The sequence below is a fragment of the Pteronotus mesoamericanus genome, unplaced genomic scaffold, assembly GCF_021234165.1.
Source record: "Pteronotus mesoamericanus isolate MK-2021 breed Mesoamerican mustached bat unplaced genomic scaffold, CSHL_Meso_final scaffold_85, whole genome shotgun sequence".
Lineage (NCBI taxonomy): Eukaryota > Metazoa > Chordata > Mammalia > Chiroptera > Mormoopidae > Pteronotus > Pteronotus mesoamericanus.
Window position 1 is genome coordinate 38,174,523 of NW_026555329.1, and position 144,179 is coordinate 38,318,701.

Consider the following 144,179-nt stretch of genomic DNA (forward strand, 5'->3'; position numbering starts at 1 on the left):
AGATAATTCAGAACCATTTACATATTTTTTAAAAACTTAATGGGGAGTCCTCGTCAGGAAATAGTTGAGATGCTCGAGTAGGGGCCCCAGCCTCATGTTTTCAGGCTAGCGTCCTGTTTAGACACCTTTGGATGGCAGCTCTGAAGAAGGCGTGATTTCCGTGCATGGAAGATGCAAGTATCCTGAGATCAGTGAAACCTTGCATCTGGAGCTCAGGGAAAAGGTCACCGAGGCCCTTCTATGTGTCACCTGTATTAGGTACGAGATGCAACTCTTGTTCAAAGGGAATAATCCAACTGAGAAGAGAACTGGCTCACTAACAAGACAACCAGCTACAACACAGGCATTTTATGAGAACAAAATGAGTTTCATAGGTAGAGAGTGCTGAGGAAAGTAGATGTGGGCCAGACCAGTCTCTGAATGTATAATGGGAGACTTGGGAACTGAGAGCGGGAACTTAAAGGTAGAGATGAGTTCAAAGGGGGAGAGAAGAGAAATTTTGAGCAAAGACTAAAGCATGCAGAATTCTGGTCTTCCATCCATTTTCCACCATGCTTGTCCCGTGTAACCTGGAGTGAATAACCACAACCCAATACAGGGCCTCCTGAGTATATAGCAAGTGCTCAACAGACATTTGTAGAATGGGATTGAATGAAGCACAGTTGTCATTGTTTTCTACTCAGGTCATGTAGCAGAGTCACAGTGTTTCTAACCAGAGCCAGACAAACATTATGATAATCAACAACAGAAGTTACTGAGTGCCGACTAGACCAGGCATGGTTCTAGGTTCTGGGGATCCCACAATAAATAAAAGAATGTTCTTAGTGTATATACCCTAGTGAGGGATGAGACACTGAATATACAAATGGACAATGGCCAGACTATGTAAAAGTAGAACTCTGACCTACAACCTGTAGCAACCTGTGCAGGAGACCAATCCACTTTCCAGGAAGCTGAATATCACTTCTGTAACAACCAGCCCCAAATGGACAGGACTTAATTAATGTAATTAAGAGCATCTCTAACTTTTGACCCTGCTTCCGACTTAGGACTGACCAGAGAAAGTTAAATATGCACCCATAACCAATCACATTGGGTGACCCATCCTACTTACCCTGCCTACAGCTTCCCTGTGCCAATAGCCTCCCATCCAGGCACACCTGCAGCCTTCCTTTTTTTTCAAGATAAAGCTTTTCCACACCTCTGCCCAACTTTGAGTCTCTGCTAAAATGCAAGTGACGGCTCTGACTCCCTTGCTATAGTATGCTATGAATAAGCTGTCCTCGCCTTCCTCATACGGTTGCTCCTTGGTCCTTTTTTATTTCTAGAGGGATGATATGCAGATTTCATCTGCATATGTGTGTGTGTGTATATATATATGAGACTATGATGTACTTGTGCTAATGGTAGTAAATGATATTAAGAAAAACAAACAGGGTCAGGGTTTTGGGGGGGTGGAGATGACCATGTTAAATAGAGTGGTCAGGGAAGGCTCCCATTAAGGTGATAGGGAAGTAGTCGAAGTGAGGAAAGAGCCATGCATTTAACTGGGGAGGGTCTTCCAGCAGAGGATATAAAGGCAAGGAGGAATTGAGAATCAGTAGAAGGAGCCCTGGCCAGTGTGGCTCAGTTGGTTGGAACATTATCTCATAACCAAAAGGTCACAGGTTCGAATCCCAATCAGGGCACATACCCAGGTTGCAGATTTGATCCCCAATTGGGGAGCATGAGGGAGGCAACTGATTGATACTTCTCTCTCTCCTCTCTGTCAAATGAAAATAAAATAAGCCTTTAAAAATAAGAAAAATAATAATGAAAATCAGTAGGAACAGGAACATAGTTATGAGCCTAAGGACTGGAGAAGGTGACCCCAGATAGGGAAAGTGGGTGTGTATCTGGGGGTGGGAATGTACGGTCTGTGGGGCATCTGTGGGGCATCTGTGGGGCATGTATGGTCAGGGGTGGGGGATGGGTACTCATCAAGTAGGGCCTTGTGCGCTGTTGCAAGGAGTTTGGCTTCTACTCTGAGTGTGACAGGGAGTCACTGTAGGGTTTTGAGAAGGGAGTGGCATAATTTATGTTTTAAAAGCATTTCTCTGGGCCCTGCCCAGGTAACTCAGTTGGTTAGAGCATTGTCCTGATATGCCAAGGTTGCAGGTTTGATACCTGGTCAAGGCACATACAAATCAACCAATGAGTGCATAGGATGGGTGGAACAGCAGATCAATGTTTCTTTCTTCTTCTTCTCTCTCTCTCTCTCCTTTCCTCTCTCGCTAAAAATTCAATAAATAAATTTTTAAAAAATAAAAAATAAAAGCACCCCTCTGAATGCTGACTTGAGAGTAGGCTTTAGGGAAGCAGGGAACAGGGGTAGAAATAGAGGGACCAGTTAGGTGGCTGTTGGATTAATCTGGAAATGAGATGGCAGTGGCTTGGTCCAGGGTATCAGAGGTGGAGGATGGTGGAGGAGGGTGCATAAAAACCTTGCAGGACCTTTCTGAAGGAGTGCTCCCACTATGAGAAGAGTCCTGAGTCCTCTTGGACCCTATTCCCGAATTAGATAAAGCGGCCCCACGGGGTTAGCCCCTCACTTGGTGGAAGCTACCAGATACAGCTGTTTCAGATTGCACTGAGCACCCTTCCTGAATGCAACTGCCCTGTGCTCCCTTGGGGAAATCCACTGCTCTGGGGGATGATGGTCATGTGTGAGTTGGGGGAGTAAAGAGTAAAGTTTTTTGCCACATTGAACTTACTGCCAAGCCAAACTAGCTTCAAAGAAACAGAGGAAACAGGCCCAGGTGGTGTTTTTGAGGTCTGGGTTTGGTCGGTACCCTGCAGTGGAAAAGGTGGCAGGCCTCTCGTTCAACCTGAATGGTGCATTAGATAAACTCCCAATCTGCAAAAGTTCGGTTCTGATTAAACGGCTTGCACCAGGAGATCTGTGTTGCATGAAGAAATCGTTGCCTGTGACTTCCAAGAAAGTCTGTTCTTAGGAAACGCTTCTCTTTGGGGGTGGGGGGAGATGAATGTGTCCTGGAACACTGGAGCCATATGATCAAATTTTTTGAGTCTCTTCTTAGAGTGGTGCATCCCCATAAATATAAACTGTAATTGAGGCCTAATTTTTGGTTTGAAAAACACAATCCTTGAAAGTCTTAAGACCAAGACAAAGCATGCTTGTGAGCTTTGCATTCTTCCTGTGTGGTGCCTGCCTGGGGGTAAGCACCCCACTGCCCCTGCCCTGGGCCCCAGCATACTCAGAAGCCCTTTAATTTTTGGGGTACTCAGGAACAGGCGGTGGCTGCGGTAGCCCCTTCAGAACCAGGCAGGACTGAGGGAAAGAAAGCTGGTTAATCCGATTTGTAGGTGAGGCTCACAAGAGCTCCACTCCCTACGCTGCCTGTTTCTTTGTCCTCAGCCAGAGCATACTCCCGCTGGCATCCTAAGCGGTCTTTTTCTCTTGTAACAATTTTATTGTTTGTTCTGTGATTTAATTTACATAGCATAAAATTCAGTGGTTTTTAGTATATCACAGAGTTGTGCAACCATCACCATTGTTGAATTCTAAAACATTTTATCACTCCCAAAATAAACTCTGTACCCATTAATAGTCATTCCCCATCCTCAAGCCCTGACACCCAGTAACCTAATCTCTGTCTCTATGAATTTGCTTATTCTGGATATTTTGTATAAATAGAATCATACAGTATTTATCCTTTTATATCTGGCTTATTTCACTTAGCTTTATGTTTTCGAGATTCATCTATGTTGTAGCAGATATCAGTGCTTCGTTCTTTCTCATGGCTGAATAATATTCTATTGCATGGATATACCTCATTTGTTTATCCATTCATCAGCTGATAGATATTTGGGTTGTTTCTGCCTTTAAGACATTTTGAATAATACCGCAAAAAATGTTCATGTACAAGTTTTTGTGCAAAGGTATGTTCTCACCAGCAACGCATAGGGTTTGAAAAACTTTTAAAACAGGCCAGTGAGGTTCCATAAGCCCAGGTGGCAGTGGGACATTCAGCCCTTCCCAGATGCTGTCAGCTCTAGCATGAGCCTTCTGAGCCTGGTCTGGATGCTGGTCCATCTCACTGAACTTCACTGCAGCATCTTTCTTTGCACCTGAGTTCTCTGCAGATAGGTCTTTACAAACCTTGGGACTGCAATGTGTGTCTAACATGTGCTGGGCAGGCTACCTATCTCTAATCTCTACAATGTTTTTTAAGTATTAGTTATCTGCATTTTACAGATAAGAAAGCTAACGGTAGAGAGGTAAGGGAAATTGCCAGAGGTCACAGAGCCAGGACACCAATATGGTGTGTCTTCTCCAGTTTACATGAGAAGGGCTCAACTATGGGGTTTGGTTTGCGTTCAGGTGGAGAAAGGTGTCAGACGACTGAACCCTCAGATGAATCCTCTGATGGAGTAACTCTATTCCCTGAAAGTCCAAGGCTTCTCCTAGCTTCAGAAATCAAACCTCCACAGGTGCAGCATGAATACCAGCTTCTGGACGAGCAGATGTGCCCTGAGAGTGTCCTCTTCTGCGTGGCTTGGGTTGGGATTTGAAACAGCCCCTGTCCTCCCCCAGCCCTGCGAAGGCCAGGGCATGACAGCTTTGGGCTGTGTAAAAAGCAAAGTTTGTTTCTCTGTTCTATACACATTCTCCACCTGTCTGCTCAATATAAGCAGTCTTGTCTCAGCAGCAGTATGCAAGCACCTTTCAAAGACATTAAGTCAAGATCTGTGTCACTCAGCTGGCCTGCGAACCAAAGGGTTGCCAGTTCGGTTCCCAGCAGGGCACATGCCTGGGTTTCGGGCCAGGTCCCCAGTGTGGGGTGCGCAAGAGGCAACCACACACTGATGTTTCTCTCCCTCTCTTCCCTCCCTTCCCCTCTATCAATCAATCAATCAATCAATACATTAAATCTTTTAAAAATAAAAAGATCTGAGTCACTCAGAGACAGCCCCCTCTTTCCAAAGGGGAAGAGGATGCAGTAATTGGAGTTGGCTAGCAGGGGCTCTTTTGCCGTTTAGCTTCCACTGAGTGGTCCAGAAAGGCCTCAGTTAAAAGACAGGCTCCTTCTTCCCACTGTTCCCCAAGCTTTCCAGGGTCTGTGGTCTCAGGACTATCAGAGAGCAGCCGCAGGGCATCCACAGTCAGGATCCCTCCTGTGGGCACCCACAAAACTTCACTGTAGCAATGTAATAGCTGGACACCAGGGAGTGCCATTCCAAACGTGGGGAAGGGAGTGAAGGCTGGCTCCACCCACAAGTGGCCTTTTCCCGGAAGGCCCCAGTATAGCTGTCAGGGCACTTCGCCAAGAAAGCTATGGCTTTTGACCAAGACAGCTCCCAGTTGAACTCAGAACAGCTTCATTGCTGTTGACATTAAGTGGAGTGGGTTAGACTCTGTGGTAGTACTTGGTATCTCTGAATACAGCATAGTCTGGGCTTTTGTTTCCTTAACATACCATCTTGCCGCAGATTCATGAGAATGAGGCTCCCAAACTCTATGCCTTTGTTTGGTTGAGTGTGCACTGATGTGTCTGTAAGTGTCCATGTATAACAATAAAAAGCACTTTGCATTTATAGAATGCTTGCAGTGTATAAGATTCTGTGGGGCCTTTGTATATATAATTTAATCTAATATATACATCTGGAGGCACTATCTAATTTAACTTAGGAAGAATTGAGGCTCTGAAAGAGTGAGTGACTTACCAAAGTTCCCACAGCTAATAAGTGGCAAAGGGAGGTGGTGTCCGAAAGCAGGTGTGGCTTCCGAACTCCTTTATGCCAGGACTGGGGTGTGAAATTCCTGTTAAGGAGCTTAGCCTCTTGTGGCTCCCACTCCAAGACTAACTTAATCTTGCCCAGATACTTTGAAGAAGGGCACAAGATTGGGGGTAGAATCAAGGGGGAAGTGAGGAGGAATTTGCTTCATGTGGGAGGTGGTTTAGGTGACATGAAATTCGTTAGGGTTTGGACAAGACTTTCTAGGATGGGGCCCTTAGGACGGAGCAGATGAGGGCTCATTAGTGTCACTGGGCACGGGGAAAGAAAGATTCAAAGGGCTGTGCAGAGGCAAAAAGGGAGGAGGAGAGTAAGGTAGAGGCAAGGGATGTTTATAGGAAGAGCAGAGAGAGAGGTGGCGCTGTGGCTGCTGGCCTGAAGACGCTTGCTGGGAAGCCCCCTGCTTGGGGGGTTGGTAGAGCAAGCACAGCTCGAGCAGGGCCAACAAAGGGCAGCTGAATCACAGGATTTCTCAAGAAATAAAAATTTCAAGCACACCCCTGGGGCCTCAGGGAGAAAAACTGACAACGTGTTGATTGAAAACAGACCAAGCTAATCTGTGCCTACAACGCGAAGCCGCTCTCTCACAGGTTCACAGCGACACCTAGTGGTTCCCGTGGACACCTGCTGCCTCCGTGGAAAGGATGAGGCCTGTGGTCTGCTGAAGAGATTATTTGAGGTCTAGAGCTGACATTCCTCATTTCCCTTGTTATCAGAGTCCATATTTTGTTTTGTCAATATTTTGAGGGGAGTTCTGCACATCCCAGGGTAGGGGTTCAGGGGCTACTGGTCTACGAGTGGACTTCCTAGTCTAACCAGTTATACATATCCAACTGACTACATTGGTTAGATCTCATGAAGTGGTCATTTCCTCTGATTTTATTCTTTTCACTTATTAAGTATTACAAAATGTATTTAATGGTGATATCTCTAGAAGACTTGTACACAAATGCATTTTTCAACTTGAGAAATTTCTTTATTAGACTACGTGTCTGGAAAATATAATGACTGTTCTTTTATATTCGATCAAAGACCCTGGCTTCCATAGTAATCCTGATCAATAAGTCTGCTTAAAAATGCAAACTAGGTATCCCTTTCTAGATAATGACACCTGAATATTTTTGTTCCTGCCCTTGCCTCCCCTTGCTCCATTTAAGCTTTGGCTGCTTTACTTGTCTGAGGGCTCCCTGGGGTCAGAGTATGTCCAGTGTTAGTACAATGCCTGAGACATAGCTGATACTCAGAAACTATTTCTTAATTGAATGATTTCAGCTCCTGACCAGGCAGTGGGGAGCCACAGGAGGGAGGTCAGATATTCCAAGCTCCGGGCAAGTGCTGCTATAAGATTCTAGAATCTGAAGGAAATTCACCAGACTGGAAAGACCCTTGCTATAGAGCCCCTGCCTGGCAACTCAACTTCTTGTCAATGGCTGGGGATTGTCTGTGGTTAAATGGTAGCACAGTGTGATGTTTGTAGAGCTCCGTAAAAAGGCTGTTAAATGGCTGTGGGTTGGCACTCCTGAGAGGACTCCATGTGGCCATGCCTCACAGGCTCCCTCAGAAGAGCCATTCAAAGTTTTCCTTTTGAAAAGGAAACCGTGAGCTTCTGTGATTCAGTTTCTCTGGGAAGGAAACACTACCTCCAAGCTAAATTTTACCCAAATTACATTGGCCAAATTACTTGTATTAACTGAGTTTCATTCGTTGCAAAAATCAGAGACTCACAGATTTATAGGGAGGCTGCATGTGGAAATAAGGAGACTTGGCCCCATTGCTTGATCTCTCCAGGACCCAGAAGACTCAGAAGACCCGACTGTTTGAGGCATGCTGTAGTGGATATGGGATACACCATCCCAGCATCATTGGAATAGCCTTCCTAAATAAGGAAAATTGGCCATGTTAGGGGCATTACCTCACCAGGTTGGAGATCAGGACTCAGTTTCCCAGACTAACTCCGCAGCTAGGACACAAGCATGTGACTTAGGCTCTGCAGATCAGATGCAGCAACAACAAACTTCCATATGGAAGAGCGAAAAGCAAGGAAGTGGCTCCTGTGTGGGATTGCATCTTGGCAATGGAGGCAGCACATGGCAGGGGACGTGGTGCCCCTAGAGGCAGCAGGGACAGAGATGCTCCCAGCAGCATGTGCCGACGGCACTGGAATCAAGCCTGTGACCAGACCAGTGGGGTTTGGGTATTGTTCATGGCTGCAGAGCCTCTAGCCCCATTCTCTAACTCTGCCAGACATTGTGAGCTGTGAATATCCATTAATACATTCTTTTTCTATTTAAGCAGATTAAAATAGGTTCTGTTGTTTGTAAAAAAGAATCCTAATTGATAAACCCATCATGAAAGTATAGTTAGGCCTCATGAAAACTGGGATCAAAAAGTCATTTGTCATTCATGGCAGCTATTGGAGATTAATGTCAGGAGTTCAAGGATCATTACTCCAGAGAGGTTGTACTCTACTATTTTGTTTGAGGCTGAGGTGGACATCTATTGTGTCCAACATCCCTCCAGTAACAACCATGTTCTATTGTTAGGCACTGTGTTCAGGTGGGCTGACATCATGCTCCAGATCCAGAGCTGAGCACATGACCCAGGCCAGGCCAATTGGATTGCTGCTTCTTCCTCGTAGCAGGAATTGGTTCAAGGGTGGATACCTGTCCCAAGGGCACCAAAGGGTGCTGTTTCTGGGACTGGTGCTGTATACCTAAGGAATGACGCACTCTTCTGTTGTTGTTGTTGAGGCTGTTAGGCTGGAAGGAGGTAAGCATGAAACATGAAGCTAATGTTTGGCCACCATGTCAAGTGTGGGAAGAGCCTGCCAAACAGAAAATAATGCCAAATGGAGGAAAGGAGAGTAAGAGAGAAGTATTTATTCCTGATATTACACATTTGCATCCAGTCATGACTAAATCTATCCTTAGATTTTTCAATTATGTAAGTCATCCAATTCCTTCGTAAGTTAATTTAAGTTTCTGTCATTTGAAACCCAAAGGGTCCTGACATAATGATGCATGTTCAAATGCTAGAATTTTTGGCAAACATTTAAAGGGATTAAATTACATCCCTCCTTATCACACCATTCACTTGGCTACTCTTCAAGCCCGTGTCTTCGTTTGCAGATAACTGTTATGGCCCCAACTGTGCTCTCTTCTATACTCATGAGTCCGAGTATTCACACACCCTGGCAAACACATCCATGGCACATGCTCATCATTATACTCTACCTCTCTCTTCTCCAATGTGCCAATTTGGGATTCTCCCATTTTATGTGAAGCAATTCTCTCAACACTCTGTCTGAGGAATATCATTGTACCAATATATATCTTCCATTGCAAAAAAAAGGTACATCCTCCACCTTGAGCACAAGGTGGTACCCACCTGTGAGGGTATGCTGCCAGCCCATGTGTAGAGTCTTTTGGGTTCCGAACCCCTGGTGCTGGGGCTCTGGCATCAGTGTGACTCAGGGACTGCAATCTTCACTTAATCTTAGTGCATCTTCATGATTCTTGTCCTGCTACCCACTGGCTCCTTTTCTCTTTATTTCCAAAATCAATTCCCTGAGAAAGATACAATTGGATTGATCTAATTGCTAACTCTAATTCTCATGTGGACAGGGTTGATTAAGCTGGTCCCTATCTCACAATACTAGTCAGTCCACGATTGGCATTCCCTAGGCAAAGCATCAACCCCATCCAATCATATGTAGTCAAAAAAAGGCATGTCGTAAAAACATGACAAAACCTGGATGAGAAGTTTTGGGACACTTCTTTCCTTAGGGGTTATGACCGAGGCAGTTGTTCTTAACCAGGAATGGTGGGTATAATAGCTTCCATGATTGATGTGTCTGGTACCTTCTCCTCTCCTATAAATAATAGAATGAAATCATCATGATGGTAAGGATAAGGATGTTAATAATAATTACGAAGGATTGGCTTCACCTCCAACACCTCTATTCTTCCTGTATCACACTTACTAGGTGTCTCTGTAAAAGTTCTGAACTGTTATTTAGTGTCAGGTTTTTTGAGGGACTGTGAGGAGAGAGGATCTACTGAGTATTGATTTAAATACTCTCCCTGACACACAGCATCCAGCTGGAACCCTCACTGTGGGTAGAATGGCCTTTGGAGAGCTGAGCATTCTCTACTCCTTTCCCTCAGCCAGACAAGGCCCCATTGTCCCTATATCTTTCCCCTGTAACTGGGAGAGCGCCATGAATATCAACATGCTGGCATCTAGCTTGTTCCTAGTTTATTCTGTAGCATTGCATTAACCACCTAAGGCCAACTCCAGAACTTCTAGCTTCAAGCCAAAGTACTTTCAAAACAACCAGGAGGTTTATACCTGGGAGGCCAGTCTCAGACCAGCCACACACATGGATTGTTGGACGCTCTGCCACTTACTCACTCTGTAAAATTTTTTTAAGTAAATTGAAAGACACCAGAATGCCTCCTTTCTATTTATATTTTTTTAAGATTTATTCTCATTCTAGAGAGAGGGGAAGGGTGGGGGGAAATTGATGTGAGAGAGAAACACCAATCAGCTGCCTCCTACATGCGCCCAAACCAGTGACCTTTTGGTTACGGATGATGCTTCAGCCAATTGAGCCACATTGGCCATGGCATAATTCCTCTTTTTTAAATAAAATAACTGTAACTGTCAGGGTTGACAGTTGCAGGGGGATCTGTTGAGGAGGATGGGCTGGACCAGAACTCTCCATTTCAATTTGGAGTTTCCCTTAGCCTGGCATTGCCCCAGCTTGGGCCAGAGTATTAAACTGGGGAAGTGACCTCTCAACCCAGGCTGAATTCTGCAGAGACCTAGAATCCAATCACCAAAGTCTAATCCCTTTTGTATGTTGAAGACTCCTATAACACTAAAGATATAACTTCTCAAACCAAAGTTGTGGGTCTTCGTTTGAGGTTTATTTATTTAATCCACCAAATTCTGATGACTCTCCACTGTGAAATAGTGTCTCAGGACATAAAATGGTCTCTAGTTTCTGTGAACAACACCAAGCTAAGCTGTCCCTGCTCTGGAGAAGACATGGTCTAGAGGTTAAGGGTGTGACCTTTGATGTTAGATTCACTTGGAGTCATATATTGGCTCTTTGTGACCTTGAGTAAGTTATTTAACAACTTTGTGCTTTTTTTCCTACCGTGTAAAACGGGGATATCACAAATCTGCCCAAAGCAGAGTATGTGTATTAAATGAGATCATGTATAGAGTAAGCAATAAGCATTCACTGTTTTTTTCTAGCCAGGTAAGATTTCCCTGGGGGCCGTGGGACCTTTTCCCTAGGCACCTGCTGGGACTGCCTGCACTTTGGAGCCGTTCTGCATGAGGGTAACAGAAACATCATGGTGGGGCACTATGGGATTCTCCTCTCAGCTCGGTTCCTTCTGCCTCTCTCTAGGGGCCTCAGGCCACATGTCAGTGGTCCCAGGGAGGACCATCAAGGCAATAGCTGATATGGAATGTGCAAATCTGGAGTTGGGCCATTCACCAGGTGGAAAGGGTGTTGAGCACTGGCACGTGTAAGTGACTCACAACTCTTAGTTCGGGGTTTTCTCTTAGGGCCTATTGCTGTCTGATGTCACTGGGCATGGGGCTTTCAGTGCAGCAGATGGGTATGAGAAGGACCCTCCACCTCTGCCATCCACCATGGTCTCTGAATGTCCCCTACCTTTGAGAAAGTGGCTCGCCAGGGCAGGGCCCCGAGTCCAGGCTCCGAGAACCCTAATCTGGGCTCAGCCAGGATTTTGTTTAATCGCACTTCTAAGGCATTGGCAAATCTGGGAGGTGATGGTCCAGGCAGTTCCAGGGCTCACGGATTCATTGTTATTAGAAGACTGGTGTGCATAGTGCTTTTCAGTTTGCAGGGGCTATCACACACCTTGTGCCAATCTCCAAATAATCTTGTGGGTTGGCTGGATTAGAGATGAGGAAACTCCTATGGAGTTTTAAATCTGCAAATGAGCTTTGAGATCATTTGCCTCAACCCCTTTGTTATACAGGTAAGAAGAAAAAGCCCAGAGAGGGCAAGTTGGCTGAGCTACTTAGGAGCAGTGTTAGACTCAGCACAGGATCCCGTCCTCTAGTATCTGCAGCAGGGAAGCCCTGTGCCTGCTTGGGAAGAAAGGGCCCTGAAAGCCCAAGTGGAGAGCTCCAGCGTGGGCAGCAGAGCTTGGCGGTGGGGGTGGTGGAAGTGGGTTGGGGGAAAAGCGGGGTGGGGGAGAGGGGATGAATCCACCTTAGGGAGTTCTGTGAGTCTTTGCGAGTCCCACGCTGGAAATATCAGATCTCGGGCAAGAATTCTTCAACACTGAGGATGAGTCAACCAGGCTCAGTGAACATTCCTTGGCCTGAACTGCTTTTCCCAGAATCCCCTAGAACTAGAATGATATATCCTTGGTTTTAATCCATTACAATTGTTGAGCACAGACTATTTTCCCAGCACTGGACTGGACTGTGCAAATCGAGGTCAGGGAGGTCCCTTTCTCGGTGAAGGACCCCCGAGTCCTTAGTGTAGTGTGGTGGGGGCAGGGAGAAAGAACTTTATGGAGGGAGATAAGGTAGCATTTACACTTTCACTTTCCCCACAGAGAGGTCACCGTGGGAAGGTGGCGTGCCAGTGGTTTGTCTGGTGGCAGGGCAGTGACTCAAGGTGGGTTGTAGGTGATGTTGCCCATACAAACATTTCCTCAGAAACACATCTGCTCAATCCTACTAAAAACAGTACCTTTGTTGACTTATTTAGCATCCAATAAGTTCATATTCAAATGAACATGCAGGGTTGGGGGGGGGTTACAACAACACTCATAGAGGGTGGGAGAGACATGAAGATCTGTGTACCAGGAGTTTGTTTCACCTAAAAAAACAAAATAACAACACAGAACAAAACACTGCAACCAAACATTTTGGCTCTGAGAGAAAGAAGGGAAAGTTTGGCGTGTTAAAAAAACAAAACTCAGTTGAGTATATTTGAAGATCTAGTTGACTTTATTAAATGATTCATGAATCAGGGAACATTCCGTCTAGCAACTAGAAGGGCACTCAGAGGGGTTGTGCAAAATGGGAGGCTCTCATAGGAATAGGGTGGGGCAGAAGGAAAGAAAAGATGATTTTGGGGCCAGAACACCTTTCTGGGGGGTGGGGTGGAGGGAACAGGGAAGGTTATCATGCAGATTGCTCCTTTCTTCTATGGGGGATGGAGAGGGCCCACGTGAGAGAACCCCTTATTGGGGTTGGCCAGAAAAGTCCAGTCTAACTTATTAAGATTATGTTTCTGGGAGAGCTAGAAACTGCAATTAGATCAGTTATTAAATTTAGTTTTGGTATCACAGGCTTGTAGCATGAATGATGCCATTTTGGGCCTGTGGTTTCTCTTTAACAGGTGTCTCTCTCGAGTCTGGCCTTCTCGGCCCCCTGCAAGTTGACATGGGGAGGTCTGTCCAGTGGTGGACTCTGCGCAGTCATGGCAGCCAGCACTCTGTGTGAGTTCACAGTTGTGGCTGAGGCAATCAGTGTACATGCAACAGACATTGAAGAATCTGGAACGATATAGGGGACCCTTGCACATGAAGGGTCTCGAGCAATCAGCTAGCTGTTCGGAGGGCTGTGCCAGAGGCTGTCCTGAGTGCTAAGGACCATGCATCTTCCCCTGGATCAGCAGGGCAAAGGGCAGGAATGAGCCCCAGGGAACTCTTTCTGCATTGTTTGGAAGGTGACACTGGCTAAGACAAAGCCCCCTCTCCTAACAGGAGAGTCTGCACCCAAGTTTAGTCCCTGAAGACCAGAGCCTTCCCCTCCACCCCCATTAATGCCCAGGAAGCATTGAGACACCCTAGACAATGTCTGTATATCTTCTCTGCCAGGAGCCAAGTAGCCTATGTATTCCTCCAGAGACTAACTCTGCACGCTCCACTTACCCTACCCCCAGGTAGGATGATAGGATGAGGTCATGCGCCTGCTTGTTTCTTCGTGTGCTCCATTGACCTGTGAGTTCCGCCACCCCAAGCCTGTTCCTTAACCCATGCTATGTGATGTTGTGGAATTGTCTCAAATCTTGTTCATGGGGAAGAACCAAGATAGAACCCACAAGGCAGAACACCTGGACACGGTATCTCATGGCCCCCAGAGATGCCTCTGGCCATTACCCTTAGAACCGCAAACATCCAGTGACCATGAGTCTTTAATGCCACCACCAAGGCGGGAGGCCCACAGTGAAAGGAAAGGCTGGGGTCTCTAATGAGCTCTGAGTGGAGAACTCTTGTAAGGGGTTACTGCACAAGGAAAAGAACTGTGGCTGCTTCTGTTCTTGCTCCTAGGACAGTCCTTCTCATTTCTCCACTCTAGGAGTCCCTCCTCAGCCCAGCCCACCCTGCCAGTGACACCAACGCTCAGCCCATCACTGCCTGCTCCACCACTCTCAAAGTCTCCTAGAAGTGAGTAATTCTGCTAGTTGCTGTGATGCATTTCTTTATCTTTCTGAAGCCTTTTCCATAACTGCCTTTTCTCACTGAGTAACATAGATGGCCCTCTTGTCCTGCCAAGGTGAGCTCTTCCTAGCATTTGCATGTAGCTTATGTCCCTGGGAAAATCAGCCCATTTGCTCCCTGACAAAGGGGAGGAGGAGAGCAGTCTGCCTGAAAACCTACCAGGCCCTAACTCCATACCAGGAGCAGTATGTGTAAGCTTCAGCCAGTGGGGTGGCTGGGAGGACAGCCACTAAGAGCTTTCACTAAGTGTTTTTCGGTTGCACAATTGTGCTGTGCTCCCGGACATCTCTGGGTCTTTTACCTGCAACCCCGCTGTCTGGAATTCAGTCATTCATTGATTCAACACACATTCGCTGAGCTTCTCTTATATACCAGACATTCTGTCTCCAAGGTGCTCAGTGAACTACAAGACATAGTGAGGTATGGAGAATGGCAGTGAGGTGTGGCCTGTGCCTTCTTCATCTCTGGTAACCCAAGTGCCAGAGCATCACAGTGAGGACATCTGACCAGTGGTTCTCAGGGACGATCATCAAAGAAACCCACAGGGACGTAGGGATGGAGGGAGAAATGTCAGCCTCAGGGGACAACCCAGGAGGGTTGGATTTTTTCCAACATTCATCAGAGCAGTGGCTCTCCAGCTTTTTGATAATGATCCACTATAAGAAATATGTCTGACGTTACAGTCCAGGACACATAGAGGCATATAAGTATATACATATGAATGTATACACAGCTGACAAAATTTTGTATTACCAACCTTTACTATATGTGATGAACTCTGATATATTTTTTATCCTATCCTATTCTATTTTATCCAAAATGCTGTTATGAATTTTACAGCCAACTAACAGATGGCAAATGCCACTTCGAAAAACACCAAAGTAGGGAAAGAAAGGTGACACTGTGTGCAGCAGGAAGAAGTTATAATAAAATCTTATTTAAAGTGTATTCAGTGAACCCTTCTACTAGATTCCTTTAAAAACCAAACCAGTCTACTCTTAATTTGCATTTATGAAGACCAAACCTTCTGCTTTTGCTGTTCCTTAAAGCAAAGATTGGCCTCCTAGCCAATCCAGCCCTCTGTTTTTGTAGGCTGGTGAGCTAAGAATGATTCTAAATGAAGAAAAAAATCAAAAGAATAATTTCACAACACATGAAAATGATATGAAATTCAAATTTCAGTGTCTGTTTATTGGCTCATAGCTACACTCATTCATTTGCATATTGTCTGTGGCTGCTTTGGGGCTAAAATGGCAGACTTGAGCATGGCCCGTGAAGTCTAAAATATTTACTCTGTGGCCTTTTACAGAAAGAATTGTCAAGCTCTGCTTAAAGAGTGGTATTTCTTATGCCAGGTATGGGATAACCCCAAAAGAAATGTTTCTGCTGGTACAGGGCCTTTGAGGGACCAGCTGAATGAGAGAACGTCAGAGCCTTCTTCTCTTTGGTCAGCGGGGGCATCCCACTGACGGGGTGACTCATCTTAACCACCTGCCTGGCTGAGTTAGCAGCTGGCCAATAGCTGCCCAGAGACCACTGGCAGCTCTCAGGCTCTGTGTGGCCTAGCCCAAGGGGGCTGGGGCTGGGGCTGAGGCCATGGTCCAGGGAAGGTAGCGTTTGCAAAATTAGCCAATGCTAGACTCTGACTTCTTCACTTGACCCTTCTCTTCCCACAAACACTTTTCTCTGGTCTTTTTCCATTTTTCTTTGGGCTTACATGGGCTCTGGGTCACAGCTTCCCAAAAAGGCTGTGGCAAAGTCAATTCTTTTAGATATCAATAAATGCCTTCCCTCCCGCCTCAGTCTTTTTTTAAATCCCTCCTCTCCTTAAACTCTCTGCCACCCCTAACAGCCAGGCTGTTCTATGCCCTTGTCTCAAGGGAGTTGGGGTGGAGAGGGGGATCCAGAACCTCTTGACTTTAACTTGAGAATTCTCAGCAAAAACTCTTTCAGGGGACCATTAGAGAGCAAGACCCCCGACCTCTGTGCTCTGTGCTGAAGGGGTGAGGAAGTAGAAGGAGATGCTATGTGCAGAGAAATCAGTGGGTGAGGGAGGAAGGCACACCTCCTGATGACAGAAAGTCCAGCATTCAGAACTTGTCAGCAGAAGGCCACCTTGACCGTCAGTTTTTACTGAAGCAAGGGCCACTTGGGCTACCAGCTGGCCTTCCTTCATCCGGGTGTTAAGTGTCTTCTCTAGCAGTTAGCATGTCCCTACAGGGGCCGTGGCCCTGTCCCCACTGACTTTCCCTAAGAATCCACTGCTGTCTCTATAACTTCCCCAGATCTGATTTAGTCCCAGATGGAGAGAGGCCTGGGCATTTAGCAGACCAGAGTCAACCTGAGATCCCTCTCTGACTGCAGACAATCTTGGTGAGTGATGCAGCCTAGGTTTCCATAGTTTCTATTGCCAGATTTGGGACTGGGCAGGCCAGGCTGGTGGGAATACCACCGGGTGTGTGTGTGTGTGTGTGTGTGTGTGTGTGTGTGTGTGTGTTCCTGTGCACTTACACAAGTTAGTTTCCTTAGCAGAGTGTGTGATGGGATTGGGATTTGGTGGAGGATGAGAATGAACAGATGATGGATGGAGAGCTAAGCAGCCAGACAGATGTGGGGGTGGGACAGAAACAATGCCCTCTCTCCACGTAAGAGTCCAGTCTGTTGGGCCTGGAAGGGGCTGGGCTGGATGCAAGCTGCCCTGACTTCTGGACAGAGTCCTACTTTTTCTGTACCATTCCTAATTTTGGTTCTTTCCAATGCCCACAGTGGAAAGAGGAGAATAGCAGGGGAGAGGTTGAATTTCTTCATCTTCCCACATCTCTGGCCTGAACTCTTGGTAACATTTTCTAATTTGAGAGGTGGAGACAAGCTTCCCTAGTGTCCCCTCTCACACTCTAATTGGACAGTGGGCAAACTTATTTCCTCTCATCTGCCAGGTTTAAAAGCTCGACCTGCATTCTGCAAAAGTCAGCTTGAGTTCAATTACAGTAGATTGCCTGATCTCATTTATTTTCTCCTATGTACTTGAAGTTAGGACAGCAATAATTTGAAATGGAAATTTATGCAAATAATATGTAAATTAGGTCATTCCCAGATTAACTGGGGGAAAAAAATCTGGTTGCCTTAGCAGGCACCATCTGTTCCCTCCTCATTCTTTCCATATCTGAACCCCACTCCTCTTTTCCAATCCACTTTGAAATGTGTTTTCCAGTAGCTGTGAAAAGAGATCTTTCAAGGGAAATGAATTACCCGTCGACTTTCCAGGTGGGCTGTTCTGTCCATTCTGCTGTGGGAAGAGGCTCATGTGAGGGGCTGGGAAGAGGTTTAGGGTTAGCTGCAGGCCAGCAGCTCTCTGAGTGAGCTGCTGGGGCTGGCTGTGCTGGCCTGGCTTGCTCTGAGCTGGAGAGGCTTGGGGTCTCTGAGTGAGCTGTCACACCCACACATCTGCCGTGCCCCCTCTCTCTGTCTGACTGTTTCTTTCCTCCTCTTTGCCTTTGCCTGAGCCCTCTCGAGGCATCCAGAAGCTCTCCCATTCCCTATTTGTGGCAGTTGGAGTAGAAAGGTTTGGGTGTGAGCAATCTTGGAAACTTCTGGGTCCAGGTTTGTTCACTGGGGGACTCCCGTGTCCAGGGTGAGATACAGTGTGGGTGAAACACTTGTAACTAATAAAGGCTACAAAGACTGTTAGAGACATAGTAAGACCACCCCCAACAGATTTATGACTTAGAACTTGCAGAAGACCAGCTTGATCCAACATGGTGACTAATTTTACCTTATGGTAACCCTCAGTCTCATCATATGTTCATTGTAATATAAGCATTTAAACAATACACCCTGGGCCACCATGATTGGAAAGAAAAAGGGCACAACGTGAATGACAGTGCTCTTCTGAGAACTCTCCATCCTTTTTCCAGAAAAATCCTGAATACTCCTCCCCCTTATTGAATGCCTGTCCCCGACTGAATGAGCCTCAATAAAGGAAGTAAAATCCACTAGGCAGGAGCTGCTCTACCCGTGGAGTAGCCCCTCTCTATCTCACTGCTTCACTAATAAACTCACCTTTCACTATAAATTATATGCTGGCGCATTTTTTAATTCTTTCCTCTGCAAAGCCAAGAAAGCACAGTGGGGCGCAGACCTTCAGGTCCACTTGGACTCCTGACATGCCTGCATCAAAGAGCCTCCCATCCCTCCCTCAGCAGCCCCGTTCTGCTTTGGGGCAGTGACTGCTTCAGTCCTGTTCTGGAAAGGCAGAGCCTAATAGCCCTGGAGCTAGAAGAAGTTTTTACTCCACAACCCTTATAAGCTTCCTTTCTTCTTAAAGGTTCTTAATGTAAAGGAAGTCGTAGGTGGGGCAGGAAGGGGCTTTGTTCAGCATTACTTTCTTTTTTAAGGGGGTAAGAGTAAGACGACTGCCCAGCAGTTCATTAATTTTTCCATGCTGCAATGTAAGAAGGCTTAAGGAGCAGAGCCATAGCTGACTCACAGTAAATTAAATAACTCAGCATAAGTGTCTTGTTGCTGTTAGCCACTGAAATTTTGAGATTGTTTGTTATTGCAGCAAAACTTAATGAGAGTTGACTGATATACCTTCTATAATCATTAACCTTTCCCCAAAGCCACCTTAAATTAAAAAAAAAAAAAATTCTTTAATGTACTCCTGATATTTTCTGTCTGAGGCCAAATGAGAATAAAAGCATCTTTATAAAAATTTGTTTTTCTTGATTTATAATATGACAGTACAAACAGCACTTGCATAAATGGCTTCTTCAAACCCAGGCCTTTAGGCACTGGAAGCAGTCAGTGCACAGGCCCAGAGGCAGGAATGTGAGGAGCCCTGTGTTGCTGGAGAGTGGTGGGCTTGTGTTTGGTCCCAGAGAATGTGCAGTTTCAGAACCAAAGCACAAGGTGGCACCATGACACTTTTCACAGTTACCTCTCACCACATATCCTGGTGGTAGAGGAGGTGACGCAGACCCCCGGCCCCAAAGGATAGGCTCTGCCAGGGAATCAAAGTCCAGCAGGCTCTAGGGCAAATTGAAAGCTATAGACTCATAGAACTAGAACTTTGAGATCTCCCAATCAAGTTGATTGCCATGTGGGGGTCTATGTTGCGTATGGAAGGACTCCAGGATTCTGGGAATAACCTGAATTGAAAGATGAAATTTTCAGGGGAAACCTCCAAAGCTTTCACTACAAGGGGTCTATGACCCCAAAAGCATAAAGAACTTCTGACTCCAACTAGTCCTCCATCCAAAGCCAGACCTGATGAAAATTGCACAGCAGCAGACAGCTTGGGCCACATCCATTTTACCAGCTGCCCTGGACACTAGGACCTGTAAGCCCTATTCTTTCTCCCTGGAGGAACCTAGAGAATGCCCTGCCTCTTTAGGCCTGAGGACACTGGGGCACCTTTCAAGGAACTAGAGCTTTTGTAATGGGCCTGCAAACACCCACGCACACTCTTCACAGTTTTTAGACTGAACAAACAACAACTGTGCACATTGTTTTTCAGATGCTCCTTTGATAAAATACTGCTGTATTTAATGTGGTTACTGAATTCACATTGCTTTGATCATTATGTAGTTTCTCACCTTCTGGATGCTCTATGTAAGTCTACCACAATGATTTTTTAAAATTATTTTTTACTGATTATGCTATTACAGTTTTCACAATTTTTCCCCCTTTGCCCCCCTCCACCCAGCACTCCCCTCTCCCTCAGACAATCCCCACACTGTTGTTCATGGCTGTGGGTCATGCGTATAAGTTCTTTGGCTACTCCATTTCCTATATTGTATTTTACAGCCCCATGGCTCTTTTGTAACTACCTATTTGTATTTCTTAATCCCCTCACCTCTTCAGCCATTCCCCCACACACCCCTCCCACCTGGCAACCATCAAAATGCTCTCTGAATCCATGATTCTGTGTCTGTTCTTCATGTTGCTTAGTTTGTTTTTTAGATTCAGTTGTTGAGAGTTATGTATTTATTGCCATTTTATTGTTCATTGTTTTGATCTTCTATTTCTTAAATAAGTTCCTTTAACATTTCATGTAATAATGGTTTGTTTGGTGATGATAAACTCCTTTAGTTCTTTTCTTGTCTGGAAAGCTCTTTATTTGCCCTTGATTCTAAATGATAGCTTTGCTGGGTAGAGCCACCTTGGCTTTAGGTCTCTGCTTTTCATGACTTTGAATGTTTCTTGCCAATTGCTTCTAGCCTGCAAAGTTTTATTTGGGAAATTAGCTGACAGTCTTATGGGTACTCTACTCTAGGCAACTAACCTCTTTTCTCTTGCTGCTTTTAAGATTCTCTCTTTATCTTTAACCTTTGGCATTTTACTTATGATGTGTCTTTAAGTGGGCCACTTTGTATCCGTCTTGTTTGGGACTTTCTGTGCTTCCTGGACTTGCATTTCTACTATTTCCTTCACCAAATTAGGGAATTTTTCTTTCATTATTTTTTCAAATAGATTTCCAATTTCTTGCTATTTCTCTTCTCCTTCTGGCACCTTTATGATATGAATGTTGGAATGCTTGAAGTTGTTCCGGAGGCTGCTTACACTATCTTCATTTTTTTTTTCTTCTTGTTGTTCTGATTGGTTGTTTTTTGCTTCCTTAAGTTTGAAATCATTGAATTGATTCTTGGCTTCATCCACTCTACTGTTGTTTCCCTGTAAATTGTTCTTTATTTCAATTAGTGTATGTTTCATTTCTGACTGGGTCTTTTTTATGCAGTTGAGGTCCTCACTAGGTTCCTTGAGCATCCTTATTACCAGTGCTTTGATTACCAGTGCATCTGGATAGATTGCTTATCTCCATTTCGTTTAGTTATTTTTCTGGAGTTTTGATCTGGCCTTTCATTTGAGCTATGTTTCTTTGTCTCCTTGTTTTGGCAGCCTCCCTGTGTTTGTTTCTATGCATTAGGTAGAGCTGCTTTGACTCTGTGTCTTCGTAGTGTGGCCTACTGTAGTAGGTGTCCTGTAGGCTCTGGTGGCACAGCCTCCTCTATCACCTAAGCTGGGTACTCAAGGTGTGCCCTTCATGTAGGCTGAGTACACCCTTCTCTTATAGTTGAGGTTTGGTTGCTTTGGCATGTCAATAGGAGAAATTTACTCAGGCCAGTCAGCTGGAAGGATTGGCTTTTACCACTGACCACCGATGTCTACCCTCCATGGAGGATCAGCTGTGCAGGGGCAGTGTGGTGGTGCTCTGACTCGGTCTGCAGCCATCCACTGGGTGCACTGGCTCTGGGGTTCCTGGGGATTGCAAACCAAAGTCAGCCCCCACCTGTGTTTTGCCCAGAGTTATCCTGCCTGATCTATAAAGCCATCGGAGGTAGCTGTTAGTGTGCTGAGCTTGGTGATTACCAGGCAAAGCCAAGCTGTGAATCTAGGCTGGCTGCTGCTAGTACCATGCCTGGAGTCACTTAGCAAAAGGTATGGGCTGGGGGCTCAGTGAGGCTGGCTGTTGCTTCTTTGATAGGATTTAGGAAGTTGTGAAGTATGAGCTAAGACCAGCCATTCATATGGAAAAGCCACTGTTAACAGCTGTAAGTTCGTTGGGACAGAGCCTCAAAGGATCTCCAGGGCAGGGAAAATAGTGTTAGCCAGGTTGATGGAGTCACAAATATGGTACCTGTCTGTCAGCTCCATGGCTCGGTTGGGGGGTGGGGTTCAGAAAAGGGACAGTGACTTTTGCCCATCTTTCAGTCTGGGAGAAAGCTGTCACCCAACTCTTGCCTTGATTTTAGACATTTCCGTTTCTCCCTGTTTGACACTGGTGCCTTTCAAGCTACTATCCCAGTGCTGGAGCTCACAGGGAGTGAGTCTGAGTAAGTCCATTGTGTAGGTTCTTTAAGAGGAACTGCTTTGGACTACAGAAGTTTTCTTTTACTGACTCTATCCTGCTGGTTATTGCAGCCAGAAGTTATCGGGACTTATTTTCCTGGCACTGGAATCTTGGGCTGGGGGCCTGCGGTGGGGCTGGGACTCCTCAATCCTGAGATATCCCTCCTAAATTTTTATCCACCACATGTAGATGTGGGACCATCCCATTCCATGTCTCTACCCCTCCTACCAGTCTGGATGGATGTGGTTTCTTTAATTCTGCAGTTGTCAGACTTCCATTCAACTCAATTTCTGAGGTTTTGAGTGATGGTTGTTCCATATTTTAGTTGTAATTCTGACGTGGTTGTGCAAGGAGGGGAGCCATATTTACTTATGCCTCCATGTTGACCAGAAGTCCTCAAGAGATTGTACAACAGTTATTTTTAACCTTTTTCATCTCATGGCACAGATAAATTAATTACTAAAATCCTGCAGTACACCAAAAATATATGTTTGCTGATCTGACAAAAGAAAATAGTATAATTTTAATTCATTCACACTGGATGACTATTGCTGTGTTGTCTGTTGTCATTTTTTTAATTTGTCACTATAAGGGAAAAGAGGTTAGTGCCCCTGACTATATAGTCAAGTATTGCATGTTTTAAAAATTCTTGCAGCACATCGGCTGAAAATTGCTGGTATAACATATAATTAGTCTAATATAATTGGACTCTACACAAGTTTATAATGAGGGGTATCTGCCAAATATTTCAGGCTAAATGGGAATCTTTATAATCAAAAATGAATGGGCCCTGGCTGGGTGGCTCAGTTGGCTGGAGCATTGTCCTGTAGAAAAAAAGGGGTGTGGGTTTGATTCCCTGTCAGGGCACATACCTAGGTTGTAGGTTTGAACCCTGGTTGGGGCGCATACAGGAGGCAACTGGTCAATGTTTCTCACATCAATGTTTTTTCTCTCTCTCCCTTTCTCTCTCTAAAACCAATAATAAAAAATATCCTCAGGTGAAGATGAAAAATACGGTGGGAACCGTGGTCTGTGGTGAGAGAGGGGAGACCACAGCGTGGAGCAGTCTGGTAACTGAGAGTGGGACTGGAGATGGACAAACGGCGGGAAAGCCTGCGGCCAGCGGGCGGACCACGGCAGCGGAAGTGAGAGTCAAGCCCGTGGCACTGCTCAAGTAGAATCACAGGGGGAGGCCGAGCATATCTCCTCTGACGAGGGAGATGCAAATTTTTAAGTCAGCATCTTGTTTTAAAAAAAGCCTCTATTATTCATCTATTTGTTTCTGGTGTTTTAAATACCAATCAAAAGCCACATTTACCAGTGTCTCTTCTGGAAGCCAGACTTCCCCTCCTCCTTCCCTGGGAGAGAGGGGTTCCTAGAACCCAAGCATTGACCTCAGGTGGTTAGATCTGCAGGTGGGTGGTTCCCCGGGGACCCTTTCAAATCAAACCATGAGCAGAAAGAAGAGGCTGAGGGTTGGGGCTCCCGTCAAGTCCTTTCCTCAGTTTTTCTTCCCTTCACTGCCTAAGCATGTCCTCAGACATGGGCTCAGGGGCCAGAGCTACTGAATATTTATCAAGGGCCTCCTGGGAGACTGAGAACAGGAAAATCAGGCTCCAGTGGGTGTCTGTGGAACCTGCCTGGCTGCTGGCCAGACTTTGCAAGATTCAAGTTGCCCAGCTTGCTCTGCCGAAACATGCCCTGCCCTGCCCTGCCCCTCGCTACAGGAGGCAGATGTGGGCCTGGCCGCTGCCAGGGCGTTTGCTCCTTGTTGCCATTCTCTGCACTGACTTCCACTGCCTGTCCAGACCCAACCGTGGCTGCATTGTCCTCAGTGGCCTGAGCTGACCAGCCTGGCCTGGATCACTGCCCTGGGAGGATGCAGGCTCCCATAGCATCACAAAGCACTGCTTTGTGGCCCTGACAGGAGGGCTTGTCATAAGCTGTGAGATGGTCCCTGGCAGATCTTGCCATGTGGTGAGCAGACAGGTCTGTGCTGGTCACAGAATTTTGAGTCCCCCAACCTGTCTGGGATGTGTTGCCTCCACTTAAAAGTGTGGACCCCTCTGGCCTCAGCTTCACCGGCACTTTTTGTGCTGCCTCAGAGCATGGGTAGGGGCAACACAGTAGCAGTAGCTGGAGCCTGGGGCCCACCATTGTGCAGGTTAACAACAATGGCACCATTAAGGTTGAGCAGGGCCCTTTCATGGTGGGTCTTCTGGTGGCAAGATGTGCTCGGAGTCTGCCCACCCCCACCTTGAGGCAGGGGTCCCTAAACAGTGGCAGTATCCTGTGGGTGTGATAGCTTACCAGAAGATAATGGAAGGAAATACCTTGGGATAGGGGAGAATTTCTTAATGAAGACACACACACACACACACAATCACAAACCATAACATAATAGTCTAATAATTTTAACTACATTATGTCTGAGGATCTTGGTTCATCACAGATACTTTAAATAAACTCAGAAAATAAGCCACAAACTTAGGAGAGATGCGTACAAGACATAAGTGGTGAAGGATTTGAATCAAGTCTACATCAAGAGTCTGGCTCTCCTGGTGGGGTAGACAGGGTGGGAAATAGACCAACTGTTCAGTAGAAAAGTGGGTGAAAACTATGAACAGGTGTATTACAGAAGATGAAATGTGTCGGGCTAAGTGAACACATGGAGATGCCAATCTTGTCAGTATCCAGGACAATGCAAATCAAGACCACAATGAGACGTGGTTCCTCTAGTGCAGGCATCCCGGACTCTCCCAGCCTGGAGAGCCTTCTTCAGAGGGTTTCCCTGGGAAGCTTGGCCCACTGGGCCCCACAGAGCCTCTGGTTTGCTCTTTCCCCAAGTATCTTCCCACCAAGAGCCTGAGTGGGACCCCTGCCCTTTCCCTTCCTGTCCCCACCATGCGGGGTAGGGCAGCAGATTTCTCATTCTCAAGGCAGATCCCTCCTTCCATTCCCCTCATCCCAGTCTCAGAATCTTTCCCGGCTATTCTCCCAGGTCTCAGCCTGGCCAAGGGCACTCACTGCAAGGACATCTTCAAACAGAAGATCAGTCCATTTCACCTCACAAGCCCACGGGGATGTCAGGGCAGATTGTTTATGAGAAGGGAAATATGCTTGCCGTTAGCGTCTTCTAGACCATGTCCAGGTAAAGGGAGGCTGCCTCAGCTGACCGGAGAGCCCCTCCTCCCAGCTCCAGTGTCGTGTCAAGCAGAAGCCACCTGTGCGGAGGAGGCCCTGTTTCTAACGAGCTGCTCCATTGGTCTGCTCACTTCAGAGTCTTGCTTGCACTTTTCTTTTAGAGACTCTTTCTGATCAGCCTTTAGGATCCTAAACAAGCAGCTAAAGAATATCCTGAAACGGCTGAATCCATGCTTGGAATGAGAACCAGATACAGTTTAGCCCATGGTAAACTTTTGCATAATTATGTGTCCAATAAATAATAAAACACTAAGCAATGGGGTCAGGGTGCCACTTCCAAACCTGGGGCTCTTAGGATTTGGTGAGACCTTAAGTCAGCTGTGATCTCCTTCCCTTTCAGTTCTGCTCTCAGAAATCTGCATCACAGCTCCTCCTTCTCCCTCAGGGCCCCCCCATGTGTATTCCAAGCCAGTCCAGGCCACCTCATTGCCATCCTTTATTATGTCCTTTATGAAAACAGCAGGCAGAGTAGGTCTTTGATGTGCAATGGGTCCCCCTGCACAATTCTTGTCAACTGTGTTATTCCTAAGATTTTCTTCTTTCTTTCTCAGTTCTTCTCTCTTTTTTTCTGTCTTTCTTTCACTCAGCAAACCAAGCTTTCATTATGCATCGATCTTCTTGATACTGAGGATATATCAGTCACCAAAATAGTTACAGACCCCTGCTCTCATGCAAATGATATTCCAATTGAGGAGACTATATAAAATAAAAAGTGAAACCTATAGGGCGTGTAGAGTGACACGCAGTCCTGAGAACCACTATTTGCATGTAGCAGAGCACCACTATTTACAACTGTGAAAGTAGTTCACCTCACTGACCCATTGAATGATAATGAATGTGAATTAAGCATTCACTGTAAGCCAGGCTGTGCATTTGGTGATTTACGTGCACTATCTCATTTAAATCGCATCTCAGCCCATCGGTAGGGGCTATTGTTATTGTCAATTTCCAGATGAGGGAACTGGCACACAGGGACCTTTGAAGATCACTGAGTTGCTAAGAAAGAGAGTTAGGGTTTGAATCTAAACCGTGGGGTTCTGATGTCTTTGTTCTCATGCCTCTCAGCTTTGCCCTTTTGCCCTCACCCTGCCCAGCACTTACTCAGGTGCCCCCAGACTGCACCACAATGAGGAAGTCCCCTCTGAACGATGCTGTGGTGAGGAGCTTATCTCTGGATCTCACCACACTGAGGGGGTGTGCAGTCTCTGAACATTTGGGTGATAAATGTTCGGGCAGGTCTAAAATGACCACTGTTCTACTGTGCAGAAAGCCTCACCTGTCCTATATGCCACCTTCTAACCTGGTCCTAGCAACAGCTGCCTGGTGGTAACTTTTCGCTCCTGAGGGATGTGTGGCTCAGGCTGTGGCATGCACCAGCCTGACAAGGAGCACGAATCAGAAGTGCTTCCCATTGCTTCATTGCCTAGAACCTCAACAGAGCAAGGACTAAGAGAGACCATGGCTCTGTGGGGACAGCCTGAATGTGCCTGGGGCATGACTAAGGTGGTCTCAGACTCCAGAGTCACCATCACCTCTGCCGCTCTTGCACACCGTTTCCCCAAAGTGCGGTCTGTAGTATGGGGGGTACTTTCCATGCCCCTTCCCTACCCATAATGACAGGAAGCTGAACCCAGAAAAGAAACAGAGCATGTATGTGTGCCTGTGTGCCTACATGTGTTTTGTTACATGTGTCTTATTGATGGGGGAACTTAAGGGTTGGAAAATTTTAGTTTTAAGTAATAGTTAATAAGCTTAGTAATTAATGCATGTAAAAGCTATTGTTCCACGAACTGAAGGTATGACACAACCCGACTCCAGGAGACCACAAGCAATTCCACTTTTGTGTCCCCAGGAGGACTACAAGCCATCAAGACGGTGTCTGAGCCTTTGTGCTCCAGGGAGAGATGTCCACTGCCCAGGACACAGATGAAGAATTACCAGTCAACAGATGAAAGAATACTGCAGCTTTTATCAGATTAACATCTTCCCTGAATTCCAAACCCCTTAGCTACACTTACCTCTCCTTATAAAAAGGGTCGGTTTGAAATGAAATGTAAGATGGTCTTCTGGGATACATAACCTACTGTCTTCTTAGATCACCAACCATTTGAATAAAGCACTTGTAGATTCAATCCCTGTCTCTGCTTATTGGTTCTGGTGGTGACAGGCAACATGAACGACTTTTCCAGTTTCATTATCAAAGCTGAATCCATGAGGCTGAATAAGAACACTCCTTCCTTCCTGGCTTGTAGTGGGGAGAGCACCGAGCCTATCCTGGGGAAATGAATTCCAGTCCTTCACAAGTTGCTCAACCTTTGACTATAAAATGGGGCTAAGAATTCCTTTCTTGCCTGCCTCCCAGACTTGTGGTGAGGGTTACAAGAAATACCTTACTGAGTGTGGTTGGTAAACTGTAAAGTGATATGCACATCCATCATCCTTGCAGTAACTGAAATGCAGGGATCCCACCAGAAGGAATCGTCATGAAGCTTGTTTAGATTTAGGGTGATCAGGAGTTAAAATTCTCACTCATCCTGGTCACTGGCACAGCTGCAAGTACTGAAAACCCTCCACTCCAATCCAGAAATATTATTCTAAGACCTGCTGTTCCCCCTCCTCTATTGGAGCCAACAGGTGAGAAGCGTGGCTGGAGGAAAAGGGCTGCGGAGGGCAGATGCCTGAGGAATCAGTTGTTGGCAGCCCTTCCACAGGGCGGGGCCCACGCACGCCCTGTTTCCACAGAGCCCTGCTGCACACCACACCCCTTCCGAGAAAACTCCGCAGCATAAGGCCTTTGCCCAAGCTAAGCAAGAGCCCAGCAGATGTGCCATCTGCTCTCCATAGTGACAGATGTGACCCTAACACCAATAAGATCCCTGCCCCAGCAGACTCAACCCACTTCTCACCCTCTTTCTAGAGGATAGTTGCTTGGAAAAAGAGAACTGTCTTGTATTGAGTCCCCTACTGCTTGCCATATGTTACTTGGCTTAACCTACCCATCAGGTCTGTGAAGCATTAACCACATTTTATATCAGAGAAAGCTGAGCCTTAGAAAGGCAGAGGCATTATCTCAACCACGCAGCTCCAACTAGAACCTGATTTGTTGCCTCCCAAATCATGGGATTGGTCAGAGCTCATTATTACCCAGGTAATAAATCTTTCCTAAGTACCTGTCGGTGGCAGAGCTGCTGGGAAGAGAAAACTCGCAGGACGCAAGGTCCCCCTCGGGGGTTGGGACAAACCTATGGACTACAACACAGGGGCCTCAGGGGCATTCACTCTGTGCTCACACTCTGACCCAGAAGAAGGTCGATGGGACAGTATTGAAGCTTATGATGACCCTTGGCCACTCAGGCTGGGGCACAGGTGTCCGGGCTAGAAGAACTGGTGAGTCCTTCCAAGTAAACCCCTCAGCAGGCTAGATGGTCTTCCTAGGCCCTGAGGCCCATGATCAACAACTGGTGGTGAAGATGGTTAGAAGTTCAGCCAGGACTTAGGCTCCCAGCCCAGTGTTTTTTCCCCCCAATCACGCATGGGATGGGGCTTGAAGGGGCGAGGTGGAGGTGGCTGTGGCACCTCAGGGCAAGGCCTTAGGGACAAAGCCTGGTGTGGTAATGATCTGAGCTTTCCGAGGCCACTGGGATGGGTGAGCAGCTGTTTCCACTCTCTCAGCAGCCTGGGATCTGGGAGCCGCCCAGCATTCATAGCCTTTCCCCTCCTTTTCCTTTGTGTAAAGGGAGGGGCTGCTCAGGGCTGCCAGCGCCAGCAGCTTGCTCGGGGGGATACTGCCTGCCCTTTGGCTGGAGTGGAGGGCGAGGCCTCCTGGGAACCCCTTTCTGCCTGGGTCTGGCCATTTGCGGCCTTCCCCTCCTGCAACAGCTGCAACCCACTTTCCAAAGCCCTTTTCCTCATGGGGCTCCCTCTTCCCCGTCTCAACCCCCAAGGCCTTTGTCCCTTAAAACAAGCAGTTTGTTGTCAGTTGATACCTGCTGTGGATGGGGTTCCTCTTGGTAAAATGTCCCCAGAGAGTGTCCCATCAGCTATGGTGACATGAGTTACTAGTGACAGCTTTACCTGAGAATCTCTGAGGTGTGTCTAAAGGAAGGGAAGCCTCCTTCACCCTTGTCTCCAGGTCCTAGCCTCCAGGACTCACTATTTCTATTTCAAATTCAGTGTCCTGGGATGAGTGGGGTTCCTTTCCAGAATGCTTCATCTCCCAACTTCGTACTGCTGCATGCTGACTGTAAATTATTCCACACCATACACATGGAATGTTCATTTACAAGTCTCTTGTTTTCTTAAGTGATTTTCTGTGACTTTCCATGGAGGCTTGTCTATCTAAATAAACTCCTCTTTTAGGCAAATAGGAAGGGTGATTGATTCACCAACCTCAGAAATTAGGAGGCAGGAAATTAGGCAAGCTCCACTGCTGGAGGACAACGGGAGGAGGGCTGGCGCTGATCACAGCCCTGCCAGGCTGTTGCTCCCATCAGTGGCTCAGTGGGTACCCTGGCACGAGCTGGGCTGTGCCCCACAGCACCTGCCTGGGGGCGGGTGGTTCCCTCGAGGCTCCCCCAGGCTCCGAGGACCCTGGCTCCCCTCATCCATGAACAGGGCACTAGCCTCTGTCCCAGGGCCCCTCTGAGAGTTTAGTGTGGGACGAGTTAAGTAGGGCAGCCATCTTTGGGCATTTCCACACCTTTGAGTAGTTTCTCTTTGGTCTGCAGAGTTTTGGAAATCCTCACCAGATACTGGTGTCACCTTAAACTTTTAAACATTGGGGCATGTGTGATTCTGGGATGGTGTAAATATAGCCTCAAAACCTATGGTTACTTTCCATATAATAAAGTTATAAAAAGACGGTGAATTCGAGTCATTCAAAAAACAATAATTTTTTAGATCACAGAGCAACGATTTTACCCATGTGCAGCAATAGTTTTTAAAAGATGCAATACCTGACTATTAAGTCAGGAACATTGACCTTTTCTCCCTTAGGTTGTCAAATAAAACATAACAATAGCCATTTGGCATGAATGCCCTGTCTCGAACCTTAAATACATAAGCCATATAACAGAGCTGTATCTTATTGGTCATGTTGCATAATAAGGTTGGGCCTGATTGGTTAATTCTTGGTACCAGAAATCATTACAAGTATAGGCACTTGGTTTTTTAAAAAGTTACTTTGGAGCAAAAAGGGTAGGTAATTACTACTATTATTATTTTTCGTAAATAAATAAAAATTATACCTATTTTTTGTCAGGTTGGCAAAAATATATTTTTTTAGTATGTTGCAGAATTTTAGTAATTAGTATATGTGTGCCATGAGATGAAATGTTGAAAATCACTGCCCCAGGGACAATGTGAGCCAGGCTAGAAAGTCTGGTCATACTTACCCCAGCTCTAAAGGACAGTGTGTGGGAGGTGAAAGAGTCAAAGGTATCTGAGACCTAATTTTGGCTCTGCTGTGTGGCTTTAGGCAAGTTAATTTACCTCTCTGCACTTCTGTTTCCTCATCTGTCAAAGGGGAATGATGATATCTATTTCACTGTGTTGATGTAAAGATTAAATAAAGAAATGGATGTAAACTTCCTCATATAATACATATACTAAAATCTTAATGAGAATTCTCTTTCTCTTCTACAATCTAGAATGCTTGAGAAGAAGTCTAGCATGAAGAATCTTTCAACATTTACTAGTGGAGTTGCCTGAGAATTTGCAAGTGTTTAAGAAGGGGCTTAGAAAGAAAATGCGGTCTATGAGGATGTCACATGGTCACCAGGAATCAATGTGAGAAGTCTTTTTTAGCAGAAATTAGAATATGTTTTTCAAAATTTTATTTATTTATTTTTAGAGAATGGGGAAGGGAGGGAGAAAGAGAGGGAGAGAAACATCAATGTGCTAGAGAGAAACATCAACAGGCTGCTTCTTGCACGCCCCCAACCAGGGACCTGGTCTATAACCCAGTCATGTGTCCTGACCCAGAAACAAACCAGTGACCTTTCAGTTCTCAGGCCAATGCTCAATCCACTGAGCCACACAAGCCTGGGTATCTCTTTCATTTGAATCCTCGTGATGGATGCTTTGCAGTATGAACACACAGAAATGAAAACATTTTCCATTTGTGATACAGGAAAACCATCTCTTTGACTTAGGGCCACAAGCTGCAGGAAGCTACTCTCCAGGTACTTGGGGCCCATTGTACACCTTCGTTCCATCTCCTTTCCTAGCCCTGATCTGAGGAAAGTGTGTAAAATTCTTCACAAATGCATGAGAATAATTGTTCAAGAGTGCGAGTTTCTCCCTAATCTTCTTGCTCTTTAATAAAACAATTGAGGTAAAATGACACTGCCTTGGGTCACTGGAAATTGAGTTCCTGCCGAGTACTCCTTGGACCTGCCAATCCCTAAGGTTGCCTCAGGCAGAGACCAGCTGCAAGTTCAAGGCCTTGAAAGGAAGGTTTTCTTTTAATAACACCCATCCGCACACACAAAACACAGGCTCCGCTGGAATTGTTCAAAGAGAGTGGAGATTAAAAAAACTTGCACAAGAAAGTTCCTGGCCCTGGCTGGACAGCTCAGTTGGTTAGCATGGCATCCCATTATTCCAAGGTTGAAGATTCGATCTCTGGTCAGGGTATATACAAGAAGGAACAAATGAATGCATAAATAAGTGGAACAACATATCGGTCTCTTTCCCTCATTCCATTCCTCTCTCTAAAATCAATTGATAAATAAATAAATAAATAAATAAAGTTCCTTATAATTTTATTCCAAACAACCCAAATGCTCATCAACATGGGAATGGAGAACAAACTGTCGTATATTTATACAATGGAATATTATACAGGCATAAAAAGAGCAAATTTCTGAAACACAAAATGAAACTCACAGTCATTATGCTGAGAGGAAGAAGCTACACACAGAAAAGTACATACTCTATAATTCTATTTACATGACATTCAAGAATTGGCAAAAATAATTTGAGACGAAAGAAGTCTGAATAGTGTTTACCTTGGGATGGGGATGGTTACCCCATCCCAAGAGGCACAGGGACCTTTCTGAGGAGATGGGGCTGTTCTGTATCTGGTGGTCACATGATTGTCTGCACAGATAAATATTCATAAAGATGTGCACTCAAAAACTGTGTTTCACTGCATGTAATTAAAATTTATGTCAATAAAAATATTGAAAAAAGGAAAAATTGGAGAAGTATGAAAAGGTCAAGTTAAATGGGGCCTGTCCAGTGTGGAGCTGACCTCAGTCATCAGAAGGCCCTGTAACCTGCTTCTCCATTGGGTTCCTGAGCCACAGGACCAAGGCGCTGCACTGTGTGAGCCACATTCTCACCCTGGCACTAGCAACAGACCACTTGCTGTTGGATTTATGTCAGCAATGCTTCCAGGCCTTTCCCACAGTTTTGCAGATATTAAACCAAAATTTTGCCCATTTGAAATTCTCCCTCCAAGAATGCGCCAAGGCCCTGACCTCCTGAAGCATTTACCTGGTCACCCCAATAGCCACCTGTGACTCTTATTCACTTGTACCCCACATCCAGTCAATCACCAAGTCCTGTCAGTTCCTTAATAGCTTTAACACATACATTTTTCTCCACTCCTAATGCCCTAAATCCAGACTAGCTTCATCCTCCTAAATTACTCACCAACCTCCTACCTGGTCTTCCAGCCTTTTGTGGTCTTGATCTCCTTCAATGAACTACCCACACTGCTAGAGGGATTGTTGCCCTAAAGTGTAAATCACAGAATACTTTAAAGGATTCCCATAGCTCCCAGTTAGATAGAATTGTTATAGATAGGATGATCAGGGAAAGCCAGTCTAACGAGGTGATTTTTGAGCAGAAACCTGAAGATGAAATTGCTTGCCACCTCATACCCCAAGCATATGCCATAGTCATTCTGAGCTGGCAATTCCTATAGTAGGTTGCGCTCCTCAGGCCTCAGGACCTTTGTGCATACTTTTCTCTCTACCATAGTGTTGAGACTTGAGATTTTGCCCTACTTGTGGGCTAATGCATTACTGTTTACAATTTTATGGATGTGGGTAGAAGACATGAAACTCCTGGGTCAGAGAAGGACAGTTTATTCTAGAAATAGTAGTAGCCAGAGTGAGCCATTTTCTATTGGGTTCTTAACCCCAGATGACCCAAAAACACAATTCAGTAAGATAGATGAGGGCTAAATAAATAAGTAAACTGTTGTGGAAAGAAATGAGACCATAAAATCAAGATGAGAATAGTTGAGAGAGGTGGAATTGACTGCAGTATTCACAGGATTTTGGTATTGGTAGAGGCGTCGGTATTAGATGATGGAAGCCTCACACGAAACTGTTCCCACCCTTAAGAACCTGCTCAGGGCTTTGTGGGGGGCGGGGACTGGTGGGTCCACAGATAAATTGGAAGGCCATGCTCTTATGCCTGGCAGAAATGTGCACAAAGGGTTATGGAAGCCCTCAGGACAGATAGGAGGAGGCCACTGAGTCTAAATCTTGACAGATGGGCAAGATTCCTTAGAGGGACTTAAATAATTGGTCTTTAAAGTAACACGACAGACCTGGCTGGTGTCGCTTAGTGGATTGGGTGCCGGCCTGCAAACTAAAAGGTTGCCAGTTTGATTCCTGGTCAAGGCACAGGTGTGGGTTGCAGGCTGTGGCAACTAATCAATGTTATTCTTCCTCTGTCCCCTCTCTCTAAAAATAAATAAATAAAATATTTTTTAAAAATGGCACTACATGCAGGAGCAGGGCAAGTGCATTTCTGAAGCAGGAGTTCCTTATATTTTTGTATAGTCATATCTATACAAAATGGCACTTGGTTTTCAGGGGGAAAGGAGGGTGTGAATTCCCTGTAGATGCTCGGATGCTCCATGCCAGGGAAGGGGAAATTCCTTCAGGTACTGAAACACAAAGAATGAGAAGAGCGGGCCCCCAGGACGGGATGCAAGAGCATGCTCTCTAGGGTGGTGCTCACTGCTGCGGAACAAATCTTCAGGACCTTTGTCACAGTCAGAATGGACTCTGGCTTTTCTGGTAAGAACATGCCCTGAATTCCATCAGGCTTGCTCGTCACTCCCAGCTGACAGGATTTCAGAACTAATGCTGTCACTGGACTACTCCCTGCTTGCAAGGCAATTCGAGACACCTTGAAGCCAGCAGTGGCAGTCTTTGCCTCCTGGAGTCAGGATGAGCCTGGAGCACCCCAACTCTACCAAATACCACCAGTATGGCCCTCAGGCTGGGCCCTGTCTTTTTTTTTTTTTTTTTAATATTTTATTTATTTTTAGAGAGAGGGGAAGGGTGGGAGGAAGAGGGAGAGAAACATCAAACCCAGGCCTGTGCCCTGACTTGGAATTGAACCAGCGACTCTGGTTCTCAGGGTGGAACTCAATCCACTGAGCCACACCAGCCAGGGCTGGGCTCTGTCTTTTGAGAGCAAAAAGCTCTGCAGAGATGTGGACGGGGGAACCACGGACATATTTAAGTCAGAAAGGGCTGAGCGTTGACCCCCATCCCCTCTAATCCCTTATCTGGCAAGTGAAGAAATGGAGGCCCTGGGAGGGCAAGGGACCTGGTCAGGGTGGTGTAACTGCATAGGAGAGAGCTCTCTCCTCACCCAAGCCAGGGCTTTGCTATAGGTTCTAGCTTTCCCCGAAGTCCCCTAACACCCAATCCTAAGCCTCAGCCCTTCATATCACAAACACCTGTCTCCTCCTAGCTAGACGGAGAGTCCCTGAGAGAACTGTCCTTTCCTCATCTGGCACATAATAGGAGCTCAGAGAGTACCTGATAAATGATGACTAAATGGATGGATGCCACAGGCTGGGCAGAATAGCTTGCACTATTTTCAAGCACTATTGTTGCGTCTTAAATGCAAGCGATGGGGCTCACCTGGACCCAAGTACAGAAAAAAAATGGATTGTCTTCATTTAGAAAGTAATCTTAACAAGTTAAAAAAAAAACAACTTAGTATTTCCTTTCCAAATCTTAGAGGAAAATTGAAATTATGTCCTTTTGCTTCTGTGGCTCCACTTACCCTCTCTGCTACACCCCACCATCAGCCCCATAGGCCTGTCCTCCCAGATACTTCAGTCTGACAAGTGGGGGAGGGAAGCTGGGCTGAGTAAGGGACTTACTTCCTGGCTGTCCCTCTCTGACTCCTTTCAATGCCTAGGCTAGGCCTTTCCACTTGGCCTTGAACAGGAAGGAGGAAGTAAGAAGTGTGGAGGCAGAGTGGGGGACAAGAGGGAAATCCCACCTGTGCCCAGGCTTTCATGAAGCATTGTCTTGTAGGGCTCCTGAAGGAGCTAGGACCCCCTGCTCATCCATCCCTGAGGAAACAGCTTTCCCAGGAAAGGTGAGAAGTGTGGAAGAAAAAGCAGCTACATACTCAACCTGACAAACTCAGGGGAGACCAGCATGGTGGGCCTTACAAACCCAGAGACCAAAGTAACCACATAGGATGGTCTGAATGTGAAAATTCATAACTGAAAGCAGGTCATGGCAGGTAGTCGCTTCCTAGGTCTGTATCTTCCTTGAGAAAGGTCAGCCTGTAAACTTCGAAATTGTCTACTGTCTTTGTGCATCTAAGATCACATCCTTTGAAATGTTAGAGTAATTTTCTTTTCCAGACCCCTTGAAGGCACTATCTTCAGCACCATGTTGTTATTGCTATATTAGGCAGTTGGACAATATAAGCAGAGTAGGAACTATAGGTCAGGAACAGAGAGGGTCACCAGGGTTGAAAGCCCCGGGTGTCTAGCAATAGGTAAAGCTGGGAAAACAAGAATTGTTGAGAGGGACCATGCCCCCAGAGTGACCTTTCTTCCCGTAGCATATCTTTGGTCTTGAGATTTAGACCCCCTGACCTTTCATATCACTGATCACATGGCTTGGATCCTCCTCTGACCTTTCCTCCTCTGGCATGTTGCCAGTCATGTGGGAGACCCCCTTAGAGGAGGAACGAGGAAGCCAGAGAACAGCCTCGGAAGAGCTCTGACAAGACCACTCCCTTAAGCCTTAAGCCCTCAGGACAATGAGGCTCAGGACAATTTGGCCTATGTCAAATAATCTTAAGAACAAAGCCTCTGATCCGCTGGCCACAGAAGCAGAGTTCTGGTCAAACTAGAGATGACATCTGGGCCTCAGTTGTGTTTTAGCAAAACCAGATGAGGTGGTGCCATGGCTGACAGGAGGACCAGATGCAATGACTAATGACCCCTCCCTAGTGCCAACCAATCAGTGGAGACCATGTCCCTGAAAGGAGACACCTGGGAAGCTGATGAATATTCTATTGAGAGCCTCCCCTGAGACCTCCCCTAAAATCCCCACTTGTGGAAAACAGATACAATCCCTTAACGCAGAGGACTCCGCTCACATTCTCTCTCGCTCTCTCTCCCACCCCCATGCCTTTCCTTTCCCCTTTCTTCCCTCAAGGTACATACTCTTGCTTTCTTTCTCCTGAGTTCCAAAAGCCCTCCTTCTGACTCTAACTTGTTTTACTGAGTCCGTGTAGCCCAGCTGGCTCACTTCTTCTACCTATGTGACATTCTAAATAAATTTTCTCTTAGAGTTCTTGGCTCTGAATTCTCTCTTAGCCAAATTCAAGGACTGAGATCTGACTTCACCAGCAGTAACATCTGGTGCCTTTCATCATTACTATTATCTTGCTCTCTACATACCACTTCTGTTGTCTCTATGTGCTGTAAATGTTACCTATCCTGCACCTATCAATGCAAAAGAAGTATTTGTTTCTCACTTTTGCTTTTTACCTAGCCTTAGAGATTTCCCTGCTTTGCTTTCTTCTTTCTTCCTAGTCTACCACCAATGAATTTCATGTAATCTTTCTTACATCTCTTCTTTTGATTCTAATATATAAAATAAGCTGCAAAACCATTATTTTCCTGAGCATTTTTCAATTCGTTGATATCTGCTTCCTGGCAATTGTGAGTCTGAATCAATAAACACTTGTAAGACGTTTTCTTAGGCTGGACTTTCTTTTGTCAACAGAAGGGAGAAGAGGGCAAGGAGGAAGGGGTCAAGCCTCCTGACATGTTGCCAATATTCTCCCTTTTTCATGTCTTAACCCTCTGCTTCAGTTCTGACACCTTCAGCACTGCTGTGGTAAATTCTGCAGGAAACAGGAAACATGGTTTAGCAGACATCCGCTTTAGACTCAGTGGAGTAGCGGGACTGTACTGGTATAGCCACACAATGGAACGAAGCTTTGCATAATGTGTCCACACCAGAGTTCTTGCCGCAGAGACTCTCTGTGGTTGGCAGCTGTTGGTACCTTGCGGGTATGTGTATATTTTTCTGACTTCTCAGGAAATGACCTTTACAAGTATTAAAAAGGGAGAGTACTTCACACTGGCAGGGTAGTTGAGCTGGTTAGAGTGTTGTCCCAATACTCCAAAGATGCAGGCTTGATCCCAGGTCAGGGCACATACAAGAAGCAACCAAGGAATGCATAAATAAGTGGAATAACAAATTGATATTTCTCTCTCTCTCTCTTCTTAAAATCAATAAAAAACAAAAACAAAAAAATTTTTAAACCAAGAGTACTTCAAGTTCCTTTGAGAATCTATCTCTTTAGCAGTGTGAAAAGCTAAAATCCAATCTTAGGAACAAATGCTGGTTTAGAGTTTCATCCCCTACCAAAAGGTGGGCACTGCGTTGTTCACCCAACTGATAGAAGTTTCTGTTTGGAAAGAGGAAAGAGTCAATTCTGAGCAGCTCTGGGCCTGTGGCATGCATCGTGTTCATGCTCAAGCACACAGCAAAGTGGTGGGGGAACAGAGATCATGTGTCTTCCTGAGGATGACAGACACGAGCTTTGGCCTGGGGCCCACACTTCTTATCCTTGAAAAACACATTTTACAGATTGCTGGCAAAAACAGCCAACCTAGATTAAGCTGCCAGACCAAGCTATTTTTTTTTCCTTCTACCCCTTTTGAAAAAATACGAGATAAAAATTTTCTAGGATGACCCTAGCTGGTGTGTCTCAGTGGATTGAGCGCCGGCCTGTAAATGAAAGGGTCGCAGGTTCGATTTCCAGTGCAGGGCATATGCCTGGGTTTTGGGCCAGGCCCTGAGCAAGGGGCACGTGCGATGCAACCACACATTGATGTTTCCCTCCTTCTCTTTTTCCCTCCCTTCCCCTCTCTAAAAATAAATAAATAAAATCTTAAATTTTTTTTTTCTAGGATGCTTCTTCCCTTGTCTTCCCTGAAAGAGAGGAACTGGGAAGGCCTGAACCTCCCTCAGTGGTGTGGGGCCTCCAGAAAGCCCAGTGTCAAAATTCAGGACAGTTTAATAACAAATAAGTATTTGCATTTCAGAAAGACTCTTCAGTTTATAATAGGATTCCTTCAAATGGCATTTTCCTGAGGACATTTAAGTATTTATTTACAGATCCTTAATTTACTATCAGAGAAGCTTAAGGGCAGAGAAGTTCTGAGCATTTTGGGAATGCTACCCTCATAGGGTGATCAAGCAGAAAGAAAGATAAAGTGCTTTTGAAATGATAATGCGCAGTAATGGGGACAAGTATTTGTTTCAATAGGTACCATTTTACCATTTCCAGTGTAAAGTGAAGCCCAGATATGTTGCTCTCTAGCGATTATATAATTAATATTTCAGTGCCTGGCAATACTAAATTGTCCCTATAAACTTTTTTTCTAGAAACCACCAATTAAATTGGATCATCATGAAACAGATTTCTGTAAGGTGGATTATATTTTTTTATCATGAGAACAAGGTTTTAAACTTGGAGTTACATTCCTGATTAGGAACTAGACATCAAACACATCAGATATGATTGAATGATTTCTGTCACATGTGCAAAAATAAAATTACTCTAAATTCCATGGTCATTATAAGCAGTAAAACCATGTTCCAGTACTATAACATGGGTGTATATGTACTATACGCATCCCAGTAGTTTCCTGTTACTACCCACTACTCTACTGACTCTTGTTTGACTATTGGCTGTTGACATACGAGGTCTGTCCAGAAAAAGTCCAGCAATTGATAATATAATGAGAATGGTTTGCATGACATCTATGTAACCTGGCAGCCAAGGAGAGTGGACTGGAAAGCGCATGCGTGAACAATGACAACTTCACTGTACTAGTCAGTGGGGGCGGTAGATAGTGCTAAGTGAACATGTGTACTGTGTGGCTGTCACTTTCAAGATGACTGAGCAAGTAGACAAACGAATCTGCATCAGATTTTGCATTAAGCTTGAACATTCCTACACAGAAACTGGATGATTCAGAAGGCTGCAGCCATGGGCAACTGGTGATTGGCAGCTTCACAACAATGCTCTCGCTCACGTATCACAATTCGTGCAGAGATTTTTGGTGAAATGTCAAATCATCCAGGTGACTCAGGCTCCCTACAGCCCAGATCTGACCCCCTCTGACTTCTGGCTTTTCCCAAAACTAAAATCACCTTTGAAAGCAAAGAGATTTCCGACCATTGATGAAATTCAAGAAAATACTTCAGGGCAGCTGACTGCGATCGGAACTGTGTGAGGTCCCAAGCTGCCTACTTTGAAAGGGACTAAGGTGTCATTGTCCTATGTACAATGTTTCTTGTATCTTCCTCAATAAGTGTCTCTAATTTTCATAGTAAATGGATGGATACTTTCTGGACAGACCTGATTGTACATTATGTCATCACACTAACCAGAAGGTAGGGAAGGCCGGTGTTGGTCTGTGAGTTCAGCAGATGAGAAAAGAGGTTCATAAGTGCACAGTTAGCTGGAACCACAGCAGGGACTTCCGGTATGGGTCTTCTTTCTACCCCTAAGTCCAATCACTCTCCACTGTACCATAGTGTCCCCTTGAGGCACCATCTGTGAGAGAGCAGACATTGTGTATGTGCTTGTCTGACATCTCAGGGACACTGCTTTAAATGTACCTACATTCTGGCCTCCCAAATGCCTTTGTTTTGGTGGTTGTTTCTAAATCAAATGCTTTTCTATATTTTTATGTGGGAACTGAAGGCTGTATACAATTATTAAAATTTTTAATAATGAATCTCACAGAAGAAATGTGTGAAGTGTTACAATATAAATGAGACCTAAAATGCTGACACTTTAACATTTACTTTGCAATACTCTTACTCGTTTTTTGGGTTTTTTTTTTTTTATCATTTAAATGAGACTTTTGGAATCAGAGTTTTAAGAAAAGCTAAAAACTGCCCCCAAGGAGCCTTAGCTGACACTTTTTTGTTTCTTTCCTAACACTCCTGGCTAAGGTTTTCAAAATCCTTTTCCTGACCTCAGAGCTGCGGAAAGTGACACACAGGCTCCACAGTTTGTTGACAAGAATGGCAACACTTCACACTTCATTGGAAAGCTCTGAAAGTATGTTCCAGGTCATTAAATGAGACTTTCAAAAGGAGTTGCTTGTTGCATTTGGGTAGTAGGATGCAACTACTTTCATTTCTTTCATTGCTTTCACACACTTTTTAAAAAATTGTGAGGAATAAGACATTTTTATCTACCCTTCTAAGTTCTTCTGGTTAGCCTAATAATTCAACATTAGACAGATTAACAAGAGAAAATAACCAAATTTAATTACATACGTATTTATGGGAACCCACCACCAACACACACACATACACACACACACACACACACACACACACACACGAGAGTCAGAAACCCCTGCATACAGAAAGGTAAAATGAGGTATACACGGCATTCTGAACCCTGGAATGAGGTCAGGTGCCTGGGACTTCAGTGGGGAGAAAGGTCATTTACAGGAAAATAAGAATGGCCATCATAAACAGATCAACAAACAACAGGTGCTGGCGAGGCTGTGGAGAAAAGGGAACCCTAGTCCACTGTTGGTGGGAATGCAGACTGGTGCAGCCACTGTGGAAAGCAGTGTGGAATTTCCTCAAAAAGCTGAAAATGGAACTGCCTTTTGATCCAGCGTTTCCCCTGCTGGGACTATACCCTAAGAACACCAAAACGCCAGTACAAAAGAACCTATGCACCCCAATGTTCATAGCAGCACAATTTACAATAGCCAAGTGTTGGAAGCAACCTAAATGCCCATCAGTAGATGGTTGGATCAAAAAGTTATGGTACATATACACAATGGAATACTACGCAGCAGAAAGAAAAAAAGAACTACTAAACTTCGCGACAGCATGGATGGAACTGGAGAGCATCATGCTAAGCGAAATAAGCCAGGGGGCAAAAGACAAATACCATATGATCTCACCTGTAAGCGGAACCTAACCAACAATACAAAGATGCAAGGAAAATAAGACCAGCAACACTGAAAGGAAAAGAAATCAACAGAGACAAGAGGGAAGGAGCAGGGGCCAGGGAAAGGGAAGGGAAGGGGAAAGTCAAGGAACATATAGCAAGGACTCATGGACAAAACCAAAGGGGAAGAGCTGAGGGAGGGAAGGAGGGAGGGGGCAAGGGAAAGTGGTGGGGGGATGGCAGAGACAAATGTATTTGAAAATAGATAAATACACAAATAAATTTAAAAAAAAATCAGATGCTCAGTAATTAGATGTTTGCCCTGCCATATGGATAGGCCATAAAAAGTTATTTCTGGCAGTAACTCTTATTATGGGCAAGGACCCTAATCTAGATTTTTTTAAGGAAGAGGTAAAAGTTTCTCTTAGGCCTCCAGGATCTCTGTCACCTTCAGATCAAAATAATCTACATGTCAAAGTAGCACATCTTGAGGAGTTTGTTCTAAACTCCTTCAATATTATAAATAAACTTCAAATGCACAGAATGAAATTAAATTTCTTGATTCATGGCATCCTCCCATCATTGATCCATGTATGACCTTATTTCTCTTTATGTTTTTTTTATTTGCTAATGGATAAATACTGAAACAAATGCCCAACTAAGAACTACTGACATTTTCACTTGACCTCAGGGCACCCTATCTATCCAAGTTCTCTCCCTCTCACATAGGTTACTCATCTTTTGAATTTATTTTTTATCCTAACCCAAGGAGATGCTTATGATTTTAGAGAGAAGGGAAGGGAGGGAGAGAGGGAAAGAAACATTGTTGTGAGAGAAGAATATCGATTGTTTGCCTCTCACACATGCCCTGTCTGGGGACTGAACCCATAACCTAGGCATGTGCCCTGAATGGGAATTGAACAAGTGACCTTTTGGCTTACAGGATGATACTTGAACCAACTGAGCCACACTGGCCAAGGTCCCTCTCTTAAATTTGATGTCTGTCATTCCTTTGCTTTTTTAAAATAAGTTTTACCAAATATGTTTATGCACCTAATAATACATAATTACTTATGATTTTTTTTGGTTAATAAGCTAGTACCACACTATAGTTAGTCTTCTGTAGCCTGTTCTTTTTACTCAACATTGGTTTTGAGACATCCATGTGGTTAGTAAAACAGTAGTTCATTAACATTCACATCTGTATTATAATCCATTGTTTGACTCTACCAATTTTATTTCTATTTTCTTCTGCCAATAGATACTTCCTGTTATGAAAGTCTCTTATCTATTTCATAGTACTCAGGTGCTAATGTTTCTTTTGGATCTCTACCTAGATGTGGCATTAATGGGTCTTAAAGCTGAACAACTTTACAATATAATGACAAATTATTTTCCAAAGTGATTCTATTAATATACACTCTTCCCAACAATGTGATCACATTGATTTATACTCCCTACAAACTTAATGTTGTTAGACTCATTAATTTTAGACTCATTAAATTGTTATCAAATGCTTTTTCTGCACCTATTGATATGATCATGTGGTTTTTATTCTTTTTTTTTGTGGTGAATCACACTTATTGATTTATGAATATTGTACCAACCTTGCATTCATGGAATAAATCCCACTTGATCATGGTGTATGATCTTTTTGATTCACTCCTGTATTCTGTTTGCTAATGTTTTGTTGAGGATTTTAGTGTCTTATGATCATCAGGAATACTGGCCTATAATTTTCTTTCTTTGTAGTGTCTTTATCTGGTTCTGGAATTAGGATAATGCTGGCCTCATAAAATGAGTTTGGGAGCCTTCCTTCCACTTGAATTTTATGAAATAGTTTGAGAAGGAGAGGTGTTACTTCTTTGAATGTTTTGTAAAATTCTTTTGTGAAGCCATCCAGGCCAGGGCTTTTGTTTGCTGGGAGTTTTTTGAATACTGCTTCAATTTCATTACGTGTAATTTGTCTATTCAGACTCTCTGATTCTTCCTGACTTAGTTTTGGGAGATTGTATGTTTCAAGGAATTTATCCATTTCATCCAGGTTGTCCAGTTTGTTGGCATATAGTTGTTCATAATATTTTCTTACAATCTTTCATATTTCTTTGGTGTCAGTTGTTATTTTTCCTCTTTCATTTCTGATTTCATTTATTTGGGTTCACTCTTTTCTTATTGGTGAGTCTGGTTAAAGGTTTGTCAATCTTGTTTATCTTTTCAAAGAAACAGCTCTTGGATTCATTGATATTTGTACAATTTTTTAAGATTCTATTTCATTTATTTCTGTTCTGATCCTTATTATTTACTTCCTTCTGCTTACTTAGGGCTTTGTTTGTTGTTCTTCAAGTTGCTTTAAGTATAAAGTTAGATTTTTTTTATTTGAGCTTTTACCTGTTTTTTTTTTTTTTTTTTTTTTTTTGAGATAGGCTTGTAATGCAATAAATTTCACTCTTAGGATTCCTTTCCCAGTGTCTTACAGATTTTGGATTGCTGTGTTCTAATTTTCGTTTGTTTCAAGGTATCTTTTGATTTCTTCCTTGAGCCTGTTGTGGACTCATTCATTAATAACATGTTTTTAACATATCTTTACATGTTTTTCAGTGTTCTTCTTGTGACTGATTTCTAGTTTCATAGTATTGTGGTCAGAGAAGATACTTGATATGATTTCAATCTTCTTAAATTTGTTGAGATTTGTTTTGTGTCCCAACATGCAGTCTATCCTAAAAAATGTTCCATGTACACTTACAAGTATATATATTCTGCTGCTTTGGAATGAAATGCTCTGAAGATATCAATGAAATCTATTAGATCTAGTGTGTTAAGGCTGCTGTCTCCTTGCTGATTTTCTGTCTGGAAGATCTATCCATTGAAGTCAATTGGGTGTTCAAATCCCCGACTATGACTGTATTTTTCTCGATCTTCCCCTTGATGTCCATCAAGATTTGCTTCATATAGAAATAGACATGCAAGAGACAAGCACAGGGAGTCCCCGTTATGATGGATGTAAAGAAGCCCACTCCAAGAGACATCATAATTAAAAAGCCAAAAGTTAAAGAGAGACTCTTAAAAACAGCAAGAGAAAAGAAGTTAGTTGCCAGATAGTTGCCAGATGGGACAGGGGGAGAATGGGGGATTAAGAAGTACAAATAGCCCTGCCTGGTGTAGCTCAGTGGATTGAGTGCTGGCCTGTGAACCGAAGCATCACAGGTTTGATTCCCAGTCAGAGCATATGCCTGGGTTGCAGGCCAGGTACCCAGTTGGGGGTGTGCAAGAAGCAACAACACATTGCTGTTTCTCTCTCTTTCTCCCTCCCTTCCCCTCTCTCTAAAAAATAAATAAAATCTTAAAAAAAAAAGTACAAATAGGTAGTTACAGAATAGCCATGGGGATATAAAGTACAGTGTAGGAAATGGAGTAGCTAAATAACTTATACACATGACCTGTGTACATGAACAATGGTGGAAGATTGCCTAAGGGCATAGCGGGTGCTGGGTAGAGGGGAGCAAAGGGGGAAAATTAGGGCAACTGTACTAGCACAGTCAATAAAATATAATTTAAAAAAAAAAGACTTGCTTCACATAATTAGGTGCTCCTATGTTAGGTGTATAACTGTTTATTAGGGTTATATTCTCTTGTTGGATTGTTTCCTTTATCATTATGTAGTGTTTTTCTTTGTCTCTTACTATAGCCTTTGTTTTAAAGTCTATTTTTTTTATGTAAGTATTGTTACCTCAGCTTTTTTTCTCATTTCATTTGCATGAAATATCTTTTTCCACCCTTTTAATTTTAATTTTAGTCTGTGGGTCTCTTGGAGGCAGCATATAGATGGATCTTGTTTTCTTATCAATTCAGCTACCCTATATCTCTTGGTTGGAGCACTTAAGTCATTTACACTTAGGGTGATTATTGATAGATATGTATTTAGTGCCATTTTATTCTTAGACTGTTTTCCTGGGGTTTTTCACCCTCTTTTTCTTCTACATTTTCTTCTTCTTTTTGTTGCCCTCATTATTCTCCTCCTCATCCCTTTCCTCCCCCTGCTTCCCCTTCCCCCTCCCTCTTCTCCTCCTCCTCCTCCGCTTCCTTCTCTTCCTTCAAGCAAGCCTTTTAATAGTTGTTGCAGGACTGGTTTAGTGTTAACATACTCCTTTAGCTTTTTCCTGTCTAGGAAGCTCCTTATTTCTTCTTCAATGTTAAATGATAGCCTTGCTGGGTAAAGTAGCCTTAATTGTAGGTCTTTGCTTTTCATCATCTTGAATATTTCACACTATCCCTTCTGGCCTGAAATGTTTTTGTTGCAAAATCAGATATCAATCTACTTAGTGTTCCCTTGTATGTAACTACTTGCTTTTCTCTTGTGGTTTTGAAGGTTCTCTCCTTGTCTTTATGCCTTTTCATTTTAATTATGGTGTATCTTGGTGTAGGCCTCTTTTGGTCCAACTTGTTTGGGATTCTCTGAGCTTCTTGAATGTGTGTGTCTTTTTCCTTCACCAGATCAAGGACTTTTCAGTCATTATTTCTTCAAATAGGCTCTCAATCCCTTGCTTGCTCCCTTCTACTGGTATTCCCATGATGTGGCTGTTGTCATGCTTCACATTGTCCAAAATGTTTAAGTGCTCCTCATTTTTAAAAATTTTTCTTCTTGCTGCTTTGAGTGGGTACTTTTTTCTACCTTGTCTCCCAAATCATTGATTCGATCTTTAGCTTCATCTAACTTATTGCTTATTCCATCCATTGTATTATTTATTTCAGATATTGCATTCTTTATTTCTGACTGGTTCTTTTACATGGTTTCTGTATCTTTTTTAATGCTCTTGAGTATCCTTATAATCATTATTTTAAACTCTCTATCTGATAAATTGCTTGTCTTCAATTAATTCTTCTTTTTCAGAATTCTCTTGTTCTTTCATTTGGGCCTGTTTCTTTTTCTTCCCATTTTGGCTGCTTCTTTGTATTTTCTGACTTAGTTTTAAACTAATTACTGACAGGGCTTCAGGCTGTAATCAGCAGGCAAGCTTAAGCATCACAGGGTGGGCCAGAGTAATTCCTGCAGGCGGGGCTATTGCTTCCCCTTAGGCTGATGTCACTTGGACATCACCTTCCAAGAGAGGAGTGCTCTGCCTGAGGAAGGTGGTTTCTGCTCTTGGGGAATGACTGAACACAGGGATCCTGGTGGCTATTCCTTCAGTCCTTTCCCCAGAGCCACCAACCCCAGACTCTCCTCCAGCATCTCTATTCCACTCTGTCCTCCCTCTACCGGAGCCCAGGGTAAGTGGCTGCAAACGATATGTTGTGTATCGGCCCTTTAGGTGGATCTCTGTGTCTTCAGTGGTTTCTCCCTGGCAGGCAGAAACCATGCAGCTTTTCACAGCTGGATGTTATCTGTGTTACTTTTTGTTTCTGGTGCCGTTGGCTGGGGAACCCAGCTTGGGGTTTAGACCCCATGCTTCTCAGGAGGAACCTCCTGGCTTCTGAAATACCCCTCTGAAACCTCAGCTGCTGCCCATGGGAGCTTAGCCAGCCCTTTCTTGCCTCCTCTGCACTCTCTGCCAGTCTTGTTGTGATGAAGTAGTTTCTTCTGTCTGCCCTTCACGTTCAGTTGGTTACTCAGGATGATTTCTCTACAAATTAGTTGCAATTCCAGATTGATCCTGGGAGGAGGTTAGTGTAGCTTCCACTTTTTCGCAACCTTGAATCTCCTCCTTAATTTTTTTTATCAGTAGTTGTAAAATGGCATTGCTGTGTGGCTTTAATTTACATTTTCCTGATAATGTGGTTGAGCTGTGTTTCATGTTCATTAGCTGTATCTATTTCTTCTTCTGTGAAATGCTTTTTAAGTCTTTTACAGTTTTCTATTATTTTTCTTTTTCTTATATGTTTGTAGGAATCCTTGTATATTCTGTATGATAATTGTGTTGTAATATTTCCCATTTGTAACTTTTATTTTCATTAATGTCTATTTTGATCACAGAAGTTGATAATTCTTTTTAATGTATCTGATTTTGTTAAGAGCACCATTTTAGGATTAGCATATTTTTTGTGTTTTGTTTAGAAATCTATACCTTATCTTAAGATCAGAAATATGTGCAGTATAATTTTTTCTAAAAGTTAAAATTTCCTTGGACATTTAAAGCTGTTAATGCCTCTAGGTCCAATTTTTGTATACGGTGTGAAGCAAGATCTGATTTTATTTATTTACTTTTTGTCTGTTATTCAGTGTTTCTTCCTCCACTTCTTTACTTCCAGCATGTGTTAAAATTTCAAATATATATGGGTCTGATTCTGGAGTACTACTTCCATTGGTTGGTTCATTTATTCCTGCACCACTACCACACTATCTTATTTAAAAACTTTATAATAAATCACTATATCTGCTATATTAATTCCTCCTCATGATTTTTTTCTTCAGAAATATCTTGGTTATTCTTGGCCTTTTGCTTCTCCATATATGTTAGAATCAATTTTTCATGTTTTATGAAAAACCTTGTTGAGATTCTTAGTATAATATCTTCCTATCCATAAAGATAGGATATTTATCTATTTAGATGTTCTTTAATTTTTGTTGTAAAATTTTATAATTTTCTATGTACAGATTTTGCAAATCTTTTATTAATTTCCCCCCCTAAAACTTTTATAGTTTTGTTGTAGGTAGTTAGACAAACATGAGCAGAGCAAGGGCAATGGGCTAAGTACAGAAGGTCACCAGGGTGGAAAGCAATAGGCAAAAATGGGAAAACAAGGACCTTGTCTACAGGGTAACCTTTCCTCCCCCAGCATATCACTAGTTACACAGTTTAGAACCCCTGACCATGGGGTATCACTGGTCATGAGGTTTAGATCCCCTAAACTTTCTTCCCTAAAGATAACATCTAGGCCTCAGTTGTATTTCAGCTCCAGCTTCAGAAAAGCAGCAAAACCAGACAAGCAATGCCATGGCTGCCTCAGGACTAGCTGCATATACTAATGACCCCCTGCCCTGGCCAACAAGTCAGTGGAGACCATGACCCTGAAAGAACACACCAGAAAAGCTGATGAATATTCTATTGAGATCCTCCCCTGAGACTTCACCTAAGATTTCCACCTGCAAGAGAGAGATAAAACTCTGAAGACCAAGGACCCGACATGTACTCTTCCTCCGGAGAGCATACCCACACCATTCCCTTCTCCTTCTTCCTCTCCCACAGGCACACATTTTTTAAACTCTAAGATACCCCATGAGACTTGCAACCAGGGCAGTAATGGGCAGAGGCAGCTTGTCCTGGCCTAACGCCCTGAGCCTATCTCTAAGGTCCCCTTTTCTCTGATTTCCCAGTGAGTCAAAGCAGCTTAGCCTAGGCTGTCCTGTGCTTCTTCTATGCTAAGCCCTTCCTTGTTTTACTGTCCTGAGTGTACTTTTTCTGTGGCCAATAAATCCTTCCTTGCTTTACTACAGTTTGTCTCTTCATTGAAATCTTTCCTTCGAGAAGATAAGAACTGAGATCTCATTGTCTTGCCAGTAACAGTTTTAGGGTATTATAAATCAATAATATTGGCATTTAAAAATAAATTAGGTTTGAATTTTTATCCTTTGCAACAGTATGGATGGACCTGGAGAACACTATGCTAAGTGAAATAAGCCAGTCAGAGAAAGAAAAATGCCACATTATTTCACTTATATGTGGAATCTAATGAACAAACTGAACAAACAAGGAAAATGGGGACAGACTCATAGATGGAGAGCAGGATGACAGTTGGTGGGTGGAAGTTAGCAGGTGGGGAGACTGAGCAAAAAGGAAAAGGGACTCATGGACATGGACAACAGCGTGATGACTACTGGGGTGAGGGGGTATAAGGGGACTAAATGGCAATGGAAAAAATAAAATAAAGATTAAATAAAAAATAAAAAAATTGCTTTAAATTGTTTGTGTCTAGTATATAAAAATGAAATGGAATTTTTAAACATTGATTATATCAAATTTTTCTGTTATGTCTAATAATTTTAGATTCCTTGGTAGATTTCTACATAGACAAATAATAACAGTTTTAAGGATTTTTATTTATTTTTAGAGAGAAGGGAAGGGAGGGAGAAAGAAAAAGAAAGAAACATTGATGTGAGAGAGAAACATTGATTGGTTGCCTCTCATATGAGCCCTGACTGGGGACCAAACCTGCAACCCAGGCATGTGCCCTGACCATGAATCTAACGGGCGACCTTTTGGTTTGCGGTTCGATGGCTGACCAACTGAGCCACACCAGTCAGGGCAAATACTGTCAGTTTTATTTTCTCCTTTTCTATTCTTAATGGTTAATTTATTTTTCTTGACTTTTTGTGTTGCATAGTATCTCTATGAAGTGCTGAAGAGAAATGATGAAAGCAGACACCTTTACTTTGTTCCTGATTTACAAAGGCAAACTTCCAATGTTTTCCTACTTAGCATGATTTTTGTTGTAGGAGTATTATTGAAGATTGTATTTTTATGAACCTTTGGAGCCTCATACAACATCCTGTTTTCATTCCATTCGCCAGAATTTAGCCATGAAACTACACCTAGCTGCAAGAAAGGCTGGAAAACACAGTCCTTTAGCTGAGTGGGAATAGGAAAATATAGTATGTAAATTTTAGATAGAGAGGAAGAAGTAATATTTAATTGGGAATGAGTAGGCTCTACTCTATTTTGGGGATGTTGCCTAGAAACTAAGATAGGCAGTTAGGCTAGTATCACATGGATATTTTGCAAGATATAAAACTTGTAAGGTACTTCTTTAACCCATAGGTAATCTTACCTACTTCCTGATTTCAGAACTTCATTCTGGGCCAAACTGAAGACTTTCCTCTTGTCAGGGAAGGAAGAGTGGAAACCACATCAGTAATCATTTTTTTAAGATACTCAAAGTGGAATTACCAGAGACAAAAATATGAAAATCTTCACGGTAGCAGGAAAATTTGAAATCTTAAACAAGTTTTATCAGTCCCATATATTTTGAAGGCATTCTACCAGCCCAACAAAACAAGACACTACACTTGGTTGATTGTTTCCAGAGAAATGTAGAGGGAATCAAATGAGTTAATACTCAGGTACCATATATTCAAAATATATTTTTGAAGATTTGGTAGAGAAAAGGCTTAAAGAATTCCTTCCCCTGTCCAACCCTCCCTCCCCCAAGTATACTGGGTCTAGGTCTTGGCATTAAAAAAAATTTCCATCCCTGGCCTGTGTTGCTCAGTGGATTGGGCATTATCCTGCAAACCAAAAAGTCACTGGTTTGATTCCCAGTCAGGGCATATGCCTGGGTTGCAGACTAGGTCCCTAGTTGAGGGTGTGTGAGAGGCAACTGTTTGATGTTTCTCTGGCATATTAGCATTTATATCCCTCTTTCTCCCTTCCTTCCCCTCTCTCTAAAAATAAATAAATACAATCTTTTAAAAAATGTCCTTACGAAAATAAATTAGAATAAGAAATCCAGGGCTAGGGGAGAGGAGAAGGAAAAGTCTGATGCTCCCAAAAGTCTCCAGAAAGAGGTGGAAGCTTTGTTTGCCCCCCTGGTGAGGACATGTGGTTGAGATACAATAGAGTTCCAGACAGTTTTGAGGATCTGAGGGCAGAGAGCACCTGTGTCTGCTCCCTGGGTGGGGCAGTGGAATGGAAATGTTGATAAGGCTGTGTGGGCAGAGGGACGTTGGAATAGTTTTCAGTCTCTCATGCTCCTAAGCAGTGCAGGAACATCCAGAAACAAGTGGGAAATGGCTGACAGCAGGTGGCAAACCTGAAGGGGACTTGGGAGTGAGTGAGGTTGAGGAATACCAAGCTCTAAGGACTAATAACTGGTGCCAAGAACATGTCAATGTATTTGATATGGGGGTTATGGTGGCCTTATCCAAGACCAGATGGGGAACGAGGCCATCAGGGACAAATGGCACGCTCTGATGAAATGCAAGGTCCCCAGAATCTAATTGCAACATTGGAGAGGAGGGAAAACATTAAAAAAAAGGAAATAACTGAGTTTAATATGAAATAAATTTACCAAAAATTTATATAAGGTTGTATTAATAAAGCCTCAAAATGGATATGATGAGTTATAGAAAATAACTCAGGAAGCTACATTTTTATACACCAGACTCTATAGTGAGAAAATATTTTACCTTGTGCAATTTCAAGACTCTAGGTATATATTACAAAATAGTTTAGCAGAATATGGGCTCTTTAACCACAGGAATAGAACATTCATCATATTTGTATCCCGTGCATATAACTTAGCAGATATTTAATCAATATTTGTTGGATAAAATTATTTTCCAGAACGGTTATTAGCCATTTGTGTTTCTACTTTAAATATTATGCATTTACTTATTTAATCAATCTGAAATTTACTTTGGGGAATTGTATGAAAATCTAACTTGCTTCTCCCCACATGTCCAGTTTTCTCAATACCGATTATTGAATGACGTTTCTGCTATCCATTGATTTCTGACATTTCCTTTTATTCTAACTCATTCTTTATAAGATGATATATATCAGGGCTAGCTATTGTATTGTAAACTGTTCAGTTATTTCTGTTACGCTTTGGAAGTAACAATTACTCCTTAGCTTAAAACCCTGCAACAGGGTCCCCATTTCACTACAAGTAAAAGCCCAAGTCTTTACAGAGGCCTATAAAACCCATTATTACCTGGATCCCAATACACATCTCTGACTTTATCCTGTACTACTTTCCCCCATGCTCACCTCAGTCTGGCAACATTGGCTTTCTTGCTCTTCCTCACTGTTATTTTAAAGTATGTCACCTTAGTAGCTTGAACTACCTGTCCCAGAATTCCCATCTCTTTCTTGGCAATGGCCTCGAGTACTAGGTGTGATATTTGGAAGGCAGCAGTGAAGCAGCGACCAGGATGCTGTGAAAGAGGAGTAAGGTGCCAAGTGCTGCTGCAATTCATGTTTATCATTGCTGATCTGCTGGCTCACTTGGTTGATGAGGGCCAGCTGCCATGTTATCTTTCATCTCCTCTGAGGCACACGCAGCTCTGCAGTGAAGGACAAGGCTGCTTCTGCAGTTCACCTGAGCAGTTGAGGTGGGAAGCAGAAAGAGAAGGGGGCAGGGCAGGTGTGTATGCATGTGTGTGTTCTGGTTTGGCATCACAGATTCCAGTTCTCCAGTTTCCTGGCTTCTCTGTCTCATGTTCAGCTTCCCTTCCCAACTGCTGGTCCTGCTGGTCTACCATGACTTCATATCTACCACCAGATGCAGAGGAAACCTCCTCCCACAGGTTTTTTTCACCAGCTCCTGAGATTACAAGAGGCCCAATCTTTTTAATAAATCCCTTATTCCATATCACCTATAGTGATTCTGCTTTCCTGACTGAACTCCGTTACACTTATACAAGTGAGACATGTTCCCCTCTCAGGACCTTTTTCTTGGTTATTCTCTTTGCTTGGACACCTTTCTCTCAGACGACACCCTCACTCTACTTTTTCAAAGGTTGTGGGTTGTTAGATCTCTGGTTCAGGGGTGTGTGGGGAGTGGCCAATCGATGTTTTCTCTCTCTCCTCTTTCCACTCTCTCTCTCTCTTTCTGTCTCTAAAGCCAGTGGATAGCCCGGACTAGTGTGGCTCCATTGGGTGGGTGTTGGTCTGGAAAAGTGAAAGGTCATTGGTTCAATTCCCATTTGATTCTGGTCAGGGCACATTTCTGGGGTGTGGGTTTGGTCCCAGGTCGGGGTATATATGAGAGGTAACCAACTGATGCTTCTCTCATATTGGTGATTTTCTCCCTCTCTTTCCTTTCCCTTCTCTCTAAAAACAAATAAAATCTTAAAAAAAAGGTCAATCGATATATCCTTGGGTAAAAACTTTTTAAAAAGGATTCTCAAAGAGGCCTGTCTTAGCCAAATACTCCATTTCAGTCTCTCTTCTCCAAACCTCCCTTAAACTTGTGGGGGTTTTTTTTTGGTTGGAATTTTTCACTTTTAATTTTTTAATTTTTATTTTTTGTTCAAATACATTTGTCTCCACCTTCCTGCCACCACTTTCCCCTGCCCCCCTTCCCCACCTCCCTCCCTCAATCCTTCCCCACTTTGACTTTGTCCATGTGTCCTTTATACATGTTTCCCTCAAACTCTGGAACCTTTTTCTCTTTGTTTTTGTTCCTGTCACAATATACTATACACATTTAAAAATATTTACTGAAATTATATGTATTCTTTATTGTTTGTTCCTCCTTATAGAATGTAAACACCATGAATCACTTTATCTGCTTTGCTCACTGATGTATCCATGGCACAAAATACTTAATATTTGTTGCATATATGAATTATTATAGTACTATAGTTATATTTTTAAATAATTATGGGGGGCATGAAAATATATTCTTTACTTAAAAAACCAAAAGCCACAACACTTTAAAGAGGATGATAACTGGTTGAACAAACCACTACAAGACTTTTTTCTCTGTTCCATGTTTCTTCTAGTAAATCATCTAATTGTCCCAGCCATGTAGCATAATTAACTACAACCAAAACTTCACACATATGAATAAATAATTTTCCTTTTTTCTCCAAAATAAATCATAATGGGTCTATTTTTTGCAGGGGGGAAGGGTGGGAACCAGAGTGATAGTGATCCTTTTCTGCTGAAGGCAGAATTCAACCCATGGAGAAAGGAATATGTGCATATTTGAAGGAGGAGAAGACAAAACTAAACCCCTGCTGTCTCTAGGGCAGCCAGAGAAAGACACTGTAACTTAGCCCTAATGCCAGGGACAAGAGTGGTTTTGGTAGTAATGAGGAAGCTGAGATGGAAGTGGAATGGAATAGATGCAGGAAGGCAGGAGGACAGCCAGTACCTTGCTTTGAACAAGGTGGTGGATGTAGGGAGCAGAATGATGCATGATGAGCAGACAGTGTTGATTAGACAGTAAACAATGAGCTAAGATTTATTACTGTATACAATAAACAATGAGTTAAGCTGAGATGAGCCATAGGTGAGCATTGCCTCCATTCACAGCGGTTGTCTCCAAGCCTCACTGGGCATATTTTACCATGCATTTTTATTTTGTTTTTTCCCATTTAATTGTTTTTATTATGTAATATTTGATACATCCCCCCAAATTTATGGAACATCTTTCATAATGAAGTATAATAATAAATCAAACACACATAAACCTACCACCCAAATTATGAACTAGAACATTATCAGTGCTTTTGAATCCCCCATATGCTCTTCCTTGGTCCCAATCCCCTTTCTTCCTCCAAAGTAAGCATGTTTTAAAGTTTATCATTCCCTTGCTTCTTTAGAATTGTTTTTAACCAAATGTCAAAGTATACTCATTCAATAGTTTGCTTTGGTTCTTTTTGAGCTTAGTAAAAAGATTCATATTGTAGTCTTCTGTAATTTCTTTTAACTTAGTTTTCTGAGATATATGTAGTTTCATGTAAATATAATTTACTCATTTTCATTTTAATATAGCTGAACTTGTCATTAACTCATTCATAATGAACAATTTTTTTTGTCTAAGAAATCCTTCCTTACTGTAAAGCCTAAAAGATATTATTCCACAGCCTTTTAAAAATTTTTAAAGTTTTACTTTTCACATTTAGGTTTTTAATTTTCTCAAATTGATTTTAATTACAGTCTGAGGGAGGAAACTAGTTCTCTTTTAAAAATATGGATAACCAATTATCTCAGCATCAAGTATTAAAAAGATTACTCATTTTTAGTCATTTATTTATTCCAACAGTAACTCAACAAATATACTCAACACCTAGTATGTGCTAGGCACTTTCTAGGCATTGAATCTGCACTATCACCTACATCATATTTCAAATTTACACATTTGCATAGGTTTTTTCTTAAATAATTCTTTTATTCCATTGGTCAGTTTGTCGCTCCTTAACATGTTACCATATTAAGGGCATATTCCCCTGCCATTAGGTATGTCTTGGTTATTTGGTGGGGTTTTGCTCTTCTATAACAAAAGAATCCATAATGTAAGAATCAGCTTGTCAAGTTTTTCCAAAACTTTGGAATTTTGATTGGAATTCAATTAAATCTATAAATCAGAGTAAGTAACAATCTTATATATTCCATTAGCTTTATCTCTTGCTTCCTAATCTTTTTTACTTTATATAATGTATATTCTTAAAGGCGGTTTTTGTACATTGATCTTATATTTAGCTATCTTTCTAAACTCAGTAATTCTAGTACTTAGTATATCATTTTGGATTTTCTATGTGGACGTATATTATGTGTTAGTAACAGTTTAGTTTCTTGCTTTCTAATATTTGATTTTTTCTTGTCTTAATGTGTTGGTTAGGATCACCAGTAAAATGTTATTTCATTTATATGTATTCCATTTCATATGTTCTCTTCTCTATTCAAAACTCTACGTACACTTCCTCTTTACTCATTCTCAGTTGATGGCCTTGCTTATTTCACCAAGAAAACAGGTGCAATCAAAGAGAGCTCCTTAGTCTAAGTACCACCACATCTACTAACAAACCTTTAAAAATTCCGTTTTTCTCTAATATAATTGATAAACTGTGTTTTTGCTTTCACCAAGATCAACTGTTGCTTTTGGGCACCAGATCCCTTCCTCTCTGTTTCTAAGACTCAGCTTTGCAATAATCCCTCCTCTCCTTGCATTATCAATTTTTTTCCATTCTAAATAGAATCGATACTCTGCTTTAAAAAAATGCTGTAATAGCTTAAATCTTAAGCACACAAAAATGCCTCTCTTGACCTCTCTCCTTCAGCTCTTCCAGTCTCTGCTCTCATTTACAGCAAAACACCTCGAGTCATTCATACTTGCTAGTTTCACTCTCTTACCTCAAATCATTGTTAGACTACTTGAATTAGGATTTTGTTCCCAGAATTCCACTGATAGTCCATGTTGAGGATTATAAACTCCATGTCATCAAATGCAATGGTTAATTCTCAGTCCTTATTTAATCTCTCAGCAGCATTGGACAGAGTTGACCTTGTGTCTGTGTATCTAAAGGGGGTGTAAATACATGAGGTTTGTGCATTGATTTATTTATTCACAATTATTTTTTTCAGAGATGAAAGCATTTTGTTGCATGATACAGATAAACCTCTATCTAAACCTCTGAAGGATTTTTTATTTGTAATTCAATGCATTCCTTGCTGACATAAATTTATATAGTCAAACCTTGGTTCTCGAATGTCTTGGATCTAACAATTTGGTTCCTGACTAAGTTGTTCATGGAAAAAGTCTCGGTTGTCTAACAAAATTTCAGGTCTTGATTCTCTACCCGACAATCCTTTCGTGCTGATACCTATATAGTCATTCCGCGTCTCTCAGGCAACAAAGGAGATTTGGTTTTTGAACAAATCACTTCTTGTTTTCCTGAATGAATTAATTTTGAGAACTGAGGTTCCACTCCATTGTCTTCCTAAAAATCCCAATAAAAGAAACTGTTACTAGAAGCAACATGGTTCAGCAGGGGGAAAAACTGAATTGAAAGTCCAGATTTACTTCTGCTTCGGGACTAGAGTGAACCGTTACTTCCACTCTCAAACTTGCTACACTCCCAATCCCATTTATAAAGTGAGTGAGTTGTCTCTCTAATGAAATGATTTTTAAAATATACAATTATTTCCTCTCTGATCATAAGTAAAATCAGGAGCATCAACATACCTCTAATTTAAAATGAAATTATAAAGCGACCATTTTGTTTTGAGTTCCTGGAAAAGGAAAAATTATCAGAACAGCTTTCAGACTTTGATGATTATTTTAGCACTTCTGGTCATTGTAGTATGCAGGAGGAAAACAATGACTGAGAGAGAAATAACAGTATATTTTCTCTACTAAGTCTTCCTTTCCCTCACTACCTAAAAATGTAATTTGGCAAATAAGAAAATAAGGAGATTCTGCTTCCTAAAAGATGGGGTGGAGGTACTTTCCCTGTTTCTCTCATTAAGTCCAACTGCAAACCTGGGACATTATATATAAAACAAACGTAAGAAGTTTCTGAAAGGTAGAGAGATGAAGAAAGACTGGCTAGGAACCTTGGAATCCAAGGGTCACACAACATGGTGGTGAAGTCTCTGGATTTACTTTTTACCTCATAAATTTCAGACCTGAAGCTGAAGAAGCTGGCAATCTGGAAACACCAACAGGTGCAGACCCACTCCCCGCCAAAACAAACAAAACAAAAACCCAACAAAGCTGGCTCTCTCTACTTAAAGAACAAGAAAAGGGGAAGCCTAGAAGGAAAGAAAACTTTTAGACAATAATCATTTTACTCTAGCTAAACACCACACAAGAAACTGTGGTCCCACTGCACACCCACACCAGCAATGGCTAATGAAGAGCCTACAGTTCCACCCACATTAGGTTACAAAGAGGCGGCCTTCCTCTCTGCTGGAGTGGAGTTTTGCAGAGGTAGCCTGCTAAAACAGAAGGCTTAAGTCAGTCCCAGAGTCTCTTAATGTAATACCCAAAATGTCCAGCTTTCAAGTAAAACATCACTCATCATACCAACACTAGTTGTATTACTGTGGATTTCTCCTTCTGTCCATTAACAATTGCTTTATACTGTATTGTTAGGTGCTCCTATGTTGGGTGTGTAGATATTTATGGTTGTTGGAGCTTCTTTTTTTTGAAATCTATTTTGTCTGAGTATTGCTAATCCAGTTTTCTTTTCATTCCTATTTGCATGATGTATCTTTGTCCATCCTTTCATTTTCAGTCTGTATGTGTTTTTTGATTTGAAGTAAGACTCTAGTAAGCAGCATAAAAATGGGTGTTTTTAAATCCACTCAGCCTATGTCTTTTTATTGGAGCATTTACTCCATTTACATTTAAAGTAATTATTCGTTAAGTATTACCATTTTGTTCATTGTTTTTTGGTTGTTTTATAATTCTTCTCTGTTCCTTTTTTCTTCTCTTGATCTCTTCCCTTGTGGTTTGTTGTTTTTCTTTAGTGTTTGTTTGGGTTCCTTTCTCTTTGTTTTGGCCTATCTTCTGTAGGTTCTTGGTTCTTAGTTACCATTGGGTTTATGTAGATCATTCTTGATCTATAGCAGTGTATCTTAAGCTGACAGGCATTTAAGTTCAAATATATTCCATAAGGACTACATTTTCACTCCACAATTCATGTTTTATGTTCTGATGTCAGACTTTTAGATACTTGTGTCTTGTGTACCTCCTAACTACTTCTTATAGATTGATACTTTTTTCTTTAAACCTTCATAGGAGCTTTGAAAATGTCTGATTTGCTGTATTTATTAAGTATTTGGCTTTACATGTAAGGTTTTCCCCTTTCTCATAGTTTTTTATTTCTAGGTATGGCCCTCCCTTTTCTACTTAAAAATGACCCTTTAACATTTCTTGTAAACTTGGTTTAATGGTGATGAAGTCTTTTAGTTTTTGCTTGTCCAGGAAACTCTTTATTTCACCGTCAATTCTGGATAAACTTGCTGGGTATTCTAGGTTGTAGGTTCCTTTCTTTCAGCACTTTAAAGATGTCCTGCTGCTTCCTTCTGGTCTGTAAAATTGCTGCTGAGAAATAAACTGATAGGGTTTCCTTTGTATGTAACTCATTTTTCTCTTGCTTTCTTCAGGATTGCTGCTTTGTCCTTAACTTTTGCTATTTTACCTACAATAGGTCTTGGTGTGAGCCTCTTTGGTTTCATCTTGTTTGAAACTCTCTGTGCTTCCTGGACCTGGATGTGTTTCCTTCCCCAGGTTAGAAAAGTTATTAGCCATTCTTTTTTTCTTTTTCTTTTTCTTCTCACCCAAGACTTTTTTTTTAATTGCTTTTAGAGAGAGGGAAAGAGAGAGAACTATCGATGTGAGAGAGACACATCGATTGGTTGCCTGCTTAAATGTGCCCCAACTGGAGATCGAACCACAATCTGGGCATGTGCCCTGGTTGCGAGTCAAAACCATGATCTCATCTCAGTCTGTGGGATGATGCTCCAACTAGCTGAGCCATGCCAACCAGGGCTCGGCCATTATTGCTTTAATCCTTTCTGATCCTTTTAAAGGAGGCAAGGATGCACAATGGGGTAAAGACAGTTTCTTCAGTAAGTGCTGTTGGCAAAACTGGACCAATACATGCATAGAGAGAAGAAATTGGATCACTTTCTTATACTATGCACAAAAATAAACTCAGAATGGCTTAAAGACTTAAATGTTAGACCTGAAACCATAAAACTAGAAGAAAACATAGGCAGTAAACTCTTTGACACTGCTATTAATATTTTTTGGGATAGATCTCCTTGAGTAGGGACACAAAGGCAAAAATAAACAAATGGGATTACATCATAATAAAAAGTTTTTGCACAGCAAAGGAAACCATCAAAAAAATGAAAAGACAACCTATAGAACGGAAGAAGATATCTAAAAATGAAACATCTAAAAATAATTAATATTCCAAATATATAAAAAACTGATCCAATGAAGCACCAAAAAAAAAAAAAAAAAAAAAAAAATCCAACTAAAAGAATGAGCAGAGGACCTGAATAGACATTTCTCCCAAGAGCATATGCAGGTGGCCAAAAGACATGAAAAATGTTCAACATCACTAATCATCAAGGAAATGCAAATTAAAATCATGAGATATTATTACTTCTCATCTACCAGAATGGCTATCTTCACTGTATCGACAAGTGTTGGAGAGGATGTGGAGAAAAGGGAACCCTCATATCCTGTTGGTAGGATTGTAAATTAGTGCAGGCACTATGGAAAACAGTATGGAAGTTCCTCAAAAGATTAAAAATAAAGCTGCCATATGATCCAGCAATTCCACTTCTATTTATCTGAATAAAAAAGCACTAATTTGAAAAAATATAAGCACCCCTATGTTCACTGCAGCATTATTTACAGTAGCCAAGATATGGGAGCAGCCTAGCTGTTCATCAATAGATGAATGAAGAAAGATGTGGTACATATATATAATGGAATATTGTTCAGCAATAAAAAAGAATGACAGCTTCCCAACATGGATGGACCCAGAGGCTATTAATGCTAAATGAAATGGTAGACAGAGATAGACAAATACCATATGATCTCACTTATTTGTCGAATGTAAAATAAAAGAATAAACAAAACTGAGACGGGCCCACAGCTACAAACAAACTGATGGCTGCCTAAGGTGGGGGGCATATAAAAAATAAATTAAAAAAGGATTAAAACAAAAACAGTTGGTATGGTCAGTCTTTTTTATTTTAGCCATTCTAATGGTGTATTTCATTGTGGTTCTAATTTGCATTTCTGTAATAGCAAATGTGGAGTATCTTTTCATGTGCTTATTTGCCATTTGAATATCCTAGGTAAAGTAGCTATACAAAACTTTTGTCAGCTTTCATTACATTATTCTTGAGTTCTTTAGGTAGTGCAGGTACAAGTGTATTTTGGACTTGTCCTTTCATTCTGTCTTTGAAAGAGCAGATTTTTTTTGTTGTTGTTCAAATACATTTGTCTCCACCTTCTTGCCACCACTTTCCCCTGCTCCCCTCCCCCCTCCCTCCCTCAATCCTTCCCCACTTTGTCCATGGGTCCTCTATACATGTTCCTAACTTGACCCTCCCCTTCCCTTTCCTCACGCCCCCCACTCCCCTCCTTCCCTCTTGACTCTGTTGGTTTTTTTCTTTCAATGTTGCTGGTTCTATTTTCCTCGCTTGTTTGTTTTGTTGATTAGGTTCCACTTATAGATGAGAGCATATGGTATTTGTCTTTTGCCCCCTGGCTTATTTCACTTAGCATAATGCTCTCTAGTTCCATCCATGCTGTCAAGAAAGATAGGAGTTCCTTCCTTCTTTCTGCTGTATAGTATTCCAGTGTGTAAATGTACCATAGTTTTTTTGATCCACTCAGTTATCCATTGGCACTTAGATGGCTTCCAACACTTTGCTATTGTAAACTGTGCTGCTATGAACATTGGGGTGCATAGGTTCTTTTGAATTGGTCTTTGGGGATTCTTAGGGTATAATCCCAGCAGTGGAATTGCTGGGTCAAAAAGCAGTTCCATTTTAAGCTTTTTGAGGAAACTACCAACAGTGTACTAGTGTTCCCTTTTCTCCACAGCCTCGCCAGCACCTGTTGTCTCTTGATCTGTTTACGATGGCCATTCAGACCGGTGTGAAGTGGTATCTCATTGTGGTTTTAATTTGCCTTTCTCTGATGGCTAATGATGCTGAGCATCCTTTCATATGTCTCTGGGCCCTCTGTATCTCTTCCTTGGAGAAGTATCTGCCCCAGGTCCTTTGCCCATTTTTTAATAGAATTGTCTGTCTTCTTGGAGTGCAGTCATGTGAATTCTTTATATATTTTGGAGATCAAACCTCTATCTGATGTATTATTGGCAAATATATTTTCCCATATGGTTGGTTCCCTTTTCATTTTGCTGATGTTTTCTTTAGCCATGCAAAAGCTTATTTTGATGAGGTCCCACTTGTTTATTCTTTCCTTTATGTCCCTTGCTTTAGGGGACATATCAGTGAAAATGTTGCTGTGTGGGATATCTGAGAGTTTCCTGCCAATGTTCTCCTCTAGGACTTTTATGGTGTTGCGACTTAATAAGTCTTTTATCCACCTTGGATTTATTTTTGTGTATGGTGTCAGTTGGTGATCAAATTTCAATTTTTTGCATGTAGCTGTCCTGCTCTTCCAACACCATTTGTTAAAGAGGCTATTTTTACTCCAATTTATGCTTCTGCCCCCTTTGTCAAATATTGACCATAGAGACAGGGGTTTATTTCTGGGCTTTGTATTCTGTTCCACTGATCTGTCTGTTGAAAGAGTAGACATTTTAAATTTGGGATTCCAATTTATCAAATTATCCTTAGGGATTGTCCTTTTGTTATGTATCTATGAAATCGTTGAACAACCCAGTCATAAATCTTTTGTCTAGAAGTTTTTACAGTTTCAGGTTTTACATTTTGAACCATGTTCCATTTTCTTTTAATCCTCACCCGAGGGTATGTTTATTGATTGTAAAGAGGACGGGAGAAACATCGATCAGCTGCCTCCTGCAGGCACCCTGAATGGGGATCAAACTTGCAACTTAGGATGTGGGTAGACATTCCTACCTACTAAGCCTCCAGGCCAGGGCTGAACTATGTACCATTTTGAGTTGATTTTCATATGTGGTGCTAAGGAATTGATCAAAGGTTTTTGTTTTTGTTATCTGGTTATATAATGTTTACAGAACCATTTCTTAAAAAGCTGTTCTCCATCGAACTATGTAACTTTGTACAAAAATAAATTAACCATGTATGTGCAAGCTAATTTATATACTATATTTTGTCCCATTGATCTATTTGCCTATCTTGATGCTAATACTGCACTATTACTGTAGCTTTATTTCTTGATGCTAATACTGCACTAATACTGTAGCTTTGTCTTGAAAGCAGTTAGTCCTACAACTTTTTCAAGTTATTTTGGTTCTTGGAGATCTTTTGCATTCCTTATGTATTTTATAATCCACTTGTCAATTTTTTTTTTAAAAGCTCATTGGGGTTTTTATTGGAATTGTGCTGAATCTGTATATCAGTTTGGGAAGAACTGACATCTTAATACTGTGTTTTCTGACTCATGAACATAGTACGACTCTCCATTTATATAGGTTTTACTTCTCTCAGCAGTTTTCAGTGTACACTTTGTACTTTTTCAGATTTACCTCTAAGTAGTTATTTTTAATGCCATTTAAATTTTATGTAGAAACAATTTATATTGATCCTGTATGCAGCAACTTTGCTAAATTAACTTACGGTAGTAGACATAAACTAACTATATCCATTTCAGTTTGATTCCCTGTCACAACCTGATGATCTTTGGGTATTTACCACATTCCGTTAGCCATCATAATAATCCCAGGAAATGAAAATGACAAATTCATCATCGGTTCTGCTGAAGCTGTATTTCCTTTGGGCAATATCACTTCCAAATGGGCCATGCTTTTGATGATCATGTTTTTAGAGAGGAAAAGTTTTTTTAAAAAGATTTTCTTTATTTAGAGAGGGGAAGGGAGGGAGAGAAACATCAATGTCTGGTTGCCTCTTGTGTACCCCATCCTGGGCACTTGGCCTGTAACCCAGACATGTGCCCTCACTGGGAACCAAACCGGCGACCCTTTGGTTTGCAGGCTGGCACTCAATCCACTGAGCCACTCCAGTCAGGGCTAGAGAGGAAAATACTTAATCTGATTAGCAGCCATCTGCATCACTTTGGAGCCAGGAGAAATGTACAATTTTAGGCCTCATTCTGGACCTACTGAGCCAGAATCTGCATTTTAACATGTTCCTCAGGTGATGTGTATGCATATTAAAGTTTGAGTAGCATTGCTTCATACTGACAAAAAGCACCATGTAGATCCTTTACTTCTTGACAGACTTGAAACAATAGCTTTTTCTGTAATTACAGAAGGGAGTTTCAAGCCATTATCCCATATGAGGAATATTAAGGCTATTCTGACCTTTGCTAGATTGTTTCAAGAGTAGATTTATGTAAGTTTGTCTTTTTAGAGTATCTATTGGTAAGAATGAGGAGGAAGCTCTATGTTGTGACCCTAGTAGAGACCTCCAATAAATGAGTATGGCGTTAATCACACGATCATTCTCGAGAACCTGGGGAGTACTCTGCTTTTCCTGTCTCCATTACTTTATTCCCTCACCTCCATAACCATACCCTCCACCTCTACCTCCATTGCCCCTCTGAATTCTGATCACAATCAGCCATTTTTTTCAGTCCTCTTATTCTGATAATTCCCACTGTACCTGTTCTTTGAGTTTACCAGAATTGTTGGTTGGTCTCCTTCTTAGTCCCCCATCTCTCTGGTTTCATTTTCTTCCCTACTACTCTACCCTCATGCCAGTATTTCCTACTTTGTTGCCTAGAAACCCAACTGCAAATCATTCTGTCAGCTTTCTCCATTCCTACATTCACTGGCTTAAAAGACCTAAAAGTAAAAAGCAAAACTAACATATTCAGAAGAAAACAGACATGCTCATTTTTATGACATTAAGAAAGATTTCTTGAGACACAAAAAGCACAAGCCATGAAGATGAACAAAGCAATACAGAATAGGAGGAACCTAAACAGCCAATAAACACAGAGAACGATCACAACCTCAATAGGAATTAGAGAAATACAAATTAAAAAACATCAAACACTATTTCAAACCCAGAAGACTGGCAATAGTGCAATAACATCAAGTATTAGCAAGGATGTGGGGCAACAGGGGCTCATATCTTGTTGGTGGGAGAGTAAATTGGTATAAGCACTTTATTGAACAATTTTGTAATACCCAAGTTACAACTGTATCTTGCATTCCGACAGTTGTACTAGTGATGTCCTAGAAAAGACATAGTTAACAAAAATATTTATTTCAATGCTACTTATAACATTGAAAGGTGAGAAAAATCTAACTGTACTTCAATAAGGAAAAGGCTATACCTGCAATATGTTATTTCCTTAAAAAGACAAAATCAAGGCCAATTTGACACAAAAAGCCCCAAAGTATTAATATTTGTTCAACTTAGTGGTAGGGTCTTTATATATTTTTGCTTATACTTATCTGTTTAAAATTCTACATAAACTTAAAAATTGTGACATATAAACTACATAACAAGCAATATTGTCCTTAACATTTATAGCAGGTTAGTAATTATCTTAAGTATCATTATCCAATTGATGTCAATTCACAAAGACATTAGTAATGATGCTGTTTATAAGTAATTCTTTATAATCTGTCACCAATAAATTCAAAGCTTTTATTGCTTTGTTCTGTGCTGGAAATTATCCTGAAATTGGTTAATCCTGTAATGCTGAATCAAAATAAGGGAGTGAAAAGGCAACAAAATAACTCTTTTCTAGACTTACTGTGATCTCAATAGCTATTAACTTAAAATTTTTAAAAAAAAATTTTTAGAGAGAGGCAAAGGGAGGGAGGAAGAACAGGAGAGAAACATTGATGTGAGAGAGGAAAAACAAAAACAAAACGATCACTTGTCTCTTGCATGTGCCCCAACCAGGGACTGAACCTGCAACCTCAGGTATGTGCTCTGACCAAGAAGTGATAGCGACCTTTAAGGTTTGCAAGACGATGCCCAACTGAGCCAAGCCGGTCAGGGCTAGTTTAACTTTTAATGTCATTAACTTTATGTATATCTACCACAAATGGAAAAATAAATACTAAAATAAACATCACAACATTCCAGGCTCTTTGGGGAATATAAAAGGAGACCCAGGTAATCCTGAAGCTCATCTTGCCTTTCTGTCCAAGACCACCATGCTTCCCCTGTCCAGCCCCACGGATTCCAGGTTAAGAGTCTGTATATTAGATGCTAACAAGCTAGTAATCTTAGTCAACACTTATAAACAACCTACTATATGCTCAACACTGTTTCTAAGGGCTTCATGTTTATTAGCTCACTTCTTACCAATACTCTTTTAGGTCAGCAGTATTCTTATTCCCATTTTTTAAAAAGATTTATTTATTTATTTATAGAGGGGAAATATGGGAGAAAGCGGGGGAGAAAATCACCAATGTGTGGTTGTCTCTTGTGTGCCTTCTACTGGGGACCCGGCCCACAACCCAGGCATGTACCTCGACTGGGAATGGCACCCGTGAACCTTTGGTTTGCAGGCTGTTGCTCAATCCACCAAGCCACACCAGCCAGGGCCTTATTCCCATTTCTGAAATAAGCAAATTTAGGCACACAGAAGGTAAGTAATTTGCTTACAGTTAATTAGATAAAACATGGTGAAGCCAAGATTAAACTTCAGTTTGGCTCCATAGCATACACAATAAAGAAGCTTGGGGTCTAAGGGAATGAACAGTCAATTAGAAAAGGTTTATAAAGAAAACAAGAAAATTTGACCTGAAAGTTACAAAACAATTCTTAAAATGAGATTACAAGAGAAAGGGATACACCTAGGGTCTCCAAAGCATTTTTTGTCTCTCTTATTCCTTGCTAAATGTTGTAAAAAAACTACTGTGATATTTTATTTCTTGCTTTGGAAATTAATTCCATTTTGCATTGCTCATACCTTTAAGATGAAGGTTTCTTTGGAATATAACAATCAGTGCATTCTTTCTTTTAACTTCTTTATTAAGTTGGTTGCATAAAAGATATATTCTCATACTGACAATCCTTGTCATGAATAAAATCAACAAAAATAAGGCAATAGCAAGATGTGCTTCACAAATAAACAATCAAGTGGTCAGAATAGGAAATCTGGCCCTGTACAACAAAAAAGATTAAGAAGCAGAATATGAATAAGCCCTGAATTCAGAATATACCTAAAGACACAAAAAGCACAAACCATGAAGATGAACAGGCTATACAGAATAGGAGCAACCTAAGTGGCCAATAAACACAAAGAAAGATCACAAACCTCAAGAGCAATCAGATTAAAAAATATCAAAGGTTCCTTACGATGCACAATTCCTTAATTACCCATTTGTGAAATAAGAATGAACATTAAGAAACATGAAATCTGAGTTGCATTTATTATCACAATATCAATGCTAAATTCAAAATAGCAACTTCATCGAAACTAATGTTAAATGTTCCAAAAGTAAAACGCAATCTTAGTTTTTTAAATTTATAAGGAGGGTCTGGAAAAAAAAAAAGATGAAGTATTTTATTCTACTTTCAAGGAGAACAGGTCTCAACCTGCACTTAAGTGGTATGAGCAACAAAGGGACAGGAAACAAATACCACAGAGTAATGCCCATACATATCAAAATGTTTCATTGAACCATGTTATTTCTACTTATATAGCAAGTCTATTATATTAAACACTCAGCATAATGGTACCTTACATCTTGTGTGACAGAATTACTAAATTAACTATGTATCTATTAGAAATTTTCAACCCCCACTCCCAAAACATTTTAGCATACCTATTAAGTACTGAAGGTCATTTAGAAAAAAAGAAATAAAACACATACCCAGTCTTTGCAATTAAGAGTTTTCATAATATATAAACAATGTTCAGATATAAATTCTGAAATTCTGAACTAAATATGTTTATTTCTAAATATGATTTATATAACCAAGGCTTTCTTAACCAGATAGGTCATAGCTATATGATCTGTACAAACTGACAGTAGTGTATATTCCAAATAGAGATTTTCCTCCTAATATGACAATATAACTCTTTTCTGAGTGAACATATATTTTAAAGCTTAAGGTGTAAACAACCTAGTGAAGAAATTAATGTTCATTTAAAAATATATCACCCCATAATAGGTCCCTGAATTTTCAAATTTACATGTGAGAATACATTTACATTGTAAATTTCTAGGAAAGGCACAGGCTTTATGTAAAAAAAGCAGCAAAATTTTAAACCCACCAATTTATTGAAAAAGCCATTACTTTTTTTAGAAACAAATAATGTGTCTCAAGATGTTGGCAACAGGTCATAGTACAGATGTACATTTCAAACAGTGTACTTCTCCCTTCAATTACATTCCGGAAGGAGGTGAAATACCTCCTTGGTTATGGGAAGCAGAAGTATTTGATGGACTGTGTAAGCTGGTCTCCTTGTACACAAACCAGGCATTTCCTCCCCAAAGTATCATATTCAGAAAGCCGAAGATCTAAGAAAGAGAAAAATAAACAGGAAGGTCTAATATCTTCTTAAAAATTCAGAGCCATCTTAGTTTTCCTTTAAATATTTAACATTTCCAGGCAGTATACGGTTATAGCATTTAAAGTTTAAACTACACATGAAGTAGAATAAAAAAGGAAGACTTTACATTTCAACATCAAATTCATTATTCCCAATGAAATAAAGCTAAATCTCTAAATCTGTAATATATAAAACCATGACTAAAAGACATTTAGTTTTTGCATGCTCTTTATTTTAAAAAATGGGATTAAATTTGAAAGAGTAACTAAAACCCTCCTTTTAAACTGCCTTTGTGTATTTTTTCCTATTTTCCCACTTTCTCCCCCTCCTACTACCTACCATCTTTTCTACTCCAACAGCTGCAGCCAGAGGAGAAAAGGAGTCAGAATAACTTTTATTTCCCACCTCACATTAGTCAACCTAAAAGAAATTAGTCTTCCCAGATATAAATCTGACAAGATGGAAGTCTCAGAGATGAGTAAACTGAAGCTACCTTATTATCAATTTTTGTATATAAAAGAAATGTAGTATGTTCTTCTATTTATAAAAAAAGAATGAAGAGTGGGGTATGAAGCTTTAAACTATCATATTACTGAAGGCCAAATGCTTTCTATCTTTTTGTATATTTGCATACAAAAAATTTCTCTAACTGTCTCAGATATTATCAACATATTTTTAAAAAGCGACTTTTCAATTACAACGTTAATAAAGCACAAATTTGGCCAAACTGGTTTATAAGGCAGTGCTCGCTTCATCCAACACTTTCTTGAAAAGACATGAGACCTGTCTAAACATAACATATTCTCTCTATGAATATTATATTTATCTGTATTTTCATAAAATAGAAGACTAAAGAATACATAAATTTACAGAGACCTACCTTTTTAGGTTATTTAATACTTTTATGGTATTAAATAGACTCAGAGAGTCAGATTAAAGAACAAGCTCTAAAGTGTGGTTCAAACGTTGGCTTGCCAACTTACTAGTTATGCCAATCTGGGTGAAGTAACGAGCTACATTTTTTCCCAGTTGTAAAAATGAAGAAAATAATACCACCTCCCACATTCCTCTTAGGATTGCTGGATAATTTAAGATGAGTCTAATGTCCTTAGTATAATTCTTGGCATATAGACTTAATAAATATTAGTGACTATTATAAATACCTTTCAGGTAAGTCTTGTCTAGTCAATTTCAATGAAAAGACTCAATTATGATCTTATTCAAACCTGTTTACTAATTTTCGTAACACACTTTTCTTCGTTGTTATAAAGGTAAAGGCTATATGGTGACCAGAATTCTGACAGCTTAATAACAATAAAAACCAACACATCCATAAATCATTAAAAGCTGTTGTTTTCTTAAATTATGAGTAAGGTTTTTCAAATAAGTAAAATAAAATATTTTATAAATACTGCATACATACCACAGATACATTTAGGGATCCCATACTAGTCACAGAGCCAAAGTAACACGTCACATTTTTACAGGGTCCAAGTTCCTGGACAATATTGTGACCAGTAGCTATTTTAATATCTGTAAGAGCTTTAGCCCAGGCTGAAGTGCTCACTAGCCACAAGAAAGTGGCGATAATAGTAACAACGAAGTCCTAAAGTAAAAAGAAGTATGAATTAATAATGAACAGTTAATTAAAAAATACTAAATTTAAATCTCTAATGAAGGAAATGAGTTTACATTGAATCCCAAGGCACTGAGAATTGGCCTTCATGATATACTTGATAGAAAAGGGCACAGTCAACATATTAAACATTGCTGTTTATTATTACTAGCCCAGTGCCTGAGCTACAACACTACATAAGACTTAATCATCTCTTTAGGAGTAAAAAATATTTACACTAGAAATCGAAGTCTTACATAACCCTTATCACAATCGTTCCTAAACCACTCACTCCCATGATCATACCTTAGACCCTGCTATCAACAATAACTATCCCTCCATAATCTCTATTTCAATAATCTTAGTCCCTAATATCACTTCTTTTTCCCATTCCCTCTCTCTGGCACCCCAACCTCAAAAATACCTACTGACCCCACTGAAACCTACAATCTGTTCTTACCTCTTGTTTACTGTCTCTCAGCTTCACATATGCTCTCATTTCCCTCCTTAATTTATATTCTAAGGTCTTTGCTTATAATCTCTTGCATATTGTTCTGGCAAAACTAATTTCAGTTCAATCTAATTCTCTGTGACATGGACAATGAACTGGTGAAAAGCACGTATCCCGAAGGTTTGTCTGTTTAAATTCATGACCACAAAATTTTAAGAATGCTCATTATAATAGGAACAAGAAAGAAATTTCTCTAAAAATACCTTACCCTAGTAATTTTCTACTAAATCTTTGCTACTTCTTACATTTCTAAAAATAGGACTGAAGTTTTTAATATTTTGGATAGTTTCTTATCGAACTAATAACATGAATGAAGAAAAAAATATTCTTAATCTATTCTGTTGGAAAACTAAAATTTTGTCAACTAGTAATGTTACAAAGATCTAAAATCCACTTTTTAAAATATGCATTTGTATAATATAAAGTATAAGTCCCACCTTGTTTGATTTCCCTTTAATGATCGAAGTGGGAATAATGTAAAATTTGTATGTTTTAATGTTATTTATGTATTAAGCTACACTCAAGGCTATGAGTTCATACACAACCGCAGCAAAGCTCTCTCCAAACTCAGGAATGGGTTGTGGAGTGTATCACAGAAGTGTTCTGTTCTTAAAAAGAATCTGATTAGTGTTTAACTACTTTTGCCAGCCAGCTCTTAGTTATGTAGGATAAACATCAGTGACCACTTATGAGATATAGAAACTGCTACATGTAGCTTGTTTACCTGGCCCAGATGACATTGAATAAATGCCTTGTAATTAGAAAACCGAAAACAATATGATTAATTACAAATATGGAGGTATTTGCATTTTGCATTTGAACTCTCCACTGTTACTGGTCCTCTTAAACAATGCAGATCAAAGAGAAAAGGACAGAAACACTACAACTTAAATTTCTGTACTGAGGAAGTCCTTTCCTTTTTGCTGCTGTACTTATTGCTGCAGGTAGACATTTCTTAAACACTTGCTAGAAATACAATGCCTTTTGGAGAACTAATAAATAGTATGTATGAGGTTATTACATGTTAAAAAAGTTATCTCTGGGCTAAAGTTCACAGCTTTGACCAATATATATCAAATCATCTTAATTTTCAGGGTTCTTCCTTCCTAATTCCTAATTAAACAACATGCCCTTTCCCCCGCCCCTTTCCTGATTATACTCTTTAAACCTACTTTGCTGATGGGTTAACCTATCACATTTTTAGACATCAAAAACTTTTCTCAAAATGATGCACAAAGTAATCCTAGGGTGAGGTAATGTGGGGCTCTGAAAACAGTCTTTGTCCTATTCAGAACTCTAGTTAACTCACAATGCATACCTGGAGTTCTGCAGTTCACAACCTGCAGCTGCCTGTGGCAGCTCTGGTCCTACCAATAATCAGGATATGATTCCGTTTTAGGATTTCAGACAACCTATCTCTGTTTGATTTTGTTTTATGTATTTCTGATTCTCCATATGGTCTAGAGCCCTTAAGTTTCTGCTGCTCAATACAAAAAAAGCACTGCACTTGCTTAAAAAGGGAACTAAAGTTAATTCAAAATAATTGAAAAGGTCCTAGATATACCTTAGTAGAGGATTAAGAATTTTGCTAAAATAAAAGCATATCCTCATTAACAAACAGTACTTTAAAAAAAGTCATATTTAATTATATTTAAAAATTTGGGCCTCAAAACTTTTTTTACATTTATATGTTTAAATTAAAATTAGAATTCAAAATTTAATTTAGAAGCTGGACTTTTACAGACATGAAGCATCTATTTTATATTGGATTGGCCCAAAAGTTCATGTGGTTTTTTTCTGTAAAATAAAAGACATTTTTCATTTTTACCAATAACTTTATTGATTTGGATATTTTGGGGATATTGGCTATCTCCTAGTTAATGGTATAAAGATTGCTCTCAATGAATGTCTTGATTTGAACGCTATCACCTTCATCTGGTCTACCTGACTGCGGAGAATCATCCAGCGAGAAATTTCCAGCACAAAACTTCAAAAACCACTTTGGACAAGTTTGATCAGTCCCAGCATCTTCTTCACACACTGCGCAAATCTTTTTTTGCGTTTCAGTTGCGTTTTTACCTTTGTTGAAATACTAGAACACCATATGCCAAAAAATGTTATTACATATTTTCTTCCATCTTCAATACCAAAATGGCTACGCAAAAAATCACCAATTTTGATTTTTTTAAAATGCACGTTGATATGACAGCTGTCACAAAACAATCTAACAAAATTGTTTGGAATGAAGTGAAGACAACTAAGTGCTACTAGAGCCATTGTACAGAAAAAACAAACTTTTTGGCCAACACAATATTATATCAATAAAAACCAGTTAAGGAACTAATTCTGGATTCTCTATATTATCACTAATTGGTCACTCTGAGGTGAAAAATTACTTGACTTTTTGAATGGTGCAACTAGATCAGTTTTTCAGTTTTATTAGACAGAAAAACCTTCTACCAAAAAATAGATTTGAATGCTGCTTTTAGAAGTGTGGTCATTTTTAAGATTTCTAAACAAAATATGAGAAATAAAAGTCTCGCTGCTAAATTTAACTTAAAATTTGTTGAGATAATGACATAACAGCAAGAAATGTCTTCATTTAGAATTTAAATTATAAAAAATTTTAACAAAATATCTGATCATCGTAGTTTTTTTAGATACGGCATAAAAGTCTACAGAAGACTTTTTATGTAATTGATTAGGAATCTATTAGAGAGTCCTAATATGTAATTTTGGTTTATTAAGCATTGCAAATAGGTAATGTCTAATTTTTTTGCAAGGCACCTAACCACCAAAAAATATTTTATGAAAATGTCAGGTTTAAGAATCTCTTCTCAGATATAAGAAATAAGTAAATATGGATGAAAAAAGATTGTTTTATTCCTTACTTACCATTTGTATTCTTATGATCCAGGCAGCAAAAATTAAAAATAGATAAATAAAACCTGTTATCTTATTTTATAATTTACTTCATAGATAATTAGAGATGACCAGTAACACCTCTGTTCTCCTTTCCTTTCTAGTACTTCTACTGCCTTTGTACTTATTTTTCTGTTGTGGTGGTCCAGCTTAAAACCATGGATTACCTCTCAATCTGCAACCAATAATCCAGGGCAGATTCTACCAACTAAACATTAAGAGATTATTTCTATTTTTAGCTCAGCAGACTCTGAAGCCAAGAAAGGTGCTAGGACTTCAATTCCAAATCCTTGTTGCCATCTAAAGTTACCAAATTAGCTCATGAATGCAACTAACGCTGACTTCTATAATTGTTATAGAATTATCTGGATTAGGTTTTAAATTAAGATATTTAGACCAGGAGTCAGCAAGCTTCCTGAAAAAATGCCAGACAGTAAGTATTTTTGATCTATATTACAACTACCTAACTTTGCCACTGTAAGCATGAAAGTAGTCATAGACAATATGTAATGATGGAGTATGGCTGTGTTTCAAAACAACATTTAAAAAAACCCAAAAATGTCAGGACCTTGCCGGATAGCTCAGTTGCTTAGAGCATCATCCTGATTTGCCAAGGTTGCAGGTTCAATCCCCAGTCAGGACACATACAAGAATCAACCAATGAATGCATAAATACGTGGAACAACAAATCGATGTTTGTTTCTCTCTCTCTCCCCCACCCCTCTCCCTTTCTGTGTCTCTCCCTCCCTTCCCTAAAATCAATAAATAAAATATAAAAGAAAAACAACAACAAAAAACAACGAATTAGATTTGACTTGTGGGCTGTGGTCTGCTGATTCCTGACTATTAACTCAGTAAGACAGTGTATTGGCATAAAGGGGGTCTTTGGGAAGAGAGGAAAAAGGTTAAGAGTTAGGAACACAGTTATGAGACTACTAGTATGGACAGCAATTCTACTTATTTTCTCTGCTTCTTACAACTTAATATGCTTTATTATGTATTTGAATTTTTCCAGGTGAAAATAAGCCTCAGCACTCCCTAAAGTACAGAAAGTGCTGCAAACATGCTTAAAAAAAAAAAATTGGCTTAAACATGACAACATGAGAAAGCTCATGGCAAACACAGGTCAAAATACGTTGAACTAGCTTATGCCAAAAACTTTTATTTCCAGTATAAGAAAACTGGTATTTTACTTCAAATATAATGCACATTTATTTTATACAAATTACTTTTGTATAAAAAGAAAGTAATTACTTACAATCATGGGAAGTTTTCGATTATCCCGATACAGGTTTATGTAACCAACATAGAGCAGAAGAGCAGCAATGCAGTATAGGAAAACAAACACTGCGAACGTAACATAGAACTGTGCAGAAGAAGAGTAATCTCCAAGAAGGACATACTGTTTCCAATTTATATCACACACATTTACACTTGGAGGTGCCTTAAATGATGCTTGATTCAACCTATTAAAAAAGTTCAAATACATTTATGAATTATCTGGACTTTCCCAAGAGACAGAAATACACAGACAGAATATTGAAATGACATTTCAAAAATTACTCCTCTAATACAGGTGGGGCAAAAGGTGGTCTCCAGTTGTTTGCATGGAAAATAATACAATAATTAATAAATAATAAGAATAAACTGTATTTTGTGTACTCACAGCTGTAAACCTACTTGTGCCTCACCCAGTATACCAAAAGCATTTTCCTTTTGAAAAAAAAGGGAAAAATTCAAATATTTAAGTGAATTAAAATTTTAATAAATCATAGATAAATTATACATGGTAAATGATTTGTGACAGGTTGAATACAGATGGAATTTAAATACAAACCCAGATACTATCTTCCTGCAATAAAATTTTAGCAGATTAAGACGGCTCATACAAAATAATTTACAATTTGAGACATGATATTCCATTCTAGGAGACACAGTCTGTATGATTAGCACCAGGAGAGCCAATTATAATAATTTACATTTTAACCCTGGATTTAATTACCTGTTAACTTCACACTGTCTTTTAATTTCCCCTATCCATTAATCACAAGAGCAGTTATTGCTAAAAATGCAGTACCAGTCCCTTGTACAGGAAATTTATTAAGGGTTGGAAAATGGAGAGGCAATGATACTAAGCACTTACTATCTGACATAGCTTTAATTTAAAATTTCATTTAATCACCAAAACCACCTTAAAAGGTAATTTTCCATTATACTGGACAGGAAAATTGAGTCCTAGAAGGTCAAGTAAGTAGTTAGTAAGTGAAAAAAGCTTTATACCCTGGCTTAAACGTAGGACTTATTCAATAATCTGTTTAATGAATACTAAAGTCAAACAGAAGAATTCATAAAAACAATATTCATTTTAATTTGGGAGTAAAAAATTAAAGTTTTATGCTGGTAAAAGGAGCACAGGAACTCACTTCATATAAATCCATGCCCTAAAACTATATCAAGAACACTATTATTTAGGAATGGCAAACACATGAGAAATTTGGAGTTCTTGTAAGCTGTGTTTGCTTTCACATCATGGTTTCTCGCACTATGGTGATAGAGCAGTCTCTATTCTGGTTTTGAATTTCTAATCCACTGTGGAACAGTAAAATAAAATGTCAAATGATAGTTTCTAAATGTTTACTTCCATTTTCTATACTTATTTCACCACAGACAAGGAAAAAAGTTTGCAGACAGGCACTAGTCTATGTACCACAGTTTGAGTAGTAATGATCACTATTTACAAATGAGGATGCAATTTAAAATTTTCTACCCCCAAGATTAATTGCTGGAAATCTTAATGAGTTAACAGGAAAGTAAAAAGAGTTCTTAAACCATACAAACAACTCACCTGAATGGATAAGCGAAAGTTGCTGTAACTGTTTTATTCTCAGGATCTGTAGGAGAACATTTCACTAGAATGTCTGTTTTGCCCTTATAACCTCCACAGGTGGCAAAAGCAAAGATAGCAGCAAACTAATCAAAGTGAGACAAAAAAAAAGGGAGGGAAGGAAGGAGAAGCATTACTACACCTAAAACATGGGTCATTAAAACTTATTATTAAAAACTGGCTCACTAACATTATAGAAATACATATTACAGAAAACAGAAATTCTTAAATACAAATTTACATGTAGATGGTGAAAAACATTTAAACATTTACTGGCAACTCTGGCAATAAAAAATTAAAAAAACTGGCAATAACAAATGTGACTTTATTTTCCCCTGAATATAATATAGAAATTAGTATACTGGCCCACATAAAAAGTCATGTCCTCATAATCTACATGTACCTACTAAATATTAGTATGAAACTCAGAGAAGTCTTATTTATTAGTATCAAAATCAAAAGGAGTAAACTGGACGTATTTTTATTCCAAATAAAGCCAAGAGACTGTATGCAAAGAAAGGATACTATTTCATGAGCCTATGAGGTCTCATTGTGGGTATTCCATATCTCAAAAGGTAGCTGGAGATTTGTTTTCCTAAACGTGCAAAAAAAAAAAAGAAATGTAACGATGCTCTCCCAAATGCATTCCATAAACAGAAGAAAATTGGAAGCGCCCTATATGTTGACAGGAAACCAAATACATTATTACTCACTCATTAAACGAAACATTATATAGTTGTTAATATGTTAGGGAATAGCTAATGATATAGAAAAATGTTCATTACATATAGTTTGTTTAAACAATGCATTCTGTGTATGTCTACATCTCTGCATTCGCACACAACAAAAACTAGAAGGGTTATGTATGCATCAAAATTTTAATAGCTGTAATTTCTGAACAGAAGATAAAAGACGATTCCTTTTTCTATTTGTATCTTCTAAATGTTCTATAAAACAAAAAACAAAACACACCAAAAGAAACCCAGATATGATGTAGTGACCAAGAGATCAATCTTTCAGCAAATACTGATGGCTCTCTTTAAAAATATACTTGGGCCCTGGAGGGGTGGCACAGTTGGTTGGAGCATCATCCCATACACCAAAAAGTTGTGAGTTTGATTCCTGGTCAGGGCACAAACCTAGACTGTGGGTTTGATCATGGGCTGGGGCACCTATGGGAGGCAACTGGTCGATGCTTTTCTCTCTCCCACCATCTCTAAAATCAATAAAACATATCTTTGGGAGAGGGTTTTTAAAAAAAGTTTTTATTTATTTATTTTTAGAGAGGGGGAAATGAGGGAAAATGAGAGGAGAGAAACATCAATGTGAGAGAGAAACATTAATTGGCTGCCTATAGTACATACCCCGACTGGAGACAAAACCTGCAACTCAGGCATGTGCCCTGATCGGGAATTGAACCAGTGACCTTTTGCTTTCCAGGATGACACCCAACCAATTGAGTCACACCAGTCAGGGCTCCTTAGGTGAGGATTAAAAAAATAAAAAAGTATACATATGGAATCAGATCACTTCTTACCACCACCATCACAACATCCTGTTCTAAACCACTATTGCCTCTTGCCTAAATTATACACTAAAAGGTTCTAAATTGATCCTGCTCCTGTCCTTGCCCCTGCTTCAGTCTATTATCAATGTATCAGCCAGAGTAATTTTTAAAAATTAAAAGGCAGAAAATTTTATCCTCTGCTCAAAACTCTCCAATACCTTCTGAGTTGTCTCTGAATAAAAACCAAAGTTCATATAATGGTTTCCTCCCTTAATATTTCTGACCTCGTGTTGCTACTTTTCCTCTGCCAAACCTCTACATAAAATGGTCCTCTTACTATTCCTTAAAGATGTGGAATAAACTCCTCCTCCACTGCCTTTGTAATTGATATTCTCTCTGCCTGCAATAAAGTAGCCCCTCCTTTTCTGTGGTTTCAGTTACCCATGGTTACCCATGGTCTACCACAGTCAGAAAATATTAAGTGGAAAATTCCATGAACAAACAATTCATAAGTTTTAAATTGCATACCATTCTAAGTAGTGTGATGAAATCTTGTACCATCATGCTCTGCCTGGGATGTGAACCATTCTCTCCATTCAGGGTATTCTCACTGTATCTGCTACCTATCCATCGGACACCTATTAACCTAGTTGGTTATCGGATTCTGGTATCACAGTGAGATGGGTGTTCAAGTAACCCTTGTTACTTAACAATCGCCCCAAAACTCAGGAGCGGTGATGCTGGCAATATGAATGTCAAAGAGAAGCCGCAGAGTACTTGTAACACATAGTCAGACGGTCAGCAGTAGCCTAAGATTCCATCACAATGCCTACGTCATTCACCTCATTTCATTTTATCACATATATACTGCATTATCTCACATAATTACAAGAAAAGGGTGAGTACAGTCCAATAATACATTTTGAGAAAGACCACATTCGCATAACTTTTATTATATAGTATATGGTTGTAATTGTTCTATTATTATAGTTGTTAATCTCTTACTGTGCCAAATTTATAAATTAAACCTTATCGAAGACATGTATGTATAAGAAAAAGCACACCATATGTAAGGTTTGATGTTATCCATGCTTTCAGGCATCCACTGGGTGTCTTGGACCATCTTCCCTGCAGCTAAGGGGGAACTACAGTACATGGTTCACTTCCTACTTCACAGCTCACTCTTACGATATGACCTTATCAGAGAGACCTTTCCCTAACCACACTATATTAAGTAAGTGTCCCCAACTCCACACTGCCTATTGCCTTTATGCTGCTCTATTTTTCCTCCATTTGTAACTACCACTGCCCAACAGTACTTATTTGTCTGTTTTTCCCTAAAATGCAAATTCAAAGAGGGCAGGTACTTTGTTTTGCTCAAGGTCACAGATATCCAGCAAATACATCTAGTGCAGATCTTATATCAAAGCCTACGCTGTGGAACAGAGGTATAGTGCCTTCCATGGATCCAGCGCCTTGAATTCAGACATAACCATCATATATACTTAATAAGGGATTTTTTTTCCCCCCTCAAAAAGAAATACAAGAAATGGAATCTGGTTACAGATATAAAGAGTCTGAGGCAATGTCCAGCAGAGTACGGAATCTTCAGTTAAAAGTTACTAGGTGAAGATAGAAGAATGATTACTTTCTGGGCATAACTGTGTATAAATTCAGAGCTGAAAACAGAAGGCCTGGAAATAAGTTATGGGCACATGCTCATGTTTAGGACGGGGTGGGGTGGAAGGAACATACAAATTAAACCAATGGAATAGAAGAGGCCAGAAAACAGACTTGTGTGTATGACAAATTATATCTAACAGAGCTGGCACTGCAGACAGATCACCAAGGAAAGGAGTGTGGGGTTTTGACTGCAACCTTGTGGGAGACCCTGAGCCAGAACCACTTAACTAAGCTGCTCCTATATTCCTGACCCGCAGAAATGGTGAGATAATAAATGTCTATTATTTTAAATGCTAAGTGTGACTAATTTGCTATGTAGCAATGGATAATTAATGTAAGGAAGGACTGTTCAATAAAAAATCCAGATGGACTAGATACTTAAATGTAAAAAGTCTTTAAAAATTTTAAAGACAATATAAAAGAAAGTCTGTAACCACAGAGAAGGAAAGAATCTCTTAATTTTTTTTAAAAAAACCATTATGGTTACAGCTTGTTAAACTCAGTTACAGAAAGAATTTTTTAAAATCAAAAGTCAGCTTTTGAACATAAAGCAAACTACAGACTAGATGAAAGTATTTGCAATAATGTCACAAAGGATTAGTGTCTATTTAGATCTAAGAAAAACTCGTGCTCATGTACTATAGGACATGCATAAGAATGTTCATAGTGACATTGTTTATATCAAAATATGGAGAAAGGGAAGCAATAGGAAAATGAATACAATATGGTAGTAAGTATATTCCCCAATATATACTTACAATGGGAAGTTATACAGTAATATAGACATATTAACTACAGCTACTCACTTCAACATAGATAAATCACAGACATTAAATGCTGAGGGAAAAAATGTTGCAGATTACAAAGAATACGATGCCACTTTTCTAAAAGCTCTGTCTACTTGTCCTCATCACTCCCACCAATAATTCTGTTCAGGCCATCACCATTTTTCACTGGAACTAACCCAACAGAATCTTCCTAATTTCTAAACTCACTGTTATCACCATTCATCTTCTATAGTGTGCTCTCTAAAGCTGCAGTGTCTAGTAAGGTAGCCACAAGCTACATGTGGCTATTAAGCACTTTAAAAACAGTCTGAATTGAGATGGCTGTAAATGTAAAATATATAATGGATTACACAGGTTTAGCATAAAAAATGTAAAACACCTCACTGATATTTGTTGGTATTACTTGTTGAAACAACTATTTTGGATACACTGGGGTTAGTAAAATATATAATTAAAATTAATCTTACCTGTTTCTTTTTACTTTTTAATTGTGGCTAGTAGAACACTTAAAATTACTATGTTGCTGCATTTGTAGTTTGCATTGTGTTTCTACTGGACAGAGCTACTTTGGTGATGTCATGTAAAAATCTAGTCATGTCATCCCCGTTTAAAGGGATTTCCTCAATGACTTTCCAGACCTAATTTATGAAAAGGAAAAACAAAACAAAACCACCCAACTTTTAATTTGGTATAAGTATGGAGGAGGTAGCCTCAACTTTATCTTTTCAGGTTTCTGTACACAATACTCCCTGCCAGGTAATGTATACTGTCAAACTGTAATACTAATTATTCCTGACACACGCCATGAATTTATGTCCTGGATGTACATGTTTCTTCTGGCAGGAGTTGCCCCACTCCCATTCTCTAACAAGCTCATCCTTTAAGACCCCACCCAATTCCGTGTGGGAGAACTATTCTCTCTCCCTGGCCTGCTATGGACGTCAGTCATTAACTATACTATAATCATTTTTCTTGTGTATCTTGCCTTGTAAAATAAAAACCAACCCGAACACAAAAAGAATAAAAACTAGCTTCCCACTTAATATACAAATCAGTAAATAAATGGCATACTGTACTATAGATTTTCTTTTTTCCCCCAAACTATGCCTTTATCTTTTTCTTGGCAGACTGTCTTGTCTTTGCACTTGGTCTCACACAGGATTTTTGGTACCTCCCTGGCAGAAGGCCTGGCACATATAAAATGCACATTAAATAACTGTTTAAGTAAAGAAAAAGATCAAGTTCCAATAATCTACAAATAAAACCCTATTTTTTTTAAAAAATAGTCTTTATTTCAAATTTATAATTTTAAACAGCTTTGCCCTCATGTCTTCTTCATATACCTTTTCCAACACAATATTGTCTCTATTTTCCTTTTCAACTGGATATCTCATGGACATGATAACTGGTGTTCAAAGAATCCAGATTTTCATTATTCATTATTTACAACTAGTTCTATGACTAGTGAAATGAGAACTTCAAGGGAAACTTTTATTTTCAAAGTTAATTCATTTTAACATTAATATAACTTTGATAGTTTTTGACATAATTATAATGAAGAAATAAAAATTCACTATTTTTTTTTTTTTGTTACTTTTGGCATTCATCCAGGGCTAGCACATGTGGATGGTCATCCTCTGACATTGCTGTAATAGCCTCCTGGTCAAATGCTCCAGGCTGAGTCGGGTCCATTGTGTGTCTGGTGATGGATAAGGTAGTGGACCTGGTCCAGTACAGTGTGTCCCAGGCTCTGTGATAGGCAAGTCCTTCAACAGCCTCCACACTCCACAGCTTCAGTCTTGCTCAGGCATAAAGGACACAACAGCCTCGCCCTCAGGAGGCTCTGACCCTGGCAGGAGTTGGGTGCAGGTCTGGGTGATGAGTACAGAGTGGCCGGCAGATTGTAGACCCCTGGCTAACGGGGACACAGAGCTGCCTAGAGATGCTCGAGGAGAGTCTGAAGACGGAGGCGTTGGGGAGAGAACTGAGGGAGTAGCCCGAGGGATCCTGGTGCTGACTCCCCTATGTTGCTCAGGCAGGCCATGCTTCACAGAGGCAACAGTGGAAAAGGAAACAATAGCTCTGCCTTAAAGACTCTCTGCCCCAGCTGGGAATTGTGCACGGGCCTGGGTGCTGAGTGCAGAGCAGCCAGCACAGATAGTGGGGTCTCTGGCTAAAAGGAGCACAGAACTGTCTAGAGATATTTGAGGAGGGAATGGAGATGGGGGGATTGGGGAGAGAACTGAGGGAGTAGCTCATATTTTGAGTATTACATAAATAACAATCATTTTGAAGCTGCCTCTTTATTAGGATACATAAATGTTTTATTTGCAATTCTGGTTTTTATCTTATGGGGGGAAAAAGGACAAGGTACACACTTTTACTAAATGGAGGACAAAACAATCTGAGGGTAAATTATCCAACTATCTCACCTCTCCCATTCTACTGCTCTTTTTATTTAGATTTTAAGTTATATACTGGGTGAATCCTGGCCTGTAGAACATATTTGTGTGGTCTTTCCAGTATTCGCCAAAAAAAGGTGAATCTGTTGTTAATATTTTAATATCAGCATACTGTACATAAAAATTTGGATATCCTGCTTTTCCTGACTGTAGAGAAAATGAAGAGATGACATCATCAGACTCACAGTCCCGTAAAGCAAGACAGGGAATGTACTTTCCAGATTATCACCACTCTTTAGTGTCTCAATAATTGTCAGGATGTGTTCAGGTTTATAAGTAATCAATTAATTTATACTATTGTTTTTTTGTCTGAACAGCTTGTTTCATTCATTTGCGTACTTTATGAGGGTGGTTCCTATGGGCACCTCAGTAGTCTACTCGTAGTCTAAAATGAGAAGCACTGATATGCTAATTTATATTTCTTTGCCACTTGTGAAACTCATTTTCCATCCAGCTCTATCCCATGAAGAATGAAACTGCTGACATGAAATTCTATCTGTACAGTAAGAGTAAGAATCCAGGACAGGATGACAACAAGCTTCTCTTTAGGTCAAAAAGGTTCTATATTCATTATGACAGTCTCCAGTCACCAGAGAAACCGTTCTACTTACTTCTCTGCCCAGCAGAACTGTACCAGACATATGACAGTTCTCACTAATTTAGAGATCTGGAACTTCAGAGTTAGTGGTACAGCCTGGTTCTCTAGAACACTACTCTCCAAAAAGACTACAGTACTGAACTGGTGTACAAGAAGGAAATATTTGACCTATTTACCTCTACCTTTAGGCTTACACAAGGAATTAAAGCTTTATTAAAATAAATATACCACTGAAACCCATGCTGGGGCTGCATGTCAGAGTCACATGTTAGTACAGTATGTTGGGTGTCCTGAAGGTATAGAGAGTCTTACAACATAGAAGAACAGACAGTGATATATCATCACCTGTTCTTTCACTTTCAGTGTTCATGTATCACAATGTGAATGTACCTCGCCAAGTGACTTTATGGAATAAATCATCTAGTTTAACCAAATCTTCACAAGATAACCTGGCAGCTTAAAAATATCTTCAGAAACTAAACTGGTAATACAAAACCTCATGTCCAAAAGAGAAAACAGAAGCATTAACACCCTATGTGAGCTACATTCACCAGCCACATTTACAAGGCGAAAACAGATTCCACTTAATCAGATCACAAGAAGGTAGGAAAAAAATAAATCAAATGAATGTCTGAAGTAAAGATTTAAAAATACGAATGAAATTTACCCTAAGTATTTCATATGCCTTAAGGCACTCACATGGTGAAATATGTATCTAAGTTACAGATGCATATTGGGGCTCTGTGTATAAAGTTTTAATAAGTCTGTAAGTCTATTAACTGAGAGGGATTCATGATAAAAACTAAGAGAAGTTTGATGATTCCCAGTATTTTCAATGAGTTATCTGTCCTACAGCCAGAGTCCTCCCAGTCCTTGCACCTATTCCTGGACCTTGTTCTGCACACTAAGGGTTCTACTGAGGAACAGTGGTACTCATAATTTTTGAGTGCCTTTTACATGTTTCTGTTTGCAGGGTGTTCACTGCTATTTAGTTTCATCATTAATCTGATATTATCTACTTCAATTTCTTTCTGTCCATGGGCTAGTTTAGGAAAATGATATTATAGTATAGTTTAAGAAAATGAAATGTATAATTGAAATCTCCAGAAATAGACCTAAAGTATATTGTGTAAAGTGTCTATTTGTAAAACCAAATATATGCTCTTTTACTAAATCAAATTATCATTTAGTATTTAAAATGAACTATCACTGCATGTTTGCCTTTAGTATCACTAAGATTACAGCCTAGAGCCAAGGTATTTATTTTTATGAGTCAAAATCTCAAGGATTTACTAAAGATACTCATTTTTAAAAAAATTGTTATTGATACTGATATTTTAGTTTACTTCAAATGAGCACTAAGCAAAAAAGTTACAAAGTGCTTCAGTTTCACCCTTCTACATCTCCCTCTGTTTGTGAAATACAATCATAGAAAGTTCTAAACAGACTGTTATATAGTCCTACAACCCTTAAGAATTTGGAGCATGAGAAATAAACTTGAGTTCCTGATGAAATAAACAGCGAGAAGTTTTTTGTTAACTCATATGTTGAAAACATCTTTACATCACCTTTTTCTTAAACAATTATTAACCTAAGTATGAAACTAGAAATCTCTGGGGAACCAAAATATACTTATTTTAAAATCAGACTGCTCTATTATTTTATGTCTTTTGGAGTGAATCACTATCCTGACTGTTGAGTTGGCTGGCTGTCTTTAGGTGAGTCTGTCACTTCATAGAAAGCTGGTACTATTTGTTGCTACTAATATAATTTGAGCTTTAAGTGAGAATAAGTTTCCTTCATGCGTTCTAGGATATTTGATGTAGGCTCAACTTGCAAGTTTATTAGTTTCCCCTTCTCTTCCCAAATAGTGGTTTCATAATTATCTCCCTGTCTGGTAGTTTTATGGTTGTTTCTACCTGGTCTTCTGAGTCTGCCAGCCCACAAACAGCACATGTTAGACTGCAGTCTCCAAACAACCAACATGAGAATATTTAAGTCATCACAAATCCAGACACTAAGCTGGCAAGTGGATTGATTCAGGTCTTAGTTTGGAGGCTTTATCTCTTTGCTTTCTACTTCTGTAAGTGCTCAGCTGTATTTAAGATTTATTTTCCAGAGCTGGGAAACAGTCCTTCTCCCATCCATAGCCTCTGTTCCATTTCTGGTCCTCAATGATATTTACCTTATATGACAACACCAATCTCAATTGTGGTCTGTGGACCCCTGGAAGGACCCAAGGCCCTTATAGGAAATCCATGAGGTCAAAAATATTTTCATAATACTATTAAGACTATTTGCCTTTTACCCTGTGTTGACATTTGAATCAATTTAAGCAAAGGCATTAGTGGGTAAAACTGCTAGGCTTTGGTAACAATCAGCAATAACATCAAACTGTTATGCACTTGCACTTTAAAAAAAGTCAATTGTACTTACAAATGCTTTTGATGAAGCAGTAAAAATTATTATTTTATAAAGTCATGACATTTGAGTCTTCTTAATATTCTCTAATGAAATAGGATGTACAAATAAAGACTTTCCCTGCACAGCAAAATACAATGGTTGTCTCCACGGAAAGGATTTAAACATCCGAACTGTATACTGAACTAGCGTTTTACATTGAAAGAATAAGTAATAGGTAAAATATAGTTATTCAGACTTGGATATCTGGCAGATATTTTTCTCAAAAATGAATGAAGTGAACCTTTAACTTCAAGGAAAACTTGCAGGATATGTTGCCAGTGATGTAATTCAAGCTTTCTAGTGATTTATTATTGTTATTTTTTAAAAAAGATTTATTTATTTATTTATCTGTTTTTAGAGAGAGGGGAGGGGCAGGAGAAAGAGAGGGAGAGAAACATTAATGGGTGGTCACCTCTCACGCGTCCCCTAATGGGGACCTGGCTTGCAACCTAGGTATGTGACAGGGTTCACAGGCTGGCACTCAATCCACTGAGCCACACCAGCTAGGGCTATTATTGTTATTTTAAAATAAATGTTTTTAAATGCATCAGCTTAAATTTCTAATATGTTATATACTGAATGATATAACCCACATAAACAAAAGCTCCTGAGGTCCACAATATTTAAGAGCACAAAGGAGTTCTGAGATCAGAGTATCTGAGAAGCACTGTATGAAAGCATCACTCTATTATCATAGATTGCTATTGTATGTATTTGTGTGTTCTGAAAGTATTGACAACACATATATTTTGTCTCTGAAAATTTTATCTCATCTACCCCATGAGAGTGTTCATGGTAAATGCTGAGATGATTCCAGGTAATAAAAACAGAGTAAAGCCATGAGTCAGTAAGGCTATTCATAAGCTTTAAGTGTAGAAAGTCCTGGTGGGCACAAAGTGCTATTTGAAATCCTTTTTCTCTTTCCATAATAGGGGGGAAAATGAACAGAAATGGCAGGGTTAAGAGAAAGATAAGTTTCCTAAAAAGTAGTCTGTGTTACAGACTGATAGCCTAAAAATGTAAGTTAAACAAATTGATGAGACAATCAATTTGCCATCTATATATGCCCCACTCCCTACACTCTGCAATACAGTTTATATTTGCTGGGTGTTCCTCAGTGCCACACTGTAAACCACAAAATTAGAATAAAACACGGTTCCTGTTTGCAAAAATCTTATCATCTACTTGGGATGACTAAACTTTAAATATTTTTATAAACTATTATGTATTTCTGAAACTTTGTGGTTTAAAGAAATTGATAAATGTGCTCAAAGGGTTACCGATTTTCTTATGGTTTTTCACACTAATTTTCCTAGATAATAATTTATCTGAAAGTAATGTTTTTAAGGCATAAAATCAGAAAAAAAACTTCAAACTTGATAAGTTAATCAAGAAGATACTATTTGTTTTAGTTCTTAAGATGATGTTATAAACATGCCTCTGACAAACAAGAAAAAAAATTACTCCAGATATCTTATGTTTTTGTTCTTTAAGTTTTAATTTTGTGGTAATCTTTTCAATAATTTATTGAGACAAATTAGAAACACAAAGGTAAATGATCAAAATGACTAAGAACAGATTCTTAAGAGTCTTGGGTGTAGTGATATTCATGGGATATTGGGTATATTACTCTAAATATAATAATATTTATATTTAGAGAATATTTATATATTAGAGAAATTTAAATAATTTCTCTAAACTCCAGTAACATGGGGATAACTATCTTCATAAGCTGTCAGAGGATTAAATGAAAAAATATAAAGCCCTAGTACACGTATACTCAATAAGTATCTCGTTAATAGAATAAAGCTGACCAGCACCGACAAAAATATTCAGAGATGATTAATAATTCTAAAGTTCAAGATATTTAGTCTGTAATTCTTTATATACTCCCCAAACAGTATCTCTTCTCTAATTTTGTGTGTACGGAATTAGAAAAGCAAAATATTTGGATTCCTTAAGGGCTAAACATTTATTCAGTGTCTACCCTATACAAGATAGCATAAAGAAAGTCCAAAATATGGGGTTCAATATTAAAAGGAGGTATTTTAATGAAAAACTTTGATCTACATAGTAGGGATAACTGACTATAAAGAACCAAAATTAAAATTTTGGTTCTTTATATATTAAAAACTTGAAAAAGCTGCTTTGGTAAAATTAATCCCTATTACTTCCGTGTTCAACTCCTACACATGGGGCATCTATTCCTTTTTTTTTTTTTTTAAATCCTCACCCGAGGATATGTTTATTTTAGAGAGAGAGGGGAGGAGGGAGCGGAAGGGAGAAAAAGGGAGCAGGGTGGAGGGAGAGGGGGAAAGGACGGGGAGGGGGAGGGAGAGAGAGAGAGACAGACAGACAGAGACAGAGAGACAGTGATGTGATGGCTGCCTCCCATACATGCCAGATCTGGGATAGAACCTGCAACCTTGTGGTGTACAGGACAAGGCCACAACCAACTGAGCCACCTGGTCAGGGCGGTGCATCTATTCTTATCTAAATTTTATACTGACACCAAGATAGGCTGCTCAAGGCAGGATAACACGCTGGAAGAAAGGCATACAATATACCATTTTTAAAGTTTAAAATATCTAATAGAGAACAGTGATCTTGAAGGACTAGGAAATATGTATGTCAGTCATATAGGGCTCAATTCTACCCACTCTCTGGGTCTAGTCTTTTAGAAACACAGTATCTCAGTTCTGGAAAAAACCAAGAACTGTTCAAGTGTGTTATCATCATTCACATATTTATATATTAACTCAATCATTCCAACAGCCCTGTATTGATATTCCCATATAAATATAACAAAAATTCAACTTTTACTGAATTACACAAAGAGAACTAAGGCAATGCCATTCCCAGACACTGTAACTAGGCGCCAGGAGTGTATTAAAAAAAATATAAAAATAAAAAAACTTAAAAAAATATAATCTATACATAAATAATATGGTGGCTGCAGTTTAGAAGTGAAAATGCATCTGCTTCAGCAACTATATTTTTATTATGTCAATAAATATTTACCAAGCATCTTGTCTTCATTCTATGAGACATTCAGATTTATAATCCCTGAAAGGTACATATTATCAGGTTATATATTAGTATAGAATCATCTAGAACCTTGCTAGTAATAAGCTGATTTGAGTAAGTATTCTTTTACTTATATGAATGGTAAGCAGCCTTTACCTAGATTTTAGATGTTTGTAAATTTATTTATTGACTATTTTTAGAGGTAACCCCGCCCTCAACAGACCTCAACCAATGTTTTATGAAACTTTAAAAAAAATTCCTAATTCAAGGACATGCTTATTGATTTTAGAGAGAAGGGGAAGGGAGAGAGAGAAGGAAAGAAACATCAATGCCAGAGTGAAACATCAATTGGTTGCCTCTCGGGTGCACCCAGACTGGGATCGAACCTGCAACCTAGGCATGTGCTCTGACCCGGAATAGATTCCACAACCCCCTGGTTCACAGTCAACACTCCAACCAACTGAACCATACTGCTCGGGGCTGAAACTTGAGTATCTCACCCAAAACACATTTAAAAATCTCTACAAGGTTCTCTTCTAGAACCTTGTTTTATAATTCATTCCCCTCTTCTAGAACCTTGTTTTATAATTCATTCCCCTTTCTGACTGTTTTTAACTTCCAGTAACTCTATTTCCAAGTCTCTTCTCTATAGTGCAAAACCCATTCAGTCTTTCCCATCTTTAAGATGGGTTACCACTAAATTTCTCCCATCTTCAGTCAAATAGTGGTTTACCCTCTCTGTCTTCACTTTCTCACCATACATCTGTTCAGCCCACCACCATTCTGGTTTCTGATTTTATTGAAACTGCTTGCTCTTACTAAAGCCACCAATAGCAAAACTAAGGATGCATTTTAGTCCTTATTTTATTTAACTTTTCCACTGCACCTGATAATGTTGGGTACTCTTACACTTCTAATAGTGATGCCAAGATGTTTTCTCTCCATCTTCCAAACCATCTCTTCTCTCCTTTGCTGGCACATGTCTGCTGAATCTCCACCTCATGTTAATCTTTTAAAACTCAAGTCCATATATCTAACTGCTTGTATGGTACTTCCACTTAAATGATCTAAAAAAGTCCAGAAACTTAATACATCAGAAAATTTATTTATCTTCCACCAAAAACTTTGCTTCATTTCCTTAATGATCTATGTTGGATAGTGGTGCCACTACCAAGCCAAGTCAGAAATATAGCAGTCATTTTAGAGACGTTCCCTCTTCTTTACCCTCCAGATGTATTCTAATTTTTAAATTTCTCTTCTCTATTCCCACTGCAATTAATTTTAGGCTTTCATAATTTCTCAAGCAACAGGTTTCCCTTCTTTCAAGTATGACCTTTCCAATCCCCTATACTGCTGACAAAATGAAAATTTATAAAAGGCAAATGTAATCTTATCCTTCACTTGTTTTAAACACTTAAATAAGTGAGTCCCTGGCCTTTGGTAGGAATTCTGGGTTTAAATGGATGCTATCCACTAAACTCCCCAAAATCTATACCCTGTACATACACATTTTTCCAAGGAAAGGGCCCAGAGAGTTAAGAACCATTGGCAGGTAGAATAAACTCCACAAATGACCCTGCAAGCCCTTTGAAACCTTTCAGAATTATCTCAAACCATACCCTCCCTCCCAGTCTATGTTCTAGTCAACCTCAACTAGCTTAAGTTCTCAAACAGAGCTATGCTGCCTCAACTTTTCACACCACTGAAAACAGGACTCCCTTTGCCTGGAAAGTCACTCCTCAGGGAACAAGTATTCATACTTTAAATGCTACTTCATCTCTGAAATTCTCCCTGGTTCCTCTAAGCAATTGATTTCTCCTTCCTTTCACTTACTACATCCTACCTATACTTTTATTATAGTATTTATCATATGGCATTTTCGTATTTGTTTGTATGTCTTAACAGTTCATGAGGACAAGGCAATGTTTTATTCATGTTTCTGTGCTAGTGCTTAGCACAGCACCTGTATGTAATACGTATTCAAATATTTGTTGAATAAACATTCACTACACCATTAACAATGAATAATCTCTAAAAGATTCTCCTATGGAATAATAAGTTGTTCAAACTAACAGTCGCATTTCCTTAAAAAGCTTTAAAAAGGATACTATTCAAAATACATCAGACTATAATCACTAATAAATTTACTGTTTTGAAAATACTAAGACAAAAGTCAAATCTACGTCTTTTTAATAAAGACAAATAATATAAGCACAAATATAAACAACTGCCTCTTTGCGCAAGTGAAAAGTTAAATTATAAATTTAACTGTAATCCTCAATGCGATTGATTAGTTTAAGTGTGATTTTTTCCTCCTGCAATTTTAAATTTTTATATATTCAATCAATAATTTGCTTTATATTTCAATCTTTACCAGGTTTACAGAACCCTAAGTACACAATTATGTGTCCTTAAAATATATATTTGAGTGAAATAAGCACAATTTCAGTTTTCAGAAAACACCAAGTGAAACCTCGAGGAACAGGCAGGTAGGAAATCAGACTGAGTACCCACTGAAGAGAGAATCGGAGTTTCTCTGTTACTTTAAGAAACATCCTGGGGAGGTTATTTAAAACAGAAATCAAAAGTTCACTTCACCACTAAAATACAAAGTTAAAGAATTCGATATAAATTTTGCTCACTACACCCTGGACAGATTCCAGTTCCCTATTATTGAGGGCCTGAAAATCAGCCCTAATATATGTGCGAGGCCATGAAGCCTGAAGAAAATTTGCAGTGCCTGGTGTATTCACTAACTCCTCCAAGTGACTTGATCATTGTCAAGGTCGAATTAATAAGTCTCCTTTGATGTTAATGATTGAGTGTTCCCAGGAAAGGACTAAAAGCTCACTACAGTCTGTTGCTTGGAAATACTTAAAACAAACAGTGATGGCGATTCCTAGCATGTGTTTAAGAGAATCGGGCTGACAAGATGCGTTTTGTTAAAAGACATTCCCTTCCCCCGCGTCTCCCGCTACCATCCCTGCCAGCTTCCCTGACCCACTGATTATTTTTATCCATTTTTAACTTGGAGCCAATCTTTAAAACAAATTAATAAGTGAGTGCTCGTCAAATCACTTCGACAAACTACAAAAGCTTTCGAGGGAGCAGCCTGAAGTCAGCACCGGACAGAAAGGCACGGGCCGGCCCTTTCCCCAGGACGCGGAGAGGCTGCGCCGCCCGGGGCGCGACTCCAGCCGGCCGGGTTTCGGTTATACTGCAACAGTAAGTCTTCTCTTCCCTTGCGGCAAACAGGGAAGCCAAAGAGAAATGTGAACTCCCACTTCCACGGGGGCACCCAGAGGTGAGCTTCAGTGTGGGAGGGCGGCTCCGTCCGCGACGCAGGCCGCCGAGGGGCTACTGATTCAACGCCGACGGCGGCGTCTCCGCCCCGCGCGGGCCCAGGCCGCGGCCTTTCGCGCTCTCCCCGCCCATCCCGTCCCGGGGATGGCGGCGACTTCGGGGCCAGCGCGAGAAGAGCCGCGCCCCCGCTCCCGGGGCTCCCCGCCTCCTCGCCGAGGGCGCCGGCCGGGCCGGAGAGGCAGCACTCACCCACTCGAGGACCTTGATGAAGCCGAGCGGCTCCTTGAGCGGGTTGAGGTTGAGCTGGAAGGAGGACATCCTCTGAAGGAAGGAGGGAGAGACAATCAGGACTGCGGGGCGGAGGAGGAGGGGGACAGAGGAGACGGAACGGTTCGGTGGCGAAGAAGGGCAGGCGGGGCTGGATCCGGGAGGCGGGCCTGAGAGGCAGCCCGGCGGGGCGGGGCGGGGCGGGACGGCGGCGGTTGAGCCACTGGCCTAGGTGCTGGGGCGGAGACTGAGAGGGGCGGTGGCGGTAGGCGAGGGGTGGACGGGGGCTGGGAAGAGGAAGAGCTTCCCAGGGCCGCACCTGGCCTAGCCGGCTGATCTTCTGGCGTACCAAATACTTGTTGGAAGCCATTCTGTGCGCGCTGCGCTCTCTTCCCTGAAATTTGGCCTCTGGAACGCCGTCTCCTCCCGCGCATGCGCGCACCCACCGCTGCGTCTACGAAGCGCGCGCCGCTGCCCAGCGCACAGCTCTCGGTTTGGGTTCTTTAGGCTGCTGCGTTGCAGAGCGGCAGCTGTCTTTAACCCGATTCTCTTCAGAGTTCCCAACTTTTTGATGTATTTATAAAATATTGATACAGATGAAACCGCGTTTCAAGGCTGTTAGAGGCCTTTTACTGAAATGATGGAGAGTTAGTGCAAAACAACGGACTTTGGGCGACCATGATGCAGGTATCTCACAAGCGTAATTCACCAAACATTCTTACTGGAAATTAAATTTATTGTCAGAGTTATTATTGGAGTCAGGGTTGAAGATGTAGGAGAAAGGTTATACCAAATAGAAAAAGGCTTGGCCGAGCAGGCTACTCATCTCTCGCACTCTGCCATTCATGTCTTCTACTTGAGGCACTCTTGGGTGTCTGCGTAGAAGGCTAATCCTGTTCCCCTTAAAAGATTCAACTTAGGTGACACTTACTTCCTGGCATCCAGTTATTGGAGGCCGGAGGCCATGATCTCCTTACTGGCTTCCCCAGTATCTTGGAAGTTTTTGGAGAGCTGGAATGATAGCCTAATGGTGTATATGGATTGTAAAGTAGTTAACACCATACAACAGTAAGAAAGAAAGGAATTTATCATAATAGAATCTCAATGCTAACTTTCAAGTACTTGCCCATATGGGGGTCTGTCCAGAAAATATCCAGCCATGTACTATGAAAAATAAGACATTTATTGAAGAAGATACAAGAAACATTGTACACAGGACAATGATGCCTCAGTCCCCTTCAGAGCAGGTACTTTGGCACCTTACACAGTTCTACCAATAGCTATCAGCTGCCCCATCGTATTTTCCTGAATCTCATTGAGGGTCTGAAATCTCTTCTCTTTCAAAGGTGATTTTCATTTTGGGAAAAGGCAAAAGTTGCAGGGCACCAAATCTGGCCTGTAGGAGGGCTTAGTCACCTAGGTGATTTGATGTTTCACCAAAAAACTACAGGAGACGTATCGCATGAGCAGTTATGTTGTCATGACGAAGCTGCCAATTACCAGTTGCCCATAGCTGTGGACTTCTGAATCATTTGAATAGTTTCTGCTGGGGGAATGTTCAAGCTTAATGTAAAATTTGATGCAGATTCGTTGCTCTACTCACTCATTTTGAATGCAGTGGCCACACTACACATTCTCAACAGTGTCTATCGCCTTCACTGACTAGTACAGTGAAGTTATTATTCACGCATGCGCATTCCAATCCACTGTCCTTGGCTGCCAGGTTACATCGATGTCATGGAAACTGTTCTCCTTACATTAACAAGGGATGGACTTTTTCCAGACAGACTTCCTATACGGATTTTCCAAGCGTTCATCTTGAATTACCAAGTTCCTTGCTGTTGAAGTTATTCTAGGAGGGTTTGACAACTTATTGAAGATCTTTCAGGAAGCTAATCCTTTCTCTTTTGAGACCTATTTACATCCTTATTTGCTTCCCAGAGAGTGCAGAGAACACATTTCAATTTCCTTGTCAACAGAGACAGTCCTACTCTATTTTATCCTGACTCCCATTCCTCAACCCCACCACAGTGCCTTATGTTAGTGGCACCTAGTGGATAGTTGCAGATTCCTCTTATTGAATAAGTCAGTGATGTCCCTCAGGGCTAAATTAGTAGAAAGTGATCGTGCATGGCACCCAGTGTACCTGAGACCACTATAAGCTGTACTCCAGGTTTTAATGGTACTTCCCTTTCTTTCTGCTTTGTTTCTGCATTTCTCCTGACACCTAGTCCCAAGATGGTGACCTCCTTACAGGCTTCACTGCTACTCTCTGTATTCTCTTTAGTGTATTTTTCTAAACTTTTACTCCTGTTCTGTTGAGGCTTTTTGGTTGGGCACCTGGAGATGGGTTGTGGATAGTAGTCCTATTTTGCTTGGGCTTCATATTCTTCAAAATAGACTCTAATGTTACTTCCAAATGAGATATACAGGACAAATGAGAACAATGTTGTCTTTGCAACATGACTTAAAATTTTTAAAAATCTAATTGGGAATCTATACTTTTAATTGGAAAATATACTGTAATTTAGCAACCCAGTTTTGGCATTTTTTTTCATCTTTTGAAAGTATTAGAAATAGAATTAGGCCCTTTCTCAACTTCTGAGATTAACTATTTCCTCTCTTCTGACTCTTTTTGCTTTCTCTCCTGCTTCTTGTTCACTTCAACCAGGTAAAAGGCATGGTTGTTCTTTGAAAACATTTAGTAGTAGAGTACAGACCTTGAACTTTTAAGAACTTTTGTTCCTTGACCATGTGCCAATGGTTTTTAAAAGATGGAGACCAGTACATCACTTACAGTGAGCAGAAGATTATCAGGTCATGTGTCAGAACTCATTCATAGGATCTGACTAGGGAAAAAAACAAATTTAAAAAAACAAAACAAACAACAACAAGAAGAGTGAGCTATAGCTGTTTCCTTCAGTTACATAGAGCCCTGCACTACCGCCAGTCAGCTGAGCTCAGAGGAGCTCATACTTTCCTGAGGAGCTGGTAGTGACTGGCAGAGAAGGAGAGATCTGATTAGGCAACCAGAGGATTGTGAGATTTTTTTAATTTTTTAAAAATTTATTGAGATGACATTGGCTTCAACTGTACAATTCTATAATAAATAATCTGTACATTGTATTGCGTGCACACCACCCAAAGTCAAGTCTGCTTTCATCACAACTTATTCCCCCTCTGTCTTCAACTTCCTCCCTTTTCCTCTGGTAATGACCATACTTGTGTTTGTGTCTATCAGGGTTTTTTTTCCTTAATCCTGTCACCTTTTTCATTCAGCCCTTCAACTCCTTCCCCTCTTGACAATGGTCAGTCTGTTTTCTGTACCTATTTTGTCTGTTAGTTTATTTTGTTCATTAGATATCACATATAAGTGCAATTCTACAGTATTTGTCTTTTTTCTGACTGGCTTATTTCACTAAACATAATAGTCTCCAGTTCCACCCATGTCATCGCAAAGGGTAAAGATTTCCTTTTTTATGGCCAAATAGCATTCCATTGCATAAATGCACCACAACTTTTTTATCCATTCATCTACTGATGAGCACTTGGCTGCTTCCAAATCTTGACTATTGTAAATAGCGCTGCAATGAATCATAAGGGTGCATATATTCTTTCAAATTAGTGTTTAGGGTTTCTTCAGATATCTTCCCAGAAGTGGAATTGCTAGGTCATAAGTCAGTTCCATTTAATTTTTTGAGGAAACTCCATACTGTTTTCCACAGTGACTGCATCAATCTGCATTCCCACCAACAGTGCACAAGGGTTCCCTTTTCTCCACGTCCTCTCCAACTTGTTTGTTGATTTATTGATGATAGCCATTCTGACAGGTGTGAGGTGATAGCTCATTGTGGTTTTAATTTGCATTTTTCTGATGATTACTGATGTGGAATATCTTTTCATATGTCTATGGACCATCTGTATGTCCCCTTTGGAGAAGTACAGGTCCTTGGCTCACTTTTAAATTGGATTGTTTGTTTTTTTGGTTTTGACTTGTACAATATAAGTTCTTTATAAGTCTTGAATATTAATCCCTTGTCAGATGTATCATTGGTAAATATGTTCTCACATTCACTGGGTTCCCTTTTCATTTTGTTGATGGTTTACTTTGCTGTGTAAAAACTTCTTAGTTTAATGTAGTTCCATTTGTTTATTTATTTATTTTTTGTCTCCCTTGTTGAGGACAGATATCAGGAAAAAAAATTGCTACAAGAAATGTTTAAGATTTTACTGCTTGTTTTCTTCTAGGATTTTTATGGGGCCTTATATTTTAGTCTTTAATTAATTTTGAGTTTATTCTGGTGCATGGTGTAGGAAGGTGGTCTTGTTTAATTTCTTTTGCATGCACCTGTCCAATTTTCCCAACACCATTTATTGACTAGACTGTCTTTACCCTATTGCATGTTCTTGCGTCCTTTGTCAAGTATTAATTGACTAAAAAGGCATGGGTTTATTTATGGGCTCTTGATTCGTTTTTTAAAAAGATTTTATTTATTTATTTTTAGAGAGAGGGGAGGGGAGGAAGAAAGAGAGAAAGAGAAAGATCCACGTGTGGTTGCCTCTCGTGTGCGCTCCACTTGGGACCTGGCCTGCAACCCGAGGCATGTGTCCTGGCCAGAAATTGAACCAGCAACCCTTTGGTTCACAGGCCTGCACTCAATCCACTAAGCCATACCAGCTGGGGCATGTGCTCTCAATTCTGATCTATTGACATAAATGTCTGCCTTTATGCAAGTACCATGCTCTTTTGATTATTATGGCCTTGTAATATAGTCTGGTATCAGGTAGCCTTAATACTCCAAATTTGTTCTTTTATAGGATTGCTTTTGCTATTCAGGGTCTTTTGTGGTTCCACATGAATTTTTGAACTATTTTGTGGAATATGCAATTGATATCATGATAGGAATTGTGTTGAATCTATAGATTGCTTTGAGTAGTATGGGTATTGTAATGATGTTAATTCTTTGTACCATGAACATGGTATATGCTTCCACTTATTTTTATTTCCTTAATTTTCTTTCTTCAGTGTAATACAATGTTTTGAGTACAAGTTTTTTTTATCTCCTTGGTTAAATTTATTCTGAGGTATTTTCTTTTTTGATGCAATTAGAATGGAATTGTTTTCTTAGTTTTTCTTTCTGGTAGTTCATTATTAGTGTATAAAAATGCAATTGATTTCTGGGTATTGTTTTGTATCCTGCTACTTTACTGAATTTATTTACCTGTTCTAGTAGTTTTTCGGTGGAATTCTTTAGGGTTCTCTATATACTGTATCTTATCAGAAAATAAAGACAGTTTTACTTCTTCCTTTCCAATTTGGGTGCCTTTTATTTCTTCTTCTTGTCTGATTGCAGTGGCTAGGACTTCCAGTACTATGTTGAACAAGAGTGGTGAAAGCGGACATCCCTGTCTTGTTCCCAACTTTAAGGGAAATGTTTGTAGTTTGTGCCTATTGAGTATAATGTTGACTGTGGGTTTGTAATATATAACCTTTATTATGTTGAGGTATATTTTCTCTATTTCCACTCTGCTGAGCATTTTTTATCATTAACTGGTGCTGAATATTACCAAATGCTTTTTCTGCATCTATTGACATGATTATGTGATTTTTATCTTTAATTTTGTTTATGTGGTGAACCATGTTTATTGATTTGCAGATATTGTACCAACCATGCATCCCTGGAATAAATCCCACTTTATCATGGTGTATGATCTTTGTACTGTATTCCTTGATCCTAATATCTTGTGGAGGGTTTTAGCATCTATGTTCAACAGGGATATTGGCTTACAATTTTCTTTTTTTGTAGTGTCTTTATTTGACTTTGGAGTTAGGATAATGCTGGCCTTGTAAAATGAGCTTGGAAGGCTTGCCTCCTCTTGGATTCTTGGAATAGTTTGAGAAGAATAGGTGTTCTTTAAATGTTTGGTAAAATTCACTTGAGAAGCTATCTGGTCCAAGACTTTTGCTTGTTGGAAGTTTTTTTATTCCATTTCATTCATTTTAAGTGGTCATTCAGATTTTCTGATTCTTTCTTATTTAGTTTTGGATGATTGTGTGTTTCTAGGAATTTATCCATTTCATCCAGCTTATCCCATTTGTTAGCATATAGTTGTTTCTAATATTTTATTATAACCCTTTGGATTTCTGTGGTGTCAGTTGTTACTTCTCTTTCATTTCTGATTTTATTTATTTGGGTCCTCTCTATTTTTTTGTTGATGAGTCTGGTTAAAGGTTTGCTAATCTTTTTCATCTTTGCAAAGAACCAGCTCTTGGTTTCACTGATCTTTTGTAGTGACTTTTTTAGACCCTATTTTAATATTTGCTTTTTTAAAAAATCATGTTTATTCTATGACAGTTGTCTGAATTTTTCCCCATTTACCCTCTTCCACCCATCCCACCCCAACCCCCTGTTCCCACAGTCAATTCCCACACTGTTGTCCATGTCCATGGGTCATTCATACATATTCATTGTCTAGTCTCTTTTCCTACTTTCTACCATTGTCCTCCTTCCCCATCCCCTCTGGTCACTTCCAGTCTGCTCTATATTTCCATGCCTGTAGTTTATTTCGTTTGTTAGTTTATTTCCTTGAATAGATTCCACTTACAGGTGAGGTCATATGCTATTTGTCTTTCACCAACTGGATTATTTCACTTAGCATAATATTCTCCAGTTCCATCCATGTTGTTGCAAAAGGTAGGAGTTCCTTCCTTCTTTCTTTCTTTCTTTCTTCCTTCCTTTTTTTTTAAATGCAGACTGATTTTGTTTATTTTTTTAAATGTCAAAATCCATTATGAGTATTAAAAAATTGAAATACATTATAAAGTCTCAGCAGTTAAAACAACATGACACCGGCACAGAAATAATCAAGTAGGTCAATGAAATAAAATGAGCATTCTAGAAACAAACATATATATCTGTCTAACAGTATATGATTAAGTTGATATTTCAAATCAATGGGTAAAATAAGACTTATTCAACAAATGAGGTGCATGGATCATTATTACTTGAAATCAAACAAATATAGAGCCCTATTTCACACATTATACAGGAAATATTCAGGCAAGTTAAAAATCAATATGTAGAATCTAAGGAGTTTTAGGAGAAAATACAAAATAATATTTTTCTTACCCTGAAGTAAAATACTCAAACCCAGAAGGTATAGAGTAAAATATTGACAATATGACTATATTAAACATTTAAGACTATACAGTAATATACATATAAAAAAGTTAAAGGACAAGTAATAGAATAGGAAAGAATTTGCAACACATCTAAAAAAGAGTTAATAGATATTTTTTAGGGAAAAAATTCTATACACATTTAATCAAAAAATGGATAAAGAATACCAGAAAGTCATTTAATGTTTTTTAAAAATAATAGAAATACACAAGAAATATACAAAAAACAGATTTAGTTTCAACAAATAATAAAGTAACATTTAAAATAACACATCATTTTAGAAAAAAAGAACTACTAAACTTCGCGACAGCATAGATGGAACTGGAGATCATTATGCTAAGCGAAATAAGCCAGGGGACGAAAGTCAAATACCATATGATCTCACCTATAAGTGGAACCTAACCATCAATACAAAGATGCAAGGAAAATAAGACCAGCAACACTGAAAGGAAAAGAAACCAACAGAGACAAGAGGGAAGGAGGGGGGGCGGGGAAAAGGAAGGGAAGGGGAAAGTCAAGGAACATATAGCAAGGACTCATGGACAAAACCAAAGGGGAAGAGCTGAAGGAGGAAGGGAGGGAGGGGCAAGGGAAAGTGGTGGGGGGTAGGCAGAGACAAATGTATTTGGAAAAAATAAATTAATTAATTAAAAAATAAAATAACATCATTTTAACAATCAGAATAATAAGTATTAAAAACATTGGTAATATCAAGTGTTGTTGACTGTGAAAGGAATTGGGTATTCATAGACTCTTTTTCTTCATCTTCTTAAAGCAGTCCCTTTAGCATATCTTTTAGCCTTCTTTTGTCTGGGAAACTCCTTATTTCACCTTCCATTTTAATTGAGAGCCTTGCTGGGTAGAGTAGTCTTGGTTGCAGGACTTTGCTTTTCATTACTTGGAATATTTCTTGCCATTCCCTTCTGGCTTGTAGTGTTTCTGTCGAGAAGTCAGCTGCTGGCTGTATCGGGGCTCCCTTGTATGTTACTACCTGTTTCTCCCTTGCTGCCTTTAGGATTCTCTGTTTGTCTTTGATATCTGCCATTTTAATGATGATGTGTCTTGGAGTGGGCCTCATTGGGTTCCTCTCGAATGGGACCTTCTGTGCTTCCTGGACTTGCGTGACTTTTTCCCTCCTCATATTAGGGAGGTTTTCCATGATTACTTTTTCAAACGGGTTCTTTATCCCTTCCTCATCCTCTTCTCCTTCTGGTACCCCTATTATATGAATATTATTATGTTATATTCATTATTATGAATATAATAATTATTATTATTATTATTATGTCCTGCATTTCCCTAAACGCCCCTTCATTCTTTTTGAGTCTTTTTCATTTTCTTGCTCTTTCTGGGAGCTTTTTTCTACCTTATCCTCCAGCTTGCTGATTCGATCCTCGGCTTCATCTATCCTGCTTTGATTCCTTCTCTTGTGTTCTTCAATTCAGATATTGCATTCTACATTTCCTCTTGTTTCTTTATTGATAGTTTCTATGTCCTTTTCATGGTGATATAGTTTGCAGCAAGTTCCTCATAGTTTCCCTGTAGTTTTTTTTTGTAATTCTCTTTGAGCTCACTGAGCTCATTGAGCTTCTTAGAACCATTTTTTTAAACTCAAGATTTGATAGTTTACTTGCCTCTATTTCATTTAGTTCTCTTTGTGGGAGTTCTTCCTTTCCCTTTGACTGAGGGTGCTTCTTTGCCTTCCCATCATTTGTAAGACTCTTGTTTTTTGCTTCTGCTTTTGAAATTGATCTGTTTTGATTTCATGGCTTTGTGGTGTGAACTTCTATGGTAGGACACCACAGTTTTTTCTTTCTGAATCTGCCTCTGATGATTTCAAATGTTGACCCCGTCTGACCTTAGGCAGTCTGTTTGAGACTTCCAGGGATCTATAGTCTGTGGCTGTCTACTTCAGCTGTTAATCTAGTCACTCTGCAGTCAGCAGTCAGGCTTAGGCACCACAGGGCAAAGGCAGAGTCCCTCCTGGGCGTGGGGTTGTTGGGCCCTGTCATGCTGCTGCAGCTCAGGGGAGTGGTCTGCCTGAGCCAGAATGCCGTTTGGGGGAGGCGTCAGCACTGGAATCCCGCTGGCTACTCTCTCCATTCTCTCCCCAAATCCTACATCTCTAGTCTCTCCTCAAGTGTCTCTAGACCGCTCTCCACCCACTTTAGCCAGGGATCTACTATCTGTGGCTGCCACTCTCAACTCAGATGTTAGACTTTAGCACCACCAGACCTGGACCAAGTCCCTCCTTGGGGTGGGGCTACTGTGCCCTCTCAGGCTGCTTCTGCTGCTCAGGGGAGTGGTCCGCCTGAGCCAGATGGCTGCTGCCATATGGAGAATGAGTCAGCACCAGGATCCTGCCGGCTAGTCTCTCAGTTCTCTCCCTCAAAGCCTCCTTCCCCAGTTTCTCCTCAGGCACCTCTAGCCCACTCTGCCTCCGCCTTTGCCAGAGACCAGGGTAAGTGGCTGCAAATAAAAATGTATGCTTTGGCCCTTTAAACAGCTCTTTGTGTGTCCAGCCGCCTCTCTCTGACAGAGAGCAACCCTGCTGCTTTTCACAGCTGGTTGTTATCTGTGTACTTTTGGGCCTCTGGTGCTGAAGGCTGGAGATCCCGGCTTATGGTTTAGACCCTGCTCTTCTCAGTGGGATCCAACTGGCTGTTTCAATATCCCTCTGGCATTGCCGCCCATGGGCGCCCCTCAAGTCTCTACTGTATTCCTTACTAGTTAGGTTGTGCTAAAGCTGATTCTTCTGTCTTTCTGAAGTTATAAGGCACCTCTCTCACTATTGTTTGGTTGTTTGTTCCAGGTGATTTCTCCACAATTTTGTTGTAATTCCAGATTAGTTCTGGGAAGAGGTCAGTGTTACTTCTATTCACTCCTCCACCATCTTGATTTCTCTAATATTTTCTTTCATCTACTCATTTTGGGTTTAGTTTTTTTTCTAGTTATATTGTTATTTGAGAATTTTCTTGTTTTTAAGATAGGCCTATAATGTTATAAATTTCCCTCTCAGGACTGCTTTTGCTGTCTCCCATAGATATTGGGCTGTTGCGTTCTCATTTTCATTTGTTTCAAGGTATCTTTTGATTTCTCCTTTGATCTCATAGTTAACCCATTCATTGTTTAGTAACATCTTATTTAGTTTCCATGTGTTAGCGTGTTTTTCAGTTTTTTTCTTTGATTGATTTCTAGGTTTATGCCAGTAAGTTCAGAGGAGATGCTTGATGTGATTTCAGCCTTCTTAAATTTATTGAGACTTGTTTTGTGTCCTAACATGTTGTCTCTAGTAGAAAATGTTCCACATACACTTGAATGTATATTCTGCTACTTTGGGGTGAAATGCTCTGAAGAAATCAATTAAATTCATTTGATCTAGTGTGTTGTTTAAGGCTGCAGTTTCCTTGTTTATTTTCTTTCTGTAAGATCTATCCACTGATATTAATGGTGTGTTAAAATCCCCTACTATAACTGTATTGCTGTTGATCTCTCCCTTTATGTTCATCAAGATTTGATTTATATCTTTAGGTGCTCATTTGTTAGGTGCATGAATGTTTACAAGGGCTATATCCCATTGTTGGATTCCTCCTTTTATCATTACATAGTGTCTTTTTTTGTCCCTTACTATAGTCTTTGTTTTAAAGTCTATTTTTATCCTATATAAGTATTGCTACTCCAGCTTATTTTTCCTTTCTATTTGCATAAAATATCTTTTCCCAACCCTTTACTTTTAGTCTGTGTGTATCTTTCATTCTGAGGTGGGTCTCTAGGAGGCAGCATGTATATGGGTCTTGTTTTTCTTATCCATTCACCTATCCTATGTTTCTTAATTAGGGTACTTAAGCCTTTTACATTTAAAAGCATTATTGATAGGTATGTATATTTATAGCCCTTTTATTATTTATAACTGTTCCTCTGGTTTTTTTTTCTTCTTTTTTCTTAAAGAAGATCCTTTAACATTTCTTGAAATACTGGTTTGATGCTTGGTGATAATGAATTTCTTTGATTTGTCTTGCCTGAGAAGCTCTTTATTTCTCCTTCAATTTTAAATGATAGCCCTGCTGGATGAAGTAGTCTTGGTTTTAGGTCCTTTCTTTTATTCATTTTAAAATGAGATGGGTTTATTTTATTTTACTTTGATGCAAAACCAAATATTCCAGTACAGCACAGGGACCAATATATTAAAACGTTGTGGAAAAAGTGGTGTGGGACAAGCAGAATGTGATGTTATATACAAATTGGAGGATCGGGCTAATTCCTTTATTTAAAATAATACTGTGAAACTGAACTGAAATGTGGCCTTTCTGCAACTCCCTTAGGATGGAGTCATGATTTCTAGACTTCAGTGTGCCGGGGAGTTACAATTTTTTTAAAGAATAATAAGTTCACACTTTGAAATTTCAAGGAAGAATTTTAAGGCCAAAGAATAATGGGTTCATTTCTCTTCTCCTCCAGGGAGAACTCTGATGCTTTATTCAAAACTGCACTATTATAGTTCATATCCCAGCCCAACCTTGTGACATCCTGCTTTGAAATTCTTTCCATCAATTAAAGCTGATAGGGTCAGTGTGATTCCTAGTTGAAGAGTCTGAATATAGCCCAGTCCAATCAGGCTGGCATTATTTACTTCAGAAGAGAGAGAAATTCTACAATCCCACTTGTATTTAGCAGTGGTACCAAAATGGGCATTGTTACTGCCAGCTGTCCAAGCAAGGTTTATTGATGTTTCAGTCTTCTCATTAATCCTATGGTAGATAAACCCTCCAGATTCAGTGCCATTGTTAATATGAGTGTGCAGCTGGAATTCTGCTGCCTTGTAACCCGGGGTTATTCTGTGACAGTTTGGATTTGACTGTGTCAAAACTCACCTGATAGCCAGCAAGCCAATCTTCAAGGGCTATCACAGCCCATCTTAGATGATTGGGCCAGAGAAATTTATATCAACTATTTTGCCAAGACTGAAACAATTTTTTTTATAGGAGACCTTCAATTTCCCACTCTTCTTTCTTGTGTTCAGTAGAAATATGTTATCAAGTCAGTTTCAACCTTCAGCCAATTTTTTCTCCAAAGAGATTTCTGTTCCAAGAGGATTCTCTGTGTTCAATTTTTTGGTAAAGTTAAGTACACAGTTACAGACCTTATATTTGGTCTGTGAGTTGCCTGATGCTTTCCCTGTATCAGTATAAGTATGACCAGAAATAGAAAATTCCACTCCACTGCATGAGTTGGTTCTCAGATCTATTATGACCATGTCAAACCTATATCCTTTGTTGAAGACATCCCTGGGAACCTTTTCGAGGACACAGTGAGTTGGTGTGTTACACGTATCTCCACCCAGAGAGGAGGTCTCCATTCCACTAGGGCAAAGTTAAAGGTCATGTAGATCCTTGCTCTTTATCGCTTTGAGTATTTCATGCCAATCCCTTCTGGCCTGAAATGTTTCTATTGAGAAAGAAGCTGAAAGTCTTATGGGAGCTCCATTTTAGGCAACGAACTGTTTTTTCTCTTGTGGATTTTAAAATTCCCTCTTTGGCTCTGGCTGGGTGGCTTAGTTGGTTGGAGCATCATGCCATGCACCAAAAAGTTGTGTGTTCGATTCCTGGTCAGGGGACAAACCTATGCCACATGTTCAATCTCTGGTCAGGAGGCAACCAATTGATGTTTCTCTCTCACATTGATGTTTCTCCGTCGCTCTCCTAAAATCGGAAATATATCCTCAAGTGAAGATTTAAAAGAAAGAAAAAATTCCCTTTTTGTCTTTAACCTTTGCCATTTTAATTATGATGTGTCTTTGTGTGAGCCTCTTTAGGTTCATCTTGTTTGGGACTTTCTGTGCTTCCTGGACTTGTGTGTCTTTTTCCTTCACTAGCCATTATTTCTTCAAACAGGTTTTCAATCCCTTGCTTTCTTTCTTCTCCCTCTGTTACTCCTGTGATGCAGATGTTGTTACACTTCATTTTATACCAATGATCCCTTAAACTATCCTCATTTTTTAAAATTCTTTTTGCTGCTCTGATTGGGTGTTTTCTCCTACCTTGTCTTCTAAATCACTCATTTGATTTCTACTTCATCTAATCTACTGTTTATTCCTTCTACTGTAGTCTTCATTTCTATTTTAATTAATTTCTAATAATTAATTCATTAATTTCTAATGAATTAATTAATTAATTCTCACCCGAGGATATATATATGTTCACTGATTTTAAAAAGAATGAAAGGGAGGGTGAGGGAGAGAGAAAGAGAGATTGAGAGAGAAACACATTGATGTGAGAGAGGAGCATCAATCAGTTGCCTCCTCTGTGTGTCCTGACCTGGGATCCAACCTGCAACCTAGGTATGCGCCCTGACTGGCAATTAAACCAGCAACCTTTTGGTGTATAGGATTACACTCCAACCATCTGAGGAACCTGGCCAGGGTTGTAGTCTTCATTTCTGACTTTTTTTTTTATGGTTTCTGTGTCTTTTTCATGCTGTTGAGCATCCTTATAACCATTATTTTGAACTGCATACCTGGTAAATTGCTTGCCAACATTTCATTTATCTCTTTTGTTTTTCCTGGAAATTTCTCCTTTTCTTTCATTTGGGACATGTTTCTTTGTCTCCCCATTTTGGCTGCCTCTTTATGTTTGTTTCTTTGTATTAGATAGATCTCCTATGTCTCGCAGTCTTGGTAGGGTGGCCTTACATAGTAGGTGTTCTGTGGGACCCAGTGGTGCAGTCTTCTTGATCACCTGAGCTGGTTGTTCCAGCAATGCCCCTTGTGTGGGTTATGTGTGCTTTCCTCTTGAATTAGGTTGGCCAAAAAGTCCATTTAGTTTTTTTCCATAAAACAAAAGACACATTTTTCATTTTCACCAATAACTTTATTTATTTGTATATTTTGAGTATGCTGGCATCTCCCACTATTGGCTTCTAGTGGGTAGAGGCCAGGGGTGCTGCTAAACATCTTCCAATGCGTAAGACAGCAAAGAATTATTTGACTAAAATGTCAATAGTACCAAGAAACTTCACAAACCACTTTTGATGCATTTGATTAGTTACAGCACCTTTTTCTCCATACACTGCAAATCTTTTTTTGTATTTCAGTTGCAATTTTACCTTTCTTGAAATAAAGCATAATACACCACAAATGTTGCATTTGTTCTTCCATCTTCAGTATTAATATGGCTGCATAAAAATTCACTGATTTTGATGAGTTTTTCTTTTAATGCACACTGATATGACAGCTGTCATAATACAACCTAACAAAATTGTTTCAGATGAAGTTAAAGACAACTAAGCACTACTAGAACCATCATATATCAAAAAGCAAATGGACTTCTTGGCATACCCAATAATTGAGTCTTGATTGTTACTGGCACATTGTTTTGGGAGGACCCTTAGGCTGGCTGACTGTGGAGATCAACCCTAACCAGAGTGTATGAACTACTGTGCAGGGACTGACCATACGAAGTTGATTTCACCTTAGAAGGGTCTGGTGACTGCCAAGATCTCCCTTGATATCCACTTGTTAAGGTAATTCAATGTTGCTCTGATGTCTGAAGCTGGCCAGCAGGTGCGTCTGTTCTGCAGCCGCTTGGGAGGGACTCTGGTGTAGGTAAATATCAGACACTGCTTATGAGTGGGCAACCTATTTGACGGTACAAATTGATGCACAATTTGTGGCTGCCTCTCCTGGTCCTTGATGTGCATGGGAAGAACCAAGCTGTGCACCAAGGCCAGCCTTCACCAGCACCAATCTTGAGAAATAGTCAGCAAAAGACTCAAGGCACCTTGAGACCTGCCTTCACTTGCCTGTGCCTGCTGCTGCCTGTTAGCTTCAGTTACTGAAAGAGCCTTTGGTAGTACTTGAGTTGTATGAGTTAGATTCTCAGTGAGTCACCAGGTAGGAGCGACTGTTGTTTGCTAAATTGATAAGGTTCAAACTTGGTGACCGTGCTGGATCTGAGGCCAATCAGCAGAAGTCCCAGGTTATACCAAATCTAGCTGTCCCCTGCTGGGTGTGCATAGACCTTTGTGGTGGGGGGCAGGGTCTTAGGGAGTTGTCAAGGTGAGGCCAGCAGAGTTTATTATGTCCAAAGAGACCAAGATTTGGCCATTTGAAGAGAATACTCTTCACTAGCTAGGCATGTGAGGGAAAAAAGAGCCACACAATTTAGTTAGATTCTCCTGGGAGTCTGAGCTCAGAAGGGCAGGCCACCATATGTCGGAGATTGGGGCTTCTGGGTGACCTGAGGGTGGAACTAGCAGATCTCCTGTGTCAGGGAGGTGCTCTCTCTCAGGTCCATGGGAAAGTGGGGTAATGGTACCCACCCCAAGGGCACACAACTCAGTCATTGATACCCCTTGAGTCTGCCTAGACCTCCAGACCAGAGTGTACACCCTGGATACCCTGGCCCAAGCAGCTAAATCCTCAGCTGAGTGTGAGCTCCACAGAGTAGGGCAAAGGTAGTCCAGAGGCTGGGATGATTGCCTTCCCCAGGCTACTGCTGTAAGGAGGGGAGTGCCCCATCGAAGAAAGATGACATCTGTGGTGTTAGAGAGGGACTTAGAACAGGATCCTGGCAGCTGTTCCTTCAGCTCTCTCCCCTGGGCCACAAGCCCCAGTCTCTCCTCACACCACTCTAGTCTGCTTCACCTTCCCTCTGCTGGGGCTCGGGGTGGGTGGCTGCAAACATTTTGTGTGCTGGCCCTTTAAGAGGGCACCTAGGTCTCTAGCAGACTCCTGTCTCCCGGGTGGACAGATGGCTGCTTTTCACAGCCAGGTGTGATATGGGCACCTCCTCCTGGCTCTGGTGTGCTGGGCTGGGGAGCCCAGTGTCAGGTTGAGGCCTCATGCTCCTCATGGGGAATCTCAGCTGCTGCCTGTGGGAGCAATGCCAGCCTTTTTTGCATCTCTGTCCTTCCTGCTATTCTCAATGTGACTACTTAAATCCTTGGTTTAAGACTTCTTTCCAGTCAGTCTTCAGTTGGCTATTTAGGTTAATTGTTCTATACTTCAGTTGTACTTCCAGTTTGGTCCTGGGAGGAAGTGAGTATACTTTCCACCTACTCTGCCGCAACCTTGATCCTGGGTTGTGAATTTTTTTAACCCTAAAAAAACAAATGTTTAAACAATAGCATCTAATTGAAGACACAACTATTAAAAATCTGGGAAGAATGTTCAGGTGACTGTATCACATTGACTAAAATACTGGTCATTTTTTGATTTGTTCTTCAAATAATGAAGAAAGAGCCAGAAGCTCTGTGCACAATGTTTCACTGTCTTCCAGGCTGTTATGGAAAATAATACTTGTAATGCAAAATGGTCCTATTTGAAGTAGTATTATTGAGTTCTATCTATAGTAGTATAATTATAACAAAGTTACCTACATAAATTGTCATTGTTTTACTTTCTCTTTGATGTTTATAAAACATATGCGAGGTCATGATACTTAGGTTTTAAGAATGTGCAAGAGGTAAGAGGTAAGCTGTGTATAGGGTAACCATATAACTGGCTAACTATAAAACATTATTTGCCCCCGACCAGTGTGGCTCGGTTGGGTAGGTGTCATCCTGTAAAGAGAAGGGTTGCTGGTTTGATTCCCGGGCAGGACACATGCCTGTGTTGCGGGTTTGACCATATTTGGGATGTGTGCAAAAGGCAAGCCATTGATGTTTCTCCCTTACATTGATGTCTGTCACGCTCTCTTTCTTCCTCTCTTGCCCTCTCTAACATAAATAAATAGATAAATAAAATGTTTTTTTAAAAAGCATTATTTTGCATTTCTCAATAGTCACACAAAGTTCCAGTCATTTTATTGGGAAAATAACATTTTGTAATTCATTCTCAACCCACATTTGATTTTTTTCCCTAAAAAGATAGTGTTTGATACCAATGAGTTCAAAACCTGAGTTTTGCCTCTAAACACAGTTATTTTCTTTTTGCCCATGAATTCAACAATCATTTTAGAAAAATCTAAAAATCACTCTAAATTTAGACATCCAAAAAAATTGTAAAGTACAAAGAATTCCTGTATACACTTCACCCAGTTTCCCTTAAAGCTAACAACTCTATAATTAAGATACATTTGTCCAAACAAAGAAATTAACGTTGGTATATTACTATTAACTAAACTACGGAATTTGTCAGACTTCATCAGTTGTCCACTAATGTTTTATTGCTGCTTCAGGATTCAATCCAGGATACCACATTTAATCTAACAATATCTTTTCCGAAGATCTGGTGTCTGCTTCCACAGCCTTGCGGTTCCACCACCTGTTGACCTAAGTGTGAGTTAATGGAGAGTGAGGAAGCTCAGTAATAGTTCCGCTGTCCTTCAGAGTTGTGGTACAATTCAGTGGGTAACAGTGGGTATGTGTTGTCAGATTTCTGGGTAAATCCTGCCTTTACCTTGTGATCTGCAGCACAGGGTTTAACCTTCCTAAGTTTCCATTTTTCCATTCCCATTTTTCAGAGAGGAAATGAGAGTTGTAGTGAGGTTTAAATTTCATTATCTTCAGAGATCATATAGAAAAGTGCCTGATACAGAGTTAAGCTTAGATAAAATTACCTGTTATTATCAGTGTTCCAGAAACAGTGGGTGGATCAGTCTCCAGCTTGGGTAGCCAAGAAGCACCAAAGACTCAGTGCTACAGCAAAAGTCATTTAAGGAAACCAAACTTTTATTTATTGGATAAAAAGAGAATTAGAGTACTAAGGAAGACAATTTCATTGATAAAATGAAAAAATATGAAACAGGAATAGAATTCTAGAAAGCAAATAAAATGCAATTTTTAACTACTAGGGCAAAGGTCACATGGGGCAAAGGTCATGCTAATCTTTTCTGTATGGGTCCAATTTTAATCTATTTGTGGTTGAAGTGACCACAGTTCTCATCACTACTTTAAGCTTAGCTCACATTTAAGCAATGAGTAAAGTGGAAAAATGTTCTAAATTATAGAGGTTAATTTTATAATCATCATCACAAGTATTCTAATTAGGTTTCTAAGGAAATAAAGCTTATTGTATAATAGCTTTAATAATAACATAACTTGGAGTTTGTATAGTGTTTGGCATTTTTCAGATACTTTTGTTTTAAAAGATTTTATTTATTTATTTTTAGACAGAGAGAAAGGGAGGGAGAAAGAGAGGAAGAGAAACGTCAATGTGTGGTTGCTTCTTGCATACCCCTTACTGGGGATGTGACCCACAATCCAGGTGTGTGCCCTGACTGGGAATCAAACTGGCGACCCTTTGGTTCACAGGCCAGCGCTTAATCCACTGGGCCGCACCAACCAGGGCTCGGAGACCTTTTATAGTAATTTTTCTCACGTGACCCTTGAGTTAAGGGAGGATGTATTACTATGATACACATTTTGCCAAGAGGGAAGCTCAATAGGAAGGAAGCATATTATGAGAGGTGTCATAGAGGAAGTGACACAGCACTGAAGCTTGAGAGATGTGAAGAGGGTTCCCCAGATGGATGGAGGGTTCCTGGCAGAGGCACAGCAGAAAGTAGGGTGATAGAGAAGGGAGTTTTTTTGTGGGACCAAATACCTCAATATGTCTGATGCTTTGGGTAAGGGGAGCAGTGTAGAGGCAGACAGGGCTTTGTATGACAGGCTAGAAGTTTCAACTTGATTCTCTGGCAATGAATTTCTTTGAGGCAGAAGAGTAACATGATCAAATTTCAACTTAGGAAGATTATGGCAGTAGAAAAGAAGATGAAAGATCTTCAGCAGGTAGGTTCAAAATAGCTGATATTTTCAAAACCTTTTGGCCACGAGATCTCGGGTCCCATATATGGTGTCAGTGAGCAAGAGGAGACAGCCAGTTTGGTACTAGCAGCACAATACTGCCTGCAACAAAAGCACAAGATTAGGTGCAGAGACCTTGGTTCCTGCCCTGGCTTTGTCAGATCTACAATTGTCCTGGAGCATTACCATTTAATTTCCTTTGGCTTACCTCTGTGTAGTAAGAGTATTTGTGTGGCACCAGCTCTACTTATGTTCATTCACATTGCTGGAGTACTTCAGAGAATAAATCAGGATTTGAGAATGAAGATAAATATGAAGATGTTAAAATCTAGTCCCAGAATCACATCCAGGGATGGAGGGTTCAGCAGGCTGCCTAAGCTATGTGGTAGGGTGGATATGGGGATTTTATAATCCAGTTTTGAGCCACTTCTATCATAGGTAATCATTCAAGGACTTCTATGTGTTATTCCAGAGTATCCCCAAAGATTTAAACAAATTTCAAATTTAATATTATACCTAGACTTTCTCTTGAAGTTAGGTGGGAAGCAAAACAAAATGTCCACTAGTTCTATTAGGTGGATGGTTTGTTTATTCTTTTTGTAAGCACAGAGAATTGACTTCCTTCCAGGGAGAGGACAGGGTGTGATGGATCTGGGGCAGTAAACTGAGTGGATGAAGTGCTTTGTTTTTGACATGGACAGGATCTCCTCAGGATCTGACCTTCCTGTATTTAACATAAGAAACCCAAAGAAATGCACACTAGCCCTTCCCTCTTGATTCTGGCCTTCTAAATTTTGTGTCAGGATCACTATGATCTGAGTAACATTGTAGCATTTATTAAGAGAAAATAGATCACTGAAGATGCCCACTTTTAATGTTGACCAGTCAGTCACATGCCCAGGAAATATGCAATCTTATTGAGAATAAGAATCTTCTAACATGATACAAAGAGGGGAAATAAAGAAACGCCTGAGTAGAAATTGGCTAGGAAAATCCTGATGCTGATGAAATGACAGTGGCAGTAAAGCTTGTTTATAATTTTTCTAGGAGGCAGAAGACAGTATTTTATACAGTAGCTTGGTTTCTAGAAAATTTATTTTTTTAAGATTTTATTTATTTTATTGTTAGGCAGAGGGGAAAGGAGGGAGAGAGAGAAACATCAATGTGTGGTTGTCTCTCTTGCACCCCCTACTGGGGACCTTGCCTGCAACCCAGGCATGTGCCCTGACTGGGAATTGAACAAGTGACCCTTTGATTTGCAGGCTGGTGCTCAATCCACTGAGCCATACCAGCCAGGGCTAGAAAGTTAACTTTAAATGTAATTTTTACAAGTGGGATTTCACTTTAGTATACTTTAGGAGTTGGTCATTCATTTAAAGGGTTCTTTTGGAGAACATCTTTGGATCATTTTTTTTGATTCATAGGTTTGTATTTTTTATACTCTCCACTCATCCCAATTTGTTCAATGCAGCAATCATTTGTAATTATTTTTACAAGCTAATTAAATAGGTCTTTGCTTTCTGAAACAATTTGACTATTATTTTCTTGAGAGAAATGCAAGGTCTTTTGTTCATTTGTATTTAAATTCCTCTGCTTTCTTATTTCTCTTTATTGGTTTTTTTTTCATTTCCTAGGATGACCAAATGATGAAAAGGCTAGGAATTTATTGACTGACTTGGTTATCAAGGTATAACACTGAGAAAATGAGGAAAGCCCCGACCACCTCACAACCAGTCTATGGAAATACACCTACATCCTACTGTTCTGTCACGTGGATCCTGAAATGCCACCACGATACATTCTTTATCTTAGATTAACACCTTTGTGTTTCAAAATACAAATATCCTGTAGAATTATTGCATTAATTGGTGTATTACAGCATAGAATTTAACAGAAAATTGTTTGATTATATTTTTACCTGGCAGTGAGAAAAATGGGAGTTTTAATGGCAGTGTAGGAAAGAGGGGCAATCTTGGAATCTGGGGTACCATCCAAGGAGGACAGGCTTAACTAAAGGAAAAAGTTCCAGGCTGTGAAGAAGTTGCAATAGGGATGTGAATGCCCAGGGAACTATGGTGGAGAAGCTGCTCAGCATTGAAGAAAAGGAAAATGGAAAGCAGAAATAAAGTAAACTTAGATTTCTGCACAGTTTAGGGAAGACTAAATTTTCTTAGCATATTTAATCAATAGTTGCCAATAATTTGAGAATAGAGACCTGAATAGAGACCTATTCCATCCGGTATTTATTGGTCACCCATATAGACCAGGTACTTGCTAGTGCTAATCATACAAAGTGGAACAAGATATTTTTATCCTCAGAGTTTATATTCTAAGAAGGAAGATAGGCCAAATGAAAAAAAAAATCATCAATGAAAAAATATTCTCAAGTTGTGATATGTGCAATGAAGAACACAAGACACACTTTTTATATATTTTTTATTTTTATATTTTATATAAATATATAAATATAAAATATATTTATAAAATATATTTTCTATTTTTTTGGCTTTACTCTGCAAAATCTGGTAAACCAGGCTGCACTGACTGAAATCTTCATAATCTATGTCAGGAGGCCCCAACCTCCAGGCCATGGACCGGTGGCAGTCCATGGCTTACTAGGAACTGGGCTGGACAGCAGGAGGTGAGCTTGAATGTAATGAGCTTGAATCATCCCAAAATCATCACTGCCCCCCTTCCCTGCCCCAGTCCTTGGAAAAATTGTTTTCCACAAAACCTGTCCCTAGTGCCAAAAAGGCTGGGGACAGCTGATCTATATAACAACTACTGAAAATTAGGTTCTATGTAAGGAATCCTATATAGGATTTCTAAGGATAATCTTCCAACCCTCAGAACCCTTTGAAATTCTGTGGACCCCTGGACACTAAGGGGCTCCTCAGAACTAATTCTAAATAGGTGATGTTTACCCCTGCCTATCAGGTTTGATTTTAAGACCTGCTGTTGGCTATCCCCACTCCAACAGAATGCCCATCTTCTGGCTACCTTTGCTGAAATTCCAGGGTTGAGAATTCTAATATCTGGCATAAGGAGAAGAAAACAGAGGAAGGTGATCATTCATGGAACAGCTGGTAATAAGGAGAGAGAGAGAGGAATAAGGAATATATCTAGAGCCCCAGAGAAAAAAACTAACAACAAAACAAACTATTGCACGTTCCAAATCAGTAATTCAGGTAAAGAGAAGAGGCAGAGTGTGGAATGGAATTCCTCCTAAACTTAAGGGTAGAACGTGCGGAGCCACTAGAAGTACCTGTTTGCTCAGTTCTTAAAGAGAGACTAAAATATATGCAATGAGAGCTAGCATGCACAGTCCTAAACATTCTTTTATGCATGTGATTACTAAAGCCATTAGAAGGAGGAAGTCAAGTAGATGACTTAATGTTATTTTTATATTACAAGGATAATTATGCTATAGTTGATAGAATACTGAAGGACAATGTAAATATATTTATGCCTGGTTCTCACATACCTACTAGTGAAAGAGGTAATAAGAGAAAAATGAACCTAAGCAATGAAGTAAAACTAGCTTCTTGAGCCTATTTGTGACTTCCCAGCATTCTTTGGGGGAATACATCCCCCACCTTCATTCCAAAGTATTCCTGTTTAGTTGGTTTGGTCCAAGGACAGGTGTATGACCCAGGATCATTCAGTCAGAGTATTGTATTCAATGTCTTCCTAGTCACAGTGATTGTTTCATGAAAGAGTACATGATATAAGTTGAACCAGTCAGAAGTCTCTATGGGTAATTTACCAGCTATCCAGAAAATACCTTTCTCTAGAATCATAGGCTCTGAGAACTCTTAGAGTTCTAGGGCAGCCAAAGTCCATCTTGCTGCCACCGGGAGTCAACTTGAAGATGAAACCAAGCAGAAGCAAAAAATGGATAGGGTGTTGGGGAAGAGAGGTCCTAACTGATATTATGTCCATTCTAAGACAAAGCTGAGTAGAAGGACAGGTTTCTGCCAGTCTGAGAATGCGGCAGTCATGGCTGTGACTCGCCATAGAACTAGCTGTCCTTGTCAGGAGGGGACAACCTCTTCCAGGAAATGTACGTTGAGAGTGGTCTGATGATAGCAAAGAAAAGAAGGCTGGGACTTCTTGAAGTTACTTGCCCTTGGGTAATTTCAAGTTTAGTGTATACCCACTGTGTATACCCCTGAAGCTTTCTTGTGCCCTCTGCTACCTTATAGGAACCTGAATTACCAGATTCACCTGGGAAAAAGAGTGAAGAAGAACTAGGAAGACCAAGATAGCATCCAAGCCTAATATAATTAGTCTTGTCTTCCTCATGCATCAGACTTTAAGATGTTTGAAGGCAGGTTCTCATTCTCCCACTACTGGATCTTCAGGCTGAGCACAGCACCAGAAGCCAAAACAGGAAGTATTTAAATGAAGCATTGAATGAGTGAATCTGATACAAGGCCCTGAAAGATTCAGCCTGAGAAATTCATTGTTTTGAATTAAAGCACTGCCTCCCCAAGCAGCCTGTTAAAAAATGCAAATGCCCAGAGGAGACATAAGGTAATTTTTGTCAACCAGCAATTTGTATTTTTGGCAGCTATGAGAACAAGGGGAACTATAAAAATTGGGTTTTAGAGGGCACTCTAAAAGGTACAAATTTGTGTGACTAATTTGGAAAACAGTTTGATATTATCTCCTTAAGTTGAACATTCGTATACATATGACCCAACAATTCACTCTGAGATGGACCCAAGGGAAACTCCTGCAGATATATATGCAAGAATGTTCATAGCTTCAGTGATCATAATGCAAAAACCTGGAAACAACTCAAATGCCCATCAACAGTAGACTGGGTTGATGAATTGTGATATGGCTACACAATTGGATATTATGGCAATAAAAACAAATGAACTATACTAATTCACAACAATGTAAATAAATCCTAGCACTATAACAATAAAATGTAAGTGAAGAAAGGAAATGCACATAGGGTATGCAATATGACATAATTTTTATGGAGTTGAAAACTAATATAAGAATATACTTTATAGAAATACATATAAATGCAATTAAACTATATTTAAAAAAGCAAAGGAATTTGGATGATGGTTAAGTTGTGTGGGGAGAAGTGGGGAATGGGATGGGGATCCTGTGGTTCAGTGAAGGTTATGGCAAGGCTCTAGCTTTTGTATGGTAGGCTTACAGTTACTTATCACATTATTAAGAATAATGAAATAAGTAAAAAAACAAACAAGCAAAAAAACCCCAACAAGCCAGAAAGCTTAACTAAGAGAAAATAGTTAAAACAGCCAGAGGGTGGTGCTTCATTTGGAAAGTGCAATCTCAGAACAATTACGGTATGGAAAAAGTGAAGGGAGGTAAAGAAGGGTGGGTAGGAATGGCCAGGGGACACCTTACATTGTTTTATGAAGAGCTCTGAAGACAGGACCAATAAGTGGGCAGTGTGTCTGTTCAGCTACATGGAAGTCTTCAAAGAGGATGTTCAGAGACTGCCTTGGAGCAGTCCTTTGGAGGAAGGAGGGAGAGGAAAATTGCTGGACTGGGTCTCTCCAATGGGAAATAACTTTCCATAGGCACCACTTCTGGGTTGCTTCTCTGGTCCCTTTTGGTGGCAGAACCAGATCTCACAACCTGAGTTTTAGCTAAGTCCAGAAGTGGTGGGAGAAGCCAAAATCTCAGGGCATGTGGCTTGTCAGCCCAGCTGCCCAAGAGGAAGGGGAAGGTCCTTGACCCTCCCATGCAAGACTCTGGTTGGCCCCAGACAGAGTAAGTTCCTAAGCTGTGGGGGGAACTGAGCTACACCTGGTGGCTGAGAGTCCAGGCTAGAATGGCACCAAGGGAATCTAGGAGGTTCAGAAGCTGTGTCCTGTATAAGCAGGGGCTTGGAGTCTGAACCAGGATCAAATCCCTGTGTGAATTTGGATAAATTCCTTAACTTCCCTTGAACCCCATGTGGAATATGGGAATAAGAACTACTTCCAAAAGTTGTTATGAAACTCTAAAAGAGCAAACTGCAGAACCTTTGGCATCTAAGAAGTTCTAAAAAAAATGATATTTTCTTTGGTCCTACCTCATAACGTGAAGGATAATTGAAACAGTACTGGGATGGGGGAATAGGCCTGGCTTCATTCTCCTCTTTTTCTCATTTCACTCTGCTCTCTTCCTACCCTGGGCAGCCCAAGGGCACTGGCACCTGTGTTATAGGATAAAAGAGAAAAGACAATTTTACCCCCTTCCTAACATTGATAGTTGTGGGGGTGTATTGTACTTTTCCTCTGTGCTCTTGGTTTGAAAAACTATTGGGTTTAAAGATAGCTGGTGTGTGTCGGGGGGAGGGGGGGGGAGTTAGGAGATAGAGGGATTGAACAAAAAGGAAAAAAGACTCATGGACATGGACAACAGTGTGGTGATTGCTGGGGGTAGGGGGACAAAGGGGACTGAATGGTAATGGAAAAAACACAATAAAGATTACATTTTAAAAAAATGGGCAAAGGACCTGAATAGACACTTCTCCAAAAAGGACACAGAGATGGCCAATAAACATTTGAGAAAAATCCTCAGCATCTCTAATCGTCAGAGAAATGCAAATTAAAACCACAATGAGAAATCACCTCACAGCTTTAAAGAAAAAAAAAGAAGTGGCATTCCAAACAGATGGGTGTTTCAAGCAGGCAAATAATTTGCTACCTCCTCTAAATGATATTCTTAAAATATTTATCTAATATTTACTTTAGTTGGGGGCAGAGCTGGCCCCCACAGGACAAAGGCACCTTTCACCAGTGGGTCGGGAGTTGAACATGGGAACCCAAGGTCACAAATGGCAGATTTCCAATTCATTTCAGGGATGTGTTAGCCCCTCTATTACTTGCTATCCTGGCCACCTGTCCACTTGGTCATTCCTTTATGTTTCTAGAGCTCCTCAAAGGGCGGCTAGGTCAGCCAGACCTTTTGGTAGTTAATAAACATCACTTTCTTTTTGGTCATTTAAGAATATCCCTTTCCTGATTTGCCTGTCTTATACAATCAAGTGCCACTGCCTTTCATAACACCTCCATAGGTTCTTGTGTTTGGATACATGCCAGGGGCTAAAATAAATGCATACTGCTATTTTGCTGGTGAAATGTGGTATTATGTAAGTGCAGGTTTTAATTTTGTAGATTTAGCTGACTTAAAGTTTCTATTCTTAATTTGTTTTCTAATTTGGGGATAAAATGAAGTTATGTCCCCAAAGTGGCCGGAAGACTCTTTCAAAAGGACTTTCCTTGTCAATAATACTAATTTTATACATGCTCCCCGATACTCCTCCTCAGTGCCTTTTTGAGAACAGAGTACATTCCTAACCTCTGGGTTGGCTCTCTCCCCTTTGAGCTAACCCTGTGATCCCTACAAACATGTACAAAATTCTGTGCACTCCTGCATACTCTTGGCAAATTTCCTTTGACATCCCCCTTCTGGCTCACTTCCTATGTCCATGGATCCAGTTGGCCCCAGTTTCATTCTAGTGGGCAGTGGGCAAGGGAGTAGAAAGTCATTTAAAGACTTCACACCCCCGACTTCAAGTGTTACTGGAGAAATGGGCTTATGCTGGTCCCTGTAATACCTCTTGGGTCCTCAATATCAAAGCCTGGGATTCTATGACTGGAACTTTTCTTTTGACTAAATTTTGATTTTTTCTAAAACATTAAAGTACTTGAGGACTGGCATTTAAGGTGTCCTAAGTCACCTGTATCTTTAATGTGAATGGTGAACAGGTTGGGTCAGCAGAGGCTCTGAGGATAGCGAGGGAGATGGAGGAGGGGGGAGGCTATAATTAGGTAGCTCAGGACCCAGATAGAGCTTCAGCTTTGATAGGAGCCACCTGGTGGCAAGTAACATTTTGACCTTGAATTCCCCTTCTCTTGCTGGCTTAGCTACTCCCAGCCTTTAACTTTCAGATCAGAAGTTTGTTTATGGTAGCAATGGAAAATGGTGTAGGTTAGCAAAGTCAGCAAAGATCAGAGAACCCATAAAAAATAAGATAACCAAAGAGTGTCACCCAAAATTCAATGTTTCAGACAAAAGTTAAACATTAAGAAAACATGAGACCCAGGAAAAAAGGGCCATCAAGGGAAGAAACATGCACTATGATATTTTTTTACCCTGTTCCCCACCCCGCCTGTGATATTAGGCCATCTTTTATGGAAGTCTTCTTTTATGAAAATCAATATCTTATACTAATGTTAAGCTATCTCCTGAGACAATGTGAGATAATGTAGTAAGTAAACAGTAGGCAGTTGCTGAATCAAAGGAAGGGATCATTCTGGAATACAATTAGCCCAGCATGGGTGCTCCCTTTTAATCAGAATCCCTACTCTCTGTGAGGCTCACCCTTTGGCCTGAACTTTATTGAACTGCTGGATTAAAGGCACGAGAATCGAGCCTCATTTCCTTCCATTTCTATTCCTTTCACAAGTCTCAGAACATGGTGAGAATTGGGTGTGAATAATAATTCCTAATATTATTTGGTTTTTTGTAGTTTGCAAAGCACATTTACATGTATTACTGCATTTAGTCCTTCCAATCGGCCTGTGATGTAGGCATTATTATTATCACAGCTTTACAACTAGGGAAGCCTAAGCTTAAAGAGGTGATGTGACTGGTCTAAAATCAGAGAGAAGGGGAATGGCTCTAAACTCAGACTTTCTTGCCCTGAGCCCTATTCCTCCACTATTCACATTGATTCTAAGGCAATGCTACTTGTCCACCATGCTCCCCTCACTCTTACTTTATTAATAATAACAGTCGTAATAGTGACTGACATTGGGGGGAGTCCTATGGTGCCAGGTGCATCTCATTTAATCCTCATGCTAATGCCATGGTACAGGATTTATAACTAAACTTATTTTACAGATGAGTACACTGAGGCACAGAGAGATTAGATATGTTATCCCAGGGTGCAGAGCTAGTAAGTGATGGAGACAGTATTCAAACCCAGGCCTGTTTCGTTCCCCAGCTCTTAACCGCTGCACTCTAGTACCTGGATGTGTCCTTTGGTTTCTCTTCAAGGTTTCCACCTTCTTCCAAATGTCTGATTCAAAACAGCAGAGGCACTCTGAGTGCTTTCAAGGGCAAAAACCAAACTACAGGCTGTGTGGAAAGATACAGGATGAAGGATGGGTCCTCCAAGATGTATTCTAGTGGGAAACGCAACTGACCCACGCAGCAAAGCAATAGTATGTTGTGTTAGTCAAGGGCGGGGGTGGGGGGGGGCATGGAGCCCAGTGTGTGGATGGGGAAAAAATGGGACTGACCAGCCCACACAAGCATTAAGTCTCTCACTAAGGGACTTACTACAGATCCTCTGCTCTGAAACATTCACATTTTGTAGGAAGATGGGGTGCTGAACACCAAGACACCCCTTAGTAATAACAACCTGTGGCACAGCGAGGGATGAAGTGTCACCAGCTGGGTGTGAAAGCAGCACAGGCTGAGGATTCTAAGGCCCTCTTGTTGATTACCAGTGCTTCAATACCGAGTAAATCCTAAAAGATAAGCTTCGTTGAGGTAAAGGCCATAATATGGTTAAGAGATACTTAGGGATTTGCTTCCATGAAAAACAATAAAAAGTCCCCAGCCACACTTCTGAAATATTTAGCTCATTCTCATGCTGATTGATGCTGGCAGAGGGGTGGGGGAAGTTGGTGAGAGAAGGTCTGGGAAGAAGACAATTTGTTCAACACCACGAAAGGAAAGCCTTTGAAGATTTAGGTGAGGCAGTGGAAGAATCCTTGTCTTTCACCTGCCACCCTCTGCTGGGGAAGCCTTCCCTGTCATGGCTCATGGCTCTCAGTCCTAGTTGCACATTAGAATCACCTGGGGTGCTTTTTAAATCTGCCCCTGGGACCCGCCATGCAAGAATCTCTGGGTGTGTGGCCCAGGTACTGTAATTTTTATAAGTTCTGCAAGTGATTGTGAAGTACAGAGGGTATTATTGCTCTAGGATTTCAGAATCAGAAACAGAACTGACACAAGTATCCAGTTAAACCACCATTTTGGTGAGCTAGGGAGGGAAAGAGGCATTGCAGATCGATTTTAAAGAGGGGTAGAAAGGCATAGAGAAGAGAAGCAATTTGCCTGGCCAGAAGGTTGGTGAGGGCAGGGTTGAGCTAAGAGGCAGCTCCTTTTCTTTATGTTCTTTCACATCCCTACTGGTATATCACAAAATCAATAGTTCTGATGGCTTAGCTTTTTATGTACACAGGCATGAGATTTCTATTCCTTATCTGGGGCAACCTTTCCAATTAGATCTATTCTGCTGTGTTAATGTGTTTTCTGGTATGGAAACCCAAATCTTTATTTTGAAATTCTTAGGTCTTCATGAGCTGGAGCAGTGGGTCATGAGACTCCCGCATCTGTTTAGAAGGAGCTAGGGAACTTGGTACATTCTGTACAGAGCATAATATGTGCATGTGCAGAAAAACACATCAGTGGGGGTGGGATTCAGATCTAATTCAGTCTTAGCTTTCAATCCAGCTGTAGACCCAGCATGTCTGCAACTGGATCTACAACGGTTTATTCTTTTAGAACACAGAACTAAAATCCCCGAGGAGTCCTGGCTTGGAGAGGCTACCTGAATCTCTGTCTGCTTAAAGATACACTCATGTTTCTTTGTCTAAGTGGGTCAGTTAGGTTGTTTATTTTTTGCCATTGGATTTCACAGCAGGCCTGGCTTCAGTGTGCTGGCAACTGCAAGAGAGCCCGGGCTCTGAGTGACTGCGGCAGGTGTTCAGGAACCGCCAGTGACTATTATTTAATTTTGTCCCTCTCCCAGCCTCACGATTTATGTATGAGTTGGTTATGTGACCGAGTTCTATTTTTAACTGCAAATTTGCTCCGTTCAATTAGAATCATGTTTTTAGACACTGCATTATGCAAGCTGGCTCCAAAATTTACCAGGAATGCTAAAGTAAACTGTGGGGTAGTCATCGAAACCTCCACAGTGAGCAAGCAGCATGTTTACTTGCTGCAAGATAGAGTTTCAGTTGTGTTAAATAACTGGTGCTACCTGATGAGAAATCCTGTATGACCACTTTATTACCTTCTTTCATCTTTTCTCCTATCTAATCCCAGAATAAATCCTGTGGCCCTGGGGGAAGGGCATTAACAAGGCTTCTGGTAGTGAAGATTAAACTCGAAACAAGCCATAATGAGGTGAAAGCAATGTAATGCTCATTGTAATGTATCCTCTCAGGTCTTAAGCAGGAGAGGGGAAAAGATGGTTAGGTGGAGCACATCTAGTTGTGAAGCTGCTCTGATGCAGGTGATCCTGCTGAGCCACTCGTTCTCCTCAAGTGCGTACGCTAGACAAGTCTACTGGTGGGATCTCAGGGTTCGTTCTTGGGGTAATCATAAGTGGCTTTCAAGAACTATACAGGATCATTTTCTCTGACTTCTTCTGGAAGTCTGGCATTTGGCTTATCCAAGACGACCCAGCGAAGGGGCGGAGCTAGCTGTCCTGAAGGGAGGATGTTAGTATCAGTCAGGGCTCTGGTGGCAGACAACAGAAATCAACTCTTTGTTAAGAGTTAACCTATTTAAGAAGAAAAGGACTTTTTAGAAAATAAGTTCCATGGCAGCAGGGCTAGCTTGTTTACTGCCGTTTCCCCAAATAGAACAGTACCTTAAATGTATTACTCAGTAACTGTTTGTTGACTAAAAGATATTTTTAGGAAGACTGAGAACTTCTCGGGAAGGGTTTAGGGAACAGGAACTAGGTCCCTGACAGTGTCATCAGGACATCTCTGTTGGAATGAATGCTTTCAACTACTCTTATATTTTTGAGTGTCTTACAGCTTTCCAGAGAAAAACAGAACCAATAGGACATCTATCTATCTATCATCTATCAATCTATTTATCTCTCTATATATCATCTATCATCATCATCGTCTATCATCTATCTATCATTATCTACCTCCCTCCCTCCATATCTACCTATGTAGAGAGATAGAGATATATTGGTTTACTGTAAGGAATTGGCTCACGTGAATATGGAGGCTGACAAGCCCAGTCTGCGGAGGGAGTTGGAGAGCCATGGAAAGTGTATGTTCCAGTTCAGGGGCTGTCAGAAAGAAGAGCTGATGTTGCAGATGAAGCCCAAAGGCAGTCTGCTGCAGAATTCTCTTACATGGGGGTGGGTGTTTTTGTTTATTCTGTCCTACTCAGGAGGAGACCCATTCACATATGGAGAGCAATCTGTTTTACTCCATTGATTAAAATGTAAATCTTATACAAAAACACCCTTGCAGAAGTACCCAGAATAATGTTTGACCAAGTAGCTGGATATTTCATATCCCAGTGAAGTTGACACATAAAATTGACCATCACAGAGAGGGAGAGGGAGAGCATGACTGGCTGAGTTTGAGTCATTGACCATCTTTTTAGCCAGTTGACAGCAGGGTGTTTTGTTTGTCAATTCCAGAAACGTTGCACCATGGGGCAGAACCTATTTCCCATAAGGAAAGTGGGGAGCTGTAACCAGGAGAAAGGGAAATGGATACTGGGAAGCCACAAAACAACAACTGGCTCTTGTCCAAGGAGAGTCTTTCTTCATCACTTGTTTCTGTGTGGGTTGATGTGGGAGCTCTGACTGCCTCTTCCAGCTCCTCTCTGTGTGAAAGGGAGAGCAGGCGGGATGGGGAAAGAAAGAATTTCTGTCCCTCTGCCCCTTCACCTCCATGAGTAGAGGAGATTGTTTGAGGGAAGACCATCAGCACTCAAACTCTTGCTCCCTCTGGAAAGTCTCCCCACACTGTATAGAGTGTTCACAAGACATCTCTGCTCCAGCAGAGTTTTAATCTATTGCATCCTGTGTACATTCTTTTCTACTTTTACCTACTCAAGGTGTTATGTAGCTGTGGCTGTTGCCAACCTATGCAGTACCTTTGTGGAATTAAAAAGGCACCGGACCAGACCTGCAGGGAGAGGCAATGGGCAGATATTGCCACTCCAGGGCACATCTGCTGTGACATCCTCTCCAGAGGTTTATGAGCGTGACTTCTGATTAGCACATTGTGTAGAAGACTGACTCACGGCAAATTCCATGGATCCATGATGGGATAGACATGATCGATAGTCTAAAATGAAAACAGGTAAGATAAAAATAAATAGAAATTCTAAATTTTTTCACATATCTCAGTGGATCATGTTGTACACACCTGGGGTAGGCACAGCACACCCCGTGGGCCACTGACCTAGAACCTGTTCTGCTTACAGCACCTGTGTAGATGAGGGTACTCCCGAGCCTGGAGGCATCCTCGTGCCCCTCTACAATACTGTGCTTTCTAGGTGTGTTTGTGGGGGAAGGGCAGAGGGGCGGTGGAAACTATGGATGGAGGGCCTTATACAGCCCACCACCTATTTCCGTAAAGCTTTACTGGGACACAACCACAGTTACTTGTTTACATGTTGTCCATGGCTGCTTTTGTATTCCAGTGGCAGAGCTGAGAAACTGCCACAGGGATCATAGAGTCCCAAAGCCTCAAATTATTATTATTATCTGACTTTCTACAGGAATTCAAGAAAGTGGACCCCTGCTCTAGGCAGTCAGTGTAGATCCCTGTGTGTTAGTAATAAAATGTGAAGTTTGTTTGTCGTTCCTGCACTAGAGTAAAGCTAGAATTGGGAGGCAGCTCATTGTGCTAATGAGGCCAAGTGTGGCCTTGCTTTCTTCTGTGGGTACTCAATCTTTGCTAGCTTTCTTAAGAATCTAATCCTTTGGTCACAGGGACATAGGGAAGCAAGTAGAGATAAAACCGGTCACCTAAAGTCCGTGTACTACACAGTACGTCAGCAGGGTCCACGCCACCCTCAGAGCCTCCACCACCTGCCTCCAAGTGGACGAGCTTGCTCCTCAGCGCTGCTCACCCCCACGGCCTAGAGGCCTCCCCACTAGAGGGCTCAAAGGTGCTGCCTGTCACCAAATGTGTCCTCGGAATCTGTGCTGAAATGCTTGAATTTCTCAAGAGGATATTTTTTAAATGAAGATTTGAGGCAACAATTGGGAACTGAAATGGTTTATTTCCACTAGTCTTGACAACTCTCAACTCTGACAACTCCCTTATCCCTTCCTTTTTGGGTTTGTCCATTGGACGTGGGAAAGGAGTGAAGGCATAAAAGCTGATAGGGGAGCTAACGACGAAGGAAAGCAGAATGAGAGGGATGATCGTGTTCTGAAATACTAAAAGTGTTTCTATGTACTGAGGTGGCTGAATTCGAACCTAATTAAAGTCCACCCATTTCAGGTGTGGGCCATTCTCACCCACTCTTAGGTGCCAGCCCGGGTCCTTCTACAGGGGCTGGGAAATCCCCCAGGTGAGAAACTCCTCAGGGAAGTGGATCCTCATGGAGGTCTGTCCCCCTCAGCCTCTTGGCCTGCCCACTCCCATGGCCACGCTTCACATATGTGTTCAATTTAAGGAAGGGAGAGTGCCCTAGAAAGGGGAGTAAACTGGCAAAACCTGCTCCTTGAAAGCCATAGTAACCTAGATACTAAGGATAGTGTTTGGGTCATGTCTAATGGACTGTAAAGCAAAAAGGCAGCTGCTCCCTCTTTTCTGGTTTGGGGGGATGTGGCTTCAGAACTCACACTCTGAGAGGACGTGTGTGTGTTGGGCATCTCAGACTTGGACGCAGCTGCTCCTCTGTGGCTCCAGGAGGCAGCAGGAGGCACATTCCCACAGCTCAGTAGCAGACAACAGCCTGGCAGAGGGTCTTCCTGGAGAGAGCCAGTGCAGGAAAAAAAAAATGGTGATGCTCCATTTCCTGGTAGGATTTGCTGTGTGCACACGTGAGTACATAGGTTGGCATAATATCCAACTCCAATTAACTTCAGGCTGGTCAGGAAGTGCTTCTGTTGTTATGTTTTTGTTTATCCCTGCACCTCTTTTTTTGGGAATTGCGTTTTTCTATTCCATGAGGTTCTGGTGGGGCTGTTAATCATGTGGCTCTGGCTTTCCAGTCGCAGAGGTGGTTGCTTGAGAGAGAGTCCTCTCTGGGCTCCTTGGGCTCTCATATGTCCTGTGGTGTGTGCCAAGAATGCAAAACCCTGCTGCTTGACTACCTTGGCCATTTTTCAGGATTGTTTATGCAACTGTCTCCCCTTATAGCAAGGCTTGTTTGCTATAAAAGCGGTGGATTCCCCAAGCTGGGGCTCCCTGGCTGTAGTGCACACACACTGCCTGCCTGGTGTCCCTCTGGGTTATGCCACCTGGCTGCTCCCATGAGAGGCTGGGGGGAGGAGGACCAATGCAGAGACGCCGATGTTCATGCTGGGCGCTGTGCTGTGGATAATGAAGTCTCTTGTTCCTGACCCATCCCTTCTCCTCTGGCTGGAGGCAAGAAACAGCAACAGGCTAACTCATTAGCTTGAAAGTCGAGTAAAACCTAATCAAGGAGGGTGGACATTTGGTTTGTAGAAATGGACCCAAACAGGGCTTCTCTAAAGTCCTTTTTCAGGACTGATGTGGATCTAGGAGAGAAAAATTGTGTGTGTCCCTGATTTTGCCAGTTGTGTCGACAATGATCTGGCAGCTATAAATGTAGTGGTTGGATTCATACTTAATAAATGTAGTTGCTGAGCCTGTTATACTCAGATCCCTTACTGTTATGGCTTTGGTTGCTGTGAGTTGTAAATATGAACCCTGTTTCCAGTGCTGACCTGCTTCATGCTCTCCCTCCCCCAACTCAGCCCTTATCTCCACTTGTATGCGATGAAAACTACTCCTCTCCTGACTTTTTTTCCCTGTGGATGAGGGAAGTGTGTGGGGGTCCAAGTGAATTTTCCCCCTTGGTTCTGAAAGCGAGCTGACCAAAGCATTAACGTGGATGCCACAGTGAAGCTAACGTTTTTGTAGACTGGGGGTGCAGGGCTTAGGTTATATGTCCACAGGCAGTGAAACTGCCATGGCGTTGAACTTGCGTCCGAAGAGCTCAGCTCAGGTCTCTGCAAGGACAGTTGCAATAATCTTCCCAGCCAGGCAGTTCGAGAGTAAACTCCAAGACCATCCGATGCATTGCCTAGGTTTTGCCACTAGATGGACCTCTAACTAATTTTCAGCAATCAGTGTGGGTTTTGCGTGGTAGTCATCTATACTTTAGACCTCAGGTCCTCGGCTTTATATAATTCGGATTTCAGTACTATGTGAACAACTCTTGAGGTTCATTTGAGAGGTCCAGACTCACACTGGTGAGTACGGTGGAGACAGCTATAAAACCCAGATTTTGTTGGTGGGCGTGTCCCTTGGGAAATCGTTCGCCCAGGGGTTGGATGAGTCCTGTTGTACTTCATCGCTCAGAAGGGTGCCTTTGTATTCTTCACAAAGGTGCCGCATGTCCTATTGCTGGCCCAGGTTTGGGGCCCTGAGGAAAAGGCCTAGACAATCGCAGGGGTCTTGAGCCCCACTCCCCCCTGGCCCCCATCACAGATCCAACCCCAGCAACCACTTACCTCGGAGGTTTATTGTTGGATGAGAGCAAATGAAAACCTCACCTTGCTCCATTGGTTTTATTACTCATAGCTGAAGGAAATCTCTTGCCGGGGCGTGAAAAAATAAAGCAGAAGCTCCGGGTGAGCAGATACAGCAGAGGAGCTTTCCTTCTAGGAGCTCGGGATGATGCCTGTGCCGCTGACCGAGTCACTTCCCTCAGGGCCCAATATCAAGGCAGGGCCTCGGTGCTCCGAGCACCCCTGCGCCCCATTGTTGCGATGTTCTGCCTTGGGCCCGAGGCCCTGGATATAACAAATGCAGAACAAATCACCCTCTCTCGCTGAGCTTACGGGCTGGGGGAATGAGAATTGCCTCTCTGGTAGGATGGGCACATTTCCAGAAAGAAAGAAATAATTTAGTTCATTTTGTGGACACGGCACCTAAAATCTGGTGACAACCGACCAATCCCTGTGCAGCGAGGCCAGTGTCAACCCAGAGAGGCTGCGCCGGCAGAGCCCTGGAAACCCGCCGTTTCATTTCACAGGCCTTCTTCCCCTGCAAACATGGTGCAGAGGAGCCTTGCCCCATAACACTGAGGGGCTCTGGGCCAGATGCCTATTTTTTCTGCAGACAGTTTTTGACATTTTAATACTCTTTATTGCAAGCTACAGCACACATAGAAAAGTATATTCAACATAATGTACTTATGTTTAATTTTTTATAGAGAGTAAACCCCATATCAGGTCAAGAAATAAAACACTGCTAGCCCCTGGAGCTCTCCTGCGTATCCCTTCTCAACCGCGGTTCCGCTTTTCAAAGGCAACTACTGTCCCTACCTTTACGGCCACTCACTTTTTTGCTTTTCTTTAACTTTCACTACATAAATATACAGGGGATGGCAGAAGTAATGCCTGCTTGAGAGTGGTTGGTAGGCTAATAATATAAGTGTAATAATTTATAGTTTTAATTTGAACATTTCACCTGAAATGTCATATGGTGTGCTTGAGTGTGATATTGTTATGTTATAGAATTATATGCTTATGATTATGTAATAAAAGATTTTGTAATAAAAAAGGGTCATTATTTGTGCCGGACCCTGATATCCATGGACACTATTGCTTGATTTGATCTGTTATTGAAAGTTATAGAAATAGATCCGTACAGTATGTGTTTTTTACGTCTGGCTACTTTTACCAAGATAATGTTTATGAGAGGCATTCAAATTACACACAGGTGTAGTTAATTCATTGTACTGTTATATGGTATTTTATTGTATGGGTAATCAGCAGGTTTTTACAAATTCACTTAATTGTGGGATTTAATTATTGTTATTAATTTGGGGCATGCATCTGCTCTGAGTATTGTCACCCAGGTCTCCTTGTACTCAAGTACGAACATTTAAGTAGTAGATACTTTGGATTAGAATTGCTGGGTCATGGGATATATTCCTTGAACTTCACTAGATGATGCCGAAGTGATTCTGTTATTTTGTGCTCCCATCAGTCTCAGTGCTTCACATCCTCACCAACACTTGGTATGGCTAATCTTTGCAAGATTAGTTTTTCTATTAGTGTGCATTAAAATATAATTGTGTGTGTGTGTGTGTGTGTGTGTGAAAGAGAAAGATCAAATCAAGCAATAGTGTCCATGGATATCAGGGTCCGGCACAAATAATGACCCTTTTTTATTACAAAATCTTTTATTACATAATCATAAGCATATAATTCTATAACATTTTAACCTAACATGTATTATTAGATGAACTTAATTTTTATTAAAAATTTCAAATATATAAAGAATAACACAGAGAACACCCACATATCTACCAGTCAATAATTATTAACATTTAGGCATATTTGCTCTTTGAGCTCCATTTGCCTGTTTTGTGGGCATGAATTATGTGAGAACAGCAGTCATGATGACACTTGCTCTTAAATGTTTTGATGTGACTCTTCTAAAAGATATATTTTACCATTTAGCCACAATAACCAAGAAAATTGACAATCATTACTTAATATCATACAATATTTAGTCCATATTCAAAATTACCCAGTTGACAATGTCTTTTATAGCTAGTTTTTTGGAATCAGGATCCACTCAAAGTCTCTGCTGTGCATTTGGTTATTGTATCTTCAGCCACTTTTGTTTTTATGACACTGACCTTTAAAAGAGAGCAGGCCAGTTGTCCTGACGAAGCCTCATGTATTGCATTTGTTTGGTATTTGCTCTTGGTGTCTTACCTGCTCTGTATAAACTGGAAGTTAGGTCAGAAGACTTCATTGGATTAGTCTCATTGTTTTAATTCAAATGTGTTGGATTTCTGAGATTGAACATCTTTTTATATACGGGGTAGGGAAAACATAAGTTTATAGTTGTGAGTACATGAAACAGCTTATCCTTGTATTATTGTTTATTAATTATCATATTATTTTCCACATGAAAAACTGCAAGCCTACTTTTGCCCCGCGCTATATATGTTGGCCACTTAGATTTCATCTCTTGTGATGTGCCTATTCAAGGCTCTTGCCATTTTTTTTACTTTTGTTGTCTCTCCTTTTCTTACTGATCAGTGGGAGTTATTTATTCTATATATGTGTTGAAAATGTCTTCTCCCATTCTGTGGTTTGTCCTTTTACTTTTGTAAGGATATCTTTTATTTTTTAAAAGTATTTCTTTATTTGTTTTAGAGAAAGAGGAAGGGAGGGAGGAAAAGGGAAGGAAACATCAAGAAAGAGAAACACTGATTGATTGCCTCTCATAGTTGCCCCAACCAGGGAATGAACCCATTAACTTGCATGTGCCCGGACTGGGAATCAAACTGGTGACCTTTTGCTTTGCAGGACAATGCCCTACCAACTGAGCCACATAAGTCAGAGAAAGGATGTCACTTCATGAGCTGAAGTTCTTTAATGTCTAGTTTATCAGTATTTTGGTGATCTATCTAAGGGATCTTTCCTAAACTGGGGTCAAAAAGACATTCTTACAGGTTATCTCAATTGCCTTTTATAACTGGATGTAGACTACTCCTGGAAGAGATTTTGTGTATGGTGTAAGGTACAAGCTCAGTTTCATTTCTTTCCGCCCAATACCATTTATTAAAAAGATACTCCTTCCTCTGGCCCCACAGTGCTGCCTTCATTATAAGACAAAGTTGCCTCCCTGTGTGGATCTGTTTGGGAGATCTCCATTCTGTCCATTGGTTTATTTTTGTATTATTTTGTATACACACATATATACATATACACATATATATGTATATATATTTGTTACTATAGCTTTATAATAACTCTTGACATCTGACTGTGCAAGTTCTCCCTCTGTATTACTCCAAGAATGACTTGGCTGCCCTAACCGGTGTGGCTCAGTTGGTTGGGTGTCATCCCGCAAAGTGAAAGGTCACTGGTTCGATTCCTGGATGGACAGGGCATGTGCTTGGGTTGGGGCATGTTTGGGGCACGTATAAGAGGCAACCGATCAGTGTTTCTCTCTTATGTCGATGTTTCTCTTCTTCTCTTTCCCCTTCTCTTTCCCTCTCTCTAAAAATTAATAAATAAAACCTTAAAAAAAATGACTTGACTAAGAATGACATTTTATATAAGAACTCACTCAAACCTGGAGCTTCCTTTTTGGAATCAGGGGGTTATTATTCTTTCCTGAGCTATTTACTTGAAAGTTACTTACCTAAGTTTCCAGTTGGTCCTTTATAGGGACTTTCTCATCCATGGCTTAAAGGTAGATCTTATTTGAGCCCATGCAAGTCTGTTGGAATCTCCATATTTAAGTTCTGCTTTTTGGAACAGGCTGAAGTATAGCAATTGAATCTGAAATAGCTGGTGACCTTTTCAAGATAAATCATCTTATTTTTGGAAATGGATTGCTGGCCAAGAGATCAGCCCTCTTCTTGGAGCTGCACCCTGGAGAGGGAATGAGCTCTGGAGTCAGATATTTGGTTCGACTCCCAGGTATACCAACTACTAGCCATGTGACCCTGGGCATGTTAGTTAACCTCCCAGTCTCAATTTTCATCATCAGTAAAACAGGGTAATACTGACTACAGCCCTGACAAGTGTGACTCAGTTGGTTGAGTGTTCCCCAAAGCAAAAAAGCTCGCCTGTTTGATTCTCATTCAGGGAACGTGCCTGGGTTGCGGGTCCGGTCCCCGTCGGGGTGCGTATGAGAGGCAACCTATCGACGCTTCTCTCTTCTCTCTCACATTGATGTTTATCTCCCTCCCTTCACCTCTCTCTAAAAATAAATCAATGAAATCTTTAAAAAAATAATAACATATAAAAAATAATAATAGTAGTAATAATAAAAATAATAACTACATCATGAGTATTTGTGAGGATTCAATGTGATAACATATGAAAAGGAGCTGGCACAGAATAAGAGCTTGATAAACGTTAGCCATTATTATTTTTGAGAAGAATTCCTCTTCTCTTAAGGGCTTTGAGACCCACCTAGGAGAATGGCAGAATAATGTTTCTTTTGCATTTCTGAAATGCAGAGGGCTTTACTTGTTGCAGACTCTGCACAGGCATCTGCAGGGGGTTACTAATGTCATTGCCTGCCCCTCAGCAGTCTGAAGGGAAAATAGCTGGTTTGTGTCCTTGTCTGGGAATGAACTAATATACTCAGCTCCTTCAATTCTTGAACCTAATGTTTCCAATAGAAATTACAAGTGGAGAGGGTCAGGGTCATACCCCAGGATCCTGCTCTAGACCTGTTGAACAGCATTTCCGATCAGCCCTTTCCTGCTTATTGGTGTAGTTGTTATTTACCACCCTGGAGACCTCTCCTAGATGAGGGGTGTACACATGGCTTCACAGAATGTTGGCATTATTAAGGCTGCTATATATGGTAGGGAGAAACTAACACTTTATGTTCAGTTTATTGGGGAAACAAAATGAAAGAGCCCAGCAGAATGGCTGGAAAGCAACTAGAGAGGGAGGCACCCATGCAGTGCACTGGGTGAGGGGAAGGCCTGGGGCAGAATAGAGAGCTGTGATCCTGGCAGGGCTGAGGGCTGGGTTGGTGGAACGGCATTGGGTGCTGATGTTAGCCCCAAATCCTGCATGTCCATGGGCAGCCATCTAACCCATCATTGCCCCAAGCCATGCCAGTTGATAATAGTGCAGAGAAGTAGCTTTGGTTGTCTTGGCCTCAGGGCCATTCTCTGAAGTCCACCACCACCTTGAAAACCCTTCCAGAAACAGAAGGAGGTGGCAGCACCATGGGAGACCATGAGAGAGCGATGAGACCATGGGAGAAACTGACATAGGTCCAGTATCTGGATGGAGCTGGGCAGGGGAAGGCCATACTTGCTCCATGAAATGGAAAGATATTTGTGATGCACTGTGGCACTTACACAATTACAATTGCAATTGTTCCTATGGTGTGATTCCATCTAAAAATAAAGGCATATATGTGTATACATCTATTTAAAAGGATCTGAGAGCTTATTTCCATGGCATTAAAAGTAATTGTTTCTGGGAGGGATTATTGGTGCTTTTTATGTCCCTCTGGTCTCTTATTTGTATTATGTATTCACAGATTTTTCTGGTCAAATGAGTTTTTATATTATTTTGTAATTAGAATAAAAAGAGAGAGAGATCATTAAAATTTTTCTTTAACCTCTGTAGTCAGGGATGGGGAAAGGGAAGCAGATTCATGGATTCTCATTAGAGTCAGCATTTATGATCAAGCCCAACTTGTGTTATACACCTAATGAGTATCATACACTTCTACACCCATAACATATTCCCCTGCACTTTAGCAGTTGGTCACTGACCACCTGCTAAGATGTCAGGCTCCCTCTACTTTTAGGGGTAAGTGTCAAAATATCCCCCGAACCCCACCCCCTCAAAAGTTCTTGCTTAAGTTGTTTCCATGGTAATATAAGGAAAAAAAATTAAAACCAGAAGATGTCTATCTGGACTGGGTAAAGGCAAGGGGGCATCTTTCTTCTGTCTAATTCTCCTCATTAGCTGGCAGTTTTATTTATACAGCACTGGTGAGGGTTGCCTTCTGCAGCTTATCATGGGGGCCAGCGTCAGTGACTTAGGGATTGGATGTCACTAGTGTCCAAGCTCCTTCCACCTCTGCCCTGCCATTCTTGGAGATGGCTCCCTTCCCGGGCCTGCAGCCCTTGTGTCCCTGTTTCAGCTGTAATTGGGTGGGCAAAGGAGAGGCATGCTTTCCAAGAGGCTGTACCCCAAGGCTTGTCCTCATATTTGGTTACACTTAATTTGCACAAGAAGCTTAGACTGTAGTTAGCTAGTTAATTGATTTATAAATAAATAAATCTGTATGTTTAAATACAAGGTCCTGCAGAAGTAATGAAGTAATGCCTGCTTGAGTGTGGTTGGTAGGGTTGTAATATGGGTGTAATAATTTATAGTTTAATTTGAACATTTCACCTAAAATGTCATATGGTGTGCTTGAGTGTGATATTGTTATGTTATAGAATTATATGCTTATGATTTTGTAATAAAAAGGCATTATTTCAGGATCAAAATGGATATTTGAAAAAGCAAAATCCAGAGGTGCTGTAATCGACCCCACTGGAAGAGTCTGCTCAACTAACTAGTTGTTCAGCTGCGGTTGGCCAGCCTGGATCACCTCCAGTTCACCTCAGGGGCTCAGTGCAGCAGGTCTGTGCTGGGCTGGCATTGGTCAGCTAGTCAGCAGTGTATGGTGGTCTCAGTGTGGATGATCATGCAACACTAGCACAAGAAGAGTGTTACGAGCACCTTTCATGATATAGATATAGTCTTTCCTAATAAGTTAGCTGGTCAACTGCTTGGCTAGCTGCCTGCTGAGCAGCCCAGCACCAAGGAATAGACATGAGTCACACATTGTAACTGTGCTATTTACTCAGCTTTTATTGAATGCAGGTTCACTCAAAGTAGAACATCAACATACATGAATATCCTACTCACATTCTAACAATCTAAGAGAAATACTACACACATACATACAGAGCAATCAATGGGGGATAATGAACTCAAGTCCCAGGGTCTCAGTCTGTAGGTCTGGGAAGCAGCATGGTGGGCAAGGTGGGCAGCCGGGCAGATAAGTCCTGTAAGGAATGATCTCTGGAGCCAGGTGGGCAGCAGGGGCAGATAAGTCCTCAGTCCAGTAGGGCAGAGCCTCCAGTGGCCGAAGCCAAGGGAGATCAGCGTGGCATGGGGCAGCACTCTGATGTGTGGAGCTCAGCTGTCTCAGCTGTGGTCTGAAATATGCCTCACTTATACCTTGAAAGTAGGGTACTCCACCTTTCTTGGTATTTTGATAAGTATCTTGGCACCCCTGATGCCAAGTGGGGAATTTCTATGGGTGGTACATGGCTGTTCTGCTTGATACCCCTGCTGGCAAGTGAGTAATTTCCCCAAGAGCCTATCTATGCCACTCTGAAGACATGCTGTTCTGATCACGTGTGCAGATATCTGAGGTGTGTTTCCTTGCCAGATGTGTCTGCTCTGACTTAGGTAGTTTCCCTCTTGAATCAAAGTGTCTTGGCTGACTGACAGCCATTTTGATTCACATGAGTTACTCTACTTTGTTTTATATACTTCATGCTAACTTGATCAGACCAATGCCATTTTACTGGTCATGCTCTCCACAAACAGAAGGTTCTCACATATCATCCCCAATGTTTCTTTTTATTCTCTACTGTTAGGCCCACTGGTGATTTTTTACAGTCATTACAGTCGCAGATATGCTTGGCGTTGCAGTTTTTAGAGGTAAACTTGTTCTTTTCTCAGGGGAGGAGATCCTGGAGCAATGAGTCCAAAAGACTCCCCAATGGTCAGAGTTGAGCTTCCTGCAAGACAAATGCTTAGAGTAAGACTATTGTGCAATTTCCTTTTTAAACATGTGCTCCTTAAAGTCTGGAACCATATTTGTGCTAACATACGTTATTTTAACCTGAAATAAGGATGGTGTTTTTGCAATCCTGCATGAGTCAGCCTTAACTAGAAAGAATCTGCTGAGCAGAATTAGGAAGGCAGCGGAGAGTCCACAGCAGAAAACAAAGCTGTTTCAAATACTGACCCCACTCTCAAAGCAATGGGGAAGCTCTTCCTCGTTAGAATTCCCGAGAAGTGGTATTAAGAAGGAAGGTGGTTTTCTAGGAGGCTGATTCTGAGTCAGGAGGAAGGTTGCTTCTGGACATTTCATAAAAGAAAATGAAGCCCTTTAACCCCTCCCCACCCCAGGCCCTCACCCCAGTAGTCTGAACTTTGAACAACTGCAGTTCTCATCAGGGCTGTGGTCGCTTTGAGATTCAGGAGGCATGTGGAGCATTCTACTTCTGCTTATTCTCTAACTCTGGAAACCTTTGCCTTAAAAGGGGAGATTTCCCAGAGTCCACCTCCCCTGCCTGACTCAGCTGGGAAATGCCTCCTATTGCCCTGCACCAGGTTTCTGCCCTTCTCTTGGCTCTCTGCTGCCCTCTGCTGGAATGGTGCTGCCAGCACCAGTGGACCTTACCTTCAAAGCAATCCAGGACTCTTGGCTAATTCTTGATACTTTCTTTGTGGTCTGTAACAGAGAGAAACTTACAAGCAAATATAGATTTTTATGACATAACCGAATACTAAGTAAAACCAGTGTTCTATTATCACAGAATGAGTAACATGACTATAAAAAAGCGTGAATGAAAACAGTTAATTATCAACCAAGAAAGACAAAACAAATTTTTCTACTTATAAAAAAGCTTATTGATGACTATACTGTACAAGATATTGTGCTCATCCTTAAAGTAATGCATAAAGTGAGTTATACAGTTTCTCCTTGCAGTGAGTTTATAATCTTATTATCCAGGAGGAGGGGGAGTAATTATAAAATAAGGTGGATCAAGAGAAATCCCCTGAAGAAAGTACCAGATAGTGATGAGGCACAGGTGAAAGAGAGTCAGCTAAAAATCAGGAAAGGGGTCTCCAAAAACAGCAAATGCAGTAGGTGGTGAGTAGAAGTGAGTATTCCAATAAGGGAATAATAGCACAAGGTCTCTATTGCATTTGGATCACGTTTGAAATTGGGGAATGGTGAAGTGTGTCCAGAGATTAGAATGTATATAAGTGGAAGGGAGAAGCTGGGGAAGGCAGGTAGGAATTTAGTTCTTTCCCCCACCCGTTTATTCTGTATTTTGGTATTGTTTGAAATTCATGGTTAATAAACTGAATTTACTTACTGTCACTCTAATTCTATGTGTATACACACACACACACACACACACACACACACACACATATGCGAGCACGCGCCCATGTATAAAAAAACCTGTGTATATCTCCATCTATATGTTTGTAAAAGAGTGGTATGAGGTTTGCTTAGGTTTCTTGGGGACTCATGCTGAAATATGTCAAATGTTTCATGTGGGATTGTACTGTGCAGCAAGATAATATTTTGAGTTATGGATAATTGTCTTCACCTTTTTCATCTTTTTAATTGTAAAACTCAACCAGATAAGAAAGTTATGCAAAACAAAGGTATTGCTTAGTGAATTATTACAAGGTGAATATCCACCTGTGTGAGCCTCAAAATACAACTGGTTTCCTCCCCAAAAGTAACCACTATTCTTCTATAGCAACTATTTCCTTGCATTTCTTTTATTTCTATTTAGTTGATCACCCAAGTGTGCAATTCTAGACACTCTAATTAAAAGTATCCCCCCTTGTAAAAATTATTTGACATGTCCCTCAAGTCATTTTTAATCTACTGGTTTCCCTGCCATTGCTTTCTTTTCCTTAAAATTTATTGGTTGCACAGCCTGGGACACTTGACCTGTAGTTTGGATCTTGTGATTATGTGTACGTATCAGCTCTTCTGTTCTTCTGACCCCCATATTCCCTGAAGATTGGGAATCCAGAGGCTTGATTACACTTGGGTTTGAGCCCTTTGGCAAGATGCTAGATAATGAGACTTTTTTAAAAAAGATTTTACTTATTTTTAGAGAGAGGGGAAGAAAGGGAGAAAGATGGGGAAAGAGACATTGATGAGAGAGAGAAACATTGATTGGTTGCTTCTTGTATGCGCCCTGACTGGATTCTGAACCCACAACCCAGGCATGTGACTGGGGGTCAAACCAGTGACCTTTGGCTTTGCAGGACAATGCCAAACCAACTGAGCCACACCAGTCAGGACTATGTGATGAGACTTCTTTATCTCATAGCCCCTGAGTGCATGATGCTAGCAGTCATTGATCTCAATGTCTAGATCCACTAATTCATTGGGCATTGAGAAATGGTGATATTCTGACACTATCATTTATTTTTCATTTCATTCATTAATAAGACTACCTTTATAAGAAGATGCTTTCCCGTGGCAGTGGTTATTTAGAGAAAGATAATGCTAACATCTTACACAATCCTGGGATACTCAAACCCTCCTAACCCTGACCCTTTTAGCAGTTAGCTCTCACAGGACTTTGCGAAGCCCAAGCTGGCCCCAAAACTACTGACCCACTTGTTCTGATATCTGGCCACTTACAGACCCAGAGTCAAAGGGCCCTTATTTCCTGGTGACCCACTCTCCATGGGGTGAGATGGCTGTTTCTGTTCTTATCGCAGGTTAGGTATTCAAAATGATCTCCCTGCTGAAAAACACCAACATTTAAAACTGTATCATTGAGCTTCCCTAAAATAAATCTTTGGAAGTCAAAAAACAAAATAAAACAAAGAAGCAGGAATCTTGTAAATTAATTTCATGACAAAGCTAGCTTCTGCACAGAGGGTTTTTGCCAAAGTGGGGAGACTCTGAACCTCTTCTTTGACAGTTGCAGGGGGATCAGCGGATAGGGGATAAGGCTAGGGCACGCCCAAAGGGAAGTCTCTGTTAGGAGACCCTTCTGCCGAGGTTGGGAATGCAACAGGCTACAATGTGAGGAAAAGGACGGGAAGAAATAAACCTCATGTGCTACAGAGCACACCATGGAGACTTGACCGTTTCAACCTTGGCACCAGATGGAGGGGAATGAAAAAATCTCCCTTGAGAATTCATAATGACAAGCTGGCTCTCTTAGAGTTGCGGTCCAAACTTACGTTATGTGTGTGGTTAAAAAAACCCTCAAACAGATCATTAAATTTAGAATGGTTCTCAGTTGATAGTGTCTCCAGGGAAATGGCAGAATCAAACATAAACATTTTGTGGAGGAATGCAACCTTAGCACAGCTTCAGAGATTTTTCTACAGAGAATTTCTTTACTTCCTAGTAAGTAAGTGATTCAAGGTAAAAAAATGAAAAAGGAGGGCGGTGAGGCACATGAGTGAGGGCCAGCTAAAAAAATAGATGTCAGAAACATATGCTAAGGGCTCTGGATATTGGAATTATCAGATGCAAACTATAAATCAGGCATATTTAAAACTATAAAATTGACATTTAAAAAATAAAATGCTTGAAAATATAACTGGAAAAGAGACTGTATGGAATCTCAAGTAAATTTAAAAAAGAAACAAATGGAATTTTTATTTTCACTTATTACTTTTTTATTGCTAGAAATTCTAAGGATGGTTTAAATATCAGATTTTAGATGGACCTTAAGAGAGGAATAGTGAACTGGGAAATACATTCAAAGGGAAGATTAATAGTGCACATCAGAGGGAAATTGGCATGAGAAATGACAGAGGTAACAAGACTTGGAGGAGAGAGAAGACCCAACAGATGACCACCCAGAGTCCTGGAAGACAATGGCGGTGAGGCAATATTCAAAGAGCCAACAGTTGAGAATTTTACAAATCTGATGAAAGCAACCAGTTCTTATATTCAGGGAGCCTAAGAAATTCCAAGTGATACAGATACAAATAAATCTACCAAGATACATCATAAGCAAACCACAGAACAATATAGAGTTCTTAAAAGTAGCCACGTTAAAAAGGAGCAGTAATTAGAGAAGTCTGATTTTTAGAGAAGTCTGATTTTTAACAGCAAGAACAGAAGACAGAAGATAGTGGCATAAAAACTTCAATATACTAACAGACAACTTTCACACTAGGATTCTATCCTTCAAAATATTTCTCAAGTATTAGGACAAAATGAAGATATTTTCAGAGAAACAAAATTTGAGAGTTTTCCAACAAATCTTCACCAGAAGCAAATTAAAGGATAAATTTCAGGAAGAGAGGGAAGTTTCTAGAAATGCAAAAAAGAATGATGAACAAAATAATGGTAGATATGTGGGTATATATAAACTAATGTCAACCCCTGATATTGCTAAGTGTATATCTGTGGAGGCAAACAAAATAGTCAAAATAGTGAACAAAAAATAGAATTAAGTTATAATTGTGTGCTTGGAGTTAAAGCATTTTGTTCTTTTGGTATTATTTGGGAGGTTAAGGATATTGATTAACTGATATTTGTAAAAATATGCATACTAAAATGCACCTTAAACATTTTGGGGGTTAAAATTAAAAGAAGATTGGGAGAGAGAAAAAGAAGTAAATGAATGGTAATTTAGTCCAAAAATAAAGAATTTCAGACTGGATTAAAAATAAATAAAACCATTCTGTTATATGAGACACAGGATGCAAAAAGATACAAAGTTATAGGATAGCTAAGGTGGTTACTGGATAATGATTAAAAATCTACTTACTGGGAAGTTTTAATAATTCTAAGCTTGCATGTCCCTGATAAAACAGCATGATGATATTTAAAGTAAAATGACATATCTACCAGGAGAAAGTGAGAAATCCATCGTTATCCTTGAAGATTTTTAAACACATCTCTTGCAGTGAGTTTTGGCTTAAGCAGACAAAAATCAATGAGATATGGATATTTGAAAAGTACTATTAACATGCATTGTATAAAGAATATACACAAACAATTGGAGAATACATATCATTTTTTAGGACACATGGAATTTAATAAAATTGTCCATGTGCTAGGTTACAAATCTACCTTTTACAGGTTTCAAAGAATTAGTATCATGCAGAACATAGTCTCTGATAATAATCTTATTGTGAGATATAAAAAGTGCCCATCAGTGGATGAGTGGATCAGAAAAATGTGGTATGTTTACACAATGGAATACATCACAGCAGAAAGAAAGAACTCCTGCCTTTTGCGACAGCATGGATGGAACTGGAAAATATTATGCTAAGTGAAATAAGCCAGTCAGTGAAAGACAAGTACCATATGATCTCACCTATAAGAGGAATCTAATAGACAAAATAAACTAACAAGTAAACAAAACAGACAAAATAGAACCACAGGCATGGAAACATGGAACAGACTGACAGTGACCAGAAGGAGAGGCGGGGATTGTGGTGGAAAGAAGGAGAAGGGACTAAAGAGCACGTATGAGTGACTCCTGGACATGGACAACACTGTGGGCATTGACTATGGAAGTGGGGGGTGGAGAAGGGCAAAGGGGGAAAAATTGGGACAACGGTCATCGAAAAGTAATAAAAAACCTTAAAAAGTAAAAATAGAAAGGGAAAACTAAAAAATCTTCTGTATCATTCAGCAGTCAGTGATTCAAAAATTTCTAGGAATGTTAGACAAAAACAAAATACTGAGAAATAGGTGACCACAAATTTGTGGGAAGGGATAAAGAAGTGAACTTTAGGTGGGGCTTCCAGAGACGATTTCCAGAACAAATACTCTCTGGGCCATTGCCTTGACCTCTGCCACAGGTGTAAGGTGGGAACCAGAGGCTGTGCAGATGGAGCCCGTGGCAGTGCGTGATGGCGCCAGGGATTCCAAATGGGCGGTAGATCACCAGGCTGCAGTCCAGGGATCAGGGAGCAGCCACTGCTGCTGTCACAGGTGTCTTGCCACTCCCCACCCCAAAACCAGGGACCAGATATAGAGAAAAAGGGACCCTGAGTTTAGTGCTACCACCATCAAAAAGACAGAGATGAGACACCAGAATGCTGCTGAAGAAAACCATGCATTCCATGACTTTGCTTATCAGGATAATGATGTTTACTTCTTTTTAAAAGTCCCCCAGCTTTATTAAGATGTAATCAACATATAACCTTGTGAAAGTTTAATGTGTACAAGGTGTTGATTTGATACACTTATATATTGCAAAATGATTACCACGGTAGCTTTAGCTAATACCTCCATCACCTCACATAATTACCATTTTTTTCCTGTGGAGAGATCATTTAAGATTTACTCTTAGCAAATTTCAAATATACAATATAGTATTACTTACTGTAATCACCAGGCTGTGTATTACATCCTCAGAGTATCTTATAACTGGAAGTTTGTACTGTTTGACCAGCATCTTCCCATTTACACTGACCCAGCCTCTGGTGATTGCCGTGCTACTTTCTGTTTCTATGAGTTCAGCTTTTTAAAATTCCATATATAAGTGAGATTATGCTATATGTGTCTCCCTCTGATTTATTTCATTTACTATAATTTCCTCAAGGTTCATCTATATTGTTGCAAATGTCAGGATTTCCTTCTTTCTCATGGCTCAGTTATATTCCATTGTACGTATGCATCACATATTCTTTATTCATTCATCCAAAAATAGACACTTAGGTTGTTTCTTGGCTATTGTGAATAATGCTGCAATGAACATGAAGTGCAGATTTCTTTTCAAGATCTTGTTTTGATTTCCTTTGGATATATATCAAGACCTGAGATTACTGGATCATGTAGTAATTCTATTTTAATTGACCATATATATGTGGGTTTATTTTAGGGCTTTCTCTCTTGTTTCATTGATCTATATGTCTGTTTTTATGCCAGTAGCATCCTGTTTGATTACTAGAGCATTGTAATATAGCTTGAAATCAGAAAGTGTGATGACTCCAGCTTTGTCTTCTTTCTCTAAAATGCTCTGGCTATTTGGGGTCTTTTGAAGTTTCATACAAATTTGTGGATTTAAAAATTTTTATGTAAAATGCCATTGGAATTTTGATAGGGATTGCACTAATCTGTAGATAACTTTGGGTAACATAGGCATTTTAACAGTATTAATAATTCTTCCAATCTATGAGCATAAACTATCTTTTCTTTTTTCTTTTTAATTGAATTTATTGGGGTGACATTGTTTGATAAAATTACATAGGTTTCTTGCCCTGGCTGGTGTGGCTCAGTGGATTGAGCTCCAGCCTGCAAACCGAAAAGTTACTGGTTCGATTCCCAGTCAGGGCACATACCTGGGTTGTGGGCCAGGTCCCCAGTAGGGGGCACATGAAAGACAACTACACATTGATGTTTCTCTGCTCTTTCTCCCTCCCTTCCCCTCTGTCTAAAAATAAATAAATAAAATCTTAAAAAAATAACCTTGTGAAAGTTTATTTTCTGGTTTCTGGTGTATGATTCTATAACATATCATCTCTATATTGTATTTCCTGTTTATCCCCCAAGTTTTAGGACAATAAAAGAAAATTTGGATAAGGATAATCCAGGAAAATCCACCTCTTGATGTTTCCTGTCAAATGAGCATAGATGAACAGGATGCATTTTTGAGATACAGAATATTGTCTTACTTGTCCTTATAAGGCAAAATAACTTAGATGGCAAATGGTTATTCTGAGATAATTTGTCTTGGTAGAAGCAAGCAAGTTGAGACAGAATTTGTCAAGGCAAAGTATTTTTTAAAGTAATTTAATAGTTAATACAAATATTTCAAAAATAACAGCAATTTATGGTTGCCAGGTGAGATTACTAATTTGGCAATTTTTAAAACACCAATCTCCAGTCATGTTAAATGAACCTAGGGATGGGCAGCATTGGATGGAATTTGTAGTAGTGACAATAAACCATAGCTGACAACCTGTGCTTGAACATTTTCACTCCCTGTTTTTTTGACATGCTTACCAACAATCCATTGTAATCCATACAGAGTTAATGTGGGAGTATATTCAGTTACCCTTGGGGTTCTTTAAATGAATATTTTTCCCTAAAATAACTTTTGTCTCTTTGTTTTAAGCCCCGTTTTTGCTCTTTTTCTTTGCTTTCCAGCAGTATAGCAAAACCTTTCTGTGGTTGATGACTTCCTCAATTTTATGGCTTTTATTGGTTTATTAATTTTGGTATTTCTGTACTTTTATTTAAATATGGTTTCTAGAACAACAGCATAATGTTTCCCCAGTCTATTTTCCTGAAATTACAGTACCTGTTGATTTTAGCATCCAATGTTGTCACACAAAGAAAACCTCCAACCTTGGCATTAACAGGTGTTAGCACTCAAGATTTGAACTTTTCTTGAACTATAAATAAGTATTTAAGATGTGGACATGCTTATTGATCTTAGAGAGAGGGGAAGAAAGGGAGAGAGAGTGGGAGAGAAGCATCAATATGAGAGAAACATCATTTGGTTGCCTTTGGTACATACCCCAAATGTGCCCAACTGGGCATGTGCCCTGACTGGGAATCAAACTGGTGACCTTTTGGTTTGCAGAATGATGCCCAACCAACTAAGCCACACTGCCCAGGGCTGTACTCTAGATATATTTGTGAGTAAACTATTTCTTTTGTATATAAAATTATTTTTTGTGTTAACTTATATGTCAACAGGCATTTTATCTTTATATCTCACAAAATTTCTATACCAATTTCTTATAGTCTTCATCCCTAAACACTCTTAATCTCTTAAGCTAGTTAGAACTCACATTAAGGAACTTACTAG

At 40.4% G+C, this 144,179-nt stretch overlaps 1 protein-coding gene and 1 pseudogene across 3 annotated transcripts; both read right to left on the reverse strand.

Annotated features, from left to right (window-relative positions):
• Positions 1-9,347: 9,347 nt before the first annotated feature.
• On the reverse strand, positions 9,348-92,349 carry SYPL1 (synaptophysin like 1). 3 transcript variants are annotated; one of them, XR_008528332.1, is made up of 7 exons: positions 92,185-92,349; positions 76,066-76,190; positions 74,479-74,686; positions 69,596-69,778; positions 66,583-68,140; positions 56,391-56,556; positions 9,348-9,365 (listed from the first exon to the last, which is right to left on the reverse strand). XR_008528332.1 is itself a non-coding variant. In XM_054564184.1 (5 exons), the coding sequence occupies exons 1-5, from the start codon at positions 92,251-92,253 to the stop codon at positions 68,006-68,008; spliced, it is 720 nt and encodes a 239-aa protein (XP_054420159.1). In that variant the 5' UTR covers positions 92,254-92,349; the 3' UTR covers positions 66,481-68,005. The 3 variants fall into 3 exon arrangements, 1 of the variants encoding a protein (XP_054420159.1); XR_008528331.1 differs by lacking the exon at positions 9,348-9,365 and having other exon boundaries at positions 55,686-56,556; XM_054564184.1 differs by lacking the exons at positions 9,348-9,365; positions 56,391-56,556 and having other exon boundaries at positions 66,481-68,140.
• An 11,526-nt stretch (positions 92,350-103,875) lies between these two features.
• On the reverse strand, positions 103,876-104,666 carry LOC129062842 (voltage-dependent anion-selective channel protein 3-like; annotated as a pseudogene).
• Positions 104,667-144,179: the final 39,513 nt, after the last annotated feature.

What these genes read in the sequence shown, in the direction of transcription:
- SYPL1 (XM_054564184.1), bottom strand. Translation starts at nt 92,253, where the DNA reads ATGTCCTCCTTCCAGCTCAACCTCAACCCGCTCAAGGAGCCGCTCGGC. An exon ending in TCATCAAGGTCCTCGAGTGG is followed by an intron (nt 76,191 to 92,184) that starts GTGAGTGCTGCC and finishes CACTTTGATTAG; the next exon opens with TTTGCTGCTATCTTTGCTTT. An exon ending in ACTTTCGCTTATCCATTCAG is followed by an intron (nt 74,687 to 76,065) that starts GTGAGTTGTTTG and finishes CTTTTTTAATAG; the next exon opens with GTTGAATCAAGCATCATTTA.